The following is a 118,474-nucleotide window of genomic DNA, read 5'->3' on the forward strand; positions in this document are numbered from 1 at the left end:
CTATCTTCGGTGTTCGTGACGTATGTGCGTTGACAAGGATATCTGTTGATGTTTTTTGCTCCTATATGAGTTCACTAACCTGACATTCCAGAACCTCTTGATTTTCTTCTAACTTTTTAACTTTTTCACTCATAAGACGAAGATTTTCGTGAAGAATTTCATTTTTTTCCTCAAGTAACTTAATGATTACCTCGTAGAGCTGTTTTTCGTGGCTCCAAGAATCATCCGCTGCATAGGTAGGAACATGACGACATTTGGCACTTTTTTGGGTAGCCGCTTGGATTAGGCAAGCAGAATGAAATTCTTTCTTACATTTTCCACATTGTATGAAGTTCTTTGTGTCTTTCTTGCAATGGCTGCATTTACTTATCACTTTTTCACTAGTATTTTCGATATTATTAGGACCGACAATTTCTACGTCAATATCGTCGGCCATCTTGTCCACTTCTCTCGAGGTCCCATATAGGACCCAGAACACTACCTTGAGGGACTCCAGATCGTATAGGGTAGATTTTTAATGTATCTGCTTCATGCTTGACTTGACACGCTAGTATCTTCCTTCTAAATATGTTCTCAGTATAGTAAACATTGACTCAGGAAAGTTCATTTTTATTTTGAAGAGCAGCCCTTCATGCCAGACTTTATAAATTTTTTTTATTTTGTTCAGTTTTTATTCGCATTTTATTCAATTCTAAACGCATTCCACCCATTACAGCATTTAAAACTATTTGCGTTTACGTGTTTTTTTGGAAAAATGACTTTAGGGTGCAAATAATGAAAATTTCATATCCTGAATTGGACGTTTCTGATGTTCCACCTGGAGCTAACGGAGCTACGAGACAAGGTCGGTGTTATTTTTATGTCAGAGAAAAAAACGAAAGTTCCGGCATAACTGTATTGTGTGTAAAAACTTTGTGTTGCTCACTATTGTGAAAAATTTCATGTATTTGTCTTGCAACGATAATATTTTTTAAGGAGAAGTGAGTACTTTGTTTGTAAAATTATGTTTTTAGTATAATAAACAAGTCCTAATTATCTTTCAAATCTATTTTCCCGACGTTCACATATAAAAAATGGATATACAGCTGGGGTATGCAGGGTGCAAATGTGGCACCGTTGTTTGCGTAAGAATTTAAGCACCGCTTTACGAGTTTTAAAAGGGTATAAGGAAAGGGAGAAAGAAAGAAAGTAATTTTTTTCACCTTAGTCAAAATTTAATGTCACGTTTGGCTTAACTTAAAAGGTTATACTCAATTTAAGCAACAAGCACAGATGATGGAATCATTATTCCGAAAATGTTCTGTAATGTAGCCCTTTTTAGGGATTTTTTTACAAAGGAATTTAATTATTTTTCACGTATCAAAATTTTAACAAAATCTAAATTACCATGGTTTTCTGCTTAAACGGTACTTTAAGTAACCAGGTCCAGCACAAATGCTCACATTGAATACAAAATTGAAATTGTCTCATTCTTCGATCTTTCTGAAAGATAATAACAAAGCATATATATAAAATTACAGAAGCTGCGGTGAAAATGAACATAAAATAAAACAAAACCAACGTACACTACTATTACGATAACAATTTATTCGGTAATAACATGGAAACCGACTGATAAACCATCAATTTTGGTCAATAAACAATAACGAAAAAAATGTAGTTATGGACACAGCTCATTACTTATCCGTAATAATTAATAGGATTCCTTGACAGAGTGGTCAGAGACGAGATAAAGAGAAATATATAAGGCTGAGACGATTGGCAAAAAACAAAATAAGACAATCAAAAACAAAGACGTGGGAAGAGTTTGGAGAAGAAAAACAGGAAAACTGTGTATCAAATAATAGAAGTTTTTGGACAACAATCAGACCTATAAAGAAAGGCAAACATAAAGAAATAAGAGCAGTAAGGGATACAACAAAACAAATCAAAACAAATCCAGGACAAATGGCTAAACTAAGGAAATAAAACATATTAAGATAACAAGAACAAAGAATCAGAAGAAATAAGTAAAGAAGAAGTAATACAGGAAGTGACAAACATCAAAACAAACAAAGCTTGAGGGGATGATTACATAGACCTGGAAAAGGTCAAGTACATGGGAGAAGAACCCAAGTAGCAATTTTACGACCTGCAACCAATTTTGTCCTAATTTGACGTTAAACTTAAGGACAAAATTGGTTAACAATAAGCCTTAACCAAGGACAACGTCTGTTTTTCCTATGGACCAACGTTGCTTCTAATAAGTAATATAATCTGATGACCAACCGACATCGGGAATAACGACGTCAATTATTAGGATAAGGTTAGACGTTAAGCTGACGTCGGTCTTAACCTATCTGTAGTATAATTGCAATTAAGTGGCATACATCAACGACTACTCAACGTCGGGAATTACAACGTATTTTTTAGGATAGATGCCAACGTTCAGAGGACGTTGGTGTTTTATCGAGTATTGTAGACGTATTTTTCGGGAAGACGACAACGACAATCCAACGTTGAGAATACCAACGTTAATTATTAGGTTACGGTTTAACGTTAAGCTGACGTCGGGTATAACCTTTATACTACAATGTAATTTACTGGAAGACATTTAACGACTGCTCAACGTCGGGGATTACAGAGTATTTATTAGTATCGAACCCAACGTTCAGGAGACGTCGGGTGTTTTCTCAGTAGGTATATGGTAGATTGCTGCGTGTACTTGCGGAAAGGTGAGAACGACAATAAAACGTAGGTAATAACAACGTAGTACTTAAGTAAAGTTGTATACGTTAACCTGACGTCAAAGTTTTTTTTGAAGTTATACTTCTTTACGGGCGTAATGACCGTGAAATTTTATATGGTAAAACCTAGCGACCGGGCGCATGCGCATTATAACTTTGTTCTGATTGGATGTTCAAATGACATGACAAAAATTATCCAATATGGCAGCTGTGGCACAGCTGTGGGACTGTGGTTTGGTTATAATGTATGCTTGTTGCGTTTTAAAATTTGTAGGAAGAGAAACAACAAACAAAAAGTTAGTTAATGGTTATACTGCCTTTTTAAATAGTTTTCATATTATATTTTTGGACTTATTTACATAGAAGAGATGATTGTTGCATGCCAATGTGAAAGCTCATCAAACTGTGACTAGTATGAGTGCCGCAGATCTCGCTTATTCAAAGCTAAAGAATATTTCACTGGTAAGTGTTTTATAAATAGTTGATCAAATTTTGTTATGATATTTGAACATACCACTTTGCACGACGCAAGTGATTGCGAAATTTATTAGTCGTTATACGGGCTCCGATACCTACCTTGAACCTACCAAAATACATACCTAAGTAGTATGTAATACTTTTATTTACATAATTTGATTACCATCAAAATTTCTATCAATATTCACCTAATATACCTATTGTTTTCTTACTCTATGTTTTGTTGTATTTTTTCAATTCTAAATCATTTCAATTCAAAATCAAAATAATTTGATTTACATAAGTTAAAAATGTCAAAAGGTTAATCTGTTTAGTCAGACGATCTTCGCACATAATGACAAGCTGTTTCTGTGGCGAAGTTTTAATGCGAGTGAATCCCAATACAACGCAAATACAAGCCGCGTGGTAAGTTGGTTCGAATCCCAATAGAAACTTTTATTTTTTAGCTTTTTTTTATACATTTTATGATTGTAAGTATATTATTATATAATTTTATTTTCAGAAAATACGTATTTAGTTAAAAAATTTTCCGACAATTAATGTTCAGAAATCATTTGTGGCATTTTTAATGTGTTTGTGTGTGTTTTATTTTTTTATTATTTTAATTTTTGGCACTGTTTTAATAAAAATGTTTGAGAAGTAGTAAATATAAATTAATTTAATATTTAAATAAAATATAAATAAAAAGTATATTAATTTCGTTTATAATCATATAATCATATAATAGAAGTATAACTTCTTACGTGCGTACAAAGTACACATACATTCTTTTTTTATAAGATACCTGTAATTTACTAAAAAACGTCGACGACTATCCAACGTCGTAAAGTAAATTTTCGACAATTGGTTGTTTAGTTTCCAACTACAAAACGACGTAAAAATTTGCTGATTAGGGCCTATCTGACTTGACTCATCTTGACTTATATGACTATAATATGACAGATATTACATTGCATAACCTAACCTTACTTTTTTACACTTGGTTTTTCTAGTTTTTCTATAAACAGTATATTAACAATAACAATTTATTGAATGAAAAACCTATATAGTTAAAAAAATATATAGTTGTTCTTTGAGAAAAACAATGTCTCAAAATGAAGGGGAAATGCATGGAAAAAAGAAATCAAAAGCTTTTAGACATTCAACATCTTTTTACAGAAAAAAAGCTAAACTTTTGAAAATGGCACATACAGAACCTGAAGAGCTAATTACTCAAAATGGGACTAAAGATTTTCATGAGGTAAACATATATGCAACAAATAAAAATAACCAACTATAAGTAGATTAATAAATGTATTCATAAAACCCTTTGGTTTAAGCTGGAATTATAAGTATATTAAATATTAAAAAACTTAATATTAAAAACTGGAAAATTAGTTTATTTTTGTTTATAAAAATCACAAAAGAAAATGCAAGTCAACTGTCAAATGTCAATCTCAAATCGTCCACCAGATTAAGGCGTGTTCACGACGACGACCGGTCATCGGGAGTCTGTCGTCAAGACCAGGTTGTTTGCGCTTACTTTAGGACGTATTAGGTATACCAATAGGTAAATTCGACGGACTGGGACGTTTCGCCGTCGCCGTTTCGCCGTCGTCATTTCGCCGTCGCCGTTTCGCCGTCGAGCCACTTCGCCGTCGGCCGTTTCGCCGTCGAGTCAGTTCGCCGTCGGCCGTTTCGCCGTCGCCATCCCGGCATTGGTTAAGTTTACAAGAACGTGATAACATACTAACTTTTTTTATACTAAATGTCGCACTAACGTGATAACATACTAACTTTTTTTTATACTAAATGTCCCGAAAAATTCCCGGAAATAAACAATATTGAAAAAAGGGATTTCAATTTCAATTGTTTTTACTGTATCAAAAATAAAAAACTTCATTATGCAAAAGTGATAAGTCATAGTATATAATCGTTCGAAAACCATTCAAAACTTATATAAGTACAAGTAATGATCATCCCGAAATTATAAGTACGAATGCTAACAACGAAATGGCGACGGCGAAATGGCTCGACGGCGAAACGGCGACGGCGAAATGGCTCGACGGCGAAACGGCGACGGCGAAATGGCGACGGCGAAACGGCGACGGCGAAATGTCCTAGACCCAAATTCGAGGTGTGCAAGGTAAAAATAGGTTATACTAAAGGTCGGCAGCCGACACCCGGCATGCAGGGGGTGTCCTTATCCAAATCAGTTAAAATGTAGTGAGTAAATGTAGTAATTTAGGTCGTGAGTCAAATCCGTCATTAATGAAAGATCGCCATGGTTCAGCCATTTTTTGACACGTAATGTTTGACAATTTTTTTGCTAGATTTTAATGAATATTTGATTTTAATTAACGAATTTTGTTTATATATAAATCAATGATAATTTTGTATGGGTCTAGACATAATAATATGTTTTTTTAATTACGATGGTTATTTCTATTTTTACCGTTTTGTTCGATTTAACCTGTAAATTTCTGAGGCGCTTTCAGTTTTTAGCAATTTTTATACCTAGTTTAACAGTGCACTTCCTTGCGTTTGTAAATTTTCGACCGCATTATGCAATGAGGCAAATGATTAATAAAATAATTATACAAGTCACTTAGGTTATATTCTGAATAGAGTAGGAACCTACTTAAATAAGTATCAACAGGCCGTCATGCATCTTAGTTTCTGATGATTTAATATCCTCCAAGATTTTTAACCTATTTGGTAAAAATGAAGTGTGTCGGCCGTACTTCTGTGGTAGAGAATTTTATACTATTACTTTACAAGACCAAAGTCATAAAAACTAACGTAATTTGACGATAAAATATCTCGAGCTGAGAAGTCGAGAGGGGGACGTCGAGGCAACCCGTATTTCTATTCCCCACTTAGGTGCAAATAGCGGTTTTCTGACCGTCGTCGCAACGTCGCGTATTAACGTTAGGGCATTTAATCCAACGTTAAGACGTAATATTACGTCCAATTGCTTCTTGGGAAGGGATATACTGGTTATGGAAAATATACAAATGGACATGAGAAAAGCAACAATTCCCAAAAGATTGGCAAAGTAACCTTATAGATAGTGCCGATATACAAAAAGAGAGAACACGTCAACTCCGAAAATTATAAAGCAATATGTTTATCATCGGTATGTTTTAAAGTATACAGGAAAATAGTAGAGAATAGGCTAAGACACGAACTAGGAGAAGAAAAGGCAGCGTTTAGACAATAAAGACAGAGAAACGATAACATTTACATCATAAAAATATAATAGAAAGAAATATTGACTCCGGCGGAAAGCTCATTCTGGAATCCATAAATCTAAGAGCAGCGTTCGACTATAGAAAGAAAAATTATATTACCTATGACAATATTTTCAGAACATGACACTACCAACTACACTGATAAAAATAATTGAAGGTATATCTTCTTCTTCATGTGTCATCTCCTCTAAGAAGGTTGGCAACCATCACGGCAATTCGCACTTTCGATACCGCTGCTCTAAAGAGATCAGCAGAAGTGCAAGTTTAACCAGGAGATGCGTCTTCTTCCGCTACTCCTTCTACCCTGTATATAGATTGAAGGTGTATACAGAGTAGTAAAAGAACGTGTAAAGATAGCAAGAGAAAGATCTAAAGAATTCAATTGGGAAAGAGGCATCAAACAATCAGATAGTCTTAGCCCGCTACTGTTCATAATAGTCATGAATGAATTGACTAGAAATACTGGAGAAAGAATCAACCAAATACGGACAATAATAGCATACCAAAGATTCCAGACGATAAAAATAGAAGCCTTATTGTATGGGGATGACATAGTTCTTATAGCAGATTCCGCGACAAAAATGCAAAAACTTATAAATACATATATAGACAGAGGAAATAGAAAAATTAAAAATGGAAATATACATGGAGAAAAGTAAAATAATGGTCATCGGCGAAAAGGAAGAAAATGAAATAAATATAAAATGCAAAAATTCTCAACTGGAAAAAATCACCGCATAATATGATTATCTTGAAAGTAATTACCAATGATGGAAAAATAGACCTCGAAGTAACAAACAGAACAAAAAAAGAATGTGTGTGTACTTTGTATGCACGTAAGAAGTTATACTTCTATTATATGATTTCTTAAAAATAAATATACTTTAAACAGTTTGTTTTAATTTTTATTTAAACACCAAACTAATTTTGTGCTTACCGCTTTCAAAAAAATAAAAAAAAAAAGTATAGGATTGCTCCGGATTCGAACTCAAGACCTCTCGATCTCTGGCCGAATGCTATACCAAATACGCTACGAGGACTGTGTCTGTATCGGTTCGGACGTACCTAATGACAATTCACGGTAACAAACAGACAAGGTGAAGTACAATAAATATACAATAAACTGTTTTAATAATACTCATCTTACTCCTGAGGCAGACAAATCCAAAGACACAAAAATTATAGTAAATATATTTACTAAAAACACTAATATACTCTTTTCACGCCTTTTCTTGCACTGATATATTTTCTACTTCGTCTAATTTACTAACCGTTGGACGTCATCCGCGTCATAGCCTGTGACGTCGCATGATACCAACACGAAATATTTGGCGGTAGGTATATTCTTTTTTAGAATCATTTTGCCGAGTACACTGGAATTACAGTCACTAGACCTATTTTATTATATACGCGTAGAAATAATATTTTGAGATTTCTATTAATGTTAACCTAAAGAATTATGCAATAATATATTTCATTTAATTTGTATAAGTGGGTTATAAAGCTTTTTTATAAAGCACATTTGTTCGGAACACCCTGTAACTGTAATCGAACGAAGGTGACATTTTAGCATAAATTGGTAACATTTATTCCACAGTTGAGGTGTTTACACATCAGATTTATTTTTATTCTTTACTGTAAGTATTTGTTTTATTATATTTATTGTTTTTATTATTTACTTTAACGTAAGATTATCACTTATTTATTGTTTTCGATTTCTAATGTTTTTATTTATTTACATTGAATATTAATTTGTTTTGTTGTATATTCCACTTTACAATAATTATGTGATCTATTTGATTTAAAATGGATTCAGGATTTTTTTATACTTTGGCAACTATGTCAACTTAGATCTCTGGTGTAGGTAGATAATGACGTGCAACGGTAAGTAAATTAGACGGACTGTACATAACTTGAAAGATTTAGCAACTAAACGCCATACTGTCTGTGTGCGCATGCGCGCAGAATTATGAAATTTTACTTTCAATCGCGCCTAAAAAGTATAACTTCAAAAATCGAAAAAACGTTATTACGCACCAGCGCCAATTCTGAGGAAAAAGAATTGTCCCAAAAAAAAAATGAAAATATATAATACGATTGTGATACCGGCAATACTATAATATATGCGTCAAAATTGGACTTCGCAAAAAAGCATAATAGACGATAAATGCAATGGAGATAGATATTCTACAAAATCTATAACAAAATAATAAAGAGACAATTAAACTCTTAATTAATCTCAATCTCAATTTCAATCAGTGGACATCTGATGAGAATGAAACCCTGCAGGCTAACGAGAAAAATCACGAAACAAGAAATATCAATAAAAAAGGCAGACCGATAAAAAATGGATACATCAAATAATAGTAGATGGGAGAAAGATTAAACATGAAGAAATGAAATTAATAGCATAATACAGAAAAAAATGAAAAATATTGGGGAATATGTACCTAAACTAAACCCATATCCGACACTTGAAAGGGTATAAAGAAGGGGAGAAAGAAAGAAAGTAATTTTTTTCTACCTTAGTCAAAATTTAACGTCACGGTTGGCTTAACTTAAAAGGTTATACTTATTTTAAGCAATAAGCACTAATGATGGAATCGTTATTCCGAAAACGTTTTGTAATATAGCCCTTTTTAGGGATTTTTTATAAATATACCTTATACAAAGGAATTTAACTCTTTTTTGCATATTAAAAGATTACAAAATCTAAATTGTCATGAATTTTTACTTAAACGCTACTTCAAGTAACCAGGTCCAGCCCAAATGCTCACATTGAATACAAAATTGAAATTAAGTCTCATTCTTCCATCCTTCTGAAAGATAATAATAAAGCGTATATAAAATTACAGTAGCTGCGGCGAAAATGAACATAAAATAAAACAAAACCAGCGTACACTACTATTACGATAACAATTTATTCGGTAATAACATGGAAACCGACTGATAAACCATCAATTTTGGTCAATAATCAATAACGAAAAAAATGTAGTTATGGACACAGCTCATTACTTATCCGTAATAATTAATAGGATTCCTTGACAGAGTGGTCAGAGACGAGATAAGCATACCTAGAACTAACTACTACTGTGTATGCCATTCAAGTGGAGAGAGTAAAAAAATGAAACATTTAAACTAGTTCGATACCGGTAGCTGCCTTGCTCTTTCTAAAAATGTAATAGTTTGGTGGCTCGCAGACCATTCGGTCGCCAATATTTTAAAACCTTGAACGAAATTTTTTGAAAAAAATAAACGAAAAAATAGTTGTTTGAAAATCATCTCACAATAAATTTAAAGAAGGGAATATGGAAAAATCCAGAACCTTTGAAAAGAGGATTCCCTTCCAGTTAATCTAAATACGAGGACTGGCCAAGTACCTAAGAGGTGGAGGCCATGAAACTACAAGAAGAAGAAGTATTCGTAACAGACTTACTTATAGACTCAAATAAAACGACGAAACAAAGGTGAATATTAAAGAAAAAATGAAGTTTCTTATCATTTTCGGAAAATTTTTGAAGTTATACTTCTTTAGGAGCGATTGAGATTGAGGGTGAATTTATATTGATCTGCGCGCATGCGCACACCTACAGTATGGTATTAGTCGTCATACGGGCTCTGATTGGGTGTTGAAATGATCTGTCAATAATAAATAATTGTTCAATATGAAGGTAAACAAATGTATAATATATTAGTTTTATTGTTGTGAGGACAGAAACAAAAAAGTTTATAATTGTAGTGACATTTAAATAGTTTTTAGAGCAACAGGTACGTAATAATTGCAAATGTATCATAGGTACCTACCTATTTGAACCTACCAAAATAGATAGTATGTAATACTTTTATTTACATAATTTGATTACCATCAAAATTTCTATCAATGTTCACCTAATATATTGTTTTCTTACTCTATGTTTTGTTGTATTTTTTCAATTCTAAATCATTTCAATTCAAAATCAAAATAATTTAATTTAATTCAAAAATAATTAGTTGGTCGATCTTCGCACATAATAACACATTGCCTCCGTGGTGAAGCGTTTAAGGCGAATGAACCCCAATATACCAACCGCGCTGATAGCTGGTTCGAATCCCAATAAAAACTTTTATTTTTTTATTTTTTTTATACATTTTATGATTGTAAGTATATTTATTATATAATTTTATTTTCAGAAAATACGTATTTAGTTAAAAAAATTTCCGACAATTAATGTTCAGAAATCATTTGTGGCATTTTTAATGTGTTTGTGTGTGTTTTATTCTTTTATTATTTTAATTTTTGGCACTGTTTTAATAAAAATGTTTGAGAAGTAGTAAGTAAAAATTAGTTTAATATTTAAATAAAATATAAATAAAAAGTATATTAATTTCGTTTAAATCATATAATAGAAGTATAACTTCTTACGTGCGTACAAAGTACACACACATTGTTTTTTAAAAGACAAACATTTTCAACTTACAGTTACATGGAAAAGAAAATAGAATACCAACTGCCTTCAACGGTGTATGTAGCAACCCCCTAGGTATCAAGTAGTCGAAAATTACACAGATCTGGTTGGGAAGATTTTTTAATTTTACTGGACATTAGGTTGCAACAGTGCTTCTGCCGCATTTTCTTCTTTCTTATTTGGAAGTCTTGTGTGACTGATTTATCAAGATCAGCGTTTAAAGGTATGAAGAATAACAAAACACCTGGAGAAGATGGCATTGTAAGTGAATTGATAAAACTAGAAGGTGAATGCCTCATAAAAGCTTTATGGCGCATTCGCCTCCTATTTCGCTCTTTATAATACCTGCCTCTTGGTAAATGGAATAGTGTCATTATGAAAATACATAAAAAGGAGATGTAACAGAAATTGGAAACTAGAGATCTATCAGATTGTTGTTTCAATTATATAAGCTCTTTATGAGAATAATTACTAACAAGTAAAATTTAATAAAACATTTTGTCCTGGTAAAAGGGTTTTAGTTTAAAAGGCCCCTATAGGGCTACAAACATATAAACAAAACGTTGTCGCTCTGTAACAAGAGCATCATCAGTGTTACAAGCACATGGTGAGCCACCTTTCAGCCTTTGTATTTTTGGGTGGCTCACCATGTGCTTGTAACACAGATGATGCTCTTGTTACAGAGCGAAAACGTTTTGTTTATATGTTTGGAGCCCTATAGGGGCTTTTTAAACTAATATCCCTTTTACCAGGACAATAATTTTTTATTAAATTTTACTTGTAATTTAATAGTATACAGCCAGCTACAGGAATTTCTTCCTTGTGGATAATTACTAACAGACTAATAGGACCTAACCTAGATTTTTACCGACCAATAGAACAAGCCGGATTTTGGAAGTGGCTTTGGAACGAATGACCAACTACAAGTAATAAAATCCTTAATAGAGAAACTAAGATATAGAATGCAGCAAGTCATTGAGATTAATATTTGTAGACTTTGAGAAAGCGTTTGACTCAGTACAGCATAGCTTCATGTAAAGAGCTCTTACAGAGTGCAGTATTGATCATAAATACACAACAACTGCAGTGAGAATGTACTAGGGTGACATAAATACATTTCCCTTGGAGATGGGTAGTAGTCAAGGGGACACCATCTCTCCTAACCTGTTCACCGCTCTGTTATAGAGTGCTATTAGAAACAATAATTGGAAAAATATTGTAGTCAACATAAATAGGGAGTTTCTGAACAAAGGAGTTTCTGAGGTTTGCAGACGACATAGTCCTTATTGGAGACAAAAAAAAGAATTGCATTGCTGAATTAATCTGTTGCCAGATTCAAAGATGGACGAGATGGAAAATTTTAGAATGGAGACTTAAACGTGCTTATCGTAATTGCTGACGTTCCTCGATTAAGGTGGTCGAACGACATCAAGAGCATCCAGCACAACTGAATTAAGGTTGCTCAAGATCGGATGCAGTGAAATTATTTACGCGGGGCCTATGTTCAACAGTGGACTTAAAACTGCTAATCCATGATGATGAAGAATTTTATTATCAAATTGCTAAAGTGGAAAATCGGTATAGTGGAAAACGAACCCCAAACATATTATAAGACTTCTTTTGTACCCTCAAGGATAAAACCGATCCCTGTTACTAGCTAATATTTTTAATTTTATTATACCACATAATTTGAATTTAAGTATATTTTGCAAAAAAGTGTTTTGTTTTTTTTATCATTATAAATACACTGGAAAGCTTATGTTCTAAGTTCTGATATTTCTATTCTTCTTCCATTATCTATAAACTTCGATAAACTCGATAAACTCGATTGATGATATCAATCGAGCTTTATATTTGAATCAAGCACATTAAAGAAGACACAAGAATCCAAAAAAAAACGTTATGATGTAAAAATATTTATTTATGTATCAAGTCAGTAAAGTGACTCTATCGAACGAGTAACGAGTCTGATATTACGAGCAGAGCGAGCGAAGCCTGCGGGCCAGTAACAGACGAGTTCAATAAAGAGTCTTTACTAACGTGGTGCATACAAAATGTTATCACCAACCATAAAAAACATTAACAAATAGACATGTTAAATGTTTTAATTGTACAAACATACAGACATAAAATAAAAATTTCATAGGACAGTGATGGACGATTACTTTTGCATGATGGTCGCTTTCAATTTTTAATCGATAGTTATCAATATTAAATAATTACTAAATCGGTAAAGTTTTGTTTTATTTTGTATGAATATAATTATTACTTATAATTATTGAAGTAGTAATTCGTTTCAGTAATAAAGTTCTCATCTTTGTTGAGTGGTGACAACTGATGTTGTAGTACTTAGTGAAGGTCCAAGTAAGTTAGAAATATACTAATTAATAGAGAAATTTGAGCAATTACAGTAATACAGTGTATTGGTGAATATTAAATTAATAACTGCTAAAGGGATCCATACACGTATAATGGCAACAAAAACTAGAAGCGGAATCTTATCAAGTGGTGCTTCTTTGGACGAAAACAGTTTAGAAGTCATAATATCAAAAGTATGTCAAAAGTTTATGACAAAACTGGACCAGAATTTAGATAATTTGGAGAAAAAATTTGATGCAGTTCAGGATACACTTAATGATGTATCACAACAAATATTAAATATGAGAACAAACATAGAAACACACACAACAGAAATTAGCAACATAGCAAAAACAATTGATGACATAGAGGCACTTCAAAAGAAAAGAACCCTGCGTTTTGATGGCATTAATGAAACTAATAATGAAAATTTGATGTCCGTGGTCATAAATATTATAAACAACACATTGAAAATAAAATGCAATTCCAGCGAAATTTCTAATTTATACAGACAAGGTAAATTAAACTTGCAAACTAATAAATCGAGAACAGTGGTGGTAGACTTTAGTTCTTATTTGAAGAAAAAGGAAATTCTAAGTGCTAGAAGACAATTAAGAGCAACAAAAATATTTGTGAATGAAGATCTAACGAAACATAGGTATTCATTATTGAAGAAGGCAAGGAGTAAGTTCGGGAAGACTGAGGCATGGAGTTACGATGGTAGAGTATTTATAAAGAAGAATGATGAAATTAAAGTGATTACTTGCGAATCGGATCTTGACAATTAACGTGTGTGGGCTACTTTATACTCAAAGTTTCTGTAATGTGTATATTAGTGACTGATAAGTTTTTGTTGATAGTAATTTAGATATATTAATTTGGAACTTAAATTCGTTGATTTTGGTTTGTAGTGTATAAGAGGGTAAAAATATTGATGTTGTTAATGATTTACTTATAGAAAAACTGGATATTTTAAATTATTTCAATTATTGTTTTAAGTTATTTGGTTTGTCAAAAATTTATGAAAAGAATTTACTACGGTATAGTAGAAATAAAATAGGTGAAAAAAAAATATATATTAAATAATAAATATAATATGATTAGCATTTGATATCAGGGGACAACTCAATTCATGACAGGGATTCACATAAACTTTCAGAATTGTAGGGGACTGAACACGAAAACTGCGGAATTCTATAAAAATTGCTTGGAAGGTAATTATGATGTAGTAGTAGCTGTAGAAACATGGCTTCGGGAGGATATGGTTGATGGAGAACTAATTGATATAAATGTATTTAACTTATTGAGATCTGACAGAAACCAGGAGATTTCTGGCAAAACTAAGGGAGGAGGAGTATTAATGGTAATAAAAAAGGAGCATAAGCTTTTAAAAGTAACACATCATTGTTCATCTTTTGAAATTTTGGTTGCGGATTTAAAAATTAATAACAAATTAAGTATAAAATTAATTGGAGTGTATATTCCACCAGATTGTAAATTACATGACTATGCGAATTGCTTCGAATTGTTACAAACACATATTACTGATATTAATAACACGTTTATTTTTGGCGACTTCAATATTGCAGAAATTAAAGGAACCGAAAATCTAGATTTTACTAATGGAAGTGCTAAGTTTAAAAGTATGATTGAGTTTTTAAATTTTAATTCATTTTTGCTTTATAACAATGTAAAAAACTGGCAGGGCAAATCTTTAGATCAAGTAGTAGCATCTGCAGATAATATAAATAGTTGTAAGGTATGTCAAGAGCAGTTACCGTTAGTAAAGGAAGATAGATTACATCCATCTCTGGAAATTCAACTTTCATTTACAGTATCAAGTTTTAGACAAACAGATAAGTTAGTTGGTAATAGATTTAATTTTAAAAAAGCAAATTTTGATTTGATGTGTGATTTGATGAGAAATATGACGTGGGAAGCTGTAACAGAGGAAATAGAGGTAGATAAAGCTCTAGATATCTTTTACTCAAAAGTACTTAATATATTTGAAGGATCTGTACCACAATATAATATTTACAAGAATTATTCTAATTTTCCGAAATGGTTTACGCCTGATATCAAAAAGTTGCTCAAACAAAAAAATAATTTTAGAAAGTTAAGACATGTTGCAATGTATTTTAACAATCAATTTATAGAGACCAGAAAAAAACTGAAATCATTAATTAACATAGAGCACAGGAAATATATACGGCAAATTGAGGAAAATATAGAAAATGAGTTTAACAATTTCTGGAATTTCATTAATAATAAGAATTCTAAATCTAATCAAACAGAAATATTTTATTTTGGGGGTAAAGAAATAAATCAGAGTGATACTGCTAATGAGTTTGCGAACTATTTTGAATCTGTTTATTCTAGCGACATTTCTAGCTATAACACTAATTTTACAAATATTATTAGTAATAACAATGTTTTTAATTTACCATCAATAACAAGCGTAGATTATGATAATGCAGTCAAAAAGCTGAAACCAAAGAAAGCTGCCGGTATAGATGGCATCCCCCCGTATATTTTAAAGGCATGCCAAGAGTGGTTAAAGTTACCATTATTACATATTTTTAATCTAATAATAACTTATTCAAAATTTCCAGAAAAATGGAAACTATCTTCAATTACTCCAATATTTAAGGCGGGTAACAAAAGAGATATTGAAAATTATAGAGGAGTCGCTATTATGTGTGCTCCATCAAAAATGTTCGAACAAATATTGCATGCTCATGTATATAATCACGTCAAAAATAGTATTAATGATCATCAACATGGTTTTATGAAGTTTAATAAAGTTATTTAAAAGTTATTTGCAGAATAGAAGTTTTGTTATAAAACACAATGGAAATACTTCTGGTAAATTTAAGGCTAACCCGGGAGTACCACAAGGGTCTAATCTTGGACCACTTTTGTTCTTAATGTTTATAAATGATTTAGCAAACGTCATCCAGTATTCAGATTACTTATTATTTGCAGATGATTTTAAGTTATTCAAAATAATTCAAACTGTTAGGGACTGCGTAATGATTCAAAGGGATATTGAGAACATTTTATTATGGGGTGACAATAATAAGATCAAATTCAATATAAATAAGTGCTACGTTATGTCTATTACCCGTAAAAAAGAACCAATAGTATTTGATTATTTAATAGGACTGAATGTTTTAAAAAGGACCAGTGAGGTCAAGGATTTGGGTTTGATTTATAATAATCAACTGTCATTTGCTACACATATTGGTAAATCTGCAAAACGAGCGAACCGTATGCTGGGTTTTATATGTCGACAAACTTGCGATTTTACTAGTATTAAGGGTATAAAAATATTACATAATACTTTAGTTAGACCAATATTAGAATTTGGTTCCATTATTTGGGGACAACAACCTCAAGTACATTTAGAGGCACTAGAAAAAGTTCAGAATAAGTTTCTTCGTTATTTGTATTTCAAAAAACATCATAGATGGCCTGATTATGGAACCATAAGATCAACCATGCTAAGGGAAGAATTTGAAGTTTTGTCTTTGACTAGTAGGCGCAAATTTGTAATGGCAATGATTTTATATAAAATAATTAATAATATTTCAGGTACAATTGATTTACGAATGCGGATACCATTTAATGTTCCTCGAAAAGCAACGAGATATCAGTTGTTGTTTGGAAAAATAAGAACATCTATTTGCTCTCCTCTAGAGGCCATGTTGAAACTAGCGAACAATATAAATTTAGTAAAAAACATTGATTTAACAATGTCAGTTGGTTGCTATAGACATATAGTGCAAGAGCACTTTAAACTAGTAGATGGATAATAGATATCATTAGTCTAGCTGTTTTTGTGTTAAAGTCTTCTATATCTGCCTAGCAATAGTTGTGCTAATGACTGTATATATTAGTTATATTTGTTATATAAAGTTTATGATTATAACTGTCCATGTAAAAAGGTTTTAGGACCTGTTTGGATTTTTATAAATAAATAAATAAATAAATTACAAAATACTACAGAATTTCACCTTTTGACATAAATTTAATTAATAGAAACGTACATTTTATACTTCTTCTTCTTAACGTGCCCTATCAAGTCCCCTTGACGTTGGCGATTAACATGGCGAAACTGTCTCTGTCTCGAGCTATTCTAAATAGGTGTTCTGCTTTCTTTATTCCTGTCCACTCCCGGATATTCTTCAACCAAGAGGCCTGCTTTCTACCAATTCCTCTGCGTCCTTCGATTTTACCCATCATAATAAGTTGAAGAATATTATACGGGTCTCCCCTTACTACGTGTCCAAAATAGGCCATCTTTCTATATTTGATATTATCAAGCAGCTCGCGGGTAGCATTTGCTCTCTTAAGGACTGCCACATTTGTCAGCATAGCCGTCCATGGTATTTTCGGTATACGTCTGTGCAGCCACATTTCAAAGGCCTCCAAACGGTTAATGGTGGATATTTTTAATGTCCATGCTTCGACACCATACAAGAGGACTGACCAAATGTAGCATTTAATCATGCGCTTTCGAAGTTGAAGTTGCAAGGTATCATTACAGAAGAATGACCTCATTTTTAAAAATGTCGTGCGGTCTATCTCGATTCTACATTTTATCTCTTTATCTGGATCTAGTTGTTCAGTAATATGGCAACCAAGATATTTAAAACTGGGTACTCTTTGAATTATATGACCATCAACATATAACCGTGAATCTTGATGGGCCAAACGGCTAAATACCATGTATTTTTTTTTTGAACAGTTTATATTTAGGCCAAACTCTTTTACCACTGTGTCAATGGCATTTAAAAGGTGTTGAAATCCGTTTATATCATCACTTAAAATAACTGTATCGTCTGCATATCTGACTGTATTTATCAGAATTCCATTAACTTTCACACCCCATTCCAAATTATTTTTTATACATTTTATACAATACTTTCAATTAAAGTAAATAAATTTTAAGTTCACTCAAATAAATAATCGATTACCGCCATCGACCACTTACATTCAGTCTCGGTTAACTTGATTAATATTTGCGGCAGGTAAAGTGCTTCTTCTTTTAGTACAATAAAGTGTTAATTTACTACCGCAAATAAGAACAAAAATGAATGACTTTCGTAACGTTGGCGATAACAAAAATTTATTTCATTTTCCTATTGGCACCGTGCAGGTTCGGAAAAGCGACACCTGGTTTCTTCGCTCTGCACTTTTATTCGCACTATTAATTATATTGGCCAATCATATGGTCCTGGTTACTGGATAATTGTCAAGGCCATAGTCCAAAAAAAATAATAATAAGAAAAAATAAGATTTAGGTTATGTTATTAAAACGTAAACAATTGTATGTATTAAATAAAATTAGTTATTAAAATGCAGTACTGCAAGCAAAATACAATTAATTAAATTTACATTTATATAATAATTGCATATCATATCAATATTGTGAAGCAATATATATAATTTTTCTTCTTAAATGACAATAGGTATGAAATGTACGTCAATTTGTGGTCAATTTGACAATTTCAATTGACAATATAAATTATTTAAGAAAGTTGCAATATTTCTCCGCTATTCGCGCACGATCGTTTCGCGTATCCCTTCCGAGTACTTGCACACCGCGAATAACCATTCATTCTAAACAAAATTCATTTTGTGACTGTAATGAATCAGTTTAGCAACAAAGCTTCGATGAACATTATTTAGATCATTGGGCACCATACTATATCGAGTAGGTATTCCTCTACCTGATTGTTTGAGAGGTAATCATCTTGCGTATCGCTGAGCTATATTTTACAGCTCTTATCTATTTATTGCGTCGAGAGTAGCCCATACGAACGAGCAGTAGTTCCCTCGTACTGGTTACGACTTCGGGTCGTTTGAACTACTGCACTCTTATTATATAGAACTAATAAAGGTACCCGATTGGCTCTGCAGCAATTAGTGGGTTTATTACACGAGATTATCGTTTAGTTTAATCTCAAGTAATTTCGATGTTAATTGATTCTATGGAAGCATTTTGGTCATCTCTGTCTTTCGACTGCGACATACTAAATATTTATATTTTGTTACAAACACGCCGATCATTGGTATACTGAGTATTTATGACGAAGATTATGGTCACGATATCAAATACTTTAACATTTTTACGAAGAATAAACTTGCTCTTAATGATTCTATGTGCGATTTGGAATTCGACGAGCACATGATAAAGAAATTTAATGATTGTGTGCGGCATCTTCATCATAATACATGAATTTCTCATCAAATATAAATAAACCAGATACAGCTCCAAGCTCCATGTTGAATATCTGAGCAAAAAAAAAGTAATATTCCTGCATATAGTTATATAACTGTTAGTTTAAAGAAGAGTCACCAATTATGTATCCTGAGGGTCCGTTTCGAAAACCTATGACACTTCCTAGGTCCGGATTTAATGCTACCTGTGTATGGTTGTTCTGATTCGGTTTGTTTGCTGATTATTTGAATGTATACACTTCAATTCAGTCACTTGGCAACCTGAAAACTAATAATTTACATAAATATGAGTTTTCAAGCCTCGATCAGGCGTATTTTCGCAATTTTTAGATTTAAATCGTTTAAAACTGGAAATCTATCAACTTTTGAGAAAAATGATAGATTTTTTTAATGGTGAAGATGAATTTATTCATTGTGTATTGTTTTGATATTATTATCAGTATATTTTGAACACAGCAGTATTGTAATTGTTACTGAGCAATTTTTAAAAGTTAGGAATTTATATTTTGAATTTTAATGACGTCTTTCTCAAGCTATTAGTCATCTTCAGTTTTTGTACATAATATGTAGTTATTAACTTCCTTTAAATCGAGTTGTTGAAACTGAGAAATTTAAAATAAATAAGCATAGTACAAAATGTTAATTAACATGTTATCTTTTCTACATTAAGGCGGGTATACATATGCGCTCTGCTCGGTGTGCGAGCCGCTCGCGCGCAGCATATTTGTTAGATTAGTAGGTGTTTTCAAGTGGCACACAAACGGCTCGCACACGGCGCACCACGATCTAACTTCTGTCGTCTTTTCAACAAATGCTTTGATGGTTCGCAATACGTATTTGGACGGGTTTGCGAGTGGTTTGTTGGTTTTGGGGCGCCTGAGTTGAATATTTGTTAGTAATGGAGTTTTAGGAAGGAAATATCAAACTTATTGATGTTTACCGTGGAAAGTGAAAATGAGATGATGACATTGAATATATTTAAACATGTTAGCTTGCAACCCCCAACTTATAACCAACTTGCAACCATCTTGCAACCGATTTGCAACCAACTTGCAACCAATTTGCAACCAACTCGCAACCAATTTGCAACCAACTTGCAACCAATTTGCAACCAACTTGCAACCAATTTGCAACCAACTTGCAACCAACTTGCAACTCAACTTGCAACCAATCGGAATGAAACCAAAAACTTCTCGATGAGAATAGGAGAAGCTACTCCCGACGTCGGCAGATATCGGATCTGATCTGATCGGAGAAAAACGGATCCAATGTAGGCACCCATATTTAATACTAATTATCTACAATTACTAAATGTTCGTAAGTTTCCTCTGGATCGCGGAAGGTTCGTCAAAATGAAAAATTTTAAGGAACATTAACCGCGCCACGAACGCGCGGCGCTCACACGGCGCGGAGTTTGCGACGCGGATATGTATTTCCGCCTTTAGTTTCAATGCAAGCTGTTTGTTGCAAACTAAGAAAATCTGAAAACTATTTAAATTAAATGCACAGCTGAAAAGTACTCCCACTTAACGTATAGAGAAGAAGTGAATACGTATAAAAAACGCACATGACAATTTTACATTACACTTTAAGTATAACAATAAGGGGAAAACTCTTTACAAAATTAAATTATCAGTAAGAAAAATTACATTTTTTATTATGTACAACTTATCTGAAGTTTGGAGGGAGTTTAGTGCAACTGATTCTCATTAGGAGATATTGATCTGTTAGCTGAGATCTGTAACGATTTTTAATAAAGTTCATTCTAGAAAAGGCGGCTTCGCACACATAAGTTGAGCCAAACATAGTACACAATTTCGTGGCCCAACATTTTCAAAATTGCCAAACACTATATTCTGAATTTAAGGGCGGTCCGCACAAAACTAGCCTACGGGCCGGATGCGGACCGCGGTCCGCCAATTGGTGACCCCTGGTTTAAAGTATCATAATTTTTTTATGATTAAGTACCTGGAATTCTGAAAGATTATAGTTGCCACTTCCATGAAACCAACATTGGCTACAAAATGGGAAACCGAGCTTTAAGTATCCTCTACCATGCTATGAATCTGACCTATGACCTATCTGATCTATGGATGAAAATGAAAATGATCTCCAGCGCCTATTTTACAGATTCAATATAACAACTCACAAGTTAAACGTGTTAAAATCTCACGAAAAGACCCAGTCAATGATTATAGCCAAGAGCCTCATCAAATATAAACTAATGATTAACGAACGCATAATAGAATGAATTAATGTATAAATGTACTGTAATATAGTAATAGATATACTGCAGATGAAGTGAAAAAACAAGTCAACAAGGCAGCCAGAATATCGAGATTCCTGAGGGATTATATGAACAAACAAATATATGAGCCTAGAGAGCAAAATCCGAATCTATAAAGGCTAGTACTAACAAACCCAGTGTAAAGAACAGCTGAAACGTCGCTCACAAAAATATTGATCAGAATTACGGAAATAAAGGTATTAAGAACCATAAGGGGAATTTCTCTTAGAGATAGAATAAGGAATGAGGATACATTAAGAGAAATTGGAGTAGAAAATGTGGTGAGAGAGATACTACCAGGACACTGCCAGTGGAGAGATCTCGTCGACAGTACTGACCCAGAAAGAGTCACAAAATGGGCAATAACACATAACTTAATACTAAAAGAAAACTAGGAAGACCACCGTAGGGGTGATACGACAGCCGGATATCAATATGAAAAGAGCTGGAATAATAGAATAAACAGTAGGACAGACCATGTCGTACAAAAAGAAAAAGAATTGCCATTCATGACACATATATTCATATTCTTCCCGCCTAAGCACCTGCGATTCCTCGATTGATTTTTTTATTTAACTATGCTACTCAATAATTAATACTTTTTGAGCTTAATTTTTACCATCTGGCTCTGTCGTCCCATTTCCCATCTGTCTACACTATTTCTACAGGATTTTCTATTTTCACCTCTCTTTCATGTTTCTTTTTCTAACAATATTTTTTGTTATTATTTCATCATCTTCTTCTTCTACGGCACTACAGCCCAAATTGAGCCTTGGCCTCCTTTATTTTTTGCCTCCACCCTTGCCTGTCTGTGGCTGCTTATCTCCACACACGGACTCCTAAAAGGGCTTGTGCGTCGCTGTTTACTGTGTCTTCCCAGCGCTTTCGTGGCTTCCCAACCGGTCTCTTTCCTTGCATTCTAGCAGTCAGTGCTCGTTTTGGTAGCCTATCCTCTCCCATTCTTATCACATGTCCGGCCCATTGCAATCTTTGTATTCTAATGAAGTCTGACAGGGGCGTTTCCTTATAAAGTTGATAAAGCTCGTTGTTGTATCGACTTCTGAAGATTCCGTTTTCCCTCACAGGTCCTAGTATTCTCCTAAGTACTTTGCTTTCGAATGTGTCGAGTTTGTTTTTGGATGTTTCTTTCAGGACCCAGGCTTCACTGCCATAGCATGTTATTGGTCGAATTAAGGTTTTATAGATTCTCATCTTTGTATTTCGGTGGACACTTTTAGACCGAAATATATGGGAGAGGGCAAAATAAGCTCTGTTTGCCTGCGTTATTCTCTTCCGTATTTCTCCATCTTCTGATCCGTCGGCATATATTTCTACTCCCAGGTATGTAAACTCTTCAACCGTTTCAATGGCATCTTCATGTATAATGTTTTCTGGGACTATATTTCTTCTCGTCTGAGTCATTATTTTTGTTTTTTCTGTGTTAATTTCCAGACCTAGCCTTTTTGTTTGTGTTTCTAACTCTGCATATGTTTCCTGTGCTCCTGTTGATGTTCTACTCATGATATTAATATCATCGGCATAAGCGGTCAGTTGAACCGTTCGGTTGGTCAGTAGATTTCCTCGTCTAGTTTGCATTTGCCTAACCGCATACTCCAGTGCCAGGTTAAACAATGTTGGGGCCAGCCCATCTCCCTGCTTTAGTCCCTGCGAAATGTTGAAAAAGTCTGTCCGGTGGTTTTGTATTCGTACACATGCCTGAGTTTCATCCATTGTGGCTTTAGCTTTAATGAGTCTAATTAGCTTGTGTGGTATTGTCAATTCAGCCAATATATAGTATAGTTTTTTTCCTTTTGACTGAGTCGTATGCCTGTTTGAAGTCTACAAACACGTTGTGAACATCAACATCGTGTTTCCATGCTTTGCTCAGGATCTGTTTGACTGTAAATATTTGATCCAATGTCGATCTTCCCCGTCGGAAGCCCGTCTGATACTCTCCAATAATATTTTCTGCTAGTGGTTGGAGCCTTTGGTTTATAAAATACGTGAGGACTTTATATGCTGTACATAGTAGATAGATTCCACGGTAGTTTTTGCACTGGAGTTTGTCTCCTTTTTTATAGATCGGGCATACTATACTTTTCTTCCAGTCGTCGGGTATTTTCTCTTCTTGCCATACGTCTTTGATGAGCGCGTGGATATGACTTGCTAGGTGGTCGCCACCTACCGTATATAGTTCTGCTGGTATTTCGTCAACTCCTGGAGCTTTATTGTTTTTCTGTTATTATTTCATAGTTCTGTCTATTTTGGTTACTCTTCAGCGCTCTAAGAGCTCTAACAGATCCATCTCCGTTTTAACTTTCTTATTGTTGCCCTTTTTATTTTTTATATAATTTTTTCCATAGTACATTATGATACTTTATTGTTTTGTAGATACATGTTTTTGTTTTATGCCTGGTATGTACATAATTAAATAAGTTATGTACATAATTAAATAAGATTCCGTTATCTAATTGCTGTTATTGTTTTGTTTTTGCTACTCTAACAATCTGCATTATTGTATTATTATTGTATAATGTTGATTCCATAACTCAAATTTTCATAATTCTGTACATTGATTATTTGTTATAATTCCGTCTCCAATTTTAAGTCATTTTCTTAAACCTTTGGTTCTTTTGTTGTTGTTTATATGTATGTATTGCTCCGCAGAGTTTTGATTTCGGTATTGACTTATGGCTGAAACTGATGCTCACATACGTTTTAAAAATCTTATGTTATTCCACATCAAAAACTGTAATAATATTTTAGAAAACTTTTCTCTGCATGTTTAGATGTAATATATCATTAAACAGGTACGTATTGGCAAGTATTGTATAAGTCATTTCTGATGTCAAATTTGACATTTCTAAAACGTGGTTGCCTTATTTCAATACATACTGCCCTTTTTATCTAACCATATACTAAGGTCCACATCTTAACTTATTGAAGTAAGATCACGTTAATATTGCAACAGCGTGCCCTACCAACAACACACGTAACTTCACCGAATGTAAATTACTTGCATCGAAAAAGCATCGAAGAAGTAAAGATGTCTCCCATACGGCTTCTTTTAACATACTAAAAAAAGAAACAAAATAAATCCTCTTGTGGATACAGTGTACATTATATTCAAATCTTGGACCACCGTCTCACTGACGTCACATATCTATCAAAGTAGACAGTGCGCGAAATCGAGTAAAAAGCGAGACGATTCGTTCGATTCAAAAGAAATGAATGAAAATCTAATCAGATGCGTATCCGAGTCTATCTAGACTCGAAGATAAATAAACCGATAAAAAAGCGGTAAAGTGGAGAGAGAACAGAGAACGCTTCTCGATAGTCTTGAAAATGTTCGAAATTTAAATAACTTGTTAAATATTAGTTTTTACGATTGTGTTAAAATATTTCTTACGACAACCGAAATACACAACTAAATTTGTAGACCAGAGCATTTATGTAGAACAACAACACCGGAATAAATCTATTTTAGATGCCAGTAAAAAGTCTACAATAGAAAAATGAGTGGAAATGCATAATTACATTTACAGTGCATAAAATGCATCCAAAAGTGCATGAAATTTTTAAGGCCATATCTAATTTTCTGAAAACATGTCAACATCAGTATATTAAGGGCGAATATTTGTTACTCTGGGGTTTTGTGGTAGCCATAGCCGACCCCCGGAGCAGATGGTGCCCAGGGTTACTGCTAAGGCACGCCATTTTCTGGAGTTTCGAGGATTTCGACACTAAATTGTTGCAAACAGATTACTCGGAGGTTTTCGGGGTTGCGAACATGTGTATAACATCAGAACCGACTCTCGGAGCACCTAGCGTCCAGGGTGACTGCTATGCACGTCATCTTCTGGAATTTACAGGGTTTTTGGGGTTGCTGAACACAAGGCTTTTTGAGTATCTGGTGTTCAAGGTGACAAGTATGTGTCAATTAATTGTAAATGTAAAATGTGATATAAAATGTTCAAATTCTTGATTGTTCGAAAAAATAAGAACTGGTTCTTAACATCGAACAATATTAACTATTATATTCTTTTTTATTTGTATCAGCCTTGGACACCAGATACTCTAGAGGCCTTCGTCTACATCATAATCTTACCTACTCACTACTATCAGTCACCCTGGGCACTAGGTGTTCCGAGCTTTTGATGTCATATTCCTGTTCAGCAATCGCAAAATCCCAAAACGTCTAAGAATTGTATTTATAGAGCAAATGCTAAGTGATTTTTCATAAACCAAAAATAATCGGTAATAAAATTAAATAAAGAAAACGACGAAGGTCCTCCAATATTAAAGTCCGAATTTTAATATGCTCTGCGTCAACTAAAAACAACAAATCTGTGGGAAAAGGTGAAATACCAGCTGAGCTATTGAAGTTAAGCAACGAGGAAAACTTAGACCTTCTTCTTGGACTATTTAGTAATGTTTACAATACAGGGGCGATCCCTAAAACATGGCTTGAATCAGTCTTCATACCACTGCCTAAAAAAAGAACGCCAAATTATGCCAGGACTTCCGCCTTATAAGTCTATTAAATAACATTCTGAAGCTTTTCTTGCGAATCATACAGAACAGAATATATAAAAATGTGACGATGCCACTGGTCAATAACAATTCTGCTTCAGAAAAAGTATGGGGACACGAGAAGCAATATTCTGTTTTCAAACTCTGGCAACAAAGATGCAAAGATCAGCAAGCAGACATTTTTGTCTGTTTTATAGATTTTGAGAAAGCGTTCGATAGGGTGAAGCACAAGACCTTAATAGAAAGATTAAACAACATCGGAGTAGACAAAAGAGATTCTAAAATTATAGAGGCTATTTATTGGAATCAGGCAGCAATCATAAAGACCAATGGTAACACGTCGAGGCCAATTGAAATACAACGAGGTGTTATACAGGGTTGTGTGTTCTCACCCATACTGTTTAACGTCTACTCTGAGGTAATATTTGCGAACGCTTTATCGCACTCTTTAGAAGGAATCAGCATAAACGGTCAAAGAGTAAATAACATACCGCTATGACACGGTATTAATGACTGATTCGGAACATAGTCTGCAGATACTGTTGGATAGGGTTACTAAGAGTTGTGAAAAAATGGGGATGAAGATCAATACTGCGAAAACCAAAGTTACGAAAATATCAAGGAACAAAAATTTACCTCTTCCAATATATGTGAAACACCAACAGCTTGAATACGTAAGCCAATACAAATATCTTGGTTGCTGGTTCAATAATCAACTTGATTATAAACAAGAAGTAAGGGCGAGAATAGAGATAGCCCGACAGGGGTTTATCAAAATGAAAAGCTTATTTTGTAACAGTAGCATTAGTATCAGCCTTAGATGTCGTTTTCTGCAGTGCTATGTGTGGTCAATACTTTTGTATGGAACGGAGGCCTGGACACTCAACACAACACTGATGAACAAGTAAGAAGCCTTTGAACTCTGGCTTTATAGAAGAATCTTGAAAATACCTTGGACAACCCACACCACCAACGAAGATGTTCTGAGAAGAATAGGTACATATAGGGAACTGCTGAAAATCATTAAAATCAGAAAAGTAAGCTACCTGGGACACATAATGAGAAACGAAAAGTACCGCCTCGCGCAACTGATCATCCAGGGTAAGATTGAAGGAAATCGGGTTCCTGGTAGGCACCAGATTTCATGGCTTAGAAATATCAGAGACTGGACCGGCCTTGATTCAACATCTTTGTTTAGAGCCGCATTGGACAGAGACAGATTTGCCAGTGTAGTTGCTAACATCCACTAAAGGAGAAAGCACCACAAGGAGAAGAAGGATCTGTAATAAAATACGTAATCATAATAATACTAACCTGTGGGAGTTTTTGTCGGTTCTTCTATCAGGCGCGGCCCCCTGCGAATGGGGGATGCTTTCTGGATATTCGTAGCGCCAATACCCAGAGGGTAACAGGGATACCTGCCGTGGAACAAAAACTGAGACCTGACAGTGGGTATAAAATGAATACCCTTAATATGGAGAATATTGATTTATGTTTAGGATCGCTGCCTAGGAATCGCTAGGCCACGTCTGGAGCCGGCGCTGAACGTGACAGCATGCGGGACGTTGGTGGCAGGGTGTTTAGGAGGCGAACCTCTATCATACAATTAGTCACAGCCCAACCACAACAACCACGAACGAACCAAACAACAACAAGAGCTCCACCCGCTGAAGGTGCTGCGCTGGAACATCAGTCGGCGATTACTCAAGCGGGACGACCGAGGCAGCGCATGAAATGGACTGTGTCCATTAACGAAAACATTTTGCGCATCTACTACAAGGTGACAAACCTTGGTCAGGAAACAATCGGCTACCGACAACAGCTGTATGCCGAATTTTGCAGGACGTACCCAGATATTCAAGAATCGGAGCAACTAGTATCAGACCAACACCGGGTAATTCTAAGAAACAAGCTGATCCCAGAGACCAGACGCAATGCCATCAGAAGCGAAGTCGAACGGGAGATTCATAACTAAGGGCTAGTTTTAGATCAAGTCCCTAATGAAATACTTGATGAGCAGATTCCTGAGCTTCATATCCCAGAAATTCAACCTGATGATACACAGCAGGAAAACAACGAGATGCGCGGTAGTCTAGCAAACGCAATTGGTCGTGCCGTACAAGAGGTTAATGATACAAACCCACTTAACAGACCACCGCTACCACGAATAAATTCTTGTAAGAAACTAGGTGCGCTGTTACAAAATGTGAGCACTGAAGTCTTACCCAACTATGTCGCAGAAGCTCACACGTTAGAATGTTTGCATATGCTAATCTAATGTGCAGCAACAACAATATTGCTAATGTAATGGGCGTTAAGATCAGAACACGATGGGGTACTAATAACGGAAGAACTGGTAACAGAATTGCACCCTGGGAAAAAAGATTGCTCGGAAAAATTGAATTACTACGTAGGAGTAGTAATTCAATTGGGATATTGGTTTAGTCACAGAATACACACGAGGTATAACAAGTAGAAAAGTCATCAGGAGAGCTGAAGAAATATTGCTGAGTACCTCAGGACACTCAAGATATGATCCAAAAAACAACACAGCCCAACAGAGTCTAGATACATTAAAACAAAAACTCTCCGTTTATTCAGGACGACTAAGGAGGTAGTTAGTTTTATTTATTTAGCATATGGCTACATCACAGTTTTTGTACATAAATAAAACGAAAAATACATTGTAAATAATAATTAATTTTTACATACAAAAATTTAGTTGACATATTCAATCGACTGAAATCGTAGGATATGATCGGACAGTCCTCCACTAAATGTTTGCTCTTCTCATGCCTTCGATACTAAATTGGCACGCTCGTACAGTGCGTACTTGTGCGTACAGTCTATTTATTAGTAGTTGTCTGATCTTTAATTACTTAAAAAACTGTGATATCTTTCTGCCAGGAGATCTTGGAAAAGATTGTCTGGCGCCTCTTGTGCTAGTCCATTTAGATTATCCAGAGTGCACGTGCAGTATTATCCTGCGGACGCGAACTAGCTTTACACCCCCTTTAAAATTGACATTTTTTTTAGTTAGTACCAACCACAAATACGACAATGCACTTTTCGAAAATTCTGAGAAGGCGTTCTATCGAAAACTCATTTCCACCGTAGAACGTGTCGATAAGTCTTACCCAAACCAAAAAGAAATTCAAGAGTTTTGGGGAAATCAACTTTCCACACCATCTGCTGTTAACAAAAATGCTGAATGGATAGAAGATACGACACAGAACTGCCAACACTACATTACTACTCTTTATACGAACTCTTCACTACTGAAGAAGTCTCAAATATCATCAAAGAGCTTCATAACTGGAAATCTCCTGGACCAGACAAAGTTCAAGACTTTTGGCTCAAGAAGTTTTGGAGTATTCATGATTGCTTATCAACGCTTATTAATCATGTTATTTCTAATTCGCAGGAAATACCGTCATTCCTAATTGAGGGAACCACTTATTTAATACCGAAGGATCAAAATAACACCCACCCAAGATCCAGCCAAATACCGCCCAATTACTTGTCTTCCAACTTTATATAAAATGGTCACATCCTGTGTAGCCCGGCGTATCTACCAACACTGTGCTCTGAACAATATTATAGAGCCTCAATAGAAAGGATGCGCTAAGGGCTCCATGGGTTGCAAAGAAAACTACTCATCATCGACTTAGTCATTTCTAACCATGCATATTCCAAAAAGAGGAACCTTTTTGGCCTTTGATTCAATGCCGCTTGAATGGCTCGTAGATATATTGAGAATCATATGATATGTATGCCATAAAATCATAATTTAAAAATAAAAATCAATCTGTTACGGGATTTTCTCCAAAATCTCCCATTCACGAAAAAATGAATTTATTCCATAATTTTGCCCCTCACTAATATATTGAATTAAATAAAAGAAAGCATTGAAGTGGAGAATATTTTTGACACGCCACAGCCTTTTGACAAAGTTGTACATTCAAACAGAATTGTTCTACAAATTAAAACCATATTTACCCGACCAACTAGCTCTCATCTTAAAGTCCTATCTTACTGAGGTTATATTTAAGTTAATTTTTGGTGAATCTCTGATTACCAAGCAACAAAAAGGTCTTTGTATTATTTGTATCGTCGTATAGTACTGCTTTATACTGCTACAAAAACCTTTTTCTCGGTGTATGTCGGTACTTAAGCGACACTGATCTATAGACAATATTTAAATCAAGAATTGCTGGTTGTGGTCTCTTAGATATTTTAGATGTATTTATTTCGCATTGTTTTTGTCGGTCCGTGCGGTCGGCGAAAATCCTCTATTCTGTGCGCTTTCCTTTGTTTTTATCTTGCATTAATTGCAACTAACATGCGTTGTCCTTTTGTTTTACTCTGTTACATCGAGAACTATCTTTGGCGAAAATAAAAAGGACACAAAAATGTATACTAAGAAATTGCATTCAGCATGGTGTGTATGTCGGTTTTAATTGTACTCGTTTTATAGCCGTTGTTATACAGGGTGTATATTTTAATAGTCCAGAGAAATAAGGTTGTTGTCGTGATCCTTGACCAGCCAGGTTGAAAATGGGTTTTTTGTGTACTATATGTATACGTAATACATTATAAATACTAAAATGTCCGTCACACTTTGAACGAGAATTTTCTTCTTCTTCTACGGCACTACAGCCCAAATTGAGCCTTGGCCTCCTTTATTTGTTGCCTCCACCCTTGCCTGTCTGTGGCTGCTCTTCTCCATACACGGACTCCTTCCTTGCATTCTAGCATTCAGTGCTCGTTTTGGTAGCCTATCCTCTCCCATTCTTATCACATGTCCGGCCCATTGCAATCTTTGTAATCTAATGAAGTCTGACAGGGGCGTTTCCTTATAAAGTTGATAAAGCTCGTTGTTGTATCGACTTCTGAAGATTCCGTTTTCCCTCACAGGTCCTAGTATTCTCCTAAGTACTTTCCTTTCGAATGTGTCGAGTTTGTTTTTGGATGTTTCTTTCAGCACCCAGACTTCACTGCCATAGCATGTTATTGGTCGAATTAAGGTTTTATAGATTCTCATCTTTGTATTTCGGTGGACACTTTTTGACCGAAATATATGGGAGAGGGCAAAATAAGCTCTGTTTGCCTGCGTTATTCTCTTCCTTATTTCTCCATCTTCTGATCCGTCGGCATATATTTCTACTCCCAGGTATGTAAACTTTTCAACCGTTTCAATGTCATCTTCATGTATAATGTTTTCTGGGACTATATTTCTTCTCGTCTGAGTCATTATTTTTGTTTTTTCTGTGTTAATTTCCAGACCTAGCATTTTTGTTTGTGTTTTTAACTCTGCATATGTTTCCTGTGCTCCTGTTGATGTTCTACTCATAATATTAATATCATCAGCATAAGCGGCCAGTTGAACCGTTCGGTTGGTCAGTAGATTTCCTCGTCCAGTTTGCATTTGCCTAACCGCATACTCCAGTGCCAGGTTAAACAATGTTGGGGCCAGCCCATCTCCCTGTTTTAGTCCCTGCGAAATGTTAAAAAAGTCTGTCCGGTGGTTTTGTATTCGTACACATGCCTGAGTTTCATCCATTGTGGCTTTAATGAGTCTTATTAACTTGTGTGGTATTGCCAATTCAGCCAATATATAGTATAGTTTGTTCCTTTTGACTGAGTCGTATGCCTGTTTGAAGTCTACAAACACGTTGTGAACATCAATATCGTGTTCCCATGCTTTGCTCAAGATCTGTTTTACTGTGAATATTTGATCCAGTGTCGATCTTCCCCGTCGGAAGCCCGTCTGATACTCTCCAATAATATTTTCTGCTAGTGGTTGGAGCCGCTGGTTTATAATATACGTGAGGACTTTATATGCTGTACATAGTAGAGAGATTCCACGGTAGTTTTTGCACTGAAGTTTGTCTCCTTTTTTATAGATCGGGCATACTATACTTTTCTTCCAGTCGTCGGGTATTTTCTCTTCTTGCCATACGTCTCTGATGAGCGCGTGGATGTGACTTGCTAGGTGGTCGCTACCTACCTTATATAGTTCTGCTGGTATTTCATCAACTCCCGGAGCTTTATTGTTTTTCTGGGCCTTAATGGCTTCGAAAACTTCCTCTATGGTTGGAGCTTCTACTCAATTTTCTTCTACGTAGATCATACCCATTTCATCTTCCATGTCTACTTGAGTTCCAAGTAGTGTCTGAAAATAATGCTTCCAGGTTTCTGTGACTTTCTGTTGGTCACTGATTATTTGCCCACTTTCATCTTTACATAGACTTGTTTGAGGTTTATACCCACTTTTTATCTTTTTTAGGTATTCGTAAGCCCCTCAAATTTCGTTGTTTTTGAAATGTTCTTCCATTTTTTCTATTTGTCCATTTTCATAGGCTCTCTTTTTATTTCTACATGTCTTGTCTGCTTTCCGTCTTGCGACTTCAAATAATGTTCGTCTTTCCCGTGTTCTTCTTGTTATGTACATTTTGTGTGCTTCATTTCTTTCCTCGATTGCTTGTCTGCACTCGTCATCAAACCATGCTGCTCTTCTCTCCTTTTTCTTGTTTCCCAGGGTGGACGCTGCTGCTGGTGAACGAGAATTTTAGTTATTACAAATAAGGGTACAAACTGACAGTTTTTTCGTTTAAATCGCTACAGGTAAAAATAGGGTAATTAAATATCTTATTTAGAGTACAGTGGGACCGCAATAAGTTGGCCTCCGATAACCCGGAATTCCGGCTAACCCAGACCGATTTTCATCAGACAAAACAAACATTTTTTTCATTTTAACCAAGTTTTTTACCAAGAAATAAACAATACTGTATACAACTGTACGTAATTTAGATGTACTGTGCATATGTATTTCATGTTTTTGCAATTATAATGGAGTTTATCTGTAAGTATACCGTGTTTTATTAATTTTCATTATATACTCCGGCTAACCCGGATTTTTGTTAACCCGGATCGGCCGCGGTCCCAATTAATCTGACTTATCCGGGGTTCCACTGTATTCATCTATTAGTAGATGAGTAAAGGTTTAAAATGGCAGTTTTTGAATTTTGGTACGATCATTTTTTGCTTCGGAAATTGCAAAATAAAACTAAAATTTCTAAAATTAAAAATTCGGTAACTTTTGCGAAAATGAACTTTGATATTGAAGACTGAAGACTTTGATATTGCATGAAAAGTAAAGTCAAACAGTCCATATTATAATAATGTTTTATAATAATACACACAAAATGTCAAGACAATTCGTCAATTAGTTTAATAGGGGAGTGCATTTAGATTTTCACTTCGGAAAAAATCAAACAAGATAAAACTTTTCGTAATTTCATTAAGAAATGTTTAATAAACAACATATCAAAAAGTTCTACTCGAGAAGTGGGTGCTTCATTTTTTATTAAACAAATGAACAGCGAAGTTAGATGTTTTTTTAAATAACTCCGAAAATATAATTTTTAGAAAAAAACTGACTTGCCCATTGAAAAATTCAGAAAATTTTACAAAAAAAACCTTATATAAAGATTTTTCTAAAATTAAATCTCTAGATTCTGTAATTTTTTATTTATAACGCTAAAGTCACCCTTCTCACACACATTGGCGCACTGTAAACTAGCGTTGGAAGAAGTGCACGGTTGAGTTTTTTTAATGTAATTCTTTAACTAATGGATCAAAAGAAATTTTACAAATTGGACATGAAAGAAGATGAAATAAGCTATCTTATGGTTGTAATAAAAAGAAATAAAATATATGGACATAAGTACGGTGTGGGCGGAAAGTGAGCCTTACATGAATTTTGTTTAAAAATGATTTAAAAATGTGTAACTAATACAATTTTACTTATAAAACTCTCAAATTTGCCCAACTTGCCTCTCAATAATCTTACTAAACGATATTTTATTAAAAAAAAATCTCAAAAATTTAATTCAAATAATACGATGTCTCAAAAAATGTAATTTTTGAAAACTTCGTAGTTTTACAGAATTTCCATCACTTTAAGACGGTATTACTCAAATTTGAATAAATCTAATACAATTTTTTTGCTATATTTTTAAAGCTTGGGATGTAATCTTTAAAAAACACTAAATTATTTTAGTTTAAACATGAAATAAACAATTTCTTTTTGAGAAAAGTAAGAAAGATAACAAAAATGTAATACAAAAACCGAAAATGACCAGCTGAAAAAATGTATATACAGAGTGATCAAAACTTTTTTCTGTAAAACTTACCTAAAATACATTTAATAATAAGCTTCAACAATAATAAATGTTCAACAAAAAAATTTTTTTTAGCTCTTATACAGTATGTCTGCGTAACTTGGAACCTATTGATAACTTTTTTAATATCAGTTTTACGAAAAAAGTTATTGTTTATAAAATACTCTGCATCGTATATAACATAAGATGCAACCATCAAATATCAAATTTCGTTAATTTTGTACGAGGTATGTCAAAAAATATGAATTTCACTCAAGAGTAAAGTACCTTTATATTTCACAATATCGAAAATTTTTATAAAGAAAAGTTATTTGGAATTAAAAACTATGTTCTAATATGTAATTATATCCTTCTAATCGAAAATTTGTTTTTTTTTAATATTCTTTCTAATACATTTTAATTTTTAATAGGATTGTGAAAAAGAATGAAATTCCATATTTGTTTGATTGGATTCTACTTGTTTTTCATTTAAATATCCGCCATTTTGGATCCGCCATTTTGAAATTTAAATTTTTAATCTTTAATTCAGATTCAACAACCTCTTAAAAATAAAGACAATAAATGTTTTAGAAAAATGTTCTTTTTATGTTCTTTTTAGAAAATCCGCATTTTGGATCCGCCATTTTATAGTTTATAATGTTAACATTTAAGTTAGGTTTATCAAAGCTCTAAAAAATAAATATATTATGTAGAAATAAATACATTTTGTAAAGAAATTATGATTTTACAATTATTTTTTAAGTTATTCGCCATTTTGGATCGGCCATTTTATAATTTGAATTATCAAAATTTGATTCAGGTTCAGCAACCTCTCAAAAATATCCACATATATGTAAACAAACACGTTTTATAAAAAAAATTCGGATTTTACAACTACTTTTTAAGGATTTTTAGGAAAAAATCCGCCATTTTGAATCCGCCATTTTGAATTTGCAAATTGTAATGTCAGATTCGGGTTCAGCATAATCAAAACTTAAATAAAAACATTTTTTATCAAAATAAAATGTTGAATTCACCCATATTCTTAACATTATTTATACAAAACAATTGTTATTGTTTAAACAATTAATAAACAATTAGCGGCGAAATTTGTGAGTAAAACTTTTTAGTTTAACATATTTATAAACTAACAAAAAAAGTTTTAGAAAAATATAACCTTGTTTGATTTTTTCCGAAACATTGTATCTTTTCGTTCTAATTGCACTCCCCTATAAATTTTACTCAATTTGTTTATCCCACAGAGCTTTTTTTTGCAATGTTATTGTTCAGAAAATAATAATGATAAAAATCAATAAAAAGTCATTTTTACCATTCCGAAAACATTTTACTAAAGTAGAGTCATTTATGGCTTATAAATAATTTGAAAAACTTTATTAATATTGACTATAGACTAAATCTACTTTGGGATTTGAAAAGCTGGTACTTTTACAAGAATTTTTGAAAAAAATGTTTGTATTTTTCAAAACCCTAGGAGATAAGGGGGTTCCCCCCAACATTTTGTAATGTTAGGTGGGGATATGTGTACATAACGTACTCTACAAAACTAGGAGTACATACAAATTAAAAAAAAATATGATCAAAATCCATCAACAAACTCCTAATATCGGTTATGTTTGAAGAATAAATTTCATTGTTTGAGTGCACGGATTTTAATAATTCCCCTCCACTGACCCCGAGCCCATTTCGTTATTTTTTTTAACCGCTTTGTTAACCGCTCTGTTGAAGTTCAAAGTTTACTCAAACTTTTACATATATACATTGATATATACATATATACATTGATATACGACAAGCATGTCGGAGTGAACAGCGACTAAACGAGCTCTTACTTTTTCGGTGTTTTAAGTGGTATTTCCGATATAAAACTTATTGGTTTTGGGTTGTACGTGGTGTTTGTTATTAGTTGAAAGTCTAGGATATAAAGTGATATCCCTAAAGAAGCTGCAAAAGGTAATTTGACTTACATCCTATTTGATAACGACTCACATATATTCAAGCCATAGTTGCCAGCTAGTTTAGAAAATCTCAAACTATGAGTAAAACAACTAGAAGCACGTCTATATCTGAGGATAGTATAATCGATGCTGTGATTAATAAGTTATTGCCGAGATTAACTGCTATAATTAATGAAAACACAGAGAAACTTGCCAAAAAAATGGACGGCCTAGAAGAAAAATTAAATAGTGCCATTACCAAACTTTCAGCAGTTGAAACCATGATACAATCTAATAATAAAGAAGTTGATATAATTAAAAGTAAAATGGAAAAAATTGAACAAAATTACAAAAGGAACTCGTTAACTATGATCGGAATTAAAGAAGAGGAAAATGAAAATCTGTTAGCCAAGGCACTTACTATATTTAATGAAGGTATGAAGATCAAATGCGCCCATTGGGAAATTAACAATATTTTCAGGATTGGAAAATTTAATAAAGATCAGCCTAAACCTAGAACAGTGATAATTGAATTTGTGACAGTATTAAAAAGGAATGAATTATTCAATTCAAGAAAAGTGCTCAAAAATTCCGGTATGTATTTAAACGAAAATTTGACTAGTCAATCTTATCAACTGCTACGTTCTGCCAAAAGTAAATATGGTAACCAATCTGTCTGGTCTAGGAATGGAAAAATTTTTGTTAGAAGTGACAACAACGTAATGGTGATTAACGATATACATGATCTGAACTAAAGCGATTAAGTTAAAAAAACTGGTAAACTGTAATGAGGTATTTATTTATTTTTAATTTCTACTTGTCTATTATGCGATAAGAAATTTATATGTTCGAAAATGTATGATTTTATGTCGGATATAAAATTATCATAATTATTAATTTGGAAGAAATTAAGGAATCTTTTTTATTTACTTATTCTTAATTTTTATGCAGCAGTATTATTATTTTATTTAGGTTTATAGTATAGAAAATTGTATCTATTTTTGGGTGAAGCCGAATGTTAGTTATGGGTTATTAGTGTTTCGATTCGGGTTGTTGGGTTGGTTTTGATTGTGAATATATTTTTATGTTTAGGTTATAACCGTGTAATTTTCTATCTTTGTAAAATTCATACTCCTTTTCTTACTCTTGTCGTTAGTATCTCGTCTTATTTCTATTTAAAGAAAATATGATTCATATTTATTACATTAGTTAAACTTTATGATTAAGAGCTCGTGATGTAAAACAATTACGATATCCACCCTTGATATATATTATCAAAACTGCCGAGGACTGAACACTAAATTAAGCGATTTTTTCAGTAGTTGCTTGAATGACAACTATGATGTTATTATTGCTGTCGAAACATGGCTACAGGATAGAGTAATGGATGGTGAAGTAGTAGACACTTCAATTTTTAACTTAATAAGATCAGACCGGAACCTTCAGTTGACAGGAAAATGCACAGGTGGTGGAGTTTTTATTGCACTTAGAAAAAATTATAAAATTTTAAATGTAATAAAATATAACACTTTATTTGAAGCTGTTATAGTTAAGTTTAAGGTCAATAGTTGCAAGTACACCTTTTGTTCTATATATATGTTACAGTGAAAGTTGACGTTTCAGGGAAGGTTAACCTTTACTAGTCACGGTCGACTCTCGCTGGGCATCTTAGTGAAAGTTGAATTCTGAAATAACAAGATCAACTTTCACTAGTGAAGGTTGACCATTCTTAGTGAACGTCAACCTCCCCTACAGCAGTCTAGGGAAAGTTACACAGACGTACAAACAAGATCAACATCCACTAGTGAAGGTTGACAATTCCTATAGTGAATGACAACCTCCTCTACAACAGTCTAGGGAAAGTTAGAGAGAAATAAAAGACTAATCTTAAATCACGTATACTTTTATAACAAAAGTAAATTTAGAATTTGAAAGATGAACAAATAAGAACAAAATAAAACGTGAAACTATAGTCTACAATTTAAAGACTATAATAGAGACGAAAATACTATAGTCAACAATAATAAAATTATTTGTTGCAACATGATAATGCTTTATGGCATTTGGAATTGCATAAAACATTGTTTTTTATGCAGTAACACTTCTTTGTTTGGCACTTCTTGTTACAACTGCACTTAAAAAATCCTTGCCCACTTCCGGTTGACTGAGTAGTAGCAACTGTTCGTAAAGTAAGTGTCTTTTCCATTGGAATTTCATCTTCTTTTATAATGTTTACTGGACAAGTATTAAACTGGGATCTGCAAATAAAAAGATACTTGCAGGCTTAAATGTAAAATTACTAATTATTATACTATGCGGTATTAAATACGTTCAAACAAGTTAAACTTCATAAAAGTATTAAAAATGTAAACTAAATTGACGACAGGTCAAGGTCGTTCGCCCGCCGTGCACATCCGCCAGATGTTCAACATTCCCTAGGCTGATTCCGTGAAGGTTCACCTTCCCTAGTGAAAGCTGATATATATTTTCTACTATCAACATTCACTGGTCATTTCAGTGAAGGTCGACAATCACTAGCGACGGTACACCTTGACTAATATTCAGCTTTCACTGTAACATATATACCTTCGGGAAGCGGGGGTAATGTGTATGAGACCGCATTTGAATGTTTACAATCTCATATAATGGATGAAGAAAATATATACCTTTTTGGGGATTTTAATATACCCAGTGTAACTGGTATACATATTGACAATAACATCTCTAATGACATTTTTGAAAAATTACAAGACTTTCTTGATTACAATGGATTTAAACTCTATAATAATATTAAAAATTTGCAAGGTAGGACATTAGATTTGGTAATTAGCTCGGATAGTAACTGGAATAATTGTACAGCCACTAGAGATTGTCTCCCATTTGTTAAAGAAGATTTATACCATCCTGCCCTGGATATTGTAATTAAAACTAAATCAAAGCCAAAACTAAGTAATCAGCATTTAACAGAAATTCAGTACAATTATAAAAAATGTGACTTTCTTAGGTTAAGTGTAAGTATTAGAGATGCAAACTGGGATAATGTGATTAGGGAACAGTCAGATGTGAATGTAGCGTTAGATGCATTTTATAATATATGGAACAAGTTAATAGACGATTGTGTACCGAAATTTTGTAAATATGTAAATTTAAAAAAATATCCGGTCTGGTTTACTAAAGAAATTAGAGATTTATTAAAAGAAAAAGATAGATATAAAAAATTAAAGCTTGTTTCCAATTACTATGTAGATAAATATAAGGAATTAAGGAGTAGGGTCAATAAATTGATTAAGTTAGAGGAACGTAAGTATATAAGTAATATTGAAAATAATTTATCTACAGATATTAATTATTTTTGGAATCATGTGAATAGTAAGAAAAAAGATATCTCAAGTTTCAGCAATTACACATTTAAAGGGGAACAAATAACAGAGGAAAAGACTGTAGATGCATTTGCAGACTTCTTTTCATCTGTGTATTCATCAATTAAAGCCTCATATAATCTCAATTTTCCTGAAAATACTGTACATAGTGACAACTTTGTAATAAAATTTATAACCTATGCTGAGTACAACAATGGAGTAAAAAAGATAAAGGCAAGGCGCCCACTGAGGTGGAATGGCCGTGGCCCGTGGCGTGGTATTGAGTAGAGGTGGCCGACTCGCTATTTTGATACAGCAGTTGCTTTTTCAGCATTATTCAACGTATACATGTTGATATAAGAAAAGCAAAATAATATTTGTTTGTTTTGTTTCAAAAAGCAGTTTTGTTGGCATTTAATGAGAACATATAAATAATATAAATAATTATAATTATTGTTAAAATAATACATCTAAGTACGGATATTTTTTGAACTGACAAAAACAATATAACAAAATACATGGTGGTTGTAACATTTATATGGTCGTACTGTTTATTTAAATTTACTTTTGTTTTCACCCAATTTTGAAAAAATGTGAAAACTTTGACTTACCCACGTCCGTCTGTCTGTCTGTCCGTCTGTAATCACAACTACTCCGTCAATATACCAGCTAGAATGACAAATGAGGTGTCAAATGAAAGCTTATAATCCAAGGATGGTACTAAAGGTGAGATATTTGACGTATCCTGTCTGTCCGTCGGTCCGTCCGACCGCGAATATAACTCCTCCGTCATTATACCTGGTAGAATTACAAATGAGGTGTCAAATGAAAGCTTATAATCCAAGGATGGTACTAAAGGTGAGGTATTTGACGTAGGCTGTCTGTTCGTCGGTCCGTCCGACCGCGAATATAACTCCTCCGTCATTATACCAGGTAGAATTACAAATGAGGTCTCAAATGAAAGCTTATAATCCAAGGATGGTACTAAAGGTGAGATATTTGACCGAGGCTTTCTGTCCGTCGGTCCGTCCGTCCGTCCGACCGCAAATATAACTCCTCCGCCATTATACCAGGTAGAATGACAAATGAGATGTCACATGAAAGTTTATAATACAAGGATGGTACTAAAGGTGAGAAATTTGACCTAGGCTGTCTATCCGTCTTTCCGTCCGACTGCGAATATAACTCATCCGTCACTATACCAGATAGAATAACAATTAAGGTATCGAATGAAAGCTTATAATCCAAGGATGGTAATAAATGTGCGAAATTTTACCTAGGATTTCCGGTTTTAGAAATGCGACCAGAAGTACTGTTTTAAAGTCACCGGAATAGTACACGTGATATATTATTGGACGTTACTTTGCACGAAGAGAATAAATATATACTTTCGGTTCCATCACTGTCTGTTCATCTGTCTTTCCGTCTGCGAATACAACTCCTCCATTATTAATACAGATAGAATGACAAATGAAGTGCCGAATGAAGGCTTATAACCCAAGGATGGCATTAAAGATGAGACATTTGACATCGGACTTCCGGTTTTAGAGTTGCAACCGTATGAACTGTTCTAAAGTCACCGAAATAGTATAAGCGATATATCATTCGACGTGCCTTAGCAAAATGAGAAAAAATTTTGGTTTTGGTTTTTATATCATTTCCGCTTAAAAAGTTCTAACCAGAATTGCCGCTATTCGCTCCGAGCGTTAACAAAGTGTCAAAGCAAAATCGACCGACCTGCTCATGGTGGCGGTTTTTTGAAATTTTATAAGGACGCTTTGTGTATGTTTAAATGAGACATTTAAAAAATGTCGTGTCACGCTAGTGATATTATGTATTAATATAAACAGAAAATAAAAACGCACTATAAATTCTTCACTTTCCAATATTGATTATCAGTTTGATTTTGTATGCATAACCTCACTATCGCAGTTTATGTCAATAAATATTTATTAACGAAAAAGAAAATATTTTGTTGCACTATAAATTACAGTATAAATTAATAACTAATGAATTCTAACAATTGTATTCGGTTATTATCACTACAAAATAAAATATTCAAGTTTAACAAAATAATCCCATAAGACTCAATGTTAAAACGTCCTTACAAAATCTGACAGCGTATCACGTGACTGTACGTAGAGGGGAGACGCACGGAGCCAATAGTCGCAGAAATAGTATATGTAACACAATCGAAGCGTATTGAAAAGTTGACTTTTAATCTTTAGTTCCTGTTTTGAAGTCATTTCTGTTTAAATAATGATGACGCAAAGTTTAGTCAAAATGACTCAAAATTAGTAAAATCGTATATCGATCGACGCAAAGTTACACGAAGCGTTCAAATATCGACTTTCAGTTCTACTTTCGATTAGTTTGGGTGAAAACCTAGGACTTACGAAGTCCAATTACTTGTTTTAACTGAGAATAAGCCACAATATTATTAGAAATTGAATGGGAAAGATTTGAATTTGGAGGTAAAATTAAACTTCCACTTCGGAAATTGCTCCAAATGAAATATATAGCAATGCCCTGCACATTCCTAATTAATAACATCAAGTAAAATAGTATTGAAAAGTACGTGAGTAGTGTAGAACATACAGTTTTCCAAAGTTTGTTTTCTCTTCAGGTGACAGCCACATCTTTGATTTTTTTTAAATAGGAAAGTACATAATGTGACACCTCATTTAAAAGCCTTTGAAATACTGATTACAAAGATATATAATACTTTAATCCTTTTTGAGAGCGTAGGCGCAAAATTTCGTTTGAATTATTTTTAAATGCATTCATTTTTTTAGAATCCTGAGAAAACTGATAAGTGTTTTTGAAAAATTTAAACGCAGAATACAAGACTACAGTATTACCGAGGATCCAAAAGTCTCTGAGGAATTCTATAATGTTTATTTTAATAAAAAGTTACAGGGGCGAAAAAAAAAAAAGAGAAAATTGAGTGTGATATTTAATTTTAAATATATCACTCGATATTCTAAGGGACTTTTGTCCCTCGGTAATAATGTAATATTTCATTCTGTGTTTAAACTTTTCAAAAGTACTTGTTAGTTTTCTCAGGATTCGAAAATATTTAAAAAGAATTCAGCCGAAATTTTGTGCCTACGCTCTCAAAAAGGATTAAAGTATTATACATTATTGTAATCAGTGTTTTAAAGGCTTCTAAATGAGGTGTCACATAATGTACTCTCCCATTTAAAAAAATCAAAGTTGTGGCTGTCACCTGAAGAGGGATCGCGCAATAATCCTTAAAGTCATTTTAAATCAAGTATATCACATAATTTTTGCGGAAGTGGATTATACAACAAAACAAATTCATATTCAATGTAAATAAATAAAAACTTTAGAAATAGAAAACAAGAATTAAGTTATAATCTTAAGTTAAAGTAAATAATATAAACAGTAAATATAATAAAACAAATATACTTATAATAAAGAATAAAAACAAATATGAAGTATTATCACCGCAACTGTCAAATAAATGTTACCAATTTATGCTAAAATGTCACATCCGTTCGATTACAGTTATAGTGTGTTCCGAACAAATGTGCTTCATAAAAACGCTTTATAGTCCATTTAGGTATACAAATGAAATGAAACATATTATTGTGTATTTCTTTAAGTGAACATTAATAGAAATCTTCAAATATTATTTCTACGCGTATATAATAAAATATATCTAGTGGCTGTAATTCCCGTTTATTCGGAAAAATGATTCTAAAACAGAACACACCTACCGCCAAAATATTTGTGTTGGTATCATGTGACGCCACGGGCTATGACGCGGATCACGTGCAACGGTAAGTAGATTAGACGAAGTATAAGTAGGTGGGCACTGTATAGAAATTTGTAGAAAAGTAATAGCTATTTGTATAACAAGGGAGGAAAGTGCTACTTTTCCTCCCGAGAATGAAGTTTACTGCCCGACGCGTAGCGGAGGGCAGTAATCATTCAAGGGAGGAAAAGGCACTTTACTCCCATGTTATACATATGGTTTTTCCACCTTCCTCAAATAACAAGTAATTTTTTCATTTTTACTTAATTTATTTTATGTAACTAACCAACAAAATTTATTAGAACTAAATCTAACAAGTAGGTACAATATAACTGTCAACTGTCAAATATAAGTCAAATTATTAATGTAAACATTGTTAAATCAAAATAACAATTTACTGTTTTTTACCATTCTGCAAAATACAGGGTGTTTTATAAATAAATGTTAAAATGTATAGATACTTACGTAATAGAAAATAGATATTATACAGGGCGTAATAAGTTATATTTCATGAATGAAATACCATGACGTCACTTTTACTTTTCCTCCCTAGGGAGGAAAAATATTTTCCTCCCTAGGGAGGAAAAGTACAACTTTGCTCCCTACAATCAGGTCCGGAAAAGTATACTTTCGGTAGAGGTAGGTGGAAAAATAATTTTACCACCAGTAAATTTGTCGGCGAGTTTGTACTCATAACAGTTGTTATAAAGTATTTATTACCTGAGAAACCCTAATAATATAAAACAGCTCTACAGGCCTTTGAGGCATTTGCAATAAAGCATAATACCCGATATAATTTAACTTTTTAGGATATTGTAGGTAAAAATGTATTCGTTTAGTTAAAAAGTATTATAAACAGCGGTATTATTTTATTAAAAGATATTTCAACAAACGGATAAATTTATTAAGGGGGTAGGCGCAAAATCTTGGTCCAATGCTTTTAAATGCATTTTTTTTTTCGAATTCTGAGAAAACTAATAAGTATTTTGAAAAATTTAAACTCATAACGAAAGATTACATTATTACCGAATGCCGAAAGTCCCTGAAAACTTTTATAATGTTTATAATTATAATATACAGGCGTGAAAAAAAGAGAACATTTATTGTGATTTTTAATTTCAAGTATTTAATTCAAACTAAACTTTTTGTATATTCTAAGACACTTTCGGAACTCGGTAATAATGTAGTCTTTCATTCTGCGTTTAAATTTTTCAAAAATATTTATTGGTTTTTTCAGGATTCGAAAAAATGAAAAAATGAATTTAAATAGCATTGGACCAAGATTTTGCGCCTACCCCCTTAAAAAGTAAATGGAAACGTTTCAGGACCTCTAATTTATATTCCATAAACAGGGATATTCCTATAACGGGTACTTACATTTTTACTTGTAGGATTTTTGAGATGCAAGATTCGATTCTTGATTTGACTCTCTGCCATAATGTGTCAATAGTCAAATAACAAAGCTAGCAATATATAATAATTATTAATTAAAGTGCTTATTACAAATGGCAAATAACCGAAAAGAGTTTTACCGAAAAATCCAGGAATTAAAAAGTTTCTATATAAATAAATATTATAATATATTTATGTAAAATTGTTGATCGTCTTGTATGATTTTAAAATTTTTAAATACGTCCTCGTATATTGCAACACAAACTCAACGTGGTCACCATTCGAGTACCACTCGAAAATTAAACCTGCTGTCGATTAGTGGCGAGGGGACTGGCGCTACGGCGCGGCACTTCCAAAATACCACCCCTTCAAGTTCAAATCCTTTTTATAAACGTTAAAAATTGCAAATTTTTAATTTTTTTGCCAGATAGGGTGCATCCAATAATGATGTTTTCTCTTCTTTGGATTTTTAGCATTGAGGTTGGCAAACTAAAGAAATAAAAGTTAATCGGTGCTACTATAATATAGTACTTAGTCTACCGCGCTGTATTATAATATTACAATGCTGACAAAAAAATCTTTACAAAGTGAATAAAACGCATAAATCATAAGAATTATTATTCTAATTTCACAAATTATGTATTAATTAATTACAAATAATTGAACTTTCTAAGTCCTAGGTTTTCACCCATGGGGATCGAAAGTAGAACCGGAAGTCGATATTTGAACTCTTCGTGTAACTTTGCGTTGATGGATAAAACATTTCGCTAATTTTTAGTCATTTTTGCTAAACTTTCGGTCATAATTGTTTAAACGGAAATAATTTCAAAACCGGAACCAAATATTTAAACTCGACTTTTCAATACACTTCAATTAATGTCACATGTACCATTTCTACGAATCTGATATGGTACTTCGGTTAAGAACTTTTTAACGGGAAATGATATGAACCCAAAAGGCATCCGGTTCTTCTTCTTCTTGAAGTACCGTCTCCTATCGGAGGTTGGCTACCATCACAGCAATCTTAACTTTGTTGGCTGCAGCTATGAACTATTGTATTTGTATAAATCGTCCTACGCCCCACATTTCTCTTTCCCGAGATATTTCCTTGGATTATGAGTCTTAACGGGGAGTACTTTTCCCGTCTAATTATGTGGCCTAACTTCCGGTTAGAACTTTTTAACCGGAAATGATATAAAAACCAAATTTATACATTTGTTCTCATCTTGCTAAGGCACGTCGAATAATATATCTTATACTATTTCCATTTGCCACCATTTCGGTGACTTTCCAACGGTATTTTCCTATTGCAGCTCTAAAGGCGCAACTCTGAGGTCAAATTTCAAATATACCACATGTACTATTTCTGTATCTATAATATGGAATTTCCGGTTAGAACTTTTTAACCGGAAATGATTTAAAAACCAAAAGTATACATTTGTTCTCGTCTTGCTAAGGCACGTCGAATAATACATCGCTTATACTACTTCGGCGACTTTAAAACAGTACTTCCGGTTTATTCTAAAACCGGAAGTCCTAGGTCAAATTTCTCACCTTTAGTACCCATAGTAACCATATAAATAATAAATATATAAATATTACAACCAAATATTTTTTCTCATCTTACTAACGCACGTCGAATAATATATCTTATACTATTTCAGTGACTTTCCAACGGTACTTCCTATTGCAACTCTACAACCGCAACTCCGAGGTCACATTTCAAATATATCACATGTAATATTTTTGTGTCCATAATATGGCACTTCCGGTTAGAACTTTTTAACCGGAAATGATATAAAAACCAAAAGTATACATTTGTTCCCATCTTGCTAAAGCACGTCGAATAATATATCGCTTATACTACTCCGGCGACTTTAAAAAAGCACTTCCGGTTTCACACATTTAGTACCATCCTTGGATTATAAGCTTTCATTTGACACCTCATTTGTCATTCTACCTGGTATAATGACGGAGGAGTTATATTCTCGGTCAGACGGACCGACGTACAGCAGCCTAGGTCAAATATCTCAACTTTAGTACCATCCTTGGATTATAAGCTTTCATTTGACACCTTATTTGTCATTCTACCTGGTATAATGACGGAGAAGTTATATTCGCGGTCGGACAGACCGACGGACAGACAGCCTAGATCAAATTTATCACCTTAAGTACCATCCTTGGATTATAATCTTTCATTTGACACATTATTTGTCATTCTACCTGGTATAATGACGGTACAGTTATATTCGCGGTCGGAAGGACCGACGTACAGCAGCCTAGGTCAAATATCTCACCTTTAGTACCATCCTTGGATTATAAGCTTTCATTTGACACCTCATTTGTCATTCTACTCATTTGTCATTCTACCTGGTATAATGACAGAGAGGTTATATTTGCGGTCGGACAGACCGACGGACAAACAGCCTAGATCAAATTTATCACCTTTAGTACTATCCTTGGATCATAAGCTTTCATTTGACAACTCATTTGTCATTCTACCTGGTATAATGACGGAGAAGTTATATTCGCGGTCGGACAGACCGACGGACAAACAGCCTAGATCAAATTTATCACCTTTAGTACTATCCTTGGATTAGAAGCTTTCATTTGACAACTCATTTGTCATTCTACCTGGTATAATGACGGAGGAGTTATATTCGCGGTCGGACGGACCGATAACCACCCAGCCTAGGTCAAATATCCTACTTTTAGTACCATCCTTGGATTATAAGCTTTCATTTGACACCACATTTTTGTCATTCTACCTGGTATAATGACAGAGAAGTTATATTCGCGGTCGGACAGACCGACGGACAAACAGCCTAGATCAAATTTATCACCTTTAGTACTATCCTTGGATCATAAGCTTTCATTTGACACCTCATTTGTCATTCTACCTGGTATAATGACGGAGAAGTTATATTCGCGGTCGGACAGACCGACGGACAAACAGCCTAGATCAAATTTATCACCTTTAGTACTATCCTTGGATTATAAGCTTTCATTTGACACCACATTTGTCATTCTAGCTGGTATATTGACGGAGGAGTTGTGATTACAGAGAGACAGACAGACAGACAGACGGACAGACGGACGTGGATAATTCAAAGTTTTCACATTTTTTCAAAATTGGGTGAAAACAACAGTAAATTTAAATAAATACTACGACCATATAAATATTACAACCACCATGTATTTTGTTAAATTTTTTTGTCATTTCAAAAAATTTTCTAACTTAGATGTATTATTTTAGTAACAATTATTATTTATATGTTCACATTAAATACCAACAACAATGCTTTTTCAAACAAAACAAACAAATATGATTTTGCTTTTCTCATATCATCTTGAAAATGTTGATTACTGAAAAATGAAAAGGTAACTGCTATATCAAAATAGCTGGTCGGAGCATCTCTAATAGTCAATACCACGCCACGGGCCACGGACATTCCACCTCAATGGGCGCTTTGCCTAAGAAAGCAGCTGGGACTGATGGGATTCCGCCGTATATTCTTAAAGCATGTGGTGAATGGTTAGAAAAACCATTGCTTCATATATTTAATTTAATAGTTTCCTCTAATAGCTATCCTGTAATATGGAAAACTGGTATTGTAACTCCTATATTCAAAGCAGGTAATAAAATGAATGTAGAAAATTATAGACCGATATCGATAATGTGTGCACCAGCTAAACTATTCGAACAAATTATTTATTCTAGTCTATATCATTATATCTAACAATAAAACACTGAAAACGTTTGTTTTCTATACTTCCACAAAATTTATTATATCTAAGTGACTACAGCTGTTTCGGCGGAGTGCCTTTCTCAAGTAAGAAAGGCACTCCGCCGAAACAGCTGTAGTCACTTAGATATAATAAATTTTGTGGAAGTATAGAAAACAAACGTTTTCAGTGTTTTATTGTTAGATAAAATGAACTTCCATCAAGTAACGGTCGAATCCATCAACTATATCATTATGTCGAAAAGTTTTTAGTATCGCAGCAACATGGTTTTGTAGCCAGTAAATCTATTAGTTCAAACTTATTTATTTACATGAATCGAGCATATGAAACTTTAGAATCAAAGTCCCAATTAGATACTGTATATACAGACTTTCGTAAAGCATTTGATACGGTTGACCATGACGTGTTATTATCAAAATTAAATAAGTTTGGTTTATCAAAGAATTTTATCGAATTAATAAAAAATTATTATTTTATCGAATTAATATAATTTAATAAAAACAGATCTTTTATAGTTAAACACAATGGAAATACCTCAGGTAAATTTGAAGCTAATTCGGGAGTGCCACAAGGTTCTAATCTGGGGCCTCTTTTATTTGTACTTTTTATTAATGACTTACCATCAGTTTTGAAACATTCAGAATGTCTTCTATTTGCTGACGATTTAAAACTCTACAAACGCATACAAACTGTTAGAGACTCTGTATTATTACAAAAAGATCTAAATAATTTACTTGAATGGAGCTATTGCAACAAGTTATACTTTAATGTGAAAAAATGCTGTATATTTACCGTAACACGTTTAAAAGATCCTATTATATTTGAATATAAAATTAATGAAGAAACTTTACTGCGTTGTACAGAGGTAAAAGATTTAGGCATCACCTATAATAATTTATTATCTTTCGCTGGCCACATAAATAATATCACGAAGTCTGCAAACCGATTACTAGGGTTTATAATTAGACAAACCTTTAATTTTAGAAATATAGCAACTCTTAAAATTTTATACTATACTTTAGTAAGGGCAAAATTAGAATTTGGAGCTCATATTTGGTTTGGTGAGTACCAAACTGCATTAGATACACTGGAAAAAATTCAAAATAAATTTTTAAGATATATTTATTTTAAAAAATATCACATACGACCAGATTATACTGAAGTTAGAACCACTCGCCTTAGAAATGAGTTTAAAATATTATCATTAGAAGACAGACGGAAACTTACAGCTTTGATATTTTTACATAAAATAATTAACAATAAAATTAATTCACCTGAAATTCTAGCTTTGATCAGGTTCAATGTACCATTAAGATTAACTCGCAATATGGTAATGTTTAATATTCCACTATTATCTACTACCACCAGGGCTCCTCTGGTGACCATGTTTCTACTAGCTAATAACATCAATACTCTAACTGATTTAGATTGGGCAGTCTCACAAAATGTATTTCGGGGAATAGTGTTACGACAAATTATTAATTTATCGGCATAGGATTAGTAAGTGTAGTCTTATGGATAGTATATAAGAATCGTTTGTATTATCTGATATGTTAGATTTACTACTTATTTTGTTTTTTTTGTTATTTTTATTTTTTATGTTATTGTATATTTATTTTAGAAAAATTATTGTATTTAATCCTTGTAATTAGACCTTACAGGTCTGTTAGGATAATAAATAAATAAATAAATAAATAAATAAATAAATATAAACTGTATACCTTGAACTTCAAAATGGCGCTAGTTAGGTTGCTCCGTAACGTTATAAAAAATGTAGCTGTTAATTAAATAAAAAAATGGGCCAACTTTGACCTTAATTGATATAGGCGAATTTTTTGAAGTTATACTTCTTTACGATCGAGAGTGAAATTTTATAATGCCGGGCGCATGCGCACACAGACAGTATGTAGTTCGTTGCTAATCTTTCAAGATATGTATGTATCAGCGCTGTCAGCGCAAATAAGTCATTAAAAGGATATATTAGTGTTTTTAGTAAATGTATTATTTATTATAATTTTTGTGTTTTTAAATTTGTCTTCCTCGGGAATAAGATATTTTATAATAATAGTAAGTATATTTAAAGTATTTTTGTATGCTTCACTTGGTCTATTAAATTTGTCAGTATGTATAAGAAATCTTGTAACCCGTCAAAGCAAAGAGGATATAGCTCAGTGGTCGAGCGTGTTCCGGAGATCGAGAGGTCCCGGGTTCAAATCCCGGACCATTCATATTCTTTTTTTTTTAATTTTTGGTATCGTTTTAATACTTTTTTTTTAAGAGTGGTAGGTAAGAAAGTTATTTTAATATTTAAATAAAATACAAATAACCTGTTAAGTATATTTATTTCTTTGAAATTATATAGTAGAAGTATAAGTTCTTACGTGCGTACAAAGTACACACACGTTCTTTTTTTGTGATAATTTGTGTAAAAATATCAGCTTTACAAATAACAAAGTGGATTTAGTCTACAGTTAATATTTATAATTATTATTACTAAGTTATTCAAGTTATTTATAAGCCAAAAATTACTTCACTTTAGAAAAATGTTTTTACAATGGTTAAAACGACTTTGGTTGATTTTTTATTAAATAAATGAAAATATAGGCTCTCGTCCGAATTGTGACGGGCATTTTTGTATTAATAATGTATTAGGTATATAGTACCCAAAATCCCCATTTGCAACCTGGCTGGTCTATAGAGAAAATGTGGTGAGCAAATTGGACAGTCCATAGCAAGGCAGCTTTCGAATTGAGTAGGGAGCCGCGGAAGACAACAAAAAAGAAAAAACTTGGTATGGAACTTTGAGGACCTCACCGTCTTGGTTATTATTCTTATATTATTGTTATTGCTTTAAAAATTTTATAGATAGTTTTTGAACATACCTATGATGTTGAAAGGAAGCTATAATTAGCTTACCTAAGCTTAGTAGGTACCATCTTTTTAATTTCAGTACTTAAATTACATTCACATCAACTGAACTAACTTTTCTTCGTTATTTATATTTTACAGACCTTACGATCTTTAAATGTTTATTCTTCTTGATATATTAGTCATGTTGTGACTGGCTGACTGATAAACATATAGTCCATGTCATTAAAAAAACCTGGCTGGTCAAGTGTCCCGAACATCGCATATTTTTGCCTTATTTTCCTAGAGTCATAGGGATGATAATTTATTTTATTAAGCATGTTTTAAAAAAGTTGTAACTAATAATAGACCAGGGCGCATCTGTAAAAACATTTGGACGTTGAGAGGTGACTCAAATTTTTTTGCAGAAATTGCTTGAAAATAACTCAAATAATAATATTTGAGTTATCCTCCCTCTCAAAAAGGTCCGGAACATTGTTTAAATAATTAAAATGTCAAAAAATTAAGGAAAAATTCGATTTTTTTCTTGGTTTTTTGATCATAACTTTAAAAGTATTCATTTCCGAGAAAAGCTTGACTGACATAAAAGTTGCGTAATTAAATTTCCTACAACATAGAATTGGTTAAAAATTAAAAAAAAATAGTCACCCTTGTTGCAAAATACTAATAATTACGAAAAAAAACCATACAAAAACAAGTATTCGAACTTTACGTTTTTCAACCATTTATGCTACACTTAGGATGTTCATAATTCACGCAGAAAAACTTTATGATACAGTAAAACAATACTGTAAATTTCATTAAGATCGGTTTAATGGACTTTGCAAAATAAATTTTGCAATCCAGCTTTCGCAAAAAAATTCATTTTTTCAAAATGTCACAGGACTGAAAATAAGGCAGATAGCAAGTTTAATTTTTTTTTTGCTTATAGAAGTGCACTGTAACTTTCATTTGCAATTTGCAAAATTCAAATCGATTAACTACCACGGCGTCAGGATTTTTTTTAAATAAACATTAATTATTGGTGCTACGCGCAGGACAGCTGATAGTTTGCTCTGATTAGGCATTCCAATGACTTTTGATAAATATTGATACATTTTAATTTTTATTACATTTCGATATAACTAAATAAATTTGTTTATTGCAAAATAAAAACACATACTCTATCTTTTGAAATAACAGTTTTTGTAGCAAAAACTTTCTTTGTTCATATATTCTAACTTAGAGAATAAAAGTTTGTTATTTTTAGACATGCAAATGTTTAAACAATATTTCACAAACAATAATAAAATTAGTTTGATTTTTGTGGAATTACAATATTAAAATACATCAAAATATAGAGTAAGAAAATAATGTATTAGATAAAGACTGGAAGAAATTTTGGTGGAAATCAACTTGTGTGAATCGAACACCGCTGTCCTGCGCGTAGCACCAAAAATTAATGTTTATTTAAAAAATTTCCTGACGCTGTGGTAATTAATCGATTTTAATTTTGAAAACTGCAAATGAAAGGTACAGTACACCTCTATAATCAAAAAAATTTCAACTTGCTATCTGCTTTATTTTCAGTCCTGTGACATTTTGAAAAAATTATTTTTTTTGCGAAAGCTGAATTGCAAAACTTATTTTGCAAAATCTATTAAACTGATCTTAATAAAATTTACAGTATTGTTTTACTGTATCATAAAGTTTTTCTGGATAAAATATGAAGGTCCTAAGTGTAGCGTAAATGGATTAAAAACGTAAAATGCAAATACTTGTTTTTGTACGTTTTTTTCGCAATTATGGCTATTTTGCAACAAGTGTGACTATTTTTTTAAATTTCTAACCAATTCTATATTGTAGGAAATTTAATTACGCAACTTTTATGTCAGTACAACTTTTCTCAGAAATGCATACTTTTAAAGTTATAATCAAAAAACCAATAAAAAAATCGAATTTTTCCTTCATATTTTGACATTTTGATTATTTAAACAATGTTCCGGACCATTTTGAGCGGGAGGATAACTCAAATAATATTATTTGATTTATTTTCAAGCAATTTCTGCAAAAAAATTTGAGTCACCTCTCAACGTCCATCTCAAAACAGATGCGCCCTGGACTATAAGTGTATAAAATATGGAGTCATAGTGAAAACAAAACAAGTTTCACACTACATAATAATACAATATTTTTACCTATATAAATGAGTCCAAAAGAATAAAAATCTAACCAAATAATTCTTGATAAAAAAAGAAAAAAATCGTTTTCTTAAAAACAAATTTATCAAAAAATAAAAGGGATTATTAACTTCAAAACTGGGATCTAATCCCAAACCCTTTTTTCAGTGCGTCATAGTTTGTCGAATTCGCTCTAACGCATTAAGCTCGAAGTGACCGAAAAAACGTACGTCCGTGATTCTTATACATACAATTTCGAAAATTATGTATTCGTTGAAGGGTATTTCCATATTAAAGCGACTTATACTTGTAGATGTATAATTGGTTGACAATTAGAATATCCAAATAGATAACCAATCCATGATGCGAATAACGATAATTTAATAAAAGTTATCTATCGTGACAGTAATTTCACAGTGTTAACGGATAAAATGACACTTGTAATTCTAGGTTAGAAATTTGTCAACGACTTGAATATAAATATTTTATGTCATTGGTATATTCGGACATTGTATAGTGAAATTGTCTTCTATATTTATTTATTTTTTCCTTAAATATTTTAAATATTAATATTCTGGGAAATGTTTATATAGATATTTGTATAAACATAAATATAAATATTCTGACAACTGTCAGATTTAACTAAAATGTTATGCAGCGATTCGCGACATGCTTAAAATCTTATATGACGTCAAAATTAATGACGCATTGAAAAAAGGGTTTGGGATCAACGGTACTTTGATTCTATTTACGGATCTGACTAGTTTTACGGAAGTGCTTAAAATGTGCAAAAAGTATCTAATATAGTACAAATTATTTAACATATTTTTTAGGACGAATACTTAACCTCGTCACGTGACTACTGTTACGTCACATTTTCTCGACACTGACAAATCGGTCTATAGAAAGCTTCACCAGCCTCACCCGGCTTCTGGATTGAACTGCGTCGATATTTCCGAGATTTCAAAATCCTCTCTGACATTAAACTCAGGTGTTCCTAAGTCTCAATCTCCAGAGCCCCCAGACATTACACTGTTCCCCGAACACTGCAATACAGCTGTTTCGGACGGAAGACCGTTCATTTATACCGTCGATGGTGACGTGGTTCGCTGGAGTGGCGCTTGGAGGGGGTTGGCGGGAAAATTTTTGACAACGGGGTTTGGAGTGGTATGTGGAACGAACGATGTTTTCTTTAGAAAAGCTCTCCAAGTCGAACAAAACCAGATGCCGTCATCTCTTTTGTTTAGACAATTTGGCCGTTGTTCGATCAAGTCAATTTTGTAACCTGTTTGAAGATGGTGTTGGTCTAGAGCTGTAACTGAATCGGAATTGCGAACAGATATGGAATAAATCCTATTTTGGATTCTACGATTGACTTGGCCTATGTAAGACCGGGGGCAATCAGCACGCGGGATTTCACAAACTGCGTGATGTTCATTTGAGATGCTGAAAAGCGATGCAAGTTTTTGTTGGGGGGTAAACATTGTCTTTATCCCTGGTGGTTTGATATTTTTGTCGATTTTGTCAGTAAAACCTTCTATGTAAGGAAGAAAAGCTTTTGCATGATCAGGGTCTGAGTCTTTGGGTTGAAATTGAGCGGAAGCTCAGTAAAACTTCTTGCACAATCAAAAAGGCGCATTGATATGACGACAAGGGTATTAATGACTGATATATTTATGAAGGTGGGTGATGAAAGTTGGCACGCAAGTAGCGATTGGTATGGGAAGATTTTCGGTAAACAGAATGATGAAAACCTTGAGATTGGTCTTTCTTTACGAAGTCGTCGAGAAACGGTAGGGGTGTCAGTTTCCATCTTCATCGTGTATTGTATACTCCGATGTATACCATTCAGATGGGTTTAAAAAGATACTAGAGCATCCCTGCCATGGGGCCAAATGGCGAATGTATCGTCAACATATCACACCACAACATGTTGGTTTGAGCATAGATTTGGATAGGGCTCGGATCTCGAAGTCTTCCATAAAGATACTGGAAATTAATGTAGAGAGTGTACATTGGGCACAATTTATTTGTCTATATAATTGATTTTGGAAGATGAAATATGTGTTGGGCATGCGGTTAATGAGGGATAAGTGGCCATGCTGATTACTGTTTTTAGTTTTCAGAATATTTAGGATTTCGTATATAGGAATGTTTGTAAAAAGTGAAACTATGTCCAAACTTACTAGAATGTCTGAAGGTGAAATAAGGTATTGTTTGGGAAGTTCGATGAAACGAAAAGAATTTGTGACCAAAGATGAAGCATTTTCGGTGAGAGGTTGAAGAGTTTTGGCCTGGTATTTTGCCAATGGTTGTGTAGGGCAGTTGTATGCACAGACAATGGGACATAGAAGAAGATCGGGTTTAAGAGTTTTGGGTAGGCCATATATCGAGGTGTTCTAGAAGACTTTTCACGAGGAATTCAAGTTTGTTTTACATCAACAGGAAGAGAGGTTTTATTGATGATGGCTTTTTTGGATTTTCCAGGTAGGTTGTAGGATTATTAGAAATTGGTTTAATCGATGTAAGAAGTATTTAGGATGACAGTTGCGTTTCCTTCTTCAGCGGGAAGAATGACTAGATTTGAATTTGATTGAAGTTCTTTAAGGGCAATTCTCTCGGATTGGCTAATGTTTGGAATAGGACTCTTTGAACGTGACCCGTCAAAATGGCCCGGTCAAAACAGCCCCGTCAAAATAGCCGAGATACAAAATAGCCTCGACAAAATAGCCTCGACAAAATAGATCGCACACAAGATAGCCCCGGTCAAGACAGCCCCGGCTAAAATATACTCGGCGAAAACACCCCCAATAAAAAGTTTTACCTTTTAGCGAGTAACATTTTTTTTTAAATTACTATTCTAATTATGAAATAAGCCACAATTTAACTTAAAAAAAATTATTTTATTAACGTTTCGACTTCCACTTCGGCCGTCGTTGTCAAAAAACAAAATATTAATAAATTGAACAAAAATGTTGTTGCTTAATAAAAATTCTTCTAATATTTTAATTTAATCTGACTCATACAGTATGGTGCAAATGAAAGGAATAAATTCGTTATTTCGTAAACCCGCGACGTTCCTCCTGCGTAAAAATCCTGAAATAGGTCGATTTTTATTTTTAAATTACGATATTTTGGTATATACGTCATACTAGGAACGTCATTCATCTGGGCATGATGACGTAATTGATAATTTTTAAATGAGAATAGGGGTCGTGTGCTAGCTCATGTGAAAGAATATTTAATTCTCTATTCAGTTATATAAACACTTACATAATTATTTATACAAAGTGTTCAAAAAATTTTTTTTTATTTAAATTAATTGACAAAAAAAAGAAGAAGGTATGTAATTTATTTAAATCAAAATACATTTAACTACTGTCAGAAATTAGACAAAAATGTTTATATGTATCACAAATTAATAAACATTGATTTCCGCTTAAACTAAATGTTCAAACTTCCAAGAGGCAGATGGCTGGCGGGAGCTGGCTTGAACATTGAATTTAATAGAAAAGCAGAACACATTTAATCAAAACAGAAGACAGGGTTCGAGTTCTCTGAAAAGACTGTTTTTGTTTAATGTGGTTAAGATAAACATCTGAATAGAGGACAATTACCATTTCCGAAAAAATGTAGTTTTAAGGGATTATTTCATGATGAATTCTGAAGGTAGCTTTTTTGTCGGGACTATTTTGTCGGGGCTATTTTGTGTGCGGGATATTATGTCTCGTTGGAGACTCCATCCTTTCCATAAAAGCCATTTTCAACAAGGTATAAGGAGCAACAAGCGAAGTGGGGCTGAGGATTAATGAAGAGAAGACGAAATATATGTGTATAAATAGAACGACACGAAGAGACAGGATAGGACAAAATGTGATAGTCAACACCTTCAATTTCAAAAGAGTACAACGTTTTTAAGTATCTGGGGGCCGTAATCACAGGTGACAACGATGTTACTGAAGAAATAAAAGACAGAATCCAATCAGCAAATCGCTGACTATTCCCAATGGATAAGCTTATAAAATCAAAAAATCTTACAAGTTCCAAGATCAAAATCTATAAATCCATCGTCAGTTCTGTACTAACTTATGGATGCGAAACGTGGACCATGACCAAATCAAACGAAGAAAAGCTCAGACGTTTTGAACGAAAAACACTTTGCCGCGGTGAAAAATTTTCGGACCTCACCGCGACATTAACACAAACCAGTATGGATCAGAACCAACATCGAATTAAAAGCACTCTACAATGACACCGATAGCGACTAAAATGGGCAGGCCACGTGCACAGACTTCATAACGAGAGACTTGTAAAACTGGTATGGGAGGAGATTCCTACAGGCAAAAGACCACTCGGACGTCTCAGAATGCGATGGAGAGATAACATCCAATCAGATCTCCGAAAAATGAACATTCCATTTGACCCTAGGTTGATGGAAGACCGAAGAAATTGGAAGAAAGTTGTACAGTCAGCCAGGACCCACCCAGGGTTGTAGCGCTACGTGATGATGATGATGATGATGATGATGATATTATGTCGGGGCTATTTTGTGGGAGCTTTTTTGACGGGGCTATTTTGACGGGGTACCGTCTTTGAATTTCTGAGGACTCTAGCGTCGTCTTGTCTTACTATTTCAGATTCTTCGGGATATAACGTAAATATTTAATCCACATATTTTTAGGTACTTAATCTTGCTAATTTCTACAAAAGTCAACTAATCAAAATTAAAACAAAATTAATATGACTAAATTATCCGACGAAATAGAAACGATTCCCTCTAACTAAAAGCAATCTACTTCCTTGAACCGTGCAATATTTGGGCATACAAACAAATTTATTTTATGTTTTCTGTACGCCACGTAGAATCAAAATATAGTAGTGTATACACACTATTATATTTTGATATCCAGTATATTTCCCTATATATGGGAAGTATGACAATACAAGAACGTAAGCAGAGTGTGCAGCTGCTTTAGATCCCAATATGAAGCCGGTGTGTCCGTGCTGAATATTAAATATCCATCTTTATTTTCTATATCTCCATACCATATTTATAGCAGGCGGCTGTGGACTGACAGCTCCTGAGAACTGAAGTGGAGATTATGAGTCAGACAGTGTCATAAAGTAGCGATCTAGTGACATTTGGAAATAAACCAGAGCCAACTCCGTGTTTCATTATGCGTACTGTTCTTACGTCTTATTCGAGATGGTTCAACTGTTTGATGAATCGATCTAGTAGTTCTAACTGAACATTATTGATTGCTAAGTTGAGTACAATAGTATGCCAGCGTTGCCAGTGTGACATTCTTTAAAACAGGAGCACAAATGTGTTAAATAAACAACTGTCCATAAAAACGTAATAATCAGAGCATTTTGCTTATCATTGATACAAATAAGTTGAAGCTTACTATATTCTATCGTCACTATTTTGAATATAACATTTAAAAATCTCGCGGCCACAAGAAGTTATGAATACCTACACAGTAGGTATATGAACAAACTAAAAAAATGTATACAATAATTAAATATATTTTGGATTTCCACTATACTTAGTGTGACAACTTAATTTTACTTCAAATTAATGTATGGTAAATCTTCTTCTATAAGTGCCATCTCCGCTACGGAGGTCGGCAATCATCATAGCTATTCCGATTTTAGAGACGGCTGCTCTGAAAATTTCATTTGATGTAAATCCGTAACCATTCTCTCAGGTTGCGCAGCCACGATATTTTACGTCTCCCTATGCTTCATTTTCCTTGAATCTTTCCCTGCATAATCAATTGGAGCAAGTTATATCTCTCTCCACTTGTAATATGTCCAGGATATTCAAATTTTATTTGTTTTGATGGTATTTAAGATTTCCATTTCTTTATTCATCTTTCTCCGAAGCTCTTTGTTTGTGACCTGTTCTGTCTACGATATTTTTAGAATTCTTCTGTACACTCACAGCTCGAATGATTCTAGTCTTTTCATTGATGCAGCATTTAAGGTCCAAGGTTCCACTCCATAAACCAAAGTCGAGAAAACGTAGCACCTAGCCAACCTAACTCTTAGCTCCAACTTCAAATCTCTTGTGCAGAACACTTTTCTTATTTTGTTGGAAGTAATCTCCTTTGGAGTTGATCATTGTTCCAAGGTATGCATATTGGTCGACTCGTTCGATATTGCATCCGTTTATGAAGAGATTTTCGTTATTTCTTTGAGTTTTTGATATTCTCATAAACTTTGTCTTCTTAATAAATTATGGTAAATAATCATGGTAATATCCTAAATAAATCTGATTAAAGGTCATATCATATGTTCGGCATAAGCTGTATCTTTAAATTTAGGGGCAGAATAATCAAAGACATTTGACAGGAAAAATATGACATACTTAATAAACCCACTACATACTTTTAATTTGATATTTTTAAAGTATATTAAATAACAATGCAATTAACCACTCCGTGGCTCAGTGGTAAGAGAGGCTACCTTTGGACCCAAAGGTTGTGAGTTCGAATCCCGTAGGGAAAATTTTTCTTTATTAAAAAATTTAATATATGAAAATAATTTCTATCCTTGTGGGATCGGTACTCACCTAGGACCGCAGACGTTCGGATTCAATAAGTATCTCTTTGTAAAGATAATGTAGTCGACTTTACAAGTAACAAGACATTTACTCAACACACACACTACACACTACTCTTCTGAGCTAGTAAATACTAATCTTTATATGTAATTATATGTCTAAGGGTTCATAACCAAGACGAAAAAACAATTATTGTAAATGTTTCAGTATTGTAATAAAAAATTACATAAGTACTTACCTATTTGGAAAATGTATGTACCTACTAGATAAGTAATGCTTTGATTTGAGAGAGAGAGAGAGTGATTTTATTACAAGAATAAGCCAACTGCATCAATATAAACATCATCCATGCCTATGCTCACACCACAGACAAAAAGGAGGAAGAAGCAAATGAGTTTTATCAGAAAATCAATAGAATCGTACAGAAAATTCCACGACAGTAAGTTCTCATTATTATGGGAGACTTTAATGTCAAGCTTAGAGCCTAAAATATCCCACAGTACATCGGAGCCCATGTACTTAGAATCTGAAACGAGAGAGGAGACATCTGAAAATTCATGAACATTCATCAACATCAGAAATTAAATAAATAAATGCCATTTTATTAAATAAAAGATTCTGGAACAGCTTTACATCTGTCAGTACTTGGAGCCTGGAGCAGACTCGAATAGAAACACGTTCCTCTGATAGTATTATTCTGAGTCAGACTCAAATGTGAAATCTCAAGAGTGCAAAAAGAAATCTCAATCATACGATCTACGCATGTTAAAAGACCTTAATCCAAAAACGGGGATCCAAGCCATGACTGCAAATGACTGCAATTAGAGACTAATCGTAAGAAAAACAAACGATCAAACAGATTAAAATGGTTCAAATGTTTCAAATGGGTCAAAATGTGAAGGACAAACATTTGAAGGTAGATAAACTAATCTAGGAAAAATAATAGATGATAGATGAGGTCCTCAAAATAATGGAAGAAAGAAGAAAATCCAAAAATGATCATCCAGACAGATATAAAACGATAAATATAACAATACGAAGCAAAATCAGAGAAGCGAAATAAAAAGGAGTAATGGAAAGATGCGAAGAAATTGAGACTATACAGTTAAAGGACGATATTCACAATGTACATATGAAAGTTAAAGAACTTACAGGTGGACTAAGACGAAAACAGAACGGAAATATAACTAATGCTGACGGATGGAAACATCATCTTGGACAAACAGAGTAAAATAAGAACTTGGAAAAAATACCTAGTGAAACTGTTTGAAGATCAAAGAGGTAATTCCTTTAAGCTAAAAGAAGAGGTAAATGACAAATCAAGAATATTACAGCAGGAAGTTTATTCTGCCATAACACAGCTCAATGATGGCAAAGCAGCAAGTGCCGATAATATACAAGCAGAACTATTCAAACTAATGGGCAACGAATCGACAGCAATAATCATAAATATACTCAACAACAATACAACTTTGGAGTGGTTTCAATAAAATGACTGAAGTCTAAGTTTATTTTACTTCCAAAAAAATCAGGCGCCAAAAAATGCGAAGAATATCCTAAGATCAGATTTAAGCCTCATAAATCATGTCCTAAAATTGTTCGTAAAGCTAACCCATAAGAGAATTTACAAGCTGCATGAACGTCAAATGCCCCCCAACCAGTTCGGGTTCATACGTGTTGTTGGTACGAGAGAAACTTTGTTCACAGGACAAGTCCTATTTTAGAGATGCAGAGACGTCAATTGCAGCGTATACACGTGTCTGGTAGATTACGTGAAAACGTTTGATCGAGTACAGGACGTCAAGATGATGTAAATATTAACAGAAGCAGAAATTAGCAACTAAGATCTGAAAATAATTAAAACTTTTACTGGAATCAGACCGTAAATCTCAGAATTAAAGGTGAACATATCCAATATGGAAAGATCATGCATGGAGTGAGGAAAGGCTATATTTTGTCGTCTAAGCTTTAATTTCTACTCTGAAAGAATATTTATCGAAGCTTTGCACGAAGCTGAAAAAGGTATTCTATTAAAACGTGTACCTGCTAAAGAACATCAGATATTCAGATGACACCGTAGTATTTGCAGACAGCCTAGGAGACCTGCAAGTTCTTATGAACAAAATAAAACAATCATGTATTCCAGTCACAAAGCTGGACTCAACATAAACGTAAAGAAGATACAGCTAATGATAATTAGCAAGAAAAAGATAACATAATCCACCAGATCCACCTTCAACCGGGTGGGAAACTTCTTCAATAGTCACAACTTCTCTCCTGGTTTAAGATAAAGAATGCTTCGATGAAGTTGTGTTGAATTGTGGACCTTCAAAGAAGATATATGCATAAGATTAAAATAATACTTAAGATTCCGTCGACTGACCGAGTCACAAATGAGGAGGTCTTTAGAAAAATGAAGAAAAACCGAGGTGCTAAAAACTATTAAATCTCGAAAGTAACAATACTTAATACTTCCTCCAGTATTCTCTAGAATCCACAATCCAGAATCCAGAATAATACAGATATGTCCTCCTACAAGCGGTGCTACAAAGAAAAATATTTGGAAAGCTTGATCCAGGAAGAGGAAAAACATCCTGATTTGACCCCAGAAGCTGTTTCAACACAGCATCTGTGCAGCTTTTCAGCGCTGCTGCAAATAAGATAAATATTGCCATGATGATCGCCAGCATTTATCGCGGATACGCATATTAAGGTGATACAGTAGCGATCAACAGATAGCAGAAACGCGTTCCAAGATCGCGGCTGTAATTTTGAATATTTTTTCGAGATATTTGGCACACGTATTCGTAATATAATAAAGAATGGCGGTACAGAGCCTAATTTCAAAAATATATTAATATGTGGAAATTACTCTGTAATTAAATACAATATTAAAAAAAAACGAGCTTGTACCGCCATTAAGAAGAACAAAAAAATATACTTTCTCCAAATAAACTTTTTTATCCGATGCCTAGATTTTGTGTCATTTTGGAACTACTAAAATTTTTTATTTCATTAGTAGTTACAAAATGACACAAAATCTAGGCATCGGATAAAAAAGTTTTTTTGAAGAAAATGTATTTTTTGTTCTTCTTAATGGCGGTACAGGCTCGTTTTTTTAATATTGTATTTAATTACAGAGTAATTTCCACATATTAATATATTTTTGAAATTGGGCTCTGTACCGCCATTCTTTATTATATTACGAATACGTGTGCCAAATATCTCGAAAAAAATATTAAAAATTACAGCCGCAATCTTGGAACGCGTTTTCGCTACCTGCTGATCGCTACTGTTTCCTCTTAAGAAGTGATTATAGACAAAATATTGTATGTATTACAAATCAAAAGTAACTTTATTGCTCCGTTTTGCGTCGCGTAGTTACTTTTACTCTTAAAACGACAAGGTCTCAAGAATACCAAAAAAACTATATAAATAACTTTAATTTTACTTTTACATATTTATTTAAAATTGTACTAAAAATCTTAAAAATTAATCGAATTGTATTTGAAAAGTCCACCCAACAATATTTTGGAAAATTGAAATGAAGGGTCATATTATGTCCGTTGAAGGGGTGTAACGGCCATCCGACGTGACTACGTCCCATCGGCCACAGACATGTGAAGAGCCCGAGGAACAGGTGCCGAAGGACACCTGTCTTTGAAGGCACCCCAAGAAACTGCCAGATTCGAAGGAGCTTTTAGTGGTAGAAATCAGTATCGGCTCGAAAAATATTTGTCTTATTGATATGTTTACAATATTTTAAAACTGTTTCACTCCTGACTTTATATCAAGTACTGTTTACGTTTACAGTCTTTGTTGACTTCGAAAAATTATTTGATTTTATTACTATCAACTGAATATTTTATTAAATTAATTTTGACAGTTATTCATTATTTTTTTAACTTTACGTTCATCATTTTTCTTCTTCTTCTTTTTGTATAGACATGACTTTATCTATTTTTTCAATGTGCCTCTAGTAACTTCGTCGTTCCATCGTTTTCGTGGTCTTCCAACTGATCGTTTTCCTATTGGGGAACCGTCTCTCGCTATCCTTACTACTCTATTTGTTGTCATTCGGCTTATGTGGTCATTCCACTCTATTCATCTGTTTCTTATCAGGTTATTAATGTTGTCCACCTTACATCTCCGTCGTATATCTTCTAGCTCTGTCCCTTAGAGTGTTACCATCGATGTTTCTAAGAGTTTTCATCTCCGCTGTTTCGAGGAATATTTTTGTCCTCTCTGTGTCGGGTCGTCTTTCTGCCGCATATGTCATTATTGGTCTGATGACTGTTTTGTAAATTCTGCCTTTCATTCCTTTCCCGATATTTTTGTTTTTCAATATTGTGTCATTCAAGCGACATGCGGCTCTGTTTGCTCTATTAACTTGATCTTCCACTTCTGCTTCGAGCCTTCCGTAGCCAGATAGTGTGATGCATAGATATTTAAACTCCATCACTTGTTCCACTATTTAACCCTCCAGCTTCAATTTACATCTTATTGGATTTGCTGTTATAACCATGCATTTTGTCTTTTTTGGGGAAATTAACACGTTAAATTTTCTGGCGGTTATGTTAAATTGGTGCAGCATTCGTTGTAAATCATATTCACTTTGAGAGATTAGTATTGCATCGTCTGTGTAGCAGATTATTTCAAGTTGTTTCTCTCCCATTTGTAACATTCTTTAGTTCTTACTATTTTTATTATTTCATCCATGATCAGGTTGAACAATAAATTACTCAAGGAATCCCCCTCTTATCCCATTGCCAGTTTTAATTGGGTCAGTTAGTTCATCTTCGACTTTTACTTTTATTGTGTTGTTCTGGTAGATCGGTAGATGTTTTCAATCGTTTTAATTATTCCTGTTTATTATTTTTATGCTAAGTTAAGCCTTTTTATTTTTTAATGCACATTTATTTGATTTTTTAAGTCGCTGGCATATATTTCTGAGTTAATTATTCTTTCCAATGGACATTCACTACAAATATCTTCTTCCTCTTTATAAGCCATTCTGCTTGTTCATTTTCGGATTGATACCTCTATGTAAGGTTGTCACTCCATCTTTTGCGTGGTCGGCCGATACTTCTTCTACCGATTATCTCTTGCTATTTTGACCACACGTGTCTCCCTATTCTGCTTATGTGGTTATTCCATTTTTTTTTCAATTTAGTGTCCATTTGTTTATACACTGTATGTTACATTGTCTTCTAATGTCTTCACTCCTCCTTGGATCTCTCAACGTATTTCCAGTAATTCTCCTCAGTACTCTCATCTCTGCCGTTTCCAGTAGTTTTTGTGTTGTGGGTTTATCGGGTCTTGTTTCTGATACATGTCATTATTGGCCTTACACTATCTTTATACATTTTTGAGTTCATCTCAGTGTTAATATATCGGTTTGGCCATACAGTGTTATTAAGACATCCTGCCAGTCTATTTGCTTTCTGTACTTGATTTCTTACTTCTTTGTCCAGGTCTCCGTGGCTTGACAACGTATTTCCAAGGTATTTTATTTCCATTACTTTTTCAATACTGATACCATCAATTTCTATATTACATCTGATTGGGTCTTTATTGATTTCTATTGTTTTAGTTTTCTGAGATGAAATTGTCATATTAAATTCTTTTGCTATTATGTTTAAATCTGTGAACTAATCTTTACAGACTACCTTCATCTTGGGCTATCAGTATTGCGTCGGCTGGGCATTATACTAGTTCGCTCCGGTGGTCAGATTTTAATACCCTACAGCAGTGTTTCCTAACCTTTTATGTCTGGCGACCCACCTTCTTCTGTTTTTTCATATTCGCGACCCATCCCTTACCCACGGCCCACGAAAACAAAGAACACGGTTACTGTACGCTACTCAGCTACTGTAAGAGCCACGGCGCGACTCATCTGATATTCGCCCGCGACCCACTAGTGGGTCGCGATCCACCGGTTGGGAAACGCTGCCCTACAGAAAAAGGTCAGAAGTAAATTCGCTCCCGCCAGATATTTCTTAGAAAAGATAGTTTAAAATGGAAAAATTTGAAATAAGTGAAATGTTAAGCGACAAGGGCACGTCTATGCTAGTTATTGACAACTACAAGTATAGTCCTGTCGCCAGGGGGGGTACAACGGCCTTCTTAATTCAGATGGACTTACCCAAGTTTTTTTTATGTATTTTGACCCGTAGAACACGAATTTTTTGGGTAACAGTTGATCCGGATGTCGATAAGGTTGTTATAAACAAAGAAGTTGAGGAATTACATAACAGCGATTTCTCGCAAAACAAAACATTGTTTTGTATTTTTTGGGTCATTCTAACCAAAAAATGTTTCTACAAGTTTTTTCCTAGGATGCATAGTTTTCGAGATAAACGCGGTTGAACTTTCAAAAATCGAAAAATTGCAATTTTTGAACCCGAATAACGTTTGAATAAAAAATAAAATAGCAATTCTTCTTACCGCCTTTAAAAGTTTAAGTCAAATTATATCTGCTTTGAATATTTGCATTGCTAAAAATTTATTTTTTGATTGTTAAAAAAAGCTATAAACACATAGTGTTTCCCGTGCCTAATACATGCGTTTTAACGCATGCTACTCAGAAATAGCCCCGCTTGCACTGTTACCTCCTCTACGTACTCGTTCGATTTTAAATGAGAAATCATTGAAACATCACTCAAGCACTAGGTGTTTATAGCTTTGTTTTAACAATAAAATAATACATTTTTAGCAATACAAATAATTAAAACCGATATAATTTGACTTGAACTTTCAAATGCGGTAAGCAGAATTGCTATTTTATTTTTTAATCAAAAGTTTTTCGGGTTCAAAAATTCCAATTTTTCGATTTTTTGAAAGTTCAACCGCGTTTATCTCGAAAACTATGCATCCTACGAAAAAATTTGTAGGAACATTTTTTGGTTAGAATGGCCCAAAAAATACAAAAAAATGTTTTGTTTTGCGAGAAATCGCTGTTACGTGATTCCTCAACTTCTTGGTTTATAACAATCTTATCGACATCCGGATCAACTGTTACCCAAAAAATTCGTATTCTACAGGTCAAAATACATAAAAAAAACTTGGGTAAGTCCATCTGAATACACGAGGCCGTTGTACCCCCCCTGGCGACAGGACTAGTATAACTTCAATAAAATGCTTCCTAAATTATATCAAACGTTGACAGTGTGTAGAAATAAATTGCAAAGCATTTGTACTCACATTGTTAAATCGGAAAAAATTAGTTAATGGTGGGTCTCCAGATGTTTTTGTGTTTTGTTTGTATCTGGTCTTGTTTCGGCCGAGTAAGTCATAACTGGCCTATTAACTGAGTTATATTAATATTCGGGTCTTTGTTTTCACTCTTAGGTATTTTTTTCCAAATTGTGTTGTTTAGGCATACCGGCCGTTCTACTGACTTTAATTATTTGGTGTTTTACCTCTTCGTCGATATTGTTGTCGGCTGATAGATCAATTCCCAAGTATTTGAAAGTCATTACTACTTGTATATTTTGATTGCTTAACTCCAATTTGCATCTTATTGGTTCTTTGGCTATTACTAGGCTTTTTGTTTTTTGGGCTGATATATTCATATTCACTTCTTTTGCGTTAACGTTGAATTTGTGCAGTAATCTTTGTACGTCGTCTTCGCACTCTGCTATTAACACGGTGTCATAAGCGTAACAGTATTTTTAGCTTTCTATCACCCATTTTGTACCCTCTTTTTTCGTCACTTGTTTTATTATTGCATCCAACATTATGTTAAACAGTAGAGGACTTAGTGAATCTCCTTGCCGGATTCCTGCGTTTGCTTCTCTGGGCTCTGTTATTATTCCATTGACTTTCAGTTCTATTTTATTTCTTACATATATATGTTTCGTATCAGTTTTATGATATCCAGAAATGATACGTTTTATGATATGAATATAATGTTTTATGTTATATAAATATCATATTAAATAAGCAAAAAGGTAAGGAAATTTAGAGCTCAGTAAAGTTTACTTCTTCTCACGAACCAAACATTACTGGTTTAGTTCATCACTGTGAACTTAGTGCTGTGCCGTAGCTCAGCGGCAGGATACTGGAGCGTAGGATTAGGATCTCACTAAGAACTACATTTTCATTTCTAAAAATCCGAGTCATTCACCATGCTTCGTAGGGCACGTTAAGCCATAGGTCTCCCTAAGCTAGTGTGCATCGACACTAGTTACTTGAAATAGGCGCCAGTTACTTGAAACAACTTGCAGTTGGCGCCAAGGATCTCACTGGCAAAAACTCCATACGATGTTATTATTATTATCATCATCATTAACACCCTTAGGGCACCAATAGCCCTTATGCAATTTTTTTAAATAGAATCAATACTCCCTTCGATTCGTAAAATGGCATAACGAAAAAATCGTCTCAGCACATACTATTTTCTTTACAAAAGAAAATTAAATTTCCACACAGATTTCTCCTATGTAACCACATAGTTTTTACATATTATACTTTACTTGATTTCATCTTTTAGTACTCTCAAAGGATCGTGCAAAGGATGAAATCGTGGCTGAAATTAGTTTTAATTAAAATAAAAAAAATATAAAATAAAATAAAATAAGATGAAAAAAAAAATAAAATTAAAATTTATAAATTTTTAAAAATAAAATGTTTAAAAACTATATTTAATAACGACAACGAATCTGCCAACCGAAATATCAAATAGTTATTTTATAAAGGAGATATATTTGGAAAGAAATAATTGATAAAAATATAAATTAATTAATTAATAAATTAGTTAACTATATAGTCCAGAAAGCCACTGCGCACCCGCTAGGAAAAACATTCTAATTCGGATTTTTTGCACAATCTTACTCAAAAAGGACTCCTTTTAACAAATTTGCATGTTGCCAGGACCAAAAGGTGGTCAAAAATTTTTTAAACGTTTTTTTTTGTTTTTTTCCTAAAATTATTTTTTTTGCATGAAAAAAAGTTTTTTTAGGTTTTTTGGATCATTCCAAACAGAAAAGGTCTTTAGTGACTTTTCTCTAAAAATGATAGTTTTTGACATATCAGCGATTAAAAATTGAAAAATTGCGAAATCGGCCATTTTTAACCCTCAAAAACTATGTGAAAAACTTAAAATTTTAATGGTGCCAAGGTAGGTAGATATTCTTTAAACATGGATTGATGAAATCCCGAAGAGTTTTTTGCAATACAATATTCAAAACTTCTTTGTTTTTTAATTGTTAATCAAGCGTGCGCGACACTATTTTCCACCGACAGTATGGTGCAAATGAAAGGAATAAATTCGTTATTTCGTAAACGGGCGACTTTAAGGAAAAATCCCGAAACAGGTCGATTTTTATTTTTAAGTTATGATATTGTGGCATATATGGTATACTAGTGACGTCATCCGTCTGGGCGTGATGACGTAATCGATGATTTTTTTAAATGAGAATAGGGGTCGTGTGATAGCTCATTTGAAAGGTTCTTCAATTCTTTATTCAGTAATGTAAACATTTACATAATTATTTTTACAGGGTGTCCTTCTACTTCTTTTTTGTCAAATAATTTAATTTAATAAAAAATTTTTGGACACCCTGTATAAATAATTACGTAAATGTTTATATTACTGAATAGAGAATTGAAGAACCTTTCAAATGAGCTAGCACACGACCCCTATTCTCATTTAAAAAAATCATCGATTACGTCATCACGCCCAGATGGATGACGTCACTAGTATACCATACATGCCACAATATCATAACTTAAAAATAAAAATCGACCTGTTTCGGAATTTTTCCTTAAAGTCGCCGGTTTATGAAATAACGAATTTATTCCTTTCATTTGCACCATATTGTCGGTGGAAAATAGTGTCGCGCACGATTGATTAGCAATTAAAAGACAAAGGAGTTTTGAATATTGTATTGCAAAAAACTCTTCAGGATTTCATCAATCGATGTTTAAAGAATATCCACCTACCTTGGCAACATTGAAATTTTCAGTTTTTCACATAGTTGTTGAGGGTTAAAAATGGCCGATTTCGCAATTTTTCAATTTTTTAATCGCTTATATGTCAAAAACTATCATTTTTAGAGAAAAGTCACTAAAGACCTTTTCTGTTTGGAATGATCCAAGAAACACAAAAAAACTTTTTTTTCCATGCAAAAAAAATAATTTTAGGAAAAAACCAAAAAAAACGTTTAAAAAATTTTTGACCACCTTTTGGTCCTGGCAACATGCGAATTTGATAAAAGGAGTCCTTTTTGAGTAAGATTGTGCAAAAAATCCGAATTAGAATATTTTTCCTAGCGGATGCGCAGTGGCTTTCTGGACTAATATAGTTAGTTTGTAACATGTGTACGTATTACTTGTTTTAAGATATTTATACAAATACCAAAGCATATGGTCATCGTCAATATTGCACAATTTTTTCGAGGGCCGGCTCTGCATTCCAGAAAGCGCGGGTTTGTTACAGTTTATTCCACCTGCAAGAGACTTTCGGTTAATGTGTTTTTAAGGTCATTCCAACGTTTTTTAAGGCACTTCTCGTGCCCAGGTAGGGACGTATGGAAATTTTTAATACCCCCCGATTAAGATATATTGACAAGAGTAAACAATATGAAAAGTGATCAGGAACTATTTGTAAAGGTGTCATATGTTGTTTACATTTCTGATTGTTATATGTATTTATTATTTCAATAAAAAATGCTGAAGATATTCTAAGAGCCCAATGTATTTGTTGATGTACGGGGTGGTGAATACTTGTCAATAGGAAACGGCAAAAAGGAAACTCAATGGGAAATTCTAAACTGTTGAATTCGATCCTGCTTCCCTAATTATGTTTCATCAACAGTCATGAGAAATTATTTGTAGAGAACTGAAATTTGTTTAAAAAAAAAAGTTAAAATTGTTCTACGTATTAAATACATTCCAAAATTTTGCAAAAGTATTTAAAACATTTGCCAGAGTATTGTCATAGTCCATAAACATAGTCCAATCGTCAGATATTTGACCTCTAAAAATCATACGAAAAATTTTGGGTCCCCAAAAAAATGCAAAAAGTTTACCACCGCTAACCCCCGGTGGAGAGAGAGACGGAAAACATCGATTGTAGCTGAGATTTCGAATAGAACTTTTTGTGAAGAATTAACTGTTCTCTCAGAAGCAACGCTTGAAGCGACCGGCGATTTTGAATGTCAGTTATGCGCGCGAAATCAATTTTGTAAAACATTATGAGGAGATACAATATAGCATTAGACGAAAAGAAAAATTACAGAAATGCCCAGGGAAGGCTATCTACCAAGCCACGAGACAAAACGATATCCAATTACAAAAGACGAACTTATAAAACCGTATTAAAAAATAAAAAGTATAGTTGTTATGTGCTGCCGGAAGTCTGGAAAATTAAGAACACAACAAAGAAAATGTTTAATACAAGCGAAATTTGGCGACGATCGGCTAGAAAATCAAGGGGAGAAAGAGTATCAAATTAATATAATTTCAAAACAGTTTTGGTATCAAACCTAATCGTAGGTTAGTATACTCATCATTTAGCAAATAGTGGAGGATTCTCGGTCAACGAATGGGGATGAATAAATGCTGAAGGCGTTTGTTCTCATATAGATGAACAATAATTATTAACAGAATTATACATATTACAAATACATAGATATGCTTGAAAACCAGAGATTTCTTAACAACAACTTCATCAGTGGCGTAACAAACTCCGTCGGGGCCCCCCGCAGAATTGGAAATGGGGCCCCCTTTAATAAATTATTAAATGCGACATGTGTAAAAATACCTATACCTGTTACAGCCCAGTAAATCAACGTAAAATATGGCGATATGTACCGTGTAATTTTCAGTGCTACCACCGAATTGGTCAACTCAAGACTTATCGAGTTATTTATGAGTAAAAATGTTTATTGTTCAACAAAAAAAAAACACTTTTTTAGGCGATTTTTCGCAAATAGTTCAAAGAGTAAGTATTCGATCGAAAAGAATATCGTTAGCAAAAACTTATCTAGATTATAAAAAAATGAAACAAAAATGAAATCTGTCGACTCACTAAAAGAAAAGTTGTAGCTCATGAAAAGTTTTTCTTATTCGTCAAATTTCAAATCGAATATTTCAACATGAAATAACCAAAAAATGAAATACTTTTCGAAGAAACTCATTAGAACTTTTTTAAAGCGTTTAAAAGAAGCTTTATTTTTACAAAAGTTTCTAGCATCAAAACTAAGCCAGGTATGCTCAAAATACAGTTAATCCCATTTTTTGGTAAAAAAATTGTGAAAATCTCCCCCTATTTAGCACCCCAAATTAAACTAATCATTGTCGCCTTACAAATTACTTAACTTTCTTATAAGACCTGTAAGTTTCACCGGTTCAAAGTGCTTATTTTTAAAAAGGTTCTAGTTGAAAGGGCTTGAACGAGCCCCTAATTACGAGTATATGCAAATTTTAAACAGCCATACCTTAACCAATTTTTGTCTTACAGGAAAACAAAATAAAGCCAAAATATTTATAAAAGCAAGACCTACATTTCTTTACTCTTTGATATTTTTCGTACCACTAATACTGTTTAAGTTATTTTGAAAAAAAAGCATTTTTTCAAAAATAAGAAATTCGAACCTTACAGATCATATAAACAATAAAAATATTTAAAGTAAATGGGAAAGCGCTAATGAAAAATTTTATTTGGGGTGCGAAATAGGGGCAGATTTTCACGATTTTTTTACCAAAAAAGGGGCCAACTTTATTTTGAGCGTAACTTGTATAGTTTTGGTGCTAGAAACTTTTATAAAAAATAAAAATAAAACATTTTTTTAACATTTAAAAAAAGTTTTAATGAGTTTTTCCCGAAAATTGATTCATTTTTTGGTTATTTCAGGTTGAAACATTCGATTTGGAATTGGACGAAAAATAATAGTTTTTCATGAGCTTCAACTGTGCTTTTACTGTGTCGATAGACTTCATGAATAATTACACCATTTTTTTGTATCTTATAATCTACATTTTTGCTACAAATATTTTGTCAATATCTGATATTTAATTCAATAAATACTTATTTTTGAGTTGTTTGCGAAAAACCCATCTGAAAACGTTGTTTTTTTGTTGAAAAATAAACATTTAAAGAAACTCTATAGAAAAAAAGTTGATTATAATTAGTCAATTTATACATTTCCGGACTTATTTTAAACGTATTATTTTCGCTCCAAGGAGGGGTATGACCCCCCCCCCAAGTAAAAGCAACCAACGGTATAAATCCAACTTTGAAGTGGAGTGTAACTAGAACCTAAATCCAAATTGTCAAGCAAATACGTCCGTCGTGACGCTGGTAATTTCACTCCAAAACTGTCATTTACTGAGCTATTGGTGTATTCATGCATTGTTTATGACGACTTCCATTTTTCATCTTTATTGGTATAGAATAAAATAGAACAAAAATTACTAAATGATAACATTAGTATTATTCTATGAGATGAACAACTCTCTTCATGCACTCTCTACTATCAGCGAATATATCTACAATTTTATTAATTCGGATGGACAACTTCATTTTCAATACTACACTGCTTAAAATACGTATGTATGCAAATAATACAACACATTTTTACATATATTAGACAACAAGATGGGGCCCTTGGCATATTGGGGCCCCCTGTAAGCTTTATGCTGCGAGGGCCTCTGTTACGCTTCTGGATAATTGTACATATCGAAATACTCAACGTAGATAAAGATTAAAGAGAAAACCTATTTCTAGATTTAGAAAATATTGTTCTAAAATTCGGAAAATCACAATTCTCAAATCTTTCAATAGTCACGTACAAAGCATTATAGTTTATTGTCGTCACACATAAAAGTTCGTGTGACCAGAAAGGATTAAGTTTCTAGATAATGAGATGATTCACTTGCCAGATACGCCTGTTTAGAAATTTACGTTTTTAAATTTAAACGCACAAACTAAAATCATATACCTGTATTATATAATAACAGATTTTTACATAATATCAGACGACAAGATAAGGCCCTTGCTCGATTAGGGCCACCCGCAAGCTTCACGCTGCGGAGGCCTCTGTTACGCCCCTGAACTTCATCTTCTAACATGACAATTGCCCGGTGCATACACAAGTATAAGTTATAGAATTGTTGAAGGAAGCTCATGATAATGTTCTTCCGTAGCCTTCTCGGCGTCCAGACCTCAACCTTCTCGAAAATGTGTGGGCAGAGTTTACAAAGAAATTAAATGAAAGCATACTTAAGCCACGGAATACAATTGAACTATGGGAAAAATTTTTGGGATTAAATATATTTTGTGAATAATAATGGGGTTTAAAAGAAAATGGATATTTTTAATCCGGACGTCCTTATTTTCGTTTTTCTGGTAGGTAATGCTCATGGCTATTCCGACCTTCGAGGCAGCTGCTCTGAACAGTTGCCTTGAGCTGCAAGCAAACTATTCTCTCAGGTCATTCAACCAGGATACGCGTCTCTTCCTACACTTCTCCTACCCTCTATTTTTTCTTGAATTATGAGTCTCAAGATGTTCTATCTTTGGCCTCTTATCGCATGTTCAAGATATTGCAATTTCCTTTCTTTTATTGTGTTTCTTCGATGACATCCTTAACACTCTTGTCCACATTTCAAATGTCCACATTTCAAACGCGTTAATTCGATTTATTGTATTTCGGTTGAGTTGAATGTTCATAATTCAGCCATAGTAATGCACACTGTGTACATAACATTATTTAATTAGCCTTATTCTAAGGGCTAGTGTCAGATTTTTGCTACATAAAATCTTTTTCATTTTCACGAAGTTGGCACGTGCCTTTTCATTTCTCACTAATATTTCTGCAGTATAATCGTGAATTTTCTGTGATGATCATTCCCAAGTGAGTATATTTTTTTACTCTGTCAATTTGCTGGCCGCCTAATGTTAAGAGTAAACGGTAGCGATCAACAGGTAGCAACAAAATATAACTTCGGGAGATAGTATCATAAACTTTGGCAACAGTGGTAATCTTTGACATTATCTAAGATTAATATTTTGACAATATCATAGTCGCGCTAAATGGAAGTATGTAATAGAAAACGATTTTATTATTAATAAATAGATATTTATAAAAATAATCCAAAATGGGTGAAAATTTTATGTTAAGATAGGTATTTAGAAAGGTATTTGCATGAAAGGTCTAATAATAAAATAATAATAAATAATCATTTTTTGTTGTGAAGCGAAACAAATTTCGATTTTCGCATAATTTTGGCACGGTTTTTAATGGACTTTTTCTTGGAAGGTTTAACTTTATTTTTCGTTTGATTTACTTTTTCCATTTTGTTACACTATTGATAATATTTTTAGAATAAAAAATCCTCCTAAAACTTTATATACTCGCATTAGAATTCGAAATATTTTTACGTAAAATATACTTACCTACCTACATGTAACTAAAACTCACAATTAACAACAATCTATTCTTTCAAAGAGGCCAACAACTTATACAACAACAACAACAACAACAACAAATATATAATAAATTAACTATCAATAAACACTACTTTCCTATGAAACAACAAAAACGAATCCTTAAATTAACATACTCCTGCACTGAACAGATATCGATAAAGATGACAGAACAGATTAGAGAAAATCTGACGCAGGTTTGTCAAAATGACAGTGATAATTTCTCTATGTTGCCTAATTAGTTATTTAGTTATAATATGTTCGATTTCTTGGTAAAAATAAAAAATTTTAGTAGTTCCAAGATTACACAAAATCTAGGCATGGGATAAAAAAGTTTATTTGAAGAAAGTTTTTTTTCTTCCTAATGGCGGTAAAGGCTTCTTTTTTCAATATTTTATTTAGTTATAGAGTAATTTCCACGTACTAACATATTTCTGAAATTGGGCTCTGTACCGCCATTCTTTATTATATTACGAATATGTGTGCCAAATATCTCGACAAAATATTAAAAATGAGAGCCGCAATCTTGGAACGCGTTTGTTGCTACCTGTTGATCGCTACTGTAGCCTCTTAATATTTCGCTTGTATTGTTCCTGCTAATTTTCATAAATTTGGTATTTTTGATGTTAAGAGAGAGTTCGTATTCTCAACTATATCTTAATATTTTGTTTATTATTCCTTCTAAGTCTTCCAAGTTGTCGGCTCTTATGACTGTATCGTCGGAATACCTAACGTTATTAATTAAACTTCCATTCACTTTTATGCCGACTGTCGTTTACCAAAGCTTCTGGTATAATTTCTTCACAATAAGTATTAAACAACAACGGCGACAGTATGCAACCTTGCCTGTCCCCTCTCCTTATTTCCATTTCTTCTGAGACTTCTCTTCCAATTTTCACATTTTTTCGTTGGCTGTAGTATAAATATGATATCAATTTTACATCCCTCACATCCAGATTCTTGTTTTTAAGTACTTCTATAAGTCGGTCATCGGTCATCATGGATGACAGATGAGATACTGAAACTAATGGACGAAAGAAGAAATGCCAAAAATGACCCCGATACATACAAAACAATCAATATATCAATAAGAAGGAAAATTAGAGAAGCGAAAGAAAAAGAAGCAATGGAGAGATGCCAAGAAATTGAGATTCTGCAATCAAAGTACGATAGTCACAATGTACATAGGAAAGATAAAGAACTCACAGGTGGATCAAGACGGAGACAGAGAGGAAATCTAACTGATTCTGATGGAAACATCATCTTAGATAAACAGAGTAAAATTTGAACGTGGAAAGAATATCTAGAAAATCTATTTGAAGACCAAAGAGATAACACCTTTGAGCTAGAAGAAGAGGTAAATGATGGACCAAGAATATTACAGCAGGAAGTTTATTGTGCCATAACACAGCTAAAGGATGGCAAAGCAGCAGGTCCCGATAATATACAAGCAGAACTACTCAAACTGATGGACAACGAATCAATAGCAATATTCACAAAGATATTCAACAACATATACAACTCTGGACAAATACCAACAGAATGGCTGAAGTCTGAGTTTATTGCACTTCCAAAAAACCAGGAGCCAAAAAGTGCGAAGAATAGCGTAAGATAAGCCTGATGAGTCATCTCCTAAAATTGTTACTAAAGGTAATCCATACGAGAATTTACAAGCTATATGAAAGTCAAATTTCGCCCAACCAGTTTGGGTTCATAAATAATGTTGGTACGAGAGAGGCTTTGTTTTCAATACAAGTCTTATTCCAGAGATGCAGAGACGTAAATTGCGACGTATACGCATGTCTGGTTGATTACGAGAAGGCGTTTGATCGAGTACAACACGCCAAGATGATGCAAATACTAAAAGAAGCAGGAATTAACAACTAGATCTAAAAATAATTAGAAACCTTTACTGGAATCAGACTGCAAACCTCAGAGTTGACGGTGAACTCACCGAATATGTCAAAATCATGCGTGGAGTGAGGCAATGCTGCATTTTGCCCCCTAATTTTCAATCTTTACTCTGAAAAAATATTTATCGAAGCTCTACACGAAACTAAAAAAGGTATTCTACTAAACGGGTACCGGCTAAATAATATCAGGTATGCAGATGACACCATAGTATTTGCGGACAACCTAGAAGACCTACAAGTACTCATGGACAAAATCACGTATTACAGTCAACAATACGGACTCAATATAAACGTAAAGAAAACAAAGCTTATGATCGTCAGCAAGAAAAAGATAACAGAGGGTCAACTCTATATCAACCAAACCCCTGTAGAAAGAGTGAGGCACCACAACTACCTCGGCACTATAATAAATGAAGAATGGACCAATAACCAAGAAATAGGAGCGCGCATCGGAAAAGCTAGATCAATCTTCAACCGTATGGGGGCGTTTTTCAAGAGCCACAACCTTTCACTTGGTATAAAAGTAAGAATGCTGAGATGTTACGTATTCTCTGTCCTTTTTTATGGTGTTAAATCATGGACCTTGAACGGGGATATGTGTCGAAAATTGGAAGCATTTGAGATGTGGCTATATCGGAGAATTCTTAAAATCCCATGGACTGATCGGGTCACAAATGAGGAGGTTCTTAGAAGAATAGGGAAGAACCGAGAAGTACTAACCACCATCAAATCTCGAAAGTTGGAATATTTTGGACACATTATGCGAAATGAATCCAGATATGCCCTCCTACAAGCCATCCTGTTGCAAGGAAAAATATTTGGAAAGCGAGGTCCAGGAAGAAGAAGAACATCCTGGTTAAATAACCTCAGAACCTGGTTGAACACATCTGTGCAGCTTTTCCGCGTTGCTGCAGACAAAGTGAAGATTGCCATGATGATTGTCAACATTCGTCACGGATAGGCACATCAAGAAGAAGAAGATAAGTCGGTCATGTTTTACCTTATCGAGTGCTTTGTTGTAGTCAATACATATAATAGATCTCGGTTAACATCCAAGCAATTTTGGGTCAGCAAGTTAAAAGAAAATAGTGCCTGTTTTGTGCCCACTCCATTCCGAAACCCAAACTAGGAATCACTAATATCCATCAACAGCTTAGTGTGTATTCTATTATTGATGATTTTTAGCAGGGTATGTGATATTAGACTGATCGTTCGATAATCACTACATGCTTTGGCATTTACTTTCTTTGTTAAACAAATAAATGTTTTAATAATGACCAGTTGTAGCAATTCACTTGGTATTTCATCTGCACCAGCAGCTTTATTATTTTTCAAGGACTATACTGCATGCATAACTTCTGACTTTGTTATTTCGGGTCCCTCGTGGTTGTTGGACTAAAAGATCTATATTTTTTTTTCATTGGCCAGTTTTAGCAATGCACTTAGCATTTTATCTAAACCAGCAGCTTTATTATTTTTTATGAACTTTACTGCATGCATAACTTCTAAATTTGTTATTTCGGGTCTCTCGTCTTTACTCTTGGTGATCTTTACTGGTGATCTACATATGTACATATTGTTATGCTCTACTTTATCTCTTAATTTTGATTGATTAGCAAATTCTTAATTTAAATAATTATTCAATTACTTTAATCACTGCTTATGTAAAACAAAACTAAATTCAAATTAAATATTCCAATAAATTTTATTCTCGGGGCTAATTTTGTATTTGATATAATACCTATAATTTGTGGCTTCTAGTATTTCTAGTTGCTTACTTCTTCTTCCAGGATGGAACAGGGAAATTAAAAACATTCAATATCATATAAATGTACCTAATATATTATTCATTTACCAAATAAGCCGTGTACATATGATTTAAAAAATACTAAATTTAACTTTGTTGCAACAATTTCTTACTTAATAAATCAAACTTTAATTCTGACATCTCTTTGTTTTAAGAAAAAAAAATATTTAAATAAATTATTATTTTCTCATACTAAATTTATTAAAATTTACTTTTATTCATTTGAATTGAATTCTTAAATTTGAAATTACTAACTGTGTTATAGTAATGTTCAATAAACAAATAAGCAAATATGGTTTTGATATAAATAAATTCTCTCCATTCCGACAAATTATTTGACTAATCTTTTTGTTTCTTCACTTCCTCTTTTTCTGGATTGAGTGGTTCTCGATTCTCCCAACGTACTCTCTGGACGTTGCGACAAAATCCCTCTCGTCTTAAACTGCTTCCAAAACAACACACAGGAACTTGCTCGAATTCTCTTACTCAATTTTCTCCTTGCTCGATATCCTGTGCAAATAGATATCAATCAGCGACTCGTTCTAGACAAAACAAAGGAATCTCCCTCGGACCAGGAAAATTAACTTTTCAACCGGTCGACAATTTGGTTTCAACTTGATTCTGCTCGCAAATGCCGATCACACCACTTTACACTGATTTCTCACTTTTGAAAACTCGACTGCTCTCTTCAGATATCTATTATACAGTGACCCTCTCTTCTCTCGCAAATTCAGACTCCAACTTTCTTATTCCTTCTACTGATCTTTTTCACCCAATCAAAAACACGCCTCTCTCAAAACCTTTCATACCCATTTCTTAAGAACCAAATATTTTTCTATATAACTTTCCAATTTGTCAAATTTTAAGAAATATCATACTTAGTTTTTTCCTATATACTACTTTTAATTCTAAAAACTAAAACAAAGTGTTTACCATCATTAACCCTCCCGGAAACATTTTAAAAACATTATTGTTCTCGCCAAACAATATGTCCACTTTCTAATCCCGAATTGTTTGTTAGTGTACCCATTCACTTCGTCGAATCATTATCACTAATCGTTTTCACTTTCTCGAAACACTGTTTAATAGCTAAATTAGAATGGGATGAGAATCTATGATCTAATGGTCTTTGATATAAATTTAGTTTTCTTTTTAAATGATGAACTATAATTTTTTTAATAAAAAAAAACAATTCTACAACAATATATATAGGTATATTTTCCTGTCTCTGGTCACGGAATAGTTCCTCTATATATTCATTCTATTTTCTTAATTTTTGTTTCTTTTCCATTGCTGCAATGGCTGCAGCTACTATAAAAACTTCCTCCTCAGTGGTTTAAACCAATGTTTAATGACCAATGAATATTCGAGAAATATTAATATGAAGATAGTTAGTGATAAGTAAACCAAATATGAGAATTACATATTGCGCGGCAATATTGTATATCGAAAGTAACAAATACGGAAATGCAAAATAAAAAATAAATACACAAATAAAGAGAAATTAAACGAGTGGAAGTTTGAGACAAATTTATCAAAATTACTTTATGAGTAAAATAAAAAAATCAACAAGGTATCATCGAAACTTGTAAATAACAAGTACTTATCTGTCAGGTGCGTCTTTTATATGCGTATTAAAATCGCTATCAAAATTTAATACAGACACAAAACCAATTTTACTGCTCTTTAATAACTTCATTGAAAATATCACAAATAAACTCCAGAATTTATTAATCTTCCACCGCATTTGCGAGGTCATTTTCAGAAACCACCTTGTGCCAATCGGGTCCGGGTTTTACTGCCAACATTAAAAATATTAAAAACATAAAATATCCACTCATCATAGCTAACTATGGGCAATATTAAAGTGTTGCCAAAATTTTACACTTTGTAAAAGAGTTGGTGAAGGTTGTAAAAGAATTTTATGATGATAACCCGACAAATTGTTTTATTTGTATATATAAAACGCAAGCAATTAGCAGCCTACTATAAAAATTCTTAAGAAAAGTATTATTTGTTTATGACCCAAACACACATCACATCACATTTGTTTTGTTTTTTTCAAAATTAATTTGAAAATGTAATATTTTTTGTAAATAGTATCTATGTTTATCATTTAGAACAAGCTTTATCCACAAATTGATTAAATTCGGTTTACTAAATCTACTCTATATCTCAATCAAATTCAATCGATTCTGTTTCTGTCTTCATCTTAAACAATTATGCTCTGTTTTTAAACCAGGAGGAGTAATTCAAATTTGCCTATGACCGGTACTAGAACGTCATGACGCCTATGACCGGTACTAGAACTTCGCAATTGGTGGAATCGATTTATCTCTGGAAGATAAATAAGTGTACCAGTTTTCGTTTTTCTAAATAAAAGCGTTCTGTATTTATGTCTTTCATTCTTTCGATTATCATGGCCCAAGTTGATGTATTAAAGGCATTTTTAAAATTAAGTATAACTTCGTATTTTCTTTTGCCTTTTTAATTTATTTCGCTATCCATTTCATACATCAATGATTCTTTCAACGCCTTTTGCAATGTTTGTTTTTTATCAGTACCTATTTCGTATGTTTTTTCCCGGGGTATCCCGGGGTAAATGAATTTATCTTCTCCATCTTCGCGGCTTTAATATTATTACCAAGTTGGCTAATTTTAGTTTATCTCGAAATTTTTGTTTTTTTTTTTAACAAATTGTTACAACGGGCACTCTTGTAAATTATGATGGAAATTAGACAAGCACCTAATTCTTGCGCGATATAATGCGATGTGTCTCTTTATTCGTATATCCACAAATATACTACTAAAACATGAAAACCGTTTCCTTAATTACTTATTTTGAAACATGGATCAGAAAAACTTGATCAAATAAATATAAACGTATTGTTCAGCGGATCTTTAAAGTACCTGCTGAAGGCAACCCACTCGACAAAATTAAGTTATGGTATACAAATTTCTCACGAGATTGGTAGCACTGGTTTTGTTTTAAAGGAGGCCTGCAAACAAAGTGTATAAATCTTTGGAAGTACAAGGCTCATTTGCATAGAACAAACATTATAAGGTCTTAATTGAAGATTGCGTGAGTAGCTTTTATTACGTTAAGAGATTGCTGCTTACCGACAGCGAAATAAATAGTAACGAGTTTGTACTTTATTGTCTGTAAAATAAGAAAATTGGACATTAAATTATACATGTAAGCTAGGGAAGAGCTATTCTTTAACTTGGCACAAATTCACTTTAATTTGTGATAGTAAATAAGCAACAAAAAGTACAAAATAGGCTTGCAGCTTATCATTTCTAAGTATGTGCCCCAAATATGCTATCTTTCGCTTTTTAATGGTGGTCAAAGTTCTCTGTCTCTTCCCATTAATATGTGAAACGAATAAGGCGATGGACTACCCCAGCTAATTGAAATAATATTCGAAAATATTACATAAATCATCTAAGATAGCCATTGTTACACCCTTAGCTTAGCTCAGTCACTCAGGTGTGTGTTCGTCTTGTCCTAATCTTAGAAATGAATTCTGAAAATTTAGAATGGAAGCAAACAAAACAGTATTTTTAACTAATCATGTTTATTGTTCATAAAGATATAATAAAAATATGACTTAGTAAATTGCGTTAACAAATATATTCAAATTCTTGCCAAAAACTAACAATTCTGGATTATACTTATGGCTTTCGGTAGCTGATGGTAACTTATTGACGTCCAATGGTACTTCTGCTGGTTCTGCAACGGGCAACGGGCTCTGGGGTTGTAGATGTTGTATTCCACCAGGCCTACGGATGTTGGTCGTTGCAGTCTTGGTAATGTGGTTGCAGCCCTGATGACATGGTCCTCGTTGTTATATCGCCGGCGATTTGAGGGTTGTTGAAACTCCCGGAGGGAGAACGGTGATCTTATTCCCAAAAACTGTAACAGTAAAACACATATCAACAATCAAGAAGCTAGTAACCAAACTGTACCTTCGCCAAATAGTATCCAAAAATAGTAAATGGCAAGGTAAATTAAATGGCATTTAGATGAGGAGAATAGTTAAAATTTTGATTACTAAACGTGCATATATGTAAATTAAAAAGATTATTTCATTCATAGAAGATTCTGACCAATAGAAAGCTACAGAAATGCAAATTAAGGTGATAATTTTTGATAATATCCCGTCGTCAAGTATATTACGTCAGATGCCCTTCGTGACATTAATGACAATTAATGTTTTTAAAAGTTATAAAAGTGATGACTTTCAACCGTAAAATATTTTATATCAACTGTGTGTTTAACAGTACTAATTTGTACTTACATAAATAAATTACAATAAAATTTTGGTTTTGAACAGTTTTATTCATGAAATAATCGCAACAAATTGCACTCGATCTCTAAAATGAATATAGAATTTTTGCCATCGTGACACTTTGACATAATTTTACTCGCCTTCGGCTCGTGAAATTAAAACTGTCAAAGTATCACTCGGGAAAAATTCAATAATTTTAGAGCTCTTGTGCAATTACTACTGATAATATATTTAAAACTAAAATATTAGAACACATGGTTTGACATTGTGGTTAGGTTAAATATAAAAAATCATTAGAAAGACTGTTAGATGTTGAACTATGATTCCAAAAAAAAATAATGATTTCTTACCCCAAGAGAGTGAAAGTATGGAAATAGATAGGGCCTTATGGGCTCATCTCTTTAAATAGATTTAGTTTCCCTGTCCCTACCATTTTCATTTTGTGTCAGCGGGTAGGAATGAAGGATGAAGTGACACTTTCATGACAGTGCGACATAGGCAGTGGCGAGCATGTTCCGTATTGAAAGCAGTTACTTACAGAGTAAGAATATATGGGGTACGTTCCGTATGTTCAATCGATGATTTAAATGAAAAGAGATATAGGAAATAGAAGATAATAAAAGAGGGTAATAAAAGAGAGCGCCAACGAGTTTTCAACGAAGAAAACTGGTAAAACAAATAGAAAAAAATTATTGTTAATGAAATATTAAAGAAATAAAGTAAAATAATTATTTAAAAATGAAATATCAAAGATGTGACGTTTGTAACGTTACGTATGCAATATCATTTCGTTTGTAATATGATTGGTCCACGGTATTTTCAAAATTCTCCTAAAAAGCCAGATCTCAAAAGCTTATAACTATTTCATTAAGTCAACATTAACAGTCCAGGCTTCGACACCATAAAGACGAATAGATTGGATATAACATTTTACCATCCGATATCGGATTTGCAGATTGAGTCTTTGCTTACTCAGAAATTTCCTTATCTTCAAAAAGGCTGCTCTTGATTGCTCTATTCTTGATCGAATTTCTTATTTCGGATTTAGATCTTCCGTAATCCAGACTCCTACGTATTTCATTTTGTCCACTTGCTGAATATCTTAATTTTTTATCTGGATCCTTGTAATGACTTTGCCCCTCGTACTGATAACCATGGTTTTTGTTTTCTTTATGTTTATTGTTAAACCAAACTGTTCCCCAGAATCACAAATTGTGTTTAGTAGTGTCTGCGGCCTTTCTTACTTTCAGCGATAAATAACGGATGTTATTTATATTTTCACCATTTATCTTGATCTCTTCTGTACAGTTTTTAAGTGCTTGTGTAAAGAACTATCCGGAGTATATATTGAATAGTAATGGTGAAAGTACACAGCCCTGTCTCACTTCTCTACTTATCTGTTTTTTAAATAACTAGATTTTCGAAACTTAAATAACTAGATTTTCGAAACTCCCACAGAGAATAACCCGACGGATTCTTTGATGACGACCTTTGGCTTATAGCATGAGAGCTGTTAGACATTTTTGAGATATAGTTAAAAGTACACGTTTAAGGCACGCATGTGAAAGTTTGCAGGAGCGATAGCGAGTTCTGCAATTCACATGAGTGCCTTAAAAATGTACTTTTTAACACGCATATCATACAATATTTTTTCTACAAACGTAATTACAGGACAATATCTACAAAAGCTTTTACTTGAATTGACATTCCATTTTTATATTTTTTTGACATTACATCAAAATTGTCTATACGGTCAATACGAACTGCAGTGCCTTAAAAATATTTTAAAGCACTAGTGCCTTAAAGTAGCATTTTTAACGCTCGTATGGAGTGCTAAAAATTGCATTTTTCTACAACCACTATTCAAAGTGCACTTTTCTGCACGGTTTTATATTAGCAAACTTGATATTTTCTCACAGTATAAGATATTTGACATTAGTGTGCAGAAAAGTGACGTTTCTGTGCCGCAAAGTGACGTTTCTGTGCCGCAAAGTTATTTTCTGCACAATTGACTACCTCATTCTGAGTAACGTTATATTCTGTTTACATCCGTGGACTACCGCATTCTGAGTAACGTTATATTCTCTTTACATCCGTGGTTAAACTTTAGACAAATATATAACCTATAAGACAATTATTATATTTAACTATAGCATAGAAACTAAATTATGGATGTTACAACTGTTTTATTTTACAATTTTATTCTTATTAAACATTTTATAATTATCAAATAACCAATAAGGATTTAGCAACCTGTGCAAGAGACGTCGAATGAAGTAAGTTTTGTGTAAATCCGTGACTGCATAAATATAATGTCAATAATGTGTAATAATTGTTTAAATTTAAACAAATTAAGGCAGTGCATTAATTTTTTAACTGATTTCTGTGCAATTTATTTAGGTATAAGAAATTTAAATTGATTAGTAGGTATTAATTAAATACAGTTTAAAATTTATCACATAGGTACCTATTATAATTAATCGTCGTTTGGAAATTGTGATTTTTATTTTTAGGAAAAACTGTGCTTGTAGAAAAAGTATAATGTGAAACACGTGCAGAAAGGTAATTTCTCACTCGTTTGAATTGCGGCACTCGCTTGCGCTCGTACCGCAACTTTTCAAACTCGTGAGAAATTAGTACCTTTCTGCACTTGTTGCACAATATACTATTTTAACACGGTTGTAGAAAAAGTAAATTTAAATGAATCTGAACTTCAGAAGATTACATCTGAATCTGTACATACTATTAACTAGTGTAAAATATAAAACTATACATACATAGCTATGTACTTTATTTCCGGACAGGGGGTGCAATTGTTATTTTGACAGGGTATTATTTTTTAATATTAAAAATAAATATTCTAAAAAAGACGCAAGTTTTTCAGAATCGCTGCAGACAGAATAAATTGAGCCGTAATGATCACCACTGTGTAATAGTAATTATTGTAAGAAAAAATTAAATATTTCAGCCCTAGGTCTTCAAGGCCTGTTGAGCTTAATAAATAAATATAGATGATCACCATTGTCACAAAATTATAAGTCACACGAAGAAGCAAAATATTGAATTACCTAAAAAAAAGATTTCAGTTATAAAAAGAACATGTAAGCTTACCTCCAGCAATATTTATGAAATTCTCTTTGGTTCGCTGATGAATTGCTATCTATAGCACCATAAACATATGGCGATCATCACGGCCCATTTTATTCTGTCTGCAGCGATTCTGAAGAGTTCTAATATTGTTTTTACACTCCACTACTTTAAATTTTTCAACCAGGATATGAATCGTCCTCCCGGTTCTCTTTTTTCTTACACTTTTCCCTGTACAACCAATCACATCACGTTTTTTATTTCTTATATGACCAAAGTACTCACATTTTCTTTTCCTCATAGTGTTGAGTATTTATTTTGCCTTTTTCATCTTTCTGAATATTTCCGTTTTTGTTACGTGTTATGTCCAATATATGTTTTACGTTCTTCGATAACACCACATCTCAATAATGTCAAATCTTTTCTCAGAAGCGTCCGTGATTGTCCAGGCTTCGATTCCATATAAAAGGACAGAGAATACATAGCAACGGAATTAATTAATTACTAATTAATTTTAGTTAATTCTAAACACATATCACAACTATTTACAGATCACATAGAACAAGAACCTGAGTCTCAAGGTGAGTCTGACGAAGAAGAAGAATGTGAATATTTTAGCTCAGATGAAGAAGTACGAGAACTGTGAGTCTGAAGAAGAAGTACGAGATTGAGGCGCAACAACATGGATGTCGCCGGGTCAGGTGATTTTGTTCCAGCTAATGGACTCACTGCAATAAAGAACGCAAACAGCTATCGGTATACGCTCTTTATCACACTACTCCTTACCTATAGCGATTTTCATTTACATGCACTCGTAATTTATTTGATCACCTGGCAGTTAAAAATTTTTAAAAAAACCTGTCTCTTTTAAAATATTTATTATCAATATTAACAAATACCCTGTCAAAATAACAATTGCACCCCCTTGTCCGGAAAGAAAGTACATATCTATGCATGTTTAGTTGTATATTTTATACTGGTTAATAGTATGTACAGATTCAGATGCAATCTTTTGAAGTTCAGATGCACACCCTGAAAATAATCCTGGGGCGCCCATACAAGCATCTTGCAAAGTTAAAATCTCTCGCAAATCGCCTGGCCTGTTTATTTTCTTTATATTTGAATATTTAAACTTACTTTAAAGTCACGTCAATGATATTTTTTGTAATAACAATTTTTACCCTTTTTTAACTTTGGGGGGATTTTTGGAAAAAATAACCGCTACCCTCCAGCCAGACCGGTATTTTTGTATTAGGCTATCATGGAAGCTATCATCGAAAGTGTTAGTTTTATATCAAAAAATCAATGTTTTTCGGTGGTATACTCATTTACGATTCACTCAATTTTTGCCGTAGAATAAATTTTATCAAACCAAGTTCTTGGGAATTAAATTACCTACAATTTCATATTTAAACATTTCTTCGTATCTCTGATGCCAGTCTTTCTATTCTGAAGAAAATGGCATTTTTTACCAAATTGCAAACATTCGTTATTCGCTTTCAACTTCAATTTTTTAAAAACTAATCAGACTACGCCAGTCAAACTTCTAGAATATATTAATAATATATAAATAAAGAAGAATAAATATGGCCAATGACTAAAAATACCGCTAACTTACATTATTATGCTTCCAATTAGATTTCTCCTTTGTTTTTTTTTCAAAAAAATATATTGATTTTTTAACAGTAACTTTTTATTTTTTATCTTAGAAAGTTCGTTAAATAAGAATTTTGTAGGTTTTTAAAAGATCTATAATGCTATTGATATTAAATTCTTTTAAAATTCGCAGTCACAAAAAGAGGTGGCATTGAAAGGGTTGGTAAAGGTGGCTTTTGCATGATATTAAAAGTTTTAATTGTTAATAGCTCACTCAATTTTTGTCGTAAAAAAAATTTTGCAAACCAAGTTTTTTGGAATTAAATAGGCTACAATTTCATATTTAAATATTATTTCGTATCTCTGATGCTAATCTTTATATTCTGAAGAAAATGGCATTTTTTACCAAACTACAAAAACTCGTTATTCGATTTTAAGGCCATTTTTTTAAAAACTAATCATTCTAAGCCGTTCAAACTTGTAGAACCTATTAACAATACATAAATCAAGAAAATAGAATCAGGTCAACGACAAATTTTAATTGGAGTGGTGATTAGGGGGTCGTTTACGATCACTTTTTTGCTGACATTCTTTTCATTATAAGTCACTTAATTCTTTTAACTAGAGATTTTTTTTATTTCTGGAGATACATATTTTTAAATACTTTAAATAAATTTCAACAAGTTATCCTCGAAAAATGTATAGTTTCCCGTCCTTTGACGTTGAAACTACCATATTTAGCATTTGACGAAGAAGAGCCAACATATAATAAAGTATAGCTCGATTACTATTGGTGTTCAAGAAAATAAAAACAAACGGTTTTGTTTATTTTTTCAAAAGGTACATTTTTGTTAAGTAAAGTTGTTTTCATAAAACGAAAACTTTTTGAGTTATTACCGGAAAACTGATAAAAAAACATTGGTTTTTCGATAAAAAAACTAACATGTTCGATAGCGAATAAATCAAAAACTATTAATTTTATCAAAAAAATATATAGAACGTTTTTTGCTTATAATGAACGTTTTTGCTAACTCGTGCGGTCAAAATATAATAAAAATTTTCACCCCCGAGATAGGGTGGCAACCACCCCCATGGTAAAAGCTCCTTTTGGCATGATATAGATTTGGATCCTTGGACTATCCACTACTTATTCTCAAATTTTCAAGCAAATCGATATATTCTGTAAAAATTGCGAGGTTTTTCCTATTTTAAGCTTCATTACTTAGACTACTATTGGTACTAACAAAATTAGTTTGCTGTATATTTTTTGGTACATCCTCCATGCATTTTTTTGCTATATCAACTTTGTTTTTTATTGAATCTAAGGTAGCCGTCTGCTACAGTAGAGGATTTTCATCCTACGTGCCGTTTTAAATGTATAATATTTATCACCTCCTTTATCTTGAATTATCTAATTCAAGATAAGAGGCGTTTTTGCTAGCGGCTTTTCCGACAGAAGACAATCCTGCTACATGGGTTAAACACTTAAAACATAAATAGCCGTTTATTTATGGTTGGTATGCGGTGGCCTCAATTGCAAATAATTCCTATAAAGTTACAAATCTCTGTCGGAATTTACAAGAAATATTCTGGTGGTATTCGTCTTGGTTATAGGGATTTTAACTTCAACATCGTTTCCTTATCCACAATATTATTCATTTTTATATTAACGAGTTCCTCGCGGTGACATGCACCTGCGGAACCTACTATTAAGAGCACCAAAAATAGAATTTGATTCAGTTTTTACTTCGTTTCTTTGATTGTGATTTACCTCAAGCCAAAGATATTTACTATTAAAAAGCATTATTTAGAAATGTTTCAATTTGTTCTCTGCACATATTATATAATATATGGGCTATAGACTTATTTTTAATAATGGCATTACATAATATTTCGGTCGATCTAGACGGTCCAGTTAGCTGAGGCGCAGTCGATCGACAAGTTTAGTGGATTTGCGATTTGCGATCGCTGGTTTGAGCCTTAGCTAGGTCATGAAATTAATAAAAGGCCAACCCCGTAGTATAAAACTCAATAGAGTCTACGGCTTGGTCTGGAATATACTGGCGTCTGATCGGCCTATGGAGGAGCGGTACGGCAAGGGATAAGAGATTGCGACTTGGTGATACTCCTTCATATATCCCTACCGAAGGGCATTGACGCCTAAGAACGGTGTATATATATATATATATATATATATATTTCGAAAAAAATATTTTGTTTACATTATGTTTTTGTGACAACAGGACGGCTTCATTTATTTTTTTACTTTTATTTTTCTGCACCAATTTTCCGTCGACCAAAGATCCGTCGTATGACTTCACTGGCTTTTGATTTTACTGAATATAAGTCGCTTGCTTTACTGCTTACAAAATTTTTTCTGCATTTTCATTTTCTCTGCCGGATAATTTAAAATCTGAATCAATATTTTCAAATTTTTATACTGGCAAAACAAGTTTGACAAACAAGAAATTAAAAATCAACAGTCACTGCCATAGTCATGAAATCAAGACAGACTGTATTAAGGGGGTAGGCGCAAAATGTTGGTCCAATGCTATTTAAAAATGCATTTATTTTTATTATCTGGAGAAAACTAATAAGTATTTTTGAAAAAATTTTACGCAGAATGAACGACTATATTATTACTGAGAGCCTAAAGTCCCTGAAAACTTTTCAATATCAATATAACTTTAAATTATTCAAAAATATTTATTAGTTTTCTCAGGAATCGAAAAAAAAAGAATTTACATATTTAAATAGAATTGGACCAATATTTTGCTCCTCCCTCTTTAAACAGCGATTAAAAAGATAAAAAATAGTGATCGGAAACAGCTTTTAGCAATCCCTAACTTTTCCTAAACATTTTCCCGTCTTCACCAGCAAAACATTATTTTGTTACCTTGCTGCCTTCATTGGCTGCAATCATGTACCAGATGGAACGCTTCATGTAGTGTTTTTTACCAACATCTAGTGTAGTGTCTTCATTTAGTCAGTCCATCTTTTTTAAATTCTTCCTCTGAGTCTTCGGCATTTTACCTTCCCTTCTTCTATACAATACCAATAGTTCCATAGGTCCCGTTCTTCTGGCCATAATATGACCAAAGTAATTTAGGTAGGTATGCTTGTTCATAAGGTCATGAAGATAGGAAGGAAAAGAATTACCTTCAACATAGAACGCTTTAAGACTGAAATAAGCAATCTACAAGAAGATGATACTACTGACTTTCAAAGTTTCCGACGGACCATTGTCAACGCACATACTCTTAGTAGAACGCGTGAGAATATTACGTACACAGTCCCATACTGGTGGAACGACGAGATTCAGTCTAAAAGAGCCGAATGTTTTAGGTGTAGACGAACAGCACAGAGGTATAGGACCCAGCAAAATATCGACGATTACAAGCGTTCTAAGAAAGAACTGGGCAGAGAAATCAAAAGGGCTAAGCGAAATTGTTGGCAAAATCTATGCACAGCGCTAGAAAATGATGTATGGGGAGAAGCATACAGAATCACAATAAAAACTTTGAGGTCAGAAACCCCGTACAGCCTCTGCTCACAAAAAAGGAATGAAATAGCGAACATACTTTTTCCCACAAAGCCCCGTCAAACATTCGCCCAAGTCAACATTACTGTTCAACCCGACGACTTCTCGGCGGAGGAAATAGCAGTAGCAGCAAGTAATATAAAAGTAGGTAAAGCAGCTGGTCCAGATGGTGTACCTCCAGAAGCGATTAAGATCATCATAGAAAAATATCCTGAAATAATCAGGAGGATTTTCAATAATCTCCTCCATAGGCAAGAGTTCCCCGACCAGATTAAACAGGCCAGATTAACGCTTATTTTGAAACCGGGGAAAGACCCCGATATAGCCAACTCATACAGGCCAATCTGCCTGTTGGATTGCTTGGGAAAATTCTATGAATATCTAATAAAGAATCATCTGGAGGAGGACCTGCAAAGAAACAGAAGTATCTCGGATAGACAGTACGGATTTAGAAGATCCAGATCCACAATAGATGCGGTAAAGGCAATAACTGACACGGTCAAAGAGACGAGAAAAAGATGGGCCGTTCTCGTGATGTTTGATGTGAAAAATGCATTTAATTCCGCCAATTGGGGTCACATCGTCAAAGCTCTGGAAAAGTCAAGAGTGTCAGAATATTTAGTAAATATAATCAAGAACTACCTTAATGAAAGGTATGTCCAGGTGGCGAAGCCTAAAGACCTGCAAACCACAGCAGGAGTACCGCAAGGATCCGTACTGGGACCAACATTATGGAATGTTCTGTATAACGGGGTTCTGGAAATTACCTATGGAAGTAAAGTCAAAGCTATTGCGTATGCAGATGATCTAGCGCTACTGATTCAGACTGAAACGAACTGGGACTTATAAGATATAGTGAATAAAAGTTGTAGGAAAGTATATGACTGGATGAGGGAACAAGATCTCGAATTGGCTACACATAAAACAGAAATTGTCATTTTAAAAGGCCCAAGAAAACGACCCAATCTAACTTTCATGGTAGGTAGTACAAGAATAGAGCCGACAAATTGTACGAAATACTTGGGCATACACCTGGATACAGGTCTTAGATATACCAAATATCTTAGTAAAATAGTCCAGAAAGCAGAAGGAAGGACCACTGCATTATCAAAGATCATGCCAAATATCGGCGGACCAAGCAGTCATAAAAGAAGAATGTACCTTCAGGTAGTGCATTCTACTCTTCTGTATGGTGCCCCCATATGGTACGAAGTTTTAAGAATGACAAAGTATAAAAACATGCTGGAAAAATCACAAAGAAAACCCCTCTTGAGACTAACAAGTGCGTACCGGACTACCTCGACAATTGCCCTTCAGGCAATATCAGGTACGCTCCCCATTTACCTCCTAGCCAAAGAAAGAATGCTATTATATGCAAATGATTACGGCCACTTGCCCCACATAAAGTCTGAGGTAAGAAGACACATGTACCAAGAATGGCAAGGTGAATGGGAGGCACACATCGAAAAGGCTCAATGGACCAAAAGGCTCATTCCAGATGTGGTGGCCTGGTCTGCATGTAAGTATATAAGATTAAATTATTATTTTACACAGTTCCTCACCGGCCATGGTTCCTTTAGATCGTATACGTATGTTATCAAGAAGACAGTAGATGACCAATGTTCAGAATGCAACATCAGAGACGACGCTCAACACTGCATATTTGTCTGCAGGCTCTTTGAAAGAGAGAGATTGATTCTAGAAACAAGGTTAGGAGAAATCTCCATTGATAACGTTATGGAAAAATCTTTGCAAAGCAAAGATAACTTTAATTTGGTGGTCGATCTGATAACCGGAATTATGAAGAAAAAGGAGACGCTTGAGACAGCGAGAGAGGATCAAGGTGGATAGACTTGTACTGGATTGATGGGACTAAACTACGGACGAAGTATATATGTGTTTGTGTGTACTATGTATGTTTGAATGTCTGTATGTGTAAATATGTGTATATTTTAAGCATGACATCGTATAGATAATTATTTGCCTGTTGTATACATTGTTTTCTTTTCTTTTTTCTTTTATCTTTTTGGAAACGTATTAGGCTTGACAGACTGCCCCGCTGCACTCGAAGTTACATCCGCCAAGGAATTTGTACCGTGTGCACCGGGGGAGAAGGGGGTGGACTTTAGTTGGTAGGCAGTTAGCCAGAGGGTGCCCGTAGGCAGGACTTCTTAGGGGGAAATGCATGGGGGTAAACTCTTCCTCTCTGAATCCAACACACGCTTAGCCATCCTTAAGTGGACACGGCTAGGTACGGTATTTAGAATATTTACCACCTCCTCAAAAAAAAAAAAAAAAAAAAAAGGTATGCTTGTTCAGTTTTTTTAATAGCTCGACTTTACTATTAAGTTTCATAATTGACAATTTGGTTTACGTTGTGTCCAGGACATTCGTAGAATTCTTCTGTAAACCTACATTGCGAAAGCTTCGATTTTACTTCTATTGACTTTTTGAGAGACCATGTTTCAGCAGCGTATGTAGCAATGAGAAAAACAAAGGTTTTAACTAACTTAAGATTAGTCTTCTTTGTTTATTATTCGACCTTTCCATATTTTAATTAATTTAGCTGTTGCGGTTCGGGTCATTGCTAGTCTACACTTGGTACCTGAGAACTATTGCCATTGTTAATTATCATAGAACACAAAGAGTATATAAATCTTTCTACTACTTCGAAATTCGGCACATGGGGTATGAGCGGTTGATTATTATTTGTTTTTTTCTAAAATCCCTGTTTTTCTCCGGTATTGATTTGAAGTCCGAATTCTTTCCTTATTTGGCTTACCTAACCGTTGAATGATGGTAGTCATTTTGACTTCGTTTGCTGCTAGTATTAATGTGTCATCTGCGTATCGCGGTGTTTGATACTGATTTTACTGTCACCTATAGTAGTGGTTCCTGTGCCCCGTTCGTCTACTACATTCCCCTTCATATTATTCAAAATATAAATATGCTATATAATAATGCTGATAATGTACTAGTAGCTCTGTCTAGTTCCTTCTTTTGCTTTAAACCCATTTAAATATATTCTGTGTAAATGTTGAATGGGTTGCATGTGAGGGTTCATTTTAAATGAAGTAAAAGACAGACGTACTCTCAATCATTTAATTGTGTACTTCCGACGACCGGTTTCGCTCTCTATAGGTTGCAAAGCATCATCAGGTCAACGGTTACAAGTCACTAAATGATTCGGATGCAAGGAGCTATAACCTCATTATACCATAACATGATGTTTCTGCTTAAGTTATGCTAACGGGATATGGTGGAATAGACGGAGGATGTTACAAAAGTAAACAAGTTTATGGTATTTGGGATTTCTTGAGGGTGAAGAGATAGTTGTTGAAAGACAACCAACAAATCTGTGTCTATTCTTGTGTTTGTGAAGCAAAATAGTGGATGTCATATATACAATTTTTTAAAATGTTTAGTTTACAAAAATTTTTTTGGAGGTTTTATTGGTTTTAAAGATTTATATTTTATATTTTTACTTATTAAAGAATTTGTTCTTATTATTTTATTTATATTTATTAACAGAATTCTATTTATTAATGTGTGTGAGTGCAAGATTGACAACGTTTGGATACAGACGGGTAGAATGTGTATTATGTATGTTAGATGTGGATGTGCAGCTGTAACCTAAATTGTTAAGGCTAGTACTACTTGATGTTCTAATGAAAGGAGTAGTGGTCGTGTAAGGGAAGACCAATCAGAAAGCTTAAAAACTTAAAAAGTTGTAGCTAAAATATAAATTAGCAGTCATATATTAAAACAGTAATAAATGTTAATTAATAGAAAACAATGTAGGTACCTCGAACTGAGATATAAGTTAAAGGGGTGGAGAAGTAGAGTAGAAAATAAAAGAATAGAAAGAAAGGTAGGAAGTAAAAATTCAGTTGCAAGTAATTGATTGCAAATTGAGACTATGTTTTAATACCAGCAGTGAACAAATATCAATAAACTATTGAATTAGATAAAAGAAATAGTAATAAATTGTATTTTGTGGGTATACCTACATTGTATTTTAAAATTCGTCAATAAATAGGTGAGTGAATTCACATCACATTAAATTAAAACAAACACATAGGACACAAGACGAAACAACAAATAATGTGGGAAGTTTAAGTTAGGACCACTGCATTTAATTTATTTTAACTGTCTTGGTTTTTAGTCCAAGAATCTTGGACTCTTGGACTAAAAACCAAGACAGTTAAAATAAATTAAATGCGAGCGCCTTGTCTAATTCTGTTCGTAGAAATGATTGGTTCTGTCCGTTTGATTACATTTTTTTGTGTTCTGAGGCTGATACATATTTTGAAGTGTCTTTGTATAATTCTAAGTAGTAGTATTTTTCCAGGTTTCTACACTGGTTTTTATGTCGGTTTTTCTTCTTCATTGTGGCTTTAAATCGACGGAAATTGTGTCTTGACTCTCGGGCCAAATATTTAACTTTTGTAAAGAGATCATAACTTTCATGGCTATTTGCATATTACTCTAGTTCAAGAGGGACGTTATTTATATCTTCTTCATGTGCCGTGCTCGATTATCGAAAGTTGGCTATCAAATTGGCTATAGTAAATTTGTTGACAGCAGCTCGGAAAAGGGATGCAGAGGATCTGTTAAACCATTCTCTCAGGTTTTTAAGTCATGACGTTCTTTATATGTACGTTTTTATCCCTGATTCACATAAATTGTATTTTCTTGAATTGTATTAGCAGGAATCAGTCGTGGTTTATTCCCAAAAAAATTAATAATATTACAAAAAAAAACAACTAAACAAAAAGATAATGATCGAATGCAAATTCGATCAAAATTTATAAAAAGCTCGCAAATTATTGGGTATAAACACCATCATAATACCATCCCGGATTCATATCTGAAGGCACTAAGTCGGGAGCTAGATACTCCGATTAAAAATTATCTGGTGGTACCTACACGTCTGCATAGTTCGCCTGAAGACGAGAATCTTATCACGAAATCACTCCCGAAATTACAGAGGCTTATAAAACAGAAATACACCAAAGCAAATGTGGTGCTGGTATCATAGGCCAGTATTTTCAAAACCCTTTTAAAATCAGTCCATAAATCAATCGTGCGGTTTAGAAGTAACGTAATAATTAATAATAGCAACCGCCTATTAATGGTAGGTACTTACTGTTACGCTTCAACCACCAATTAATACCACTGGTTTTACCCAACATTTAATCCAAGCTTAGTAAACCTGGGGAAACAATAAGGTAGCATCCCCTAGTGTTTAATATACAGGGTGTAACAAAAATACAGGTCATAAATTAAACCACATATTCTGCGACCAAAAATAGATCGAATGAACCTAACTTACCTTAGTACAAATATGCACACAAAAAAAGTTACAGCCCTTTGAAGTTACAAAATGAAAATCGATTTTTTTCAATATGTCGAAAACTATTAGAGATTTTTTGTTGAAAATTGACATGTGGCATTCTTATGGCAAGAACATCTTAAAGAAAAATTATAGTGAAATTTGTGCACCCAATAAAAATTTTATGGGGTTTTTGTTCCCTTAAACCCCCCCAAACTTTTGTATCCGTTTCAAATAAATTATTATTCTGATGCCATTAGTTAAATTAAATATTTTTAAAACTTTTTTGCCTCTTAGTATTTTTTCGATAAGGCAGTTTTTACCGAGTTGCGGCTTCTTTTTTAATATGTTTACATAAAAATTTTATGAGGGTTTTGTTCCTTTAAACCCCCCAAATGTTTGTATACGTTCCAATTAAACTATTACTGCGGTACCATTAGTTAAACACAGTGTTTTTAAAACTTTTTTGCCACATTGTATTTTTCTGATGAAGCATCTTTTATCGAGATGTGGCTTCTTTTTTAATATGGTTCAAAATATACCTAAAAATGTAAATCATAAATAAATTTTCATATTATTACCAAGTCTCCATAATCTTACTTTACCATATACAAATATGTGGTAGATTTGACAAATATTCAAATATCTCGATAAAAACTGACTTTTGGAAAAAGTACTAAGAGACAAAAAAGTTTTTAAAAACTTGTGTTTAACTAATGACGCTACAATAATAATTAAATTAAAACGTACACAAAAGTTTGGAGGGGTTTAAAGGAAACAAACCCCCATAAAATTTTTATGGGGTGTCCAAATTTCATTATAATTTTTTCTTAAAATAATACTGCCATAACAATACCACATGTCCATTTTTAATAAAAAATCTCTAATAGTTTTCGATATATTGGAAAAAATCAATTTTCATTTTGTAACTTCAAAGGGCTGTAACTTTTTTTCCGTGCACATTTGTACTAAGGTAAGTTAGGTTCAATCGAACTATTTTTGGTCCCAGAATACGCGATTAAATTTATGACCTGTATTTTTGTTACACCCTGTATTATAAATATCGTCGCTTCGCAAGAACGTAGGCTTAAGTCAAAATTTGACGAAATTGACTTATTAATGCAGATCTACTAAAAATAAAAGTATCTATCGCGTAAATAAAGACCTATGACGTTAATAATAATAGTCGCTAAGAGATGACACCAAAAGTGTCTATATTTGTTTAGCGCGAAATTAGTTAAATACTTATAGTCCATTCTTTCACGGTTTTTGCTCTAAATTTTAAAGAACCGCTTGGATTGACATGAAATTTGGCATACGTATAGCTTACATGTCAAAGAAAAAAAGTGGTATTGTGCCGATGTGTGCTTTTGCCCTGGGGGTGACTTTCACCCCCTCTTGGGGGTGAAAAAATATATGTCCAAAATAAGTCCGGAAATGGGTAAACTGAATAATTCTAAGTAACTTTTGTTCTATATATAGAGCTTTTTCGCCAAGTCAACACTTTTAGAGTTATTTGCAAGTGAATATGTTCATTTTTCAACAAAATAACCACATTTTTAGACGGTTTTTCGCAAATAACTCAAAAAGTAAATATTTTGTCGGAAAAAACGTTCTTAGCAAAAATATAGCCTATAAAAAAGTAAAAAAAATGTTGTACGCGTTAGGTCTCTGGATCTCGTAGAACCAGAGTTATAGCCAATGAAAAATAGATTCATATTCACTAAATTTCAAATAGAATATTTCGACGTGAAATATCCAAAAAATTAAGCACTTTTTGGGGATAATCTATTATAACTTTTTTTTAAAGTGTTTTAAAAAAGCTTTATTTCTGTATTTACAAAAAGTTTTTAGCATTAAATTTAAGCAAGTTACGCTCAAAATAAAGTGGTTCCCTTTTGCTTTTGCAAAAAAAAAATCGGAAAGACCACCCCCTAATTAGCAACTTAAATTAAATTAATCGTTACCGCTCCACAAATTATTTTACTTATGTTGTGTTTATATGATCTGTAAGTTTCATCGATTCAAAGTGATTATTTTTGAAAAAAATTTGGTTTCAAGATAAAATTTTTAAAAATTTAAATTTTGAAAAATATGCTTTTTTCAAAATAGCTTAAAAATTGTTAGAGATACCAAACATCTCGAAAAACAAAAAAAGTCAGATTTGCTTTTCTGAATATCATGTATTTTTTTTGTTTTTCTGTTAGACAAAAATTGATTAAGATTTGATGTTTCTAAATTTGCATACATTCGTGATCAGTGACTCGTTCGACCCCTTTTAACTACAGCCCTTTCAATAATAAGGACTTTGAACCGATGAAACTTACAGATCATATAAACAATATATACATGAGTCAAGAAACTTGTGAAGTCGTAACGATTAAGTCCATTTAAGATACTAATTAGGGGGTGATTTTCTCAATTTTTTTACCAAAACCAAAAGGGACTAACATTATTTTGAGCGTAACTTGTTTAATTTTGATGCTAGAAATTTTTTTTATAAAACAAAAATGAATCTTTTTTTAAACACTTCAAATAAGTTGTAATGAGTTTTTCCCGAAATGTGCTTCATTTTTAGTTATTTCACGTTAAAGTATTCCATTTAGAATTTGACGAATATGAACCTATTTTTCATTAGCTATAACTCTGCTTCTACTAGGTGTAGAGACGTGATATATACACCATTTTTTAAAATTTTTTACAGGCTATATTTTTTTTGTGAATGTGTTTTCGACAAAATACTTACTATTTGAGTTATTTGCGAAAAACCGTCTATAAACGCGTGGTTATTTTGAAAACTTAATACTTACTATTGAAAAAATGAACATATTCACTGCCAAATAACTCGAAAAGTATTGACTTAGTGAAAAAACTCTATAGAACAAAAGTTACTTAAAATTAGCCAGTTTATCCATTTCCTGACTTTCTTTGGACGAATATTTTTTCACCCCCAAGAGGGGGAGAAAACCACCCCCAGGGCAAAAGCACATATCGGCACAATATCACTTTTTTTCTTTGACTTGTTAGCTATGTGTATGCCAAATTTCATGTCAATCCAAGCGGTTCTTTAAAATTTAGAGGTTTTGCAATATTTTACCGTTAAAGAACGGACTATTAACATTTTCGTATGAATACAGACCCAAGTTAGTTACGCCGCAGAATAGCGCAGAATGTGAAGCAATTTGTGTGTTTACTTCTCGTCAAGCACGACCGATCTTATACTCACGATTAGTTTTTGTGAAAATTCTTTCTAAAATAAGGACCCTTTTTTAGATAGGTCAGCGTTTTAACAAAGTTGAAGTAAATGTTTCTGAGGAAAAAAATTCAAATGTAATAGGGGTTAACAAAAACACTTTATAAATTTATCTAGTTATCACAGTTTGTATTTAGATATATTTCTAAAAAAATTGTATAGGTAATTTCTTTAAAGTAACAACTTATTCGGAGTTATGCTTATAATCACATCCATAAAATTTTAAAATGCCTCTCCTCTAAAATCGTCTTTTTTGACTTAAGCCTACGTTCTTGCGAAGCGGTGATATGTATTGTTGGTAGGAAATAATTAAAGTATTAAAAAAATACGTTAAATTTATCTTCTTTTTAATCTGCCTAGCCATGACGAATGTTGGCGATCACCATGGAAACCTTTACCTTAATATGACATGCGCGAATTATTAAAGATTTACATAAATATATATTTAAATCATCAATGGGATTAACGAAAATTTCACCATTGGATACTGGATGATGGGAAAAAATTCTTAACTGTTTATTTCTGCTCGCCACATATTGAAAATTTAGAAAGTCAGTTCATGTGGTCCTTTAAGCCCTGTCATAGAACCAGTGGTAGGCTAAAAAGGACCAATATGAATAAACAGTAGATTTTAGTCGATTAATCTAAAAAAATGTGATTCGGTTTAATTGGCAGTTCTTTATATTTGAATATGATTTATAATTAGACTTTTTGCTGTGTACCTACTTTCGATTGCAAATTAATACTTGGAGTTATACTTTCACAGAGGAATAAAACAATACGTCTGTATCTTATTCCAACTTTTAGTAACCTCTCGTTGCCAAAGGTCGCGTTGGACAATGTTTTTAAGCCAAGCTAGGGTCTGAACAATATTTGTTTCGAAAAACTAACTGTTCGTTACATTTATTAATAAAAATAACAGATTTAGACTATTAATCCCATTTGCTAATAAGCTGAAGCTATGACACACCATATTTCATTCTTGATAATAAGTTATTAGTTTGATTTTTGGTCAAAGATCTACACTATTGGTGTGAAATTGACTTAAACATATATGTTGTCAGTTATACAACACAGACATTAAAAAAACAAAACCCAAAAAAGTAAAGTCTTGGGAAACGAGACACTCGCTGGAGTCTGTATGTGTTTGGTATGTCCGAGCTAGAGAATTAACATATCGGAAAAAAACAGGAAAAATTGGGGAAAAAACAGGTTTTTTCCGTTTTTTCCAGACCATTGGAAAAATTGGAAAAAATGGGAAAATTTGAAAATATTTTTTAATTGAGACTTAAGTGTAGTTAAACTAAGAGTCTTTAATTGTAAGTGTCAAAACCGAAACTTCAAAAGTAGAAAGCACATTATTTAACCAAATTTCTCAGTGGTATATTTTTATCTGAGTCTGAATCTGAATCTTCAGAACAATCATCTGATTCAGACTCATTCTCCGCTTCACCATCCTGAACGGATAACACAAACATGATTTTTGTCAGTCTCTTTTAAAAGTGGATCTGGTCTAGTATCGTAAATAAATATCTGTTTTCCGTTTATAACCAAATTTAAATGAATAGCAACAACTTATAAATTTTATCCTGTGATAACATATTTTTTCTGCTTGTATACATGAGGACGTGTAAAGACCAGTTTCTTTCTGAAGAGGCGGAATATAGAGGTCCATTTAAAATTCGGGAGGCAATTGGCATAAGTGGCTGCGATGTACATAAATCTTGCTACCATATAATGGGATTAGTACTACATATTTGCACTATCCCATAAAGAATTTCGACTAAAAAATCCAGTTTTGTTCTAAATTGGGCTAGATTTGCCACCACCTTCCCTACATCTAGGTTTAGGCCCAGTCATTTCAGCTCCAAATAAATAGTTATCGGGAAGTTTATTCGGCAGATTACATGTAAATCTGTCAAATAAACTTCCCTATAACTAGTTATTCGGAGGTGAAAAGACCGGGTCTTAGTGAACAAGCCATTTCAGAAATGAAGTGTATGGCTTCCATTAGTTGGTCTTCATTCAATTATTTTTCTTTAAAGCGAGCATCAAGAGGCTGCAAAGTGAATCAGCTTAGAACAAAATTCGTAGCGTTTTTCAACATACATATTTTAGCAAGCTTTCGATTAGTGAACTAGTCTGGTTAACCAGTTGGGGAATATTTTTTAATATTGTGTCTTTTATATAGATACCTATATCTACTTAAAAACGAAAGGCACTTCTGATAATATAGATCTATCGAATTCTACTAAATTTATCTATTTTGATACGGGATGCAGAATTTGCTTAGTATATTGTACCAAATGTCAATTTTTCCGTATTTTGCCATTTTTTCCTCTTTTTTTTTCGGAAAAAACAGGTTTTTTTCTTGCACCCAATTTTTCCGGAAATTTTAAATCTCTAGTCCGAGCATCGAGCTTTTAGGTCTGGATCCCGCGTATGAAAAAAAAGTTGATTAATAGCAAGCTGAAAATTTGTTAATAGCTTAAGGATGTCTAGTAGGACAAACTTTGATATATGGGAACACTGGAACAGGGGAAATTTTAATTGTGGAACAGTTTAAAAATTTGGAACGGTCAGACCACGAAAACGGCACATGTATTTTGTCCGACAGAACAGAATTAAACTCTCCGAACAGAGATTAAACTCTCATGCAAAAATCAGACTGCTATTTATCACCAAATGGGAGTTTTAATGAGTGGAACATGTAGAATATGTCAAATGACAGGAATTATGACAGGTGATAAATACCAGTCTGATTTTTGCAGGAGAGTTTAATCTCTGTTCGGAGAGTTTAAGTCTGTTCTGTCGGACAAAATAAATGTGCCGTTTTCGTGGTGTGACCGTTCCAAATTTTTAACCTGTTCCACAATTAAAACTGCCCCTGTTACAGTGTTCCCGTGTATCAAAGTTTATCCGACTAGACACCCTTAAGCTATTAACAAATTTTCAGCTTGCTATTAATCAACTTTTTTTTCACACGCGGGATCCAGATCTATTTCATGTCTACAGCTTTTCGGCTGAGCAGACGTACGAGTCTTAAGACTCGATTGGGAGTATAGGCCCTTCTGACTCGATTTTTTAATGTTTTGCTGGTACATTTTTTTGGTTGAAATGTGCCATTTTTTGTGTTATTTTTTTGTAGGTCTTTTTTGTGTTTTTATGATTTTTATGGGAATGTCGGATGAGACTAACATGTCACACCATTATATCTCTTCGTTGTATTTCTATGCATAGTCTGTAACATATTTTAATAATATTTCCGCTCTTTTCTTCTCGCTGCTCCTTTGTTGCATTCTCATATTGAAACTAAATTTGTTTTTAAGAAATTTACATCTGACTGGCCTATAATTCGAAATTCGGCAGTAAACCAATAATAGCACGAATTTGGATAGAAGGCAGAGGCTAGAATTCGGGGAAAAAATGACAACCGGCGGCTAAACGGCGAAATAATCACGCAACACACGATCTATTGTTACACATAGCGTTGAAGAATGCCGTGCCGTTGCCCGACAAAATTTGATGGCAATTAAGACTACCTTTTACAGAGATGGCTTTAATCTGTTTTGTGGTTTGCTCCGAAACATAAGGCAATGGACAGGGATTACCGACATACAATCACTGATCCACATTGCAAGAAACAGAGAGTTAATGGAAAATGTGATCGCCAACATCCATTAGTGGATTTGCATTTGAAGAAGAAGAAGAAAGTTTGCTTAAAATCTTACAATGTAATGAAGATAAATAGTTGAGAAAAATGAAAACAGAACCATATCGAAGATGTATCACCAACATATTAAAAAACAATTTTTTGTCAAAAATATGAACTGAAAGACAATATAATAATGAGAGAAAGTTTCATTAACGTACACTACAATTGGATGGAATAAATATATATGAAAAGAACGATGGAATAAACTTTTTATAAGGTTAAATATGCACTTGCTTAGATGTTACATATATTTAATATTCTCCTATACCAGGGCTTCCCAAACTGTGAGTCGCGACGCCCTGAGGCGTCGCGGCGTTGTCCCAGGGGCGTCGCGTGTCAGCGCGGACTTTTAATACAGAAAATATATTTGTCTGGATAGTATGCAGGACTACAAGCTCTCATCAAAACCAAGACTCCAAGTGTAAAATGGACACATTTTGTCATACATAGAGAGGCCTTAGCAGCAAAGAACATTACACCTGAATTAAGTGTTATAACATTATTAAAGTGGTGAACTATATTAAAACATGACCCGTGAAATCAAGTCTTTTACATAAACATTGTGAAGAAATGGGTGCCGAGCTCACCTCTTTAATTTATTAATGCAACTCTCGTTGGCTGTCCAAAGGCAACGTACTCGCACGTGTATGTGAATTAAAAAAAAAAGAATGTGTGTGTGTGTGTACTTTGTACGCACGTAAGAAGTTATACTTCTGTTATGTGATTTCTTAAAAATAAATATACTTTAAACAGTTTGTTTTAATTTTTTTTAAACACCAAATTAATTTTGTGGTTACCGATTTCAAAAAAAATAAAAAAAAGTATAGGATTGCTCCGGATTTGAACTCAAGACCTCTCGATTTCTGGCCGAATGCTATACCAAATATGCCACGAGGACTGTGTCTATATCGGTTCGGACGTACCAAATGACAATTCACGGTAACAAACAGGCAAGGTGAAGTATAATAAATATAAAATAAAATGTTTTAATAATACTCATCTTACTCCTGAGGAAGACAAATCCAAAGACACATAAATTATAATAAATATATTTACTAAAAACACTAATATATTCTTTTCACAACTTTTCTTGCACTGATATATTTATACATAACTTGAAAGATAACAACTAAACGCCATACTGTCTGTGTGCGCATGCGCGCAGTATTATGAAATTTTACTCTCAATCGCGCCTAAAGAATTATAACTTCAAAAATGAAATTTTACATGTATCTACATGTCATACAGAATGCCATAACGATGCGCAAAACTTTATTAATTCAGAGTTTATAATAAAATTAGCCTACCCCTGTGACATATTTAAAAAATTAAATGATCTTAATTAGTATTTACAGGGAAACAATACTCATATCCTGCAATTGGCAGATAAAATTACTGGGTTTCAGAAGTTGCTCTTATGGAAGAGAAAATTAGAAGATCAAGAAATTGACTCTTTTCCTGCTTTACAAGGTATTCTACAAGAAAAATCGATAGAAATCCTCGGTTTCTCTTTAAAAAATATGTCTTCACAACACATGTTATCATTGAACGAACACTGAGAAATGTTTTCCCAAAAATCTGGAGCAATATGACTGGGTCAGACAGAATCCCTCCCTAGTCATTCACACCATCGACACTTTCAACAGAGGAAGAAGAACAACCGACAGAATTGTCCTGCGATTCCAGCATAAAGCTTTAACACGACAAGGACCTGTTTGAATTTTGAAGCTCAGTTTCTCATGAATATCATGCCATCAGCACTGCTGCATTAAAGGTTTTATTACCATTTGCGACTTCGTACTTGTCAGAAACGGGCTTTTATGAAGTTGTAGTAATTAAAAACAAGTACAGGTTAAACATAAACTTAGAAAAAGAAATTAGAGTGACAATTTTCAAATTGCAGCCCAGGTTTCATAAGCTATGCTCAAAAAAGCAAGCACATCCACATCCCTCACATTAACAAGCCAGTTACATAAATAAATATCCCTTTTTATTTTTGTGCCTATGTTTTGATTTCTTTCTTAATTTCTATAAAAATTATTAATAACCTGTTACTAGGCTAGTACTAAAATTATTGGTAAGTATTATTGGGGGTTGGGTTGAGGGGCGTCGCAAAAAAATAGCAAAGTCCCAATGGCGTCACAGTACGAATAAGTTTGGGAAGCCCTGTCCTATACTATAGGTATACAGAGTGAGTTTTATGTATGGAAACACTCAATTATCTCGAAAACAGCTTGCACGATTTTTATGGATTTTGGTAGATAGGGGTTTTCTAATGCGACCGATATTATAGTGTTATTTACATTGCTGTCATATTTTCCGTTTTTCTGTAAATCTAATGAACTTTCTTACTTCAAACAGAATGCCCTGTATATTTTTTGTGTTTTGCAATCTTTAAGAAATACTGATTCTTTCTCATGTTATATTCCCTATACCTAAATGCCATAATTTCGGAGATGTTGCTACATTTATTAAAAAAAAATTTAAACAAATTATAAAAATCAATTTTTTACCCGGGTAAACACTATTTTAGGTTGTTTGGATCATTGTCAACAAAAAAATCTTTTGTAATTTTTCTTTAAAATTAATAGTTTCCGAGTTATAAACAATTTAAAGCTGAAAAAAAAAACGAATAAAGACGATTTTCAAGGTTCAAGAACACAAATTAACAATATTATTTTTGAAAAAACGAAGTATCCAAATTCAAGCTCAAGCCTTATTTTATCAGCTACCGATAAGTAATTTGAGATTGTTTCATTTTAAAACATTGATTTTTAGTTCTTAATGCAGCCCCATCGCCCGTCCTCTCATAATATGCACTTCATTAAAAATTAAAAAGCAATATTTTAGAATAAAATGAGCCCAACAATCTTATGTCAAGCTATTAGAAGAAAAGTTGTACTTGAATTTAGGTAGTTTGTAATTTCAAAAATTATATTTTTTACTTATGTTTTTGAACCTCGAAAATCGTCATCATTTGATTTTTTTTTCAGTTTTAAATTGTTTATTACTCGAAAACGATTAATTTTACAGAAACAATACAAAAAATCTTTTTTGTTCCCAATGATCCAAAGATCCTAAAATAATGTCTACCCGGGCCGAAAAAATTGATTTTTATAATTTGTTTAAAAATTTTTTTTAATAAATGTAGCAATATTTTCGAAATTATGGCATTTAGGTATAGGGAATATGACATGAAAAATAATCAGTATTTCTTAAGGACTTTAAAACGCAAAAAATATATATGGTATTTCATTTGAAATAAGAAAGTTCATTAGATTTCCAGAAAAACGGAAGATCTGACAACAATATAATTAGAACTATAATATCGACAGCATTAGAAAACCCCTACCTACCAAAATCTATAAAAATGGTGCAAGCCGTTTTCGAGATAATTGAGTGTTTCCATACATAAAACTCACTCTGTATATGTACCTACTCTAACTAAATCGATGATGACAAAAACGGAAGTTTTTGAGATGTGGCTTTATAGAAAAGTCCTGAGAATATCGTACAGTCATGACTGAAGAAGTCGTGAGATGACTTTCAAAAGAAACACCACTAAATATTGAAGTAAAGATACGAATACCTTGGCCACGTGATGGGAGTACACTAAATAATTCAATCAAGATACGAAAACTACAATACCACGTGATGAAAGGAACAAAATACCAACTTCTGCGATGAAGAAATCGTAGCGTTTGAAGGCTAGGAATATCATGGCTGTGCAATCTTAGGAAGGAGCAGCTGTAAACAAAGTCGAATCTTCGAAAGAAGACTGCACCTTAAGAAGAAGAATGTTAAAGAGGATGAGGGAGAGGGGGAGAGATAATCTAATAGAAGGCAAAGGGAGTTTGTGTATGCATACAAACAAGCTTGTTGCTAATTGACCTCCACTCCTTGTGAGTCTTTTACGATTTTAAGGTTTCCTTGGGCAATTCTGCGTTTATATTGTTGATCTCCTTTGCCGTCTTATGATATTTTTTCTGCAAATTAATTTTAATTAATTTGTGCACTTTTTTAAATATTTATAATCTTTTAGGCACAGCAGGCGATATAGAAAGGTTTCAGGAAATTGTAATCATAATGATGGCCAACGTTTGAATACGGACACATCATCTAAAGAAGAAGAATTTGCCTAATAGAGAAAGAGATTATTATCAAAAATTTTTAAGTGAATTTTAAATTGAAATTAAAATTTTACGGAAAAAACAATAAGAATGCTTATTTTGTCACCGTTCACCCCCCATACCACTACCACGTACTTTAATATTCACTCCCATGATGCTTGTTGACAAGCGCCGACCAAGATGACTCGCTGTTCATTCTTGCTATTTCAATCGGACATCAACGACCAATATAAAAATAACATCGAGGTTTTATTAAGTCACAGCCAACTTTAAGTAGATTAAAAATCGAACGTTGTACATTTATTAATAATATGCTATCGTATTATATGGTCGGCTTTTTTATGGGTCTTTGGCAGTATGGTACTAATGTTTCGTGGCTTTTAAACGGATATCTCTATCAATTCGGAATTTTATTACTTAGGTTGGCATAACTGGTGGAACTCGGTCATAAAACGAATAGAATATATATCTAGATGTGCTTGTGCCAAATGAAATCTGGAATCCCTGACTGTATTATTGCTTTTTTAAACTACAATAAAACTATAGTTTATGCGACCTTTACGATTAGTAGTTTACACAAAAACTTGTACATTATTATTTAACTAAAAAGCTGAAGAACCTGTATTTACGCTTTAATATGTTTATTATAATTTTATTTGTATTGCTGTTTAGCTAAATACAGCAACACCCAAAAACATTCAGTTGTAATATAATTTTCTGTACTTGTTTGTCTTTCACATTTGCCGTTATTACAAAATGATAAAAATATAAATAAACAAATTAACATGTTTGGTGGGGGGACAAGGAAGTCACCGTAGAGAGTCCCTCATCGTAGAGAGTGATTTAACTAGATCAAACCTAGAAGCATCAGTAAGCCTAGAAATGTCTAGCGACAGCTTAACCATGCTCTTATATAGTACACTCTTAGTAACCATAATAAAAACCGCTGAAAGTCATGTACACAACTGACTCAACATATCCCCATATAGTTTGTCCATATTACTTATCACGAGCAGAATCCGCTTCTATCTCTCCGATTACTAGAGACTAACATCGCTGTTGGCCCACCTATATAAGATCCTCGAACGAATGATCCTTACAGGCGATTGAGAGCTGTTTCATATTCTAATCACCCAACAAGCTGAATTTTAGTCCAGAAAGCCACTGCGCATCCGCTAGGGAAAATATTCTAATTCGTATTTTTTGCACAATCTTACTCAAAAAGGACTCCTTTTAACAAATTTGCATGTTGTCAGGACCAAAAGGTGGTCAAAAATTTTTTAAACGTTTTTTTTTTGTTTTTTTCCTAAAATTATTTTTTTTGCATGGAAAAAAGTTTTTTTAGGTTTTTTGGATCATTCCAAACAGAAAAGGTCTTGAGTGACTTTTCTCTAAAAATGATAGTTTTTGACATATAAGCGCATAAAAATTGAAAAATTGCGAAATCGGCCATTTTTAGTCCTCAAAAACTATGTGAAAAACTGAAAATTTGAATGTTGCCAAGGTAGGTAGATATTCTTTAAACATCGATTGATGAAATCCTTAAGAGTTTTTTGCAATACAATATTCAAAACTTCTTTGTTTTTTAATTGCTAATCAAGCGTGCGCGACACTATTCTCCACGGACAGTATGGTGCAAATAAAAGGAATAAATTCGTTATTTCGTAAACCGGCGACTTTAAGGAAGAATCCCGAAAGAGGTCGATTTTTATTTTTAAGTTATGATATTGTGGCATATATGATATACTAGTGACGTCATCCATCTGGACGTGATGACGTAATCGATAATTTTTTTAAATGAGAATAGGGGTCGTGTGCTAGCTCATTTGAAAGGTTCTTCAATTCTCTATTCAGTAATAAAAACATTTACATAATTATTTATACAGGGTGTCCAAAAAAATTTTATTAAATTAAATTATTTGACAAAAAAAAGAAGTAGAAGAGTTCCCTCTTAACGTATGTACAAAATTTTCAATTTATTTGTGGAATTATTATTCGGCATGACGTTTTATTTTATGTAAAATATTGTCAGCAAACAAATGCAAAGTTCTAACTTCAAACTGTCGTTTTTCTTAATCTTGTCTGTATGCGCGTTAGGGGTCGCCAACTTCTTGAAAATTTCAAGATCTTGTCTTGATCTTGTCTTGATTTCAAGACAAGATCAAGACAAGAAGTAATTTTAGATTTCAAGACAAGACAAGAAATTTTATGTCAATACCAAGATTTCTTGTCAAGAAAACAAGAAATCTTAAAATACCTTGACTAATAATGAAAACTTTAAATCGTATTTATTTGTGAAAAAGATAACATTATTTTGACATAACATAACATATTTTAATTTATTGAACACTTTTTTTGCTAAATCGATTTACAAAAATGTAAATTAAAAATAATATTTAATGATCCTGTTGAAAATAAAATTGCAAACTAGATTTTATTTTAAATAAAAAATTTAGCACCTTTTTGAAATCAGAATTGATAAGTCATGAATTAAGGCAGATAACACTTCTCATGGAGTCAACGCCCAGCCGATTTCTTGGCTTTGTTCTTGTTAAAGCTGCGCTTGAAAATAGTCTATCCGCAGGTACATATTATTATGTTGCTGGCGTTTCCAGAAAATCCCTGGCCATTTTCGATAATGACGGATAGATATTTTCGTGTCTTCTCCCAATCTAGTATATTCTCATAATCTTCTGACCTATACTAAATTTACATTCAAGATGTAGTAGAAATAAAGAAACAAGTCACGATAAATGCTACTAGGAGCAATATCGAATCATAATTTACAATGTATAAACTTTGAGAATCATGATTTTGGATTTAAAATGTATATACATTGTAAATTATAATTCGGGAGTGCTCCTAGTAGCATTTAACGTGTCTTCTTCTTCTTCTTATTCAGGTGCCATCTCCGCTACGGAGGTTGGCAATCATCATAGCTATTTTAATTTTTGAGGCAGTAGCTCTAAATAGTTGTTTCGAGCTGCATCCAAACCACTCTCTCAGGTTCTTCAACCATGAAATTCGTCTTCTTCCGATGCTTCTTCTGCCATTTATCTTTCCCTGCATTATGAGTCGTAGGATGCCATACTTCTCGCCCCGCATCACATGTCCGAGATACTGTAGCTTCTTTTCTTTAATTGTAAGTTCAACTTCCTTTTCTTTACCTATTCTTCTCAGTACTTCATTGTTTGTAACTCTATCTACCCAGGAAACCCTCATAATTTTTCTATAGGTCCACATTTCAAAGGCGTTAAGTCGTCTCATTGTCTCTACATTTAACGTCCATGATTCCACTCCATAGTATAGAACACTGTAGACGTGTCTTGGTTTGTTTATTTCTACTGCATCTTGATTGTAAATTTAGTATAGGCCCAGTTATGTATTTTACAATTTCATACTTCAAATATTGTAAGTTATCATTATCAGCTTTCTATAATTGATTATGGATGTATTCTATATGGCTCAGCTTCTAAACATATTTTAAACAAAGTAGACGTTGTACAGAACTTAGGACTCCGTATCTGTTTGGGAGCTATGAAATCAACTCCAAAATAAAGCTTTACATGTAGAAGCTTTAGAAATTCCACTCAATTATAGAAGGAAATATCTCAGCCAGAAATTTTTAACGAAAATTCGTTACCTAAATATCGGTCTTTACCAAAATGTTAACAAGCTGAATGTAGCGAATTTAACTAATAAATACTGGAAGCTAAAGAACTCGCCTCCACTTTGCGAGGCTTTTCGAGATCTGTCAAATTTTGACTGTGATTATAACGTGATTGATAGCTTTGGACTTGAAGATTTTCATTCTTTTTTACATACAGTAAATTAGTAAAACCAGGTTACCATGAAAACAGTGATATTAGCTCTAACATCTTAAGAACATTCTTAGAGAATTGGCCAGATTCTGTAAATATATATATATACAGATTCATCTAAGACGTTAGTTGGCACTGGATGTGCCTTTTACATACCTGCTACTAAAACAGAAAAAATGTTTAAGTTAGGCCATGATTTTTCTATCTTCAGTGCTGAAGCCATAGCAATTTATGAGGCCCTTCAATATTTTAGAGAATCAGAAGATATATCTGCAACAATTATTTCCCATTCACTCTCTGTTCTTCTTGCTATTCAAACTATAGATTTTTCCAATAACAATTCCAATATTTATATCCTACTAATTAAGAAAATCCTTTTTGAAATTCATAAAAATAAAAGAAGAGTGAACTTTTTATGGGCTCATATAAGACTAACGCATAATGAATGTGTTGATAGTTTGGCTAAAAAAGCTATTGAGTATGGTACTTCAAATAATCGTAAGTTTTGCATATCTGATTTAGTTAACACTATTAAGCATCGAGTTAAAAATGAGCGGAGTCAATCATGGCGAGATTTTTGTAAACAATCCAAATCTCAGTATTCACTGATTTAACCTTCTGTTCCAAATATATATTGGTTTAAAAATTATGTAGTACCTCGAAGATATATAACAACATTAATTAGAATGAAGTTTGGACATGCATGTTTCCCTCTACATCTAACAAGAATTAAAGTTTTTGATTCAAATCTTTGTACAGAATGTCAGAAGGTTGGTGACAAATCATACTTTCTTTGAGTGCGCAAAATATATTCCATGCACATATAATTTAATCCAAGATTTAATAAAATATAATGTTTTTCCACCTTTCAATGTATCCTATCTATTGTCTCTGAACAGCAAGAACATATGATTGTTTAATGAAATTTATCTGTGAAACTAAAATTAACCTCTAAACTTATTAATCCTGATAATTTGGTATATTATGTACATATGGAAAAAGAAGAAGAAGAAGAAGATGTATAATGTAAAAATGTGGTGAGCAACTTGGACAGTCCATAGCGGCCAGCTGAAGCTTTTAAACTGAGTAGAGAGCTGTGGAAGAGTTTGCTATGGAACTCTAAGGACCTCATTGCCTTCTTTATGTATGAATAGAAAACAAAAAAGTTGTGACTGGCTAATTGACACCCAAGTCTATGCCATAAAACAAAAAAAAGCTTTCTAAATAATATCTAAATCAAGTTCGTTATCTTCTTTTTTCAGACTAAGTGCTGGCTCTGGTATTGGATTCTGTAAATCATTCTGGGATTTATCTACTTAATACAGTGGTTAGCTTTAACTATTTCTTCAAATTTTTGTACTGAGTGTATGGAAGATCTGATTGTACTGGTGATTGTATAGAAGCTTTCCCTAATATGAAGAGGAAAATGCTTCTACTTTGTGCCGAGGATCCAAAATAGGAATTATACAGTATAATATACAATTAGTTTTATTATAGTCTTTCAGTATTTTATCTCTCGCAGCTTGAATACAGTAACTAACGTCTCTATCAATTTTATTATCAAGTTAATGAGCCCAATATTTCCAGTTTATCTAAAAGTAAGTTTACTCCAATTACCACCATGGGAGTGTGCAATATTTTCCCCCTTCGACTATTGAAGAAAGTGTTTTAAAGCTTCTCAGATACTGACAAAATTTACTGATCAGAACCCATTCTTCATCTGAATCTAATATTTTGCAATTATTTAGATCTTTGATGTTGTCGCAAAATATAGTTGTTCTTTACACTTAAACAACAACAACATGTTGGCATCTCGAAAGTTGAATGCCACTTTGTAGGCACATCTAATTTTGGCCTAGTCATTTACTCATCTTACAATTTATGGCCTCGCAAGCACAAGTTTAAGTTGCATTTGCACTGAGTTTTTGATATATGTTTTGACATCATCATCATCTTGGTGCTACAGCCCTTAGAGGGCCTCGACCTCCTCAAGCTTTCTACGCCATTCTGTTAATCTTTATATCTATATATTTTTTGACAATATGTTTAATTTGACTTACAGTTGAAATCCAAAGCAGTATCATATATATCATTTTTTACTTGGATCTTATCCTCCAAGTAATCAAAATCATTTTCGATGTCTACACTGTTATGACTTGGTTCAATTATTTTTATGAAATCCTGGACAGCTAAGTTAAGAATATGTGCGAAACATACAAAATGCTTATTTTAAGCATGCAACTACAAATCAAATTTGGCGTTCGTCAAGGAAACAAATGCAGATCGGGGACTCCCACAGTGGCAGTGGAGGCCGTGTTAGCACGCAACGCAATAAGAAAATTGGCCGGGGAATCACCGGATCGGGTAATCAAGAAATTTCAAGATCTTGAATTTTCTTGAGTCAAGACAAGAAATAAGATGTCAAGAAAACGTCAAGACAAGATTTTTTAAAATTTCTTGATTTTTTCTCAAGACAAGACAAGAAGTTGTTGTCAAGACAAGAATTCTTGTCTTGTCGACCCCTAATACGCGTACTTCATAGGTACTGTTGTTATTATAAAAATTCACTCTCAACATTTTCCCAATCTCAACTAAAGAAGTATAACTTCATTAAATAATAATACATAATCCAAAATGCCTTAAGGGGCGCCAAAATCCTTTTTTGCACACAGGCGCCAATAGCCCTTACGAGAGCCCTGGCCACAAGTCAACAGGTATAAGGTCACTAACAAAAATACATGATCAGGACATATGGATCATTACAAATTTAAACCTATTTCAGAAAGCCATAACCCGAGTAGAGCGACAAAAATCTAAAGAGATTCCAGTAAGAAGAGGAGTAAGGCAAATGTGTGTACTATCCCCTCTAGTTTTAATACGTGCTCAGAAGAGATGTTTACAAAGGCACTATAAGGGCACTATCCATGAAGGCATACTAATTAGGTAACGGAAGACTCGTGAATGATCTCAGCTATGCAGACGATATTCCCTGCGGACAGCACAGAAGAGCTGCAAATTTTAGTTGATCGCACTACGCATTACTGTGAGAGATGGAATGGCTTTAAACACAAAGAAAAACAAAAATCATGATTGTCAGTAGAACAAGATTGAAAACGAAACAATTTACGTTAAAAGAAAAGCTTTAGAGAAAGTACGCAGATACAATTACTTGGGATGTGAGCTAAATGAACAATGGGACATCAGCCTTGAAATAAAACGACGAATTTAGATGGCCATTGAAAGTGCTTTCAATAAGATGAAAAGTATTACGTATGCAATAAAAAAATGGGAATAGAAATTAGAAGTAGAATATTAAGATGTTACGTATTCTTTGTCATTTTATATGGAGTTGAAGCCTGGACAATTACGAACGCAACTGAAAAAAGATTTACCAGCTTTGACACAGCATGTAACAAACATGGAAACGTTAATAAAGATGAACAGAAAATACTCAACACTACGAAGGAAAGAAAAATGATCGAGCTAATTTGGACACATACTAAGAAATGAAGTTTTTGTTTTTATTTGATTTAGAGTTGGACCACTATCTCCAGATAGCTATTTCTGTCTCTCAGACGTTATCAATGGAGCTATGCAGTCACAACTCTGACTCTGAACCAAACATCAACAGACTGCCTTATTTAAGGGAAATTACCGCAAATGCAATAATTCCATCTATGCGACGTAAATCAGCGACATCTCACGTAAAACGAGGAAGACGAAAAGTCTCAGATACAAAGTTTACTACAATAAAACAATTAAAATAATTGAAATAAAATAATAAACAATATTTTAATCTGAATCTCCGGCTTTAGCAATTTATAAGCACAGAGACGACGAATATAGAAGACAGCAGAAAGGGCAACGGTCACGTATCTACTTTCTTTTCGTCTAGGAAAAGGGCCGAAAGACAGTTTCAAGTACGCAGTATGCAGCAAAGATGAACAATGCAATTTTTTTTTTCTATTTGATTCAGGGTTGGACCACCATCTCCAGATAGCTATTTCTGCCACTCAGGCGTTATAAATGGAGCTGAGCAGTCACAACTCTGAACCAAACATCAACAGACTGCCTTATTTAAAGGAAATGACCGCGAATGCACTAATTTCACCTTTGGAAGTAAAACGCGGAAGACGAAAATTCTCAGATGCAAAGTTTACAATAAAACAATTAAAAGAATTAAAATAAAATAATAAATAATATTTTAAATCTAAGACTTTTGTTAAAAGAAACTGCTTTCTGGTTGCATATCCTGAATCTCCGGCTCTAACAATTTATAAGCACGGAGACGACGAATATAGAAGAAAGCAGAAAGCAGAGTCGAAAATCGTCGGTTCAGAGTGCTGGAGTGCGCTCCGTATTTTAAGTGAAAAATATTATTGTTTTGCCTTCTCATTGCAACTGAATAAAAATGGTATACATTTTTATTTTTATTTTATATTAGTATTACTCCTATAGAGTAACTAGGTCCATTTTCCGTTGGAACTTTACCAAGCTGCAGACCAGACGGGGGTTGTGAATTGCATAGTGTAGAATTCCTTCCCTTTTGTCTTCACTGCAGCATCCATCTGGCTTGCATATTGTAGAAGCCTTGGAGGTGTCACCAGGGAAATGGACCAATAGGTTTTCAATTTAAAAATATTTTAGTAATATTTTTAATATTTTTCAATATTATTAATGTTGCTATTAGGATTGAAAACTTTACCTTTCAATTGCCAGATGACGCTAGTCACCTAATCCATACACGTCAGTTGCAATGTGGGGATAAGCTTTCATGGTTGGTCACTTCGAGTATGGAGCAGCGGGCCTACGCCTTTCCGAAGATGACTCCAATAAGAGTCCAAAATCGTCGGTTCAAAGTGCTGGACTGCGCTCCGTATTCTAAGTGAAAAATAAGATTGTTTTGCCTTCACATTGCAACTGAATAAAAATGGTATACATTTTTATTTTTATTACATACAAAGAAATGAAAAATATGAGTTGATGCGATTGGTTGTACAAATAAAAGTAGGGGTAAAGAGGGGATCGAGGAGACGACATAAGTCCTAGTTGAGAAATTGAAAGCAGGTAAGTGAAAAAAACAACAAATCTCTTCAGAGCCGCTGCAGACAGAGTAAAATGGGCCATGATGATCGCCAATGTCCTTAAAGGATGAGGCACATGAAAAAGAATATAATATATTATAATATGCTCTTACTACTCGTAGTAGCGGTCTTTGTAGTATGTATAAAACCCAATTAAGACCTTGAACTTTACTAAAATCAAATGGACCGCGTTATGTAATAACGGATTAACCGCCAAAAGTCCAAAATCGAGATAATAGTGCCATCTTGCAGCTAGGGTGCAAATCTATGTATAAAAATATGTTTTTTGTAAAAAAATTTAAAAAAAAGCTGTTTTTAAATGCCTGTATTAAGCGACATTTTTTATTTTATTAAGAAAAATCTCAAACTAGGATTTGTAATATCGAACTAAACGCCAATAATGGTACATAATCCATTGTCATAAACAAAAATCCGCATCTTTGTAAGTGTAATAACGAATCAAGCGCCACGAATAGTCGGTTAATTCTTTATTACAAAACATAACATATTTACTAACGTTTAAGATATCAAATTGAAAGACATCCTTTGTCAGGTAACATCAGATTAAGCGCCAAATATGTCTTTTAATCCGGTATTCGGATCTTAACTCATGCATATCTTAAAAAATCATTAACGAATTAAGCGACGTTTGATCGAATAACTTTTAAAATATAAATTATTTTTAAAAAATTTTAAACACATGTAAAAGCCTATTTACATTTGCATTAATATATTAAATATGAAACATGTCAGTACTATATTTTAGAAATAGTACCAAAAACAAATTTAAAATCTTTAAACCGATTTATCTCAAAACTACATTTTGGCGCTTAATCCGCTATTACATAACGCGGTCCAAATGTAAAGACTGAAATAGTTTTGTACACACATGAATACAGGTAAATAGGGAGAAGTGTACTTTTTAAGTGTGTAAATTAAATACTTCCTAGATGAGCGCTTTCGGCTTATAAAGCCATCTTTAGAGCTGTGGTCAAAAGGTTCAAAATACCACTATGAAGAGGGATGGATCCCATGTATGATATAAGAATACTTCTAATTTTTTATGCAGTTTTTTACTTGATGGAAAAAATTGGAAAAAAAACCTTGTCTGATTGTTGAAAAATGTTCAACCTAGCTATTGTTTTAAGATTGGAAAAACTAAAAACAT

General features: G+C 33.3%; 1 protein-coding gene across 1 annotated transcript; it reads left to right on the forward strand.

Annotated features, from left to right (window-relative positions):
- The first annotated feature begins 14,371 nt into the window (after positions 1-14,371).
- On the forward strand, positions 14,372-108,413 carry LOC126890891 (uncharacterized). The gene is made up of 3 exons (XM_050660052.1): positions 14,372-15,746; positions 87,350-87,473; positions 108,314-108,413. Exons 1-3 carry the CDS (start codon positions 14,372-14,374, stop codon positions 108,411-108,413), a joined length of 1,599 nt encoding a protein of 532 aa, XP_050516009.1.
- Positions 108,414-118,474: the final 10,061 nt, after the last annotated feature.

The sequence above is a fragment of the Diabrotica virgifera genome, chromosome 1, assembly GCF_917563875.1.
Source record: "Diabrotica virgifera virgifera chromosome 1, PGI_DIABVI_V3a".
Taxonomy (NCBI): domain Eukaryota; kingdom Metazoa; phylum Arthropoda; class Insecta; order Coleoptera; family Chrysomelidae; genus Diabrotica; species Diabrotica virgifera.

Coding starts and splice junctions, on each gene's coding strand:
- LOC126890891 (XM_050660052.1), top strand. CDS start 14,372: ATGACAGGGATTCACATAAACTTTCAGAATTGTAGGGGACTGAACACG. Junction 15,747..87,349: donor GAAACCAAAGAAAGCTGCCG/GTATAGATGGCA, acceptor AATTAATTTTAG/TTAATTCTAAACACATATCA. Junction 87,474..108,313: donor GATGAAGAAGTACGAGAACT/GTGAGTCTGAAG, acceptor ATAATCTTTTAG/GCACAGCAGGCGATATAGAA.